A 144,179-nucleotide genomic window follows, 5' to 3' on the forward strand; every position below is an offset into this window, starting at 1 on the left:
CAGCGAGAGACAAATGACATTAAGAGGGTTACACTGTTAAACAAAATAGAAGCTTGCTCAAATTTAAAATATTCGTATAAGATATTATATTTTTTTTTAAATAATATGACAAAAATAATAAAAATATACACAAAAAATACAAAATATTTTTTGTATTAATTTCTTTTAACAACCATCTTAATGTTGTAACTTTTTGTTAACAGTGTAAAGCTTTATCTCTACTGTTCCCACTCTCATTACTTTGCTCTTCACTCACAAAATCAGGACAAAAACTCGTAGAACTCTCTAAAAAATACAAAATGAGCGTAATTTGTAACGTTTTTTTTTTTGCTGATACTCTGAGCACTACCAATAGGGTGCTCTTGGTAGTACTCTTGGTAGTCTCACTGAGAAAATAAAATAATAAACTCAATTAATGTGCTTAACTCTTTTATATTGTTTCTTGTATTCAGTATAATTATCTTATCTTTGTGGCATTTTGGCGCTCACGAGTATTACGCGTTTTTTTGGGTAACAGAGATCGGCAAAAAGGGAAAAGAGGTGGTCTTTGGTATTACTTGATAAGGTTTTCACTCGCTCGATCGTTCGCTCTTGGCTCAGTTTGGCTGGCCAACTGCCTGGTTGTCTATAGCCTTGCAGTGCGCGGACAACAGCAACGATACGAGGAGCTCCACGCACGTAAATCCCAAGAAAAAAATTTAAAAGAAAATACCCCCCCAAGTAAATAGGTCTGATATCAGACCTAAGAAAATTTCTCAAACATGCTGAGCACTTTCAGTTCGGTTAAACAATATTTAAAGTTCGATTTAGCGCGTGTGATTATCGATAATATTGTGTTTAAGTTGCATTATCGTTTTACCTTTGTGATCCTGCTGGTGGCAACCCTATTGATAACATCGCGTCAATATATTGGCGAGCACATACAGTGTATATCCGATAATGTGGTCGCTCCAGTGATAAACACCTTCTGCTTCTTTACGCCCACGTTTACGGTGGTAAGTTGACGATATATATCAAATGAATACTCCAAAGAACCTACGATTAATATTATGATACCTTGGTTGTGCTTGATTGTGTGTTATGCTACCCTATGGAACACCCTGTACAGCTGACTTTGTATTAAACTGTGTGGAAACTTTTAACAAAATCTCTTCCTTCTGTTTCCTCCTTCTGTTTTCTTCATGTAAACTGTTGTAGGTTTATACCATTCTTTAAAACACCCGGTATAGCTGCATTTAAAAAGTTTGTCTTTAATATGTTTTTAGCCAGTTTCTTTTATTTTTTATAGGCTCTTCTTAATTTGTTAAGGAAGTCTTTAAAAACTTTCAGCTTATCAGCTGCCATTATTAAGGTTGTTAAAGGGTAATGATGTCCTACTGAGCACCCTGTATAACTATCTTTTAATTGGGATTATTTTAAAATTTGTTAGGAATTTTCAACAGAATCTCCACTGCTTCTTTAATTTGCTGCTCAGCTATTTTTGTAAGCACCACTGAGCACCATTAAATTAAGCTTTTAACTAATGATAAGGATATAAATATCGTATAACTATTATTTATTTACTATACTATTTCTCCAATTTTCTTCTCTCTTATTTTTCTAAGCACCACTGAACACCCTGTATAGCTGCCATTAAATTAATTTTACAACTAAATTTGTTGGGGGTTCTCAATAAAATATCTACTGCTTCTTCTATTTCACTACTTTCTACTCTTTGATTCATGTGAGCTATTTGTAGGCATTGCTACACTGCAGAACACCCTGTATAGTTATTTTCCGCTTGTGAAAACTACTTAAAATTCCTATAGTTTTTTTTAAGCTCACAATAATATTCACTCTTCTTCATTCTTATCTCCAACTCAGGTGCGTCATATGAACAACACAGCTCTCGATTCTGGCAGCATCTTTCAACCCGGTATTGGACCCTACAACAGCAAAGAGGATACAATCAAGCGCCACGCCTACTATCAATGGGTGCCCTTTGTGTTGTTTGCCCAAGCTTTGTGCTTCTACATGCCACACATGCTCTGGAAGAAATGGGAAGGTGGTCGCATCAAAGCTTTGGTCTATGGACTACGTATGGTTGGATTAACCAAGTATCTGAAGCATGATAGCATGAGAATTGGCAAATTGAATATACCCTCAATGGCGGAGGCGGAGGAGCGTATTATCAATATTCGCCGTACCATGATTGATCGAATGCGATTGAATCAATCATGGGGAGCACATTTGGTCTTTGCCGAGCTGCTGAATCTGATCAATTTGTGCATTCAAATTTATTGGACAAATCGATTTCTTGGCCGAGAGTTTCTCACTTTGGGCATCAAAGTGTTGCGAGAACGTTGGGTCGATAAAATGGATGCCCTCGATATGGTCTTTCCCAAGGTCACCAAGTGTACATTCTATAAATACGGTTCGGGTGGCTCGTTGCAACAGCACGACACACTCTGTGTCATGGCCTTGAACATTATGAACGAGAAGATTTATACCATACTTTGGTTCTGGTATGCCTTTCTCTTCACTGTCACCGTTTTGGGGCTATTTTGGAGACTCCTTACGCTCTTCTGCTACAAAAAGTAAGTAGTATATAGAATTTATTTTCGATTACTTAAGGGTTATATTTAGAAAAGAGCCGATAAATATTATTAATTTTAAGAACAGCAGTGGAATCTAAATATTTTTTTTCTAGCATAACTTTCATTTTATTGGATATATTCTAGAGTTCCTTAAAATACTTCAAATTGTGAAATTTCAAATGTTTTTTTTTTATTATGTTACTCTCATTTTAACTAATTTGTTTTAATTTTAAAAAAAATTATTTCCAAATACTTTTAGAATAGGGAATAAAACCGAAACAAATATAGGTTACGGTTCTATTTCAGTATTTTTCTTTCGGTTCCGGTATCAGTACCGGTACAACAAATCAATTTTGAAACATTTTAAAATGTTAAGAAATGTTAAAAATAATTTTGAAACGAATTTTCAAATATTTAAATGCAGAGTGTATTTAGAGGCCAAATCATGATCAAAATGACATTCCGCTTGAAAATCGGTTCAGTTTTGATCAAGTTATGACAGTTTAAAGTTGGTCAGACTGCGGACTTAGCCACTTTACAAGTCCAAATTTTTGTTAAATTTCACATGATTTTTTACAAAAAAGTGAAAGGTCCCAGAATCAAGTTTAAAGTGTTGTTTTATACTAATTACGATATAAGGAATCGATTAAAAGTGAAAACTTGAGATTTAAAATTTTTAATTTTCGAAATTTCAAAGGGGGGACCCTTACCATCAATATCGAATCTTGGCCAAAAATATTTAAATTTTCTAAATGAACAAAATTTAAATGCAGAATAAATTTAGAGGACAAATCATGATCAAAATGACATTCAGTTTGAAAATCTATTCAGTTTTGATCAAGTTATGAGAGCTTGAAGTTGGTAAACTCTCCACCGGACCGGTATAAACGTTTCGTTATTCGGTTCTGGACAGAGAATTTATTTCGGTTACGGTTTAAGATCCGGTACTAAAAATGAAACGGTTAGTTTCGGTTAATGGTTCCGGAATCGGTTTCGGTGTAACTCCCTATTTTAGAATATTGATTTCGACGAATATATATATCTAGTTATCTTGCAATGAAGTCATCATAATACCTTCCTAGAATATTCCTTAAATTTCTTAGTCTAAACAGTGATTTCTTTTTTTGTTCACTTTTAGCGTTACCTTCACCAAATGGTCACTGTATTGGGCCAAACCTGGTAAAATGGATGAATCGGATCTGAATTCCGTGATTTCCAAATGCAATTTCTCCAATTGGATGTTCCTGTTCTTTTTACGCACGAACCTGTCGGAGTTTCTCTTCACAAAGGTCATCTACCATCTGGCGAGTGAGTTTCCCAATGATCCGATACACGATAACGATATCAACGATTATAAAGCACGCGAAAGGGAAGCAGCTGGCGGTAGTTCGGGAAATTATCCAAATCTCGAAAGACTGGACACAGTGGATGCCCCCTTGTTGCATCATCGTGGGGCAACCTCAAGTACTGCACCAAAATCACCGACAGAGGGCGGCACGCTGCCCGTTTAATAGACCGTAATTTTATGTACATTAAATTAAGATTAAAGTAATTAATTATGGATTTCTTTACATTTTTTTTTTTTTAACTGTTTTATAAAATAAATTTATTGTTAAGTTATTTTGATTCTGCTTCTTTCTCTTTTGTGTTTTTGTGTGGGAACTGGTTTAAAGAAACGAACAAAAAAAAATCAATTCGAATTTTAAAAAGTATTCAAATTACCCCCAAAAAAAAAACTACAGTCAAAATGGCCGCAGGCCAGTTTAGAAATTGAAAGAAACGTTAAAACCGGCTAAGGCGAACCACCTTATCATGTGGTGCTGACTGTGATCGTGTGTGGGTGTGGCTCCATGTGGGCCAATTTACAAAAAGTTGAGACAGTTAACCCCCTTTTTTTCATTGGTTTATCGGGGCCTGACTTTGTTTTGACGCTCTTGACTGTGGTTTTACTGTGGTTTAACCCACTTTCCGTTGACACCGACAGCAGGCGTGGTTCATGTGGTTTTCAATCAAATATCATAGATTTAATCTCGATCGTCTCAAGCAAGCAATCTGTAATGTTATGTCAAATAATCTATAATAATAATATATAGTTAAAAGTAGCCAACAAGTCTTATCATCAGCTACTTCATCTTATTCACCGAACCCGAAGTTAATCAAACGATTAAATAACATTACAATGCTTTACTTACAATTTTAAAAAAGTTTGTTCGAAAGCGATTCCTTAGATCCTGAGATATCAAGAAATATCTCATCTTATACACCGAACCCAATAAAAATGATATAGTAAAATAACATTATAATCTTAAGCTTAAAATTACAATTAGTTTCATGAGAATTGTTTCTACAGATCCTGAGATTTTATTGGTTAATTACAGACAACAATACGAACCCCTTAGTTTCTTAGAGTAAAAACCCCAACTAAATTCCCCTACGCACTTTTCATGTTTTCAACTCTTAAGATCCTGAGATCTTGCGCAATTATGTACTTATTTGGATTGTCTGTCAATTTGTAGCTTTTGTAGCTTGTAACATTTCGACACTTGAAGCTTGTTGGCAAAAAATAACTCGAAAATCATCCATAAAATTCATTCGGTCACCATATTCGTATACATGTAATTGCCAGTTAGTTATGACACCTGCTCAGCAGGCCTTATTCGAGCACGTCTCTGGTTTTTATCGTTTGATACCCTGTACCTCAAAATAATTTTTAAAAATATCGGGTATGTTTAGTATGTAACAGAAAAAATAATGATAAATACACAAGATTTAATAGTTTCCTGTTTCTGTCCTTTTATTTCTATCCTAAAACTCAGTTTCTTAGTTTTTCTCTAAAGGGAATTAGGGTATCTTAAAGTCGAGTACTTCTATCTAAATTTATACTTCTTCGCATTAAGTATATATTTTATTGACTGACAGAATTTGGACAGATTCGAAGCAAAATAAATAAAAATCTTTTGGTTTCTAATTCTTTTTTAGGTATTTGCCAATTATGATATTTGCCAACTCGCGGCTATTTTGCGGTCAATGCCGACGAGTTAAATTCACTTTGACTTGTTGTCCAAACACAAGCAAACACACCCCGATTCGTCCCGCCCCGTCACGCCCCCTACCTATGTAGTCACGCCTCTTGTCTCCTTCTTGAGGCTGACACTCGACATGTGTTTGCTGTCTCTTTAAGTGAGTAGTTGAGTTAATATTAAAAATAAAAAAAATTACAGGGTATATCTTTAAGGAGATTATTGAATATCTAATACCCTGTATTGTATGCTTTTTAATAAGGAAATTCATCCAATATTAAAGTATAAAAATGTATTTAGAAAATAAAGAGAATTTTTATTTAGCAATACTCATACAATTGAAATAAATGTCATTGAGAGTTCTCAATTGTTTTCATTAATGCATTAAGAAATTCATTTTAAAGTCATTACAAGCTAACCATTGTAAGTCTTTAATTTCTTAATGTCAATTAAATGCTGACGACAGTAAATTTATTTTTTATTTCAAAATTTCCTACATTAATGCATTGCATATTTAATTAGTGGTATATATAACACAATAAAGGGTATTAAAGTCATTTCATTACAAATACTCACAAAATACATTTGTAGACTTTCGAAATAAAATCAATTTAAAAAAAGGAAAAAAAAAAACAAAACGTGAAGGAAAACTGATCTGGTTATTGTGGGATTGTTGAATTGCTAGACTGTTGGATTGTCTGGGGCATTGAAATCAAGCAAGTAAATTTGTCACATAGGCAAAATAGATATCATGCACGTTTCTTTTATCGTTTGCATATCAAGTGTCTCTTTTTTTTATTGTTTAATTCTTTTTTGTATTTTATTCCAGAAACTTTATTTATTTGGAGCTCTGACAAAGCAAAAATAATAAAATACCAACCGAAAAACGGCGCTTTTGAAATCTACAACACAAAAAAAAAACAACAAAAAAGAAGCACATCATAAATAATTGTATGGAACGAGCATTGTTTTATTTTCTTATTGTTTCGCTTCGGTTCTGTTTGGTTGAAGTTCTCGCTCACATGGTGAATGACCGTTAACATTTTCGAGTTGGTCTAAAGATCATAATGAAGAAGAAGAACAAGCTTACTGGTAGGACAGGTTCTTCTGGCCCCTATTGAGTTGTCTTTTAACGTTTTGCTCTTAGCCCCAAAAAGAGTCGCTACATCTAAAGATGGACAATGACAGAAAGAGCGAAGAATTGTTACAACTTTGGAAGGTACAGAGGGTTATTGACTGAGAGATGCCTTGTAAAAAAAAATGATTATGATAATGATAATGATAATGATAATGATAATGATAATGATAATGATAATGATAATGATAATGATAATGATAATGATAATGATAATGATAATGATAATGATAATGATAATGATAATGATAATGATAATGATAATGATAATGATAATGATAATGATAATGATAATGATAATGATAATGATAATGATAATGATAATGATAATGATAATGATAATGATAATATGATAATAAATGATAATGATAATGATAATGAAAATGATAAAATAATGACAATGTAATGACAATGATAATGAAATGATAATGTAATGATAATATAATGCTAATGATAATGTAATGACAATGATAATAATAATGACAAATGATAAATATAATGATAATGATAATGATAATGATAATGATAAATGACAATGATAATGATAATGATAATAACGATAATTAAATGATAATGATAATGATAATGATAATGATAATGATAATGAAATGATAATGATAATGATAATGATAAATGAAATGATAATAATAATGATAATGATAATAATGACAATGATAATGATAATGATAATGATAATGATAATGATAATGATAATGATAATGATAATGATAATGATAATGATAATGATAATGATTATCATAATAAAAATATGTCTCAAACTTTTCCGTTTACCTCATGACAATCCTTGGGAAATTCCATGTGACAACAATTTGCATCAATTATCAAAATTTATGCGACAATTAACACTTTGAACTGCACCAACCAAGCGAAACGAGCTCCAAGCAGAGAGATGGGGATGAAAATGGGGTTGGGGTTGGGGTTGATAGTAGTGATGGGAATGGGAACTTGTGGACCTGCTGCAGACCTGTGTCTGGTCATTTTGTTGCCGTTGCTCTCGCTGAGTTCGTTGCCAATAAATTTATGCAATTGGAACACTTGTTGCATGCCTCGTGCGAGTCTGCCAATTTTCTTGGCATGTAAATTTATTTCAATTGCATTTAATTTCTACGGATTAGCAAATGGTTTTGTCGCCCCAAAATGTATTGTGGGTGGGGCTGGAATTGGGGGGGAATAACAGGAACCACATTCAATTTGCATCTCAAGCGCATTTATTACGATTTATTAGCAATTGCAATAAGTTCTTGGCCTCATTTTGGCCACGTGATTGCTGTGGCATGACCCCAAAGGTGGCATCAACTGGATAAAGGGACAAGCTTCAGGTCTTAAACTTGCTTGAAACTTCAGTCAAAATAAATCATTTAATACATGAAAAGCTAATCTCCCTAGACAACTCTCAACTCTAACTTTTTTCATAACTTCTGTATTTCTTATGCTTAAGTTATGAAATTTGGAGAATACATTCAAAATTTACTAAGTTATGTGTATTCCAAATTTCATAACAATAACTTTAAAATTGTTAATTTAATTCGATATTTTTTACATGACGGGAAGAAGTAAAAGCATGAAATCTGAATATTGGCATGATAACTAAAGGATGGAAAAGGCCTTCCTTTGTCTGAGGAAATAACTTTTTAAGATCAAATTATTTTCATTTAAATTTGCCAATATTTTTGAATAAAATAGAGCTCGTAGGATTATCCCTTAAGCAACCTTAGTCTTTCCAACTTGACTGCAAACCTTCATAATTTGCTTGCAACTAATCCAGTTTCTCATTTTTTTCGTCTAGATTTATTTTCTAGATTATAATGGCATTATTACGGATAAGGAAAATGTTAAGAAAACTTTAAGAACCCAAGCTGAACCCAGGGAAAAACTTTAAATTTATATTACTTTATTTAAATGTCGATTCTTTGTCTCAGTTCGCGTCGAAAGTTTTATGATAGTATGGAATTTCATAGTCTTTGTTTCCGTATTGCGTCTTTGTCTTTGTTTCTTTGTTCCGGCATGGAAAAAGGAAGTGTTTATCGACAGGACGAATGACGAAATTGCAACCACAGTTTTGCAAATAATGCGTAGGTCAGTTTTCAGCTCAAAAAGTCACTCAAAAAACGCGGGTACAGTTCGCAAACAAAGGAAGTTGCTCTCCGAAAAACAGAGAGAGATAGAGAGAGAGAGAGAGAGAGAGAGTCGCTCTTTAGGATCGAGCAGTGTGAGGGTAGCAACCCCTGTGTGGAAATGACGTCGCAGCAGCTCTGAAACATTACGACGCAAATCCGGAAAAGAAACAGCAAACCAGAAATGGAATTCAAAATACCCAAAAATTCGTTTCCGAATTCGATTCGAAGTTCGAATACAATGTAAACAGCTCATAAAATTTTTCGAGCGGTTTCAAGGAAATCCAGAAATGCATTTCAATATTTGGGCAAAATCAAAGCAGGGACAAGGGTTGGGTTCCGTAAGCGGCATTACGGGGGTTGTTTACGTGTCTGTCTCGACGTGTGTGTGTGTCTGTGTGTGTGCAGCATGTGGCACGTTCTAATGTCGTTTTTATTGCCCGGAAATTTTTATATACATATCTTTTGCCTTTGTTGATTCTGTTGTGCTATGCGAGTTCTTCAGATTTTTTCCATACACTTCTGTTTCGTCTGTTTTTGTCTGCTATTTCCGTTTTTCTGTCTGCGTTTCTATTTTTATGCTCTCCCTCTTTCTCTTTTCAAACTCCAGCTTCTGACTCTCTCTCTCTTTCTGCCTTTTTCAGCGTTTTTTTTTTTGTTTGTTTTGTTTATGCTTTCAGTTTGCATTGCATTTCTGTTGCTTTTCCACTTGGCAATGACCTTGAGCAACTTTGCTGCTACTGCTGCTGTTTCTCCCCCCACCTTTTCATCCCCCTCATCCCTTTCCCATATGCTGATTTCCTCCCTCCCTCCCTCCTCTTCAGTCTCCTATTTCGGCACAAAACATCTTGTCATGTCTGGCGTATCAGCAAATGTTATTGACCTCTCGCCTTAGACAATTCCAGAAGAAATCACGTCAGTTAAGCGCTTGCCAGACCATGAGATACCCTATAAATTTCAAAAACACCTTTAATATACTTTTTAGGACCTTTGGAATCCTAATTCCCAAAATAAATTGTAATTTTATAAAAGACCTCATTATTTAAAATATTTAAAAACTATTGACTCGCCTATAAGACTATTAGATACCTTATAAATCCCAAAAATAATTCTTCTTCATCCAATTTTGAACTAATAGCATCCTTATTACCAAATTATATTTTGCTTTTCTTACTATTGTAAAATAACTCATTAGTTAAAATCTTTAAAAACTATAGCCTCGCCTATAAGATACCCTTAAAAAGAATTTTTTTTTAAATATGTACTAGAATACTAAGAAAATCAATTTTTTAATGAACTTTCAGAAATTTTAGTCTTTAAGAGCACAGAAGTAGCTATGAATCTATATGTTTCCTTATCAAACTGATTAGTTTGTCTAAGCCAGTTTATGGAAATTTTATAATAAACTCTAAAATACCCTGTAAAGCACAGAAAACATGTTAAAATAGCTGCTAACAGCTAATGATCACTTCTTTAGGTTCCAAAACTACATTTTTTAGAGTACTCCACCAAATTGTAGGGCATGTTAGACTGAGCATACTCTGTATTAATATATTTACTAAGCAACAAAAATGTAGTAATTGTTTTATGTGGAATTCATCAGTTAACCTTCCGTTTTAATGTTTGCCGTCGTCTTTAAGCTCTTTTCTAACTCGTGTTTACAGGGTATTTATTGATAAGCTTGCATACATAACAGGTACAATCGTTAGTTAGTCGCTTTGACTGCAAATTATAGCCTTCAATTTGTAACAGAATAATCAACACGCTTCGGCATTAACCTCAATATTCATGATTATAGATCATATACCCACTCGAAAGTTAGCATTTAGCACGATTCCTAAATGTTAGGCAATAATGTGAAATTCTGACAGCGTGCGATATAGAAAAAGTAAGTTTAAAGATTGAAAACTTTTAAATTCAAGAGATGGAAAATTTCATAGAGCGATAAGTTCTAAGAGAGTTCGATTTGCTTAATATGATCGACTTTTAAAAGAAAAAATTTTGATTATAGACTTACGATCTTCTTATAACAACTGTAATTATATGACGCAACTGTACCAGTTTATCAAACTGAGGCACATTTTTTCCCAGATTCTTTTCCACTAAAATGAAACTATTCTACAAGTAACTTTATGAAATGAAAATCTTCTCTTGAAGTAGAACTTTTACTCTAATTTACTTTATAAAGATTTACCCATCTTAAGTATCTTAATGGTTCGTAAACTTTGCTCTTCGCTATCAGCATAACCTTTATCAATAAAAGTTACTTTTTTTTAAGGCCCCACTCAACATCAATCCGTAGCACTTGGCATATTAAGAGGGCATTGCTCAAATTCAGACAACATGATGTTTCTGCTGATGAGACAATGTCATAAAAGTCAATTGAAATCAAGAGGAGGATCCATTATTACGACAATACACGTAGATTAGTCAAGTGCTCACTGATAAGAGGCAACAAGCGTCGATTAGAACAAGAAATTTCAACTATATATAGTTCACAAAAAGTGATCACTCTGTGTCTATGTATATGTGATCTTTTAAGATGTATTCTTTACGTTTTTTCGTCATTTTTTTTTTTTTTGGGTGGTATTGTCCGCCCAGGCGGAGAGACTCCAATTAGCGCCGCATGACAATGATAGCTCCTCAAGGCGCTTTCAATTTAGGCAATTACGCAATGAGCTAAAACTGTAAATGGAATTGGTACGGCGAATTCGAATTGGAATCGGAATCGGAATTGGGACAACGTGGGCGGCGTTTCTAACCTCAAAAGCCACAAGCAACAAAGAAGATTTAATTCTCTTACGCTGCAAGTCATTGAGAATTTGATAGTATTTATGTGTATGTATAGAGTTTTGTTAGGTTAAGTTTCGTTAAGATAATTAACAAATAGTTTTTCATACAAAAACTTTATTTTTAAATTTCTGTACCTTTCGTAACTAAAATATATAGTACCCCAAATTTGATTAAATTGGGTTTAAATTAAAGAGAACTTGCAGAAACTTGTAGTAGTCAAGTTATAGAATACAGAAATCCAATTTGAATACAAGATTTTTAAGTTATCTAAAACTATTTTAAATATCAAGTTTGTTAGTTAAGTTGCGATATCTGTAAAATCTAAAGATTTTTTAATATTAAGTGGTATCATCTATTACTATTGATATTTTTTATGAATTGATTTATGATAATTTGTTAATTATTATACATTTTATAATTTTATTTTTTTTTTTGGATTTTTGTATTATTTTAAGTGATTTGAGGCAACTGTACCAAATTTCAGCAACATAACCTCACAGCGAGTCGAGTTCACATAGATAACTGTTGCATGTCGAGTGGAAAAATGATGCTACCCTTGGAGTAGGGTATGCAAACAGGTTGTCAGCGACCTTAATCGACGGCAGCCAAATGCGAACCGCAGATCAGCGAGAATTGAGCTGGATTAAATGGTTTTTCGCTTAATGAAATGTCAATATACAATTTTTTTTTATATTTTTTTTTAATTTGTTCAATTTGCTGATGAGATGCGTCGTGCCGCCGTTGGTTGCAGGTTGCAAGTCATTTGATTGAGGGTCAGTCGAGCTCTATGCCAATTCAAGGCGATAGACGACAACAACCACAAAACCAACAACAACAATAGCGATCAGAGCAACAACAACAACGACAACTTTCAAAAGCGTCGCCAGAATGTGTGTCACAAGTTGCAGTTGCAATCGCTGTGGCCGCCACAGATATCAATCTGTCGATTAACAAATATTGCCGCAAAGCTATCGAATAACACCCCACAGTCCACAGCCACAGTCCCCCGTCAGTGCTGCCCATTTTTTAGAGGAAAAAAAGCTGTTTATGATGGGAAAATTGCTTTAAAAACAGTCTTGTTCTTTTTAACTGGTTCATTTTACGAGTTTGGATAAAAATAAATCATATTTAAATTTCCAAATATATATTAAGATTATTTTCAAGGTTCAAATTTTTTTTATAAAAAATTTAATTAACTTAAAAAGTAAGTATATATATTTATTTAAATAAATTTTCAATCTTTTGTCGATTTCGTCATTGATATTTGTATTACAGGCATGCAATATACCAATTTTAAGCAGGTATTATTTCTTGTGGAATCTGCAAAAGTAGCTAAACATAGCTAAATATATATTAAAAATAGCTAGATTTTCAACTCAGTGAATTTTCCAAAAATTCTAGTAATCGAATTTGAAAAAAAAGCCATAGATGGCTATAAAATAGCTAAATTGGCAGCAGTCTCCCACGTCTGTCTACCTGTGTACGTAACACGCGCTCTTCTCATTTAACCAAGCGCTGTTTCATTTCATTCCATTTCAATCCCATTCCATTTCATTTAAGCCGTTTTGTTTTGTTGTTGTGTGAGAAACTTTACTTTTGTTCAACTTAGAAATCTAACAGCTTAACTTATAAACAATAAAAAAAAAGAAATAAAATTACAATTTGTTGTTTAAAAAAAACGTGTGAGAGTGTTTGTGTGTGTGTGTACTTTGTTTACAAAAAAAGCTATGTTTGTTTAGTTGACCGCTCTCGCTCTCGCGCTTTGTTGCGCTCAGCAGCGTTGCCAGATCGTCAAGAGCAGCAAAGTCGCCACACCCCAAAGTCCAGTTGCGTGCAGTTGATTGGATGAATTGCAGCCATCGGTGTCGCAAGTATAAATGCAACTGCGATAATCCATGCGATCACCTTTATTACGCACATAATCGCAATAATTGCCCAAATCTTTGGAGCTGCAGAAACGCTTCGCACCAATGCCGCCCTCAAAGCGTCCCACATGCTTCACACAAAATGTGGCGCCATGGACACTGGAACAATTCTGTGGCTGTATATCGGGCTCATCAAAGCGATCGAACCATTCGCCGCATTGGAATGGATTATTTGTGTCGCTTGCATCGCAAACGTAACACTCGATGGCAACGCTGTAACGCACGCAGCAGCAGCACCAAAGCAGCGCAGCAAACAGCAGCAGCAGCGACGACGACGACGACGGCGACGTTGACATTTTAGTTTGTTTGTTTTGATTTGATTTTTTCGTGCTTTCTTTGACTTCTTTGCGATTGCACAATGGGCTGGGCTTGAGTTGGAATTGGTGGGTGGTTGGGTGGCTTGGCGGGGTGATGACGCACTCTAAGCAAGCAGTTAGTCACACACACACACACACATACACGTACTGCACGGCACGCACACAAAGCAGAGAGAGAGTTGAAGTCGTTAGCGTCAGCGTCGTCAGCAAATGCCAAGCTAGTACTGAAGCGTTGTTTTAACTTCATTTTCGTTCGTTTCAAGCGCGTTCAGCGAGCCAGAGAGAGCGTGCGAGAGCGCAAGAGAGAGGCTTCGCTTCCCACATGCACACACACCTTAATGAATTTAACATGCGCTCACTAAAACTCTAGCGCTCGCTAGCAGTGCTGCCACATATATTTTTTAATTAACTAATATAGCTTATTTGACCAAAAAAAAAAGTTTAGTTGGCCATAGCTAAAACGGTTAAGACTAACTTAGAAAATAAAGAACATAAATACATAAGTCAAACAATTATTACTGAGATGAATTTGAACCTCTGAATTAAAAAATTAACTCAAAAACGGTGTAGAAGGTTTCGTTTACCTGTAAGATAACAATATGTAAATAAATTTCAAAAAGTCATATTTTCAAAAATATGAAATTTTATTTAATTAGTAATTTCACGAAAAAAATGAATAAGTATTTTCCTATCAAGCAAAATTTCCAACACTATTTTGAGTCATTTTTAAGAATCTTCAAAGTTTTGAAGGCAGAGAAAAACACTAGGCTCATACATTTTGTTTGTGCTTTTAAAGCATTTGAGCTAAACCTTTTTTTTTTTTTAGTTTATTATTGCCTATTTTCTTTATATTACTTTTGCAAATCTGGCTATTTTTAGCAGTGAAAATACAGGCTAAAATGGCAGCACTGCTTGCTGGCACAAGCGCTTGCTCTCTCTCTCTCTCTCTGTCTCTTGAGTTGTTGTTCTAGCGCTAGCTGTCAGCTGTAACCACGTTCGCATCCTTTGTTATTTTCTTATCGTCATTGCCTATCGATAATCGTTTATCGCTTGGAGCTGCCAACAGAAACTTGTTGCATAGCAACAACAACAACAACAACATTTACCGGGCAACAGGTATACACACACACACACACACACACATGGAACAAAACCTTTTGGCTCAAACACGACTTTTGTTGTGCTCCCCCCCTCCACAGTTGCCCCTTCCTATAAGCGTGCTTCTTCAATTGTGTGTCCGCCATACTTTAGAAATTCTTATTGGAATTTCATCATTGGGCGCCCAAGACCAAACGAGGGCATTAAACTTTAAACAGAGAGACAAAACACACATAGAACAATACAAACAAACTGAAAGCTGCTTTTTTATGCTTCTGCTTCTGCTTCAGCTTTTGGTTTTGGTTTGTGGTCGCTTCTTGGCAGCGAGCTGAGCATTGTCAACGATCTTGCTTACACTGGAAAAAAAATCAAGAATTAAGCATATTCAAGTACAAAAAATCTCAAAAACTGACTGATTTCGAAATTTCAAAAACTGAGTACAAAAATAAAATTTCAAGTTCGCTATTCGCAATCCTGGAAATCTTTAAATTAAATTTTATACCCTGTGCCCATTAAAAATAAGCAAAAAAAATAGAAGGCTTTTATTTCTGAGTTACGTTTTGGTATCAATTCAATTCTGTTAAAGTTCGAAAATCATGAATCAAGCCCAAAATCTTCTCGGAATTATTAGTACAAAACATTGTCATATTGTATTTCATTTTAATCTTTAACAAACTATGATTTTAATTGCTAAAAAATCTTAAGCTTAACTAGAATTAAAAAAAAATCTGTTGTTTTAAGTGGTTTCTGAACCAAACACACGAATTTTCTGTTAAATAAGGTCTTATATATTCGGACTAAATTTGCTTAAGGTCGAACTATCTATATATATAAAAATCTTTGTCCTGAATGACTGACTGACTGACTGATTGATCATTGCACAGCTCAAACCATAAGACCTAAGAGGCCGAAATTTTCACACAAAATAGCTGAGACAATTATATCATAAAGCAATTGTCCGTTAGAATTTTAAATAAAAGATCGATTCATGCTTAACTTAATGAATTTAGTACAAAAAAATTTGAGAATATTCCGATTAAAACGGCTTAATTTCAAGTACTTCTTCTTCTTTGTCATGCTTATATTATAGAATATATTTTTCAGAGTGTACCAACATTCTGTTACCACTATCTGTTGGCCAGGCCAAGCCTTAAAACCCACACGTTCGTAATTGAAACGATCCACAGTGAACCGCCATCAGACATCAACCATACCATCCAGTTGTCTGTTTTCTTTATATGGTTTATGCCCCATTTCGGTTCGCATATATGTGCAATGTACATATGTGACTTGGGAGTCCGTTGTGGCATGGTTAAAACCAATCACCATTTCTCAATGCTACAAAAAAAGTCGTCTTCCTTTCAGCCTGTCAACCACAGAAACATTTCCAGTTCGACTTTTCAAGCGGTTTTCTTTCAACAATTCGAGAGCTCATGTTGCATGCCTCAAGTGTCCATGCAATCGACATTTCTAATGCTTGTTCTCAGCTCATTTAAACGTTTTCCAGACATTGAAGTTACTTTGTCTTTACAAATTGTCATGTTTAATTTTTTCAATGGACATTTGTCACGAAATCCATTTCAACATTAATAGAACCTTTAAACATTTCTTACTACCCATTTATCCAATACTATCTATACGAACTGAGCTCTTAGTGGAAATATTCTTCTGAAATTTTGTATTGTCGTTTCTTTTTACTAATCTTAACATTATGTTGTCATGGAAACACTCGTAGTCTGTAAAAAAGTTAGTTTATGAAAAAAAAAAAATTGGTTTTTATTGTAAAACTTAATTTATATAAATTTAAGTATGAAATTTGACGAAATATAGCGCAAAAATATAATTGCTTTGACAAATTTAAACCTTTTTAGCAAATTTCGACAATTTTAAATATATTAAGTAGAAAATTCAACTTCCTTTTAAGATAATTGCCATAAACTCAATCAACTCAATATATATTTTATTCAATATCGCATTTTAGTCAAAATTCTTAGAAAATAATTAGCTTCAGCAAAACAAATTCAAACGGATGTTTATAAAAACATGATAAAATCCTAAAAGTATTACTCTAAGAAACTGAAAAAAAATGTGCATAAAAATTATAAACGCAATTTGCTAATTCCACGAAATGTATTACATTTTAAAGCCAGAAATGTGATAAGCATCTAAATTTGATATACTTATTTGAAATATGAAATGTATCTTTAAGTATATGTAATACATGAAATGTATTTAAGTCATGTAAATAAAGATATAGAATTTATAGGGATTACAGATTACGATCAGCTAGTTCATATGTGAGTTTTTATGTATGTTAGAACTCTGAATAAAGAAATTTTTCGATTGATAAGTAGTTAAAGATCGTAGTTATGCACTAATATAAAAGGTTTTAAAGAAGATTTTTTTTTTTGAAATTGATCGATATCTACCAAGTATGTATTAATTTTTTATTTTAACTAAAGAGTGTATATATTTTTAATTTAAAACAATAGGCAATGTATCTGTGAGTTTATTTTTCAGTTTGCTAGTATATAAAAGTCCTTTACTTATTTATTGTATAATTTACAAACTTGGGGAATTTTACCTAAATACCAATCTTAATATTGGATATATGTACATACATAGACTTAAATATAATATAAATTTTATATATTAAATCAATTAAAGATATTATATAAGAAAATTATTCATACAATTTTTTTCAGTATCTTCATCTTTTAGTTTAAAGATTTTTGGAGATAATAAGTATAGCATATATTTCATGAAGATCAATCCCATAAATATCTCAATGTTCTCTGCCTACGTGACACAAATGCAACGATCTTCAGCTGCGAAAACTCAAGTACAGTGTGTATACATAAATAATGTACATATGTATATGTATGTACATATGTGTGTGGCATGTACCCCCTTTTCTGAAGTTACCATATACTATGGAAGTATAAAATAATGACCAATGTGCAACTTCAACATGTTGCACTTTGATCTTTGCATTTAACGTCTTGCAACGGAGTGCATAATTAAAAAAAAGAGCCAAGTTTCAATGGCACTGTCTCACACACACTCACACACACTCGCCGCGTGGCAAAGACAAAATAAAAAAGGAAGCTGCAAGCGCGTCGCCACCCTCGACGTCGACGTCGACGTCGACGCTCTGCCCGCACGCGGAAGCAAAGCAGAAAAAGGAAGTTGCAATAAAGGAGCAGCAGCTGCTCAATGCGTAGACTGAGTGCAAATTGCAAGAGAGCGAGAGCGTGGCGAGTGCAATTGAGTGAGCCTTGAGTGAAAAGTGAATTGAGTGCAAAGGCGCTTAGAGATGTGAGCGACGATAAATGCTTGAGATAAATAAAAAAGGAACAGCAGAAGGAAAAACATGCTGTACACTGAAAAAAATCGGGTTTTCAAAATTAATAAATGTAATATGACATATTGAATAAAAAAAATATTTATATTTTAAGAATCAAGGCTCTTCACACAATTTTTAATGTATAAAGAAAATAATAATATAAAATAAAAGTGCAAAGGCGGATAAATGTTTAAGATAAATAAAAAAAGAACAAATGAAGGAAAAACATGCTGTACACTGAAAAAACGTTTATAAAAACATAAAACATATTATAAGAATCAAAATTCTTTACACATTTTTCAGACTAGAATTTTTTGGAATGCGAGCGGGCAATAAATGCTTGAGATAAATAAAAAAAGGAACAGCAAAAGAAAAATCATGTTATACACTGAAATAAATCAGGTTTCTAAAATAAAACTATGTTAAATAAGAAAATTTTTTAATAAAATAAAATAGATATTTTAAGAATTAAAGTTCTTTACACATTCTTTTAGACTAGACTAGACCCTTTTCAAAAATATTTAAAATAAATAATATAAAATAAATTATAAAAAAAATGTTGGAAGGCGCTAAGAGATGTGAGCAAACGACAAATGCTTGGGATAAAAAATAAAAAAGACAACTTTAATAAAATAAAAATATGCACACAAGAATTCAAGTTCTTTACACATTTTTTAAACTCAAATTTTCTTTAAAAAAAAAAATAATAAAAAAAATTTTTTGTTTTTATCAGTGTAGTAGAAGGAACAGTGCAATTTCGGACTATCCCAAATCAAGCGGAATGCAAGAGTAAGTATAAGACACGCACTCACACATATGCACAATACACACATGTACACAAACGCACTCATAAATCAATGTCACGTAAATTTTCCGTGCACCCGCGCACGTAACACCCACAAGAAGACAACGAGCTATCGAAATGTTTATCGGTTTCAACAGCCAAACGTGAGACAGACAGAGTGAAAGGCAAAAATCTCAAAAGTCTGGCTCAAGATCACAGCTCGTACATATGTACGTATGTAATGACAAGGCACTTGAATTATTTCAATCTTACGAAAGTGCGCAGTTTATTATAGGACCATTCAAGACATGAAAGAAAAAACCTTAAAAGACCAAAAAAAAAAAGCAAGAAATGTAAAAAAAAATAAAATAAAAAAACCCACGAGTTCGCTGCATGATATTGTCAGTTTTATGGAAAGGAGTCGGGGAATTGGGGAGACTGTCTTGAGGGGCTATAAGAAAACCTTATAAATAACACGACTACCCCATATAACTGTAATTTGAGCGTCGCCATATTGAATGACTGATGAACTGACCAAAAGTTGAAGTACGTTTTTCGGGTAATTCAACTAAATCAACAGATAGTGTCATTTTAAAGTTGAAACTAATGTATCATATCAACTTTCCAGGTATTGATCTAATAGCACTACTTAAATTAATGACACTCAGAAGGGGAAATACATAAATGACTTAAAGCAATCATATTTATTGAAAGCATTGAAATTTAATTTAATTTAAAATAACATTTGTCATACCAGCTTAAAACTACTTCCGTTCCATTGATAACGAAATAAATTGATAAGTATAAAGCTTGAGTATCCTAAAGTTATTTTATGGCTAAAGATCTTGTAGTGATAAAAGAATTATAAAATAAAAACCTGTAGCACTTGTGCAAAATAAATATATAGAACTTTACATAAAAACCATGATAATAATGACATTCTGCTTGAAAATCGATGCAGTTTTAATAAAGCTATGAAAGTTTGAAGTTTACAAGTCCATGGGGTCCCCCCATGGTACTCAAATCAAAACCATGATCAGGAGGGAAAATATTTTTTTAACCAAATTAATAAAATTTGAATGCAAAATGAATTAAGAGGCCAAGTTATGATCAAAATGACCGTTTGAAAATCGGTTCAGTTTTGACAAAGTTATGACAGTTGGAAGTTCGTCCAAGTTTCGATCTGGCAACTTTACAAGTCCAAATTTTTCCATAATTTGCCATGATTTTTTACAGAAAAATGAAACGTTTCAGAATCAAATTTAAAGTGTTGTTTTATATATAAATATAAATACATATATAAATAAATATAAATACGTTATAAAGAGTTGATTAAAAGTGTAAACTTCAGATTTTAAATTATTAATTTTCAAAATTCCAAAGGGGGAACCCTTAGCATTTAGAAGAGATTTAGAAGGGAAATATTTTTTGGTTAAGCAATTAATGTTATTTGAATGCAGTTGGAATTTATAGGCCAAACTAAGATTCAAATAACATTCGGTTTTCAATTTCGATCGGTTAATATCGATCAACGGTTACGGTTACGGTTTTTATCCCTGGTTTAAAGGGCATTCAATAGTCAGCTTGAGCTTTGTGGCCAAAGACCAAAGAATATGGCCAAAAGAAATAAAGGTAGAAATTAAATTCAACAACATTTGAATTTCCAGTTTTTCTTCTTACCGCATTTTTATACGGGAATAAAAAAACCTTACCTTTTAAAATGTTACTTGTTGTTGTTGTTGTTATTGGCGTGACTTTAAATTGGACACAGAAAGCAAAGCAAAAGAAACGCAACTAAAGAGAATATCATGAAATTTGAAGCATTAACAAAAAGTATAAAAAAAATACTTACCTCTTCTCGTATCTTTGCCCCCTTTCAACACCCACCACATCAATTACCAAAAAAAAGAAAAGAAGTCAAGTAATCGACAAAAGAGCTGAGTAAAAAAATCTAAATCAAATGAAATCAAACTGTGGCTCAACAGAGTGAGTGAGAGGCAGCGAGAGGAAGGCTTGAAATTTTGGCTATGCGTTTTGTGTGCGTGTGTGTGTGTGTGTGTGCAGTGCAATTGCTGCTCCAATTTATTTGTGCGATCAGCTTTAATTCTAACAACAACAAAATGCATGGCGAGTTAAACCCAACGCAATGGAACACAATGGAACTCACTCAAAGAGTGCGACTTTGAGCAGCAGCAGCTTTGAACGTTGCTGCAACGTAGAGACGCGCGCACGCACATTGCACGAATGTGTGTGTGTGAGAGAGAGCGAGCAGAGGCTGGCTTTGCTTGAAGCTGAGCATTGAGTTGAGTACGTTTTGTGAGTTTCAGTTTTGAGCACAACACCAGCGAGCGAGCAGCGCGTGTGGTTTACAGAAACGAAACGGAACGAGACGAGACGAGACGAAACGAAACACCGACCAACAAGCAGCGGCAGCGGCAGTCGACGGCGACAGCAGCGTGTGCTGGGCTCTGCTCACTACAAAAGCCATTCCGGAGCGCACAGTCAAAGCGAGCTCAAATTTTTCGATATTTCTACCTTCTTGTCTTACGTTATATTTTTTTTTCTATTTTGTTTTTGAATAACTGCTTTTATATATATGCATATATATAATAAGTGTGTGCTGCTTGGTGACACTTGGAATTTGAAATATACACAAGCTGTGTTTGTGTTTTTTTTTTGTCTTTGATTTGCCTGCGTTTTTTGAGTTGCGCGGTTTTTTGGAGTTTAGTTGCGCGTTTTTGGCTGCAGCGACTGCAACGCGACGCGCGCGTTTTACGCAGCAGCAACAACAACGACAAAAAAACAACAACAACAACAAAAGTAAATATACAAATAATACAAAATAAAAACAGACAAAAAAGCTGGAATAAATACAAAAAACAACAAGAGAACCTGTTCTATTCCTGTGTGCCTGTGTGTGTGTGAGAGTGTTTGTTTGTGTGCGTCGCTGCTTATGCAAATTCGTTAACAACAACAATAGGCGCACACCTGGCAGCTGATTTGCAGCGGAAAGCAACAACAACAACAACACAATAAAAGTTCAGCTTCAGCTGCTGCTGTGACACGAACAACAACAACAAGAAGTAGAAAAAGAAGAAGAAGAAGAGCGTGCAAAGACCAACGCAAAGAATTTCGTTTTGTCGTAAGTTCATAATTTATTCCTTCTCTTCATCTTCATCTTCATCTTCATCATCTTCATTTTTACAACATCAAACGTCAAACATTTGTAATTGAGCAACCTCTGCGTATGTGTGTGTGTGCGTGAGAGCGTAAGCAAGGTGGTAGGTGTGTGGGGAGAGTGGTGAGTGTTGTGAGAGGAGTGTTGAGTAGCAGGGAGTGTTAGAGGTGAAGCTTAACACACTGATAAGCCAAAGTTAAAGCACCACACAGATTACGAACTACAGTTACAGCATATTGACAGTTTTAAATAAACTAGAAATTACAAAAATTACAAATAATATAAAAATACAATTAAAAGTAGAATTAATCAAGTAAAATAGCTTAACTTTGGTAAGCCGAACATTTAATACCCTGGTATACAATTTTCAACTAATCGTTTCTACGACAGCTTTATGCTATGTATATTAGTCCGATTTTAGTCAAATTTGTTTAAGACCAAATACCAAGAACACAACCTGCGATTTTTGTTGAGATATCGCCAAAAGCCACAAAAATTTTCATACTAAAACTTTATTTTCAAACGATTTTTTTCTATGGCAGCTATATGATATAGTGGACCGATTTGAAGCAAGTTTAATCAAAATCTATAAGACCAACTTTAATGCATATTGTGGATATTTCGTTGCGATTTTTCGGAGAACAAAAAAGTTTCGCATACTAAAACTTGATTTTCGACCGATCCTTTCTATGACAGCTATATGCTAAAGTGCTAAGATTCATACCAAACTCAGCCAGGGTATATACCCCAAATGCATATTCTAGAAGATTGGCTGAGATAACTCAAAAAACATTAAGGGTTTTTGTACTAAAGGCTGCTTATCGGTCGATCCTTCCTATGACAGATATATGATACAGTGGTCCGATTTAGAAAAAATTTGGTTAGCATCTGTAAAATCAATTAAGTTCCATATTCTATACATTTTGTAGTTATATCTTCAAGAACAAAATCGTTTTTCGTAGTAAAGGTTGATTCTTGACCGATCGTTCCTATGTCAGCTCTATGATATAGTGGTACGATTTAAACCAAATTTGATCAGGATTTATATAACCAACTAAGATGCATGTTCTGTCAGATTAATTAAGATATCTCAAAAAACAAAGCAGGTTTCGAACTATTGGTTATAAAACGATCTATTCTATGACAGTTATATGATATTGTGAACTGATTTCAAGCAAATTTGGTCAGGATGTATAGACAGATGCTCAAAATAAAATTGCTCCGCTAAAATGCACCCAAAACACCAAAATATCGGTGGATTTTATAGCATTTTATTGATTTAAAAAATAAATTTAAAATTCAAAAAATAACTAGATATAGCCAAAATTGCAGAAATCTGGTTTGTGCAATCCATTTCAATTGGAAACTAAATCAATTTTTATTATAAGTAAGAAAAAGGGTATTATACATTCGTTGTTTTCTTTTTGAATATGTGTTTCAATTTTTTGCTCAACTTTTTCGTCATTTATTGGCTTCAACTTTGTTCTATACTTTTTGAGTCTGCCTTATATGGTTTCAACACTTTTTCAACATCTGCAGTTAAGCCAAAAGATGTTACTCATATGCTCTCTTCCCTCATACCCTTTCCCCTGTTCCCCGCAACGGAAATGGTCAATTGAAGCTGCACAGAGACAAGGCATTGTTTTGAAGACCGTATTCGTATTCGTATTGTGTCCCCGAGTCTCGGAAACTCGGGTTTTCCGTACTGTCTGATTATGTGCACGCCACTTGCGGTTTAGACGGACCAGCAAGAGCCAAGCGGAGAGGGCAGTTCAATAAGTACACGCAACACTAATTAGTCTGCGATAGCATCCAGTATAGATTTCCAGTCAAGGGTGACCAGAGGAAAATCTAAGACATATTGCAGTTAAAAATAAACAGATGTTGCTCAAGTTTATGCAATAAATTGAAGACTTATGTATTTATTTAGAATTCTTCTAGCTGAATAAAATGTTTGTCATGAAAATTTATAGAGAGCGAAACTTTAAATCAATTAAAAACTTAAATATCAACTTTTAAAACTGCAATAAAGCAAAGATTTATACAAGAATATAAGAATTCTTAAGGCTGACTACAAAAATTGAATGACAATGTATAGAATGGAATATTTTAGAGCTATGTTAGTCTTAAAACTAAATTTTGTTTGCTAAATCGCAAGTGCAAAAAGTTAAATTGTGTTTTTAGATTTTTTACTTTATAAAAACAAAGCTTAAAAAGATCACAAATTTATTCTTAGTCATATCTAGTCACGAAATCCAAGAAAAAATTGTATGGTTATAACAAACATACATAATATAGGATATATTAAATAGTATGAGAGCCCTCAGCTAAAAACTATTTATATAAAATTTATAAGATTTTCTACTACTACTACTATAAGATTTACCCTTAAATTATTAATAATCTTTGCTATACTCGTAAAGAAAAAAAATTTCAACGAAAAAGCTGAATACTTAATTAAAAATCAACTCATAACAGAGATAAATTCATAGCGTAGGAGTTGTCTATAAAAAAGTTCAGCTACATTTAAGATTTACATTGAAATATAAATAAATTTGCTATTAAGAACAAAAATCGAAGTGTGCTACAATAGTTAGCAATAGTATTGTAGATATACTAAAAAAAAGGCAGCTAATTTATGTAAATTTAACAGGGATCGTAATTATTATAAGTTATATTTTAAAAATTACTTGGTAATGAATATATTTGAATTTTTTATGTTTTTCATCAAGAATAATCAGTAGTTTTGAGTAATTTAATAAAACTTACACCATAATTATTATTTTTGATCAAAAAAAATCAAAATTAATCTTTATTATTGATCAATTGATATTGATAAAAAATAAAATCATTATTTACGGTCCCTGAAATTTTATTAATAGGTTTTTCATACAATAGCGTTGTTTGAAAAATGTTTGAGCTACATTAAAGTTAAACTAAATAAATCAACGTTATATCAGAAGTAATATCGATACTAAAAGTAAATTACTTTAATGCAGTTTTTTGTTTTATCTGCTTGCTGTGCCATTGTTTGGAATATGTTAGAAACTTCCCTCGTTGGGTCTAATTGAAGTTGGTGCCAGCTGCCAGAGCAGAGTCATAGAAGGTGGCCCAACAAAGCGAGAAGGGAGAGAGTGAGAGAGAGAGAGTGAGGGCGAGAGAGGGTAGGAGTGAGAGGTAAAAGTAGAGAGAGGAAGAAGAACTTCCGGTTTGCCGGCAACTTTTGGCCAGCTGCTTTACCAGCAACAAACAATGCAATTGACAAATGCAATTAAGCAAATTTCATTTGTTTTAAAGCTGGTAACGTTACAGCTTAATGAATAACTCAGCGACTAACTGGTTAACTGACAGAATGACTGAATAGCTGACTGACTGACTGACTGACTGAATAACTGACTGACTGACTGAGTGTATTCATGTTAAGGTTAAACGTGTAAAGTTGTGTACACATTCTAATTGCATTACGAGAAAAACCACAGCAATAGCATCAAGCAAAGTCATCAAACTGTGTTTGCATCAAGTAATATATTATTTAAAATTCTTAAGCACGACTAACACATACCCTGTAAACAAAAAAGTATGAGTTAATGTTGGTAAAAATGATTATTGTTGATTTTAATCAAAATGTCATAGTTGCAAATGTTGTAAAAAGCAACAATACAGCTAGAAGATACCCTGTTAAATTACTTAATGTAAAAATAATCTTATTTTAAGCCATCTTAGACACTAGCGCGCCTATAAGGCAAATTTAAGAGTAAATTAGGGTCTAAAAACTATAAAGAAGCTATTTACAAGCAACAATACAACTAGAAAATACCCTGTTACATTATTTATAAAAAATATTTGTAAAAATAATCTTATTTTTAGCCATCTTAGACACTAGCGCGCCTATAAAAGCAATTTAGAGAGTAAATTGGGGTCTAAGAACTATAAAGAAGCTATTTACAACCAACAGATACCCTTTAAAAATAAGAATTTAATATATAAACACATTATTGAATAATATAAATGCGTTGCGCGCAGAATCAATTATTTATAATTAAAAAAAAAAAAATTGTATTAAGAAAATTTACGTAGGGCAAACAGATACCCTGTTAACTTATAAAATATACGAATAAGTACAGTTTTTAATATTTTTAGCACATTAAAAAGCTTGCATATCAAAATTGGAGCAAACTAAAAGCACTTAACTTAAATTTAAGCTGTAAATGACTAGCAGATACCCTGTAAACTTGACAGTTATAAGCGTAAACACTATTTTTTATTATTTAAATGAGCCCAAAACAATAATATACAACATTTCAAAGCAAATTGAGTAACATGAACTAAAAAAGCGACATATTCAATTTACTATACTTACTTCACATACCCTATGAGTTTTGTGGGGTAAGAAGCTAGATATTTGCTAGATATTTGACTGAATGGAGTGCATAAATCAAAGTAAAAAACTTTATATATGCCCTAAAAAGTCTCAGCCAACTGTTGCATACCTTACCGCATAGTTAGACTATCCTGTTCAGTGACATTTGCAGGGTATACCAAATAAAAACTGAAAATTCAGTTGCCCAAGCACGTAAAATGCATTTAATACATTTGTCGACCTTTGCTATGTGACACCTGGACTGTCCCCTCCTCTCCACCCCCTGTGGGGTATATACCCCGCTCCCTGGCTTTCCCCCAACACAGATAGTGCATATAAATTCGCACATAAAAACGTGGCGGCTGCTGTTGTCCATGGCCTTGGCAATGAAAAGCCTCACAATAAGTGTGTGTGTGTATGTGTGTGTGTGTGTGTGGGAGGGTGGGTAATAGAAGTGTGGAGGGGGGTTGTTGTGGCGGTCATTGTTTGCCTGCTGTGGCAGCTGCAGTTGTTGTTGCTGTTGCGGTTTATTGTTGTGGCTGCAGTTTTGTTGCCTTGTCGTAACCAACGAAGCGTGTGGCAAAAACAAAAAAATAAACTAAATGAAACTAAAACAGGAAAACGCTGGATGAACACCAGAAAAGGGGAGAAGCAGCAGGAGAAAGAGGAGTAGAGGTAGAGGAAGCAACAAAGTGTTGATTGACTATGAGAGGGTCGCAATTTTGGTGAATTTGACTTAGTTCTAGGTGCAACTATGTACACAGACAAAAATAACTAAATCATTCTAAAACTCAAGTTTAAATATTCAGAAATTAACATGTAGTTCTTAGGTATTAGCATACAAGAAAATAATATAAAAATTATTTGCTTTAAAGCGCATAATAAATAATTATTGCTAAAAATAAAATAAAGAACTAGCAGCTTCACTTCAAAAATCCATCTAAAATTCAAGCGTACAATTCCTGATTTTAGCGTGTATTTTTGAGAACCATAAAATTATAAAAATAAAGGTTAAACCTTTATAAAACGCACAATAAATAATAGTTGCAAATCTGGCTTAGAAACAAAAATTAAATAAAGTTGTAACAGCTTCAATTTTACTTTATTAAATTTTATTGGCTTACAGCTAAGCGCAATAAAGAGTTCTTTATAAATAATTGCAGTGCTCAAAATTAAACTTTTTATGTCAAATTTTCACATTTTGATTTTTATGCTATATATATTTAATAACCTATTGTGTAATAACCTTTAAGTTGGTTTGTTATGTTGTGTTTAAAATCAATTTTGATATTATTGTATGCTATATTTAATTATTAACTACTGTTACCATTTTTTTTTTATTATTATTTATATATTTGGGAAGTAAGCTGAAATAAATAGTAGAAAATGTAAGTTATCTGGAGTTTTTGATATTATTGTATGCTATATTTAATTATTAGCTACTGTTATCATTTTTTTATTATTATTTATATTTTTGGGAAGTAAGCAGAAGTAAGTAGAAAATTTAAGATGTATGGAGTTTTTGATATTATTGTTTGCTATATTTTATTATTAGTTACTGTAACCATTTTTTTTTTTTTTTTATTATTATTTATATTTTTGGGAAGTAAGCAGAAGTAAGTCGAAAATTTAAAATATATGAAGTTTAGTTTAATAGTTTAATTTTTTTATATATCACACACGGTTCATATCGGTTCTTATCTATTTAATTGAATATTAAATTATATATCACAGCACTAGATGCAAAATCGACAACTGTTCTTTAGCTTAACACCAATTTAAAATAAAACTACTTCTAAGAATTCAAATAAACTGTCTTTAAGCATATATTTTTATGCATTATAATATTTATTGATTAAATTGAAAAGTCAAGAGACTAATTGCATTGACAGGTTGCAGCAGCTGCTGTTGTGGCAAGTGGCAGCAAGTGGTGCAACAACAGATTGCAACGTGGCGCTCGGGTCAAGCGTCTAAAGATCGGTGTGGCATCGAGTGCATTCAACTTGCAACGCTTGAGTTGGGGTTGGGCTTTGGGGATTGGAAGATTGGAAGATTCTTCTCAGATGAATCGAGTGGCATTTACAAGTGGAGCAAATGGCAATTGGATATTTAAATTGTGGCGCATCAATTTCTCAGTGCAGCTCACATTGACTTTAATTGAAATTGAAGCTGTCTGCAGATTCTATTAGTTGATTTATATATGGCTTTGTTGTTCTTGCTCAATCACACACACACACACACACACAAAAGCTAAAGACCCCATTTGTAGCACCCAATATAGAAACATACGGTACTCAAAGCAAGTCTCCAGTCGCGTGTTTGACTTGTGATAGCGTCGAGCAAACGAAATTTACATTTTTCGGCCGACTTCAATCAGTTGAACGACACGTTTTTCAATCAAGCAAATGTACTGCCCCCGAAAGATACAAAGATACGTCGCGAACTTACACTCAGAGAAAAAATTAAAGCTCAACTAAAAAGCTAGTATACTGGTAATCTTTTTATATATATTCTGTTTTGTTAAAAAAAACATTTAAACTAAAAACAACAAAAAAATGAAGCAACTCTACAAAGTCTCCACAAGTCTACAAAGGTCTTCACATACAATCCATGATGTACTAAATACTACTTAACATAAAAATAGCAAAGTAATGTGCACAATTATGTTTATAAGCAACTCTACAAAGTCTACAAACAGCTTCAAGACGTTTTGCTTACAATTACCTGTGTATTAAGTGTTATTATGTGTTCTTAAAAACCATGCACTGTCTCAAATCAAATTTTTTAGAAACTCTACACAGTCTACAAAAGTGTCCAAAGTCTCCACAGACAATTACATATGTACTTAGTGCTTTTTTATTTTATACAGTGCAGCAAACATTTATTTTAGAGCAAATCTGTACTCTACAACGTCTTCAGCAGTCTCCAAACCACTTGGCATATGACTCTTTGTGTATCTGATCAAAATATTAGTAGTTTAAAATTTCAAATGTCATTTTAGAATAGTTTAACAAAGTCTACACAAGTCTCCAAAGTTTCGAAACACAACAAACGAATTATTTAAGACAATTTACAGACACTACAAAACGAATTTCTGGGCCATTTAGAATTTCTAGGACATTTCACAAACAATTGCATCAATTTTTTCCCTCAGTGTACTACTAATAGTAAATATATTTTTAGATACACATTGACTAATTGTAGCATGATGTTCCGTCTTATTATTGCAGTTTCTATATTGATATGCATCGCTTGCACAACGGAAACATCAAACGAAAATTTAAGGAACGCGCAATAATTTAACAAAAAGCAACGTGACGTTTTACAACACTGCCAGGAAGCAGTCAATTCGCTTTATCTACAGAATCCTAATAACCTAATCATATTACTTCTGTGACTTCAACTGTGCCAAGATGTATAAGTTATTGGGTAGCCTGAAGAGCTACCTAAAGTGGCAGGACATACAGACGGATAATGCCGTCTTTCGTCTCCACAATTCATTTACCACCGTACTGCTCCTTACCTGCAGTCTGATCATAACGGCCACTCAATATGTGGGACAACCGATCAGTTGCATTGTGAATGGCATTCCACCACATGTGGTGAACACATTCTGCTGGATTCACAGTACTTTCACCATGCCGGATGCGTTCAACCGACAGGTAAGTCTCCACAAGTCTCCAAAGCTCTAAAAACTATAAAAATTAACCAATTTCTAAATATTTTTATTTGTATTATATTATTTGGCCTCTTAGTATGACATTTAGTAAGTCTACAAAGTCTCCAAATTTCGCCACATGCAGTTGTACATAGAAATAGCAGTACTTTGAGGTTATGAAAGCATTACAAACATCAGATTCTATTTGAAAGGCATCTTTAAAAAGTCTACACTACTCTCCACTGCAATTAGTTGCGTATTTCGTAATCTTATCTAATGCAGATTTATGATACAACCTAAAATTGATTTTTAATGCAGCTGTACAAAGTCTACACAACCCTATACTTGCAATTAGATGTGAATTAGCAAAGCCCTTGTCAAAATTAGATTAAAATGCATCGAAACCAAGTCTACACATGTCTCCACTTTAAGTTACACGTTTATTTCAGGCTGTTATGTATGTGTGTAAAATAAAAACTGTTCAAAATTGAGTTTTCATGTAACTTTACAAAGTCTACACAACTCTACACATGCGATAACTTGATGTAATGTAATGAGGAAAGCAAAGTACAGCTTAAAATGAAGCTTAAGTGCACTTGTACAAAGTCTACACAAGTCTACAGTGTCGCAAAAGCCAAGAAACCGCAGCATATGTTTGAGGAAACCACAGCATCCCAAGGCATTTTTATCGCATGTTTCGTGCTCGTTCCCGTTAACCCTTTTTGTCTGTGGAGATCTGTCGGTCTGTCGGTCTGTCATGTCATGTCATACCCTCACGTAGTCCAATCACGTACATCGCCGTCTCATTTGTATGATATGTAATACATGCTATAAGTCGTATATTCAGCAGACAATACATAAATATGTGCATATTTATGCTGCGGCTATAAAGCAATTATAAACTGGGCGTTGTCGGACGCTGTCGTTGTTGTCGGCCCCGCAACGCACCGATTTAAATTGCGCTCTTCATGTGACCCAAAAAAAAAAAAAAAAGGCCAGGAATAAAAGGGAGAAAGAAGCAGAAAAACGATTAACAGCGACACACCAACAAAAAAAAAATATTGAATACCCCGCGGGAGCGCAGACGCGACAGGCTTCTTCTGCCGACTGATCTCATATTTCAACAGGAGCAGGAAGTGGACACCGAAACCTTGGCAAATTCGTGGAACCTTCCTTCCTTCACAGCAATCGCAAGCACTTGGCATATCCTTATTTAGAGTACGCCTACTTTACCAATGGATTTGTCATAAGGCATGCAAAAAAAAAAAAAAAAAACAACAAAATAGGTTTACCAAATTCTTTAGTTTCGTTGTTTAGGCTGCGATTTTAACGCAAAGGGGGGACCCTTAGGTATTTTGAAAATTGAAAATTTTAAATTTCAAGTTTTCACTTTTAATCATCTTATTATATCGTATTTAGTATAAAACAACACTTTAAATTTGATTTTGATACGTTTTATTTTTCTGTAAAAAATCATGCCAAATTAAAAAAAAAATTTCGACTTGTAAAGTTGTCTGATCCAAAGCCTGACCAACTGAAAACTATCATAACTTTGTGAAAACTGAACCGATTTTCAAGCTGAATATCATTTTGATTATGGTTTGGACACTTAATTCATTTGTCATTCAAATATTTATTAACTTTTCAAAAATAATATTTTCCCTCTAATTAGATCTTGGTTTTGATTTTAATACCATAGGGTCCCCCCTTTGAAATTTTGAAAATTGAAAATTTTAAATCTCAAGTTTTCACTTGTAATCAACTCCTTATATCGTAATTAGTATAAAACAACACTTTAAATTTGATTCAGAGATGTTTCATTTTTCTGTAAAAAATCATGGCAAATTTAAGAAAAATTTTGACTTGTAAAGTTGCTAGGTCGAAACTCGGACGAACTTCCAACTGTCATAACTTTGTCAAAACTAAACCGATTTTCAAGCTGAATATCATTTTATGCTTGGTTTGACCTCTAAATTCATTTTGCATTCAAATTTAATTAATTTTGTAAAAAAAAATATTTTCCTCTAGATTATGGGTTTGATGCTAAGGGTCCCCCCTTTGAAATTTTGAAAATTGAAAATTTTAATTCTCAAGTTTTTACTTTTAATCAACTCCTTATATCGTAATTAGTATAAAACAACACTTTAAATTTGATTTTGAGACCGTTCATTTTTCTGTAAAAAATCATGTCAAATCAGACAAAAATTTTGACTTGTAAAGTTGCTAAGTCAAAGGTTTGACCAACTTCAAACTTTCATAACTTTGACAAACCTGGATCGATTTTCAAGCGGAATGTCATTTTGATAATGGTTTGGCCTCTTTATTCTGCATTCTTCATTCATTCTGCATTCAAGTTAATTAATTTCGCAAAAAAATTTTCCTCTATATCTTGGTTTTGATTTTAATATTTTGACACCAAAATTCAATGAGCATTTAAATTTTAACAATTGCTTTCTAATAATTTCTACTCTGTCAATAAAGTTTCTTTATAAATACGTTATCTATTTTAAATTCATATAAATAAATTTTGAACACATTACAATAATTATTTCTTCATTTATTCGCAGGTCGGTCGAGAAGTGGCACATCCTGGCATTGCCAACGATTTCCAGGACAAGGATGCCAGAAAGTACTACACCTATTATCAATGGGTGTGCTTTGTGCTATTCTTTCAGGTGAGTACGTCGACAAAAACTTGTTGCCCAGTTGATCTTTTGCACTAGTTGGAATGTCCAATCAATTGAATGCCAATCAAAAAGAGCAGAAGAAACCTTCCAAGACCTTCTTCAGCTTTTCCCTGCTCTTTCTCTGTCTCCCTCACAATCTATCTCATTTTCTTTCACTTGTAACAAAGAGATCACGATTGTTTTCATGCTCATGGTCTCAATTGCCACGCAGATGCTCAGATAATAAAGGAATATAAGTAAAAAAAAAAAAAAAAAAAAAAAAAAAAAAAAATATCTATACACACACTCACACACACTGTTAAGCTGTACTTCAATGAAGCTTAATTGAATGCGATGCGTGTTGTGACTACAAGAAGGGGAAAGAAGAGGCAGGGAAGAGTATGGAGAGGGGGAGGGTATAATGTCAGATCTCTGGGGGAGTAGGGGCCTTTTGTATTGCCAAGCATGCTCAATCAAGCATGATTGCGCGTCCGTTGCGCAACCACAAACACAAAAAGCTAAAAAAGCTAAAAAGATTGTCAAAATTCAAGTTAAATTCAACAGCTGCTAAACACTAAAACAACTTTTAAACAACGACAACAATTTACTTAAACTTGCGAAATACCAAAAAGTAGATTCATATGCTTAATGACTTGCTAAATAGCAACAACAACAATAAACTACAAATAATGACAATAGAACTCAGCTTTTAACTTCAGCTGACAGATACTAGAAACCGCTTGAAAGCTTCTGTAAAAGCTTTTGATTAATGTCTGTTATAAGTCACTTGAATATATGCATACACTAGAAACTGTCTAAAGTAATTTAAGTTGTGTTTCGATTAATAAATCAACCTAAAAGCTTCTGTAAAAAATGTTGATTTAAGTCTGTTACTTGTCACTTGGAAGATGCATACAGTAGAAAGTTATTTATGTTGTGTGTTGATTTATAAATCAACTTGAAAGCTTTAGTAAAAGTTTTTCATTAAAGTCTGTTGTTTGACACTTGGAATTGTGTAAGCAGAGCTGACTTTTGCATGCAATAAATAAAAACTTAAAATTAAATTAAATGTGTTTTGATTGATTAATCAACTTTTTAAAAAACAAGAGCTTTAAAGCTCTATCAGCTTTTTATTTTTTCACACTTTATTTAGTGTAAAGACAGCTCAAATTAAATGAGTGCTAATAAATTTTATAAGGAGCTTTAAAGCTTTATAAGAAGCACCAAAGCTCACTTAAAGCTGAAATTTTTTGTCATTTCCGAAGCTTTTTACCTCCCCAAAGTGCTCAACTTAATTTTATATGTACTGTAAAAATCTATTTAATGACTTTTCATCTGCTAAAAGCTGTCTAACAAAACCCTTAAGAAAGCTTTATCAACTTTTGCTGAGTAAACTGGTTTGTTAAGCTGCAACAGTTTTAAAATTGGCTTTTCAAATTTTTTAATGGGTTTTTTTCAGCCTTTAAAGCTTTAATAGTTTTTTAAATTACTTGCAAAGCTTTTTATAAAAAGTTATTTTTAATGTTGTAAATATTATTGAACCAACTGTCGACTTATTCAAAAGGAGCGTATGGAAAAAGCTTCTTAAAAGCTTACGGAGTTTACTTTCCTTACACTGAAAATAGAAGAGCAAAAGCTTCAGTATTAAATACCTTCTATTTTTTTTGTTTTAGGCCATGGCCTGTTATACGCCCAAGTTTCTGTGGAACAAATTCGAGGGCGGTTTGATGCGTATGATTGTCATGGGATTAAACATAACGATCTGTACGCGCGAAGAGAAGGAGGCCAAACGAGATGCATTGCTCGATTATCTCATCAAGCATGTGAAGGTGAGTACACTGAAAAAAAACAACAACTTCTAAAATCAAGAACTTGCATCTTAAATATATTGTTCTTAAAATAAGAACATTTTAAGACCATACTACTAATAATAAGAATATTAATCTAAAAAGTCAAAGTTCTTAATACAAGAATAAAAATCTTAAATTCTTAGGAAAGTATAACTACACTGAAAAAAAAGACCAAGTTCTAAAATCAAGAACTTGCATCTTAAATATTTTGTTCTTAAAATAGGAACATTTTAAGACCATACTACTAATACTAAGAATATTAATCGAAAAAATCAAAGCTCTTAATCCAAGAATAAAAATCTTAGTTTCACTCGTAACAAATTAAAATAACATTTATAACATTTTTTGATTTAAATTTTAAGAACATTTATTTTTAAAATAAAACCTTAATCTTATTTAAAATATTCTCAAAACCAAGATGTGTTTTCTTCAACTAAGAATTTTATGTTCTCGACGCATTTTTTAGACCAAAAGTCTGAGTTTTGAGATTAAAATCTTGATTTTAGAACATGTTTTTAATCAGTGTAATTAATTAAGAAAATACTTTTGAAAATCAGTATTAATAGATACTTAAATATTTTGCAGCGCCATAAACTGTACGCCATACGTTATTGGGCCTGTGAGGTGCTCTGCTTTATCAATATTGTGGTGCAGATGTATCTAATGAATCGCTTCTTTGACGGCGAATTCATTTCATATGGCACCAATATCATGGGCTTAACGGATGTGCCACAGGAACAACGTGTCGATCCCATGGTCTATGTCTTTCCACGTGTCACCAAATGCATATTCCATAAATACGGCTCCGGCGGATCTCTTCAAACACACGACTCCCTCTGCATTCTGCCGCTCAATATTGTGAATGAGAAGACCTATGTGTTCATTTGGTTCTGGTATTGGATACTGCTTGTCCTGCTCATTGGACTCATGATATTCCGGTTAGTAAATTGGTTCGATGAAAAATCGTTAGACAAATAGAGTCTGAAATGTTTGGAAATTGTATAACTTAAGTTATTGCTAGTCATTTGGAATGTTTATTTAAAAGAAAGTTTCATTTGGTTTCGAATGTTGTTAAAAAAAATCTTATAAATTTGGAATATCTTCTTGTTAATTGGACAACTTGAGACTTTTTTATTTATTGGTATTATTAGAGAGTTTTTTTTTTACATTTGCCATATTTATGTGGATTGTCCTAACTTTTTTAAATGGATTTCGGAGCTCATGAGATTGTTTTAACATTTTTAAGTAAGCGTCATTCAATAGAGAAGCCAAAATATTAAAAACAAAAAAAAAAATTCGATGTTTTCTCAGTGCTTAATAAAAAAAATAAATTTGAAAATAATTCGAAATACCTAGAATAATTTTAAATTATTTTCGAATATTAAGAATTATGCTGTTGCTTAGAATTGACAGTGTAAAAAACAACGAAAAATCGATAACAATATTTTCGCGGAAGCGATTTTCAACTATTTTAACTCGATTATTTTGTTCTAACAATCAAAACATGGTCAAAACCGATTTCCTTGCGGAACGTCAAGCTTAGAATTGGAACTGTAAAAAAAAAACAACGAAAAATCGATAACACTATTTTCGCGGAAACAATTGTTGAACTATTTTAACTCGATTATTTATTCTAACAGTCAAAACTTGGTCAAAACTTAACCGATTTTCTTGCGGAATCATAATTTGAGCTCAAATTCAAAACTGTACCAAATTTAAAAAACTCAATATAACTTTGTTCGGAATTCATAAATAGAATAGTAAGAAATATCAAAGAAGAGCAAGAGATTTCAAAAGTCTTTCCACATAAAAAGAGTTTAGAAATATGTATAAGAAATGTTTTAAGAAATGTTTTAAGTTCAGATTCCTAGAAAAGATTAAAAAATTATTATCTACCATATGTTAACTATATATACGAGTACTTATATAAACAAACCTTGATCAATTTCAGTGCCTGCATCATTTTCATGCCCAAATTCAGGCCGCGTCTGTTGAATGCACGTAATCGAATGATTCCGATGGAGATTTGTCGTTCGCTGTCCCGTAAACTGGATGTTGGTGATTGGTGGCTCATCTATATGCTCGGTCGTAATCTGGATCCAGTTATCTATAAGGATGTGATGGGCGAGTTTGCCAAACAGGTGGAACCCTCGAAGCACGATCGCACCAAGTGATTGAAATGCAATACTAAATGCAGCATATGAAAGAAAGAGAGATATATAGAGAGCAAGAGAGAGAGAGAGAGAGAGAGAGAAAGAAAGATACACTTTCCCCCCTCGAATTATATTCATAATTATTATTATTATTTAGCACAAATCATGACAATTAGTTGAAAAAAAAAACACAGACAATCTATATATAGCATTCGCTTGTCAACTATTTTTCCGCTTTCCACTTTTGGAAATCTCTTAATCAATGATCACAACTCGAATTATTTCGAATCGCATGACAAAGAATTTTAATCATTTGCAACAACAACAATAATTGATTTTCCTTGACACATTTGAAATTATAAAAAAAAAAACAATTAAAATTATTTTTTTATTTTTTTTCTTAATTTTAACTTAATTTAAAAATTAGCATGTATTCGACTAGACCTTAAAATGAAGGAAATTATCGCGAAAAGCTACAAAAAGACGACCCAAGAAATTCTAATAAATATATATTTATATTTTTATATATATTTCTGATTCATATGAAATAAAGCGCAACATGCAAATTGCCAGCAATAACAACAAAAATAAAACAAAAAAAAAACGCTTCAGATAATACACGAAATAATATAATAATAAACACATAAATATTGCTTTTGAGTCTTTCATAATATACAATAAAAGTAAATCTATAATACTATAATAAACAATATAATTGAGAAGCGTATTTGCTGGCAACATTTTCATTTGGAGCTAAAAGAATTAAATGTTAAGTTTATTGTGTAGTTTTAGGCGAAAATTTCAAGTTTTTTTATAAAAGTGAAATACGTATGAAATAAACTTTATATAACTGGCGAAAATACAAATTCTTTTACTTAAATAACTTGCAATATTTATATATTCATTTGGCGCCAACACCATCAAATTTAAATGTTCATTTACGTTAAGTGAGTAGCTCACGCGTGTGACTAACGTAAGCGCATAATGCGCAACGCAACGCAAGATGCGCAACGTTACACAAAACGCGTAACACAATAAGCTAATCACCGTTGCCCACCTAGCTATTATATAGCTAGTTCTGGCTATGTTCAGATTTCGATTGCTCGAAAAACTTGAAAATTGCAGGCACTATGGGTATTTTAAATATTTATTAAACAAAGTTATGCTATTAGCATTCTCTCTAAAACTATGCAAAAGTGCACTTAAAAATGTTTTCTAGTCCAAAACAGTTTTTTTCCTCGCACTTTTATTGCATTGAAAGGCTGCCATCCTATGAACTATTGCTATTTTATTACTGAGATGCAAGGCTGCCACCACGTTTTTGAATTCAGGGCTGCCAATTTGTTTTTTTTTTTAGCCATTTTGCATCGCAATTTCAGCTACTTTGCGGATGCCTTCCAGCCAGAAACAGCTATTTTCTCCACTAAAAAGTTGGCAACACTGCTAATGCAGCAATTTGTTGCAAAACTCAATTAAAAAACAAAAAATATTAATATAAAATACCGAAACGAAATAGTTTAAGTGATAAAAACATGTGATGTTAAGTGTAAGTGCGATTGCAAGTCGTAAGAAAAGAAGAATTGCCTGCAAAAGGCTGCACTGTTTTGTTGTAGTCGCGCTGTACGAGAGTGTGTGGGCTGTGTGTGTGCGTGCGTGTGTGTGAGCCAAGCAGTTGAAAAGGCAGTCCAAATTCGCTGCAGAGCCAAAATAAACGCGCAAAAGATATAAAAAAAAAGCAGAAAATATAAACATAACACAAATGTTCGAAGAGTGCGATGAGTAGTTGCAGATCACTGCTTTATTGCCATTAAACAGGGTGCTCTGGTGGGTGTGTGGGGGGGAGGAAGTTATAGCCGCCATACAAACATATATATGTAAACACAGAGAGCGACGCAATTTCAGCAGCTCATTTTGATTTTCTCTTTTGTTTTTATATTGTGTTAATTTGCGCCCTTGCTTTTTTGTGTGCGTGTGTGGAATTTAGCGACGCCTGCTGGCATTAAATTCAACCCCCAATGCCCCCGACTCTAGGTAACAGCAACAACAATAATACCACCACCACCAACAACAACAATGCCACCCCCTTGCCACAAAAGGCAACAACAGCCTCTCTCGCTCACTCCCTCTCCATCTCTCTCTTTAACGACAGTGAGGCTGAAAATTGACTCTCGGTCGAACGAAGGTGATGGTGTGGTTGTTGTTGTTACTCTTGCTGGAGTGCTAAGCTAAAATAACAAGCAGCGGCAGCGACAGCGGCGCCGTAATTCAAAAACTGTCGAAATGAAACGGCTCTGCGCTCCACTTGCTGACACTCTCTCCGTCTCTCACTCTCTGTGATGTGCTCCCGTTTATTCGCCCTCGCTCTGTCGCTCTTGTGACAGCCAGCAGCCAAAAACTTGGGCTCCAAGCGCGCTGTCCTTTTTATGTGTGTGTTCGTCTACTTTTATATACACTGAGGCAACAAAGTGTTTTGACAAAAACAGTTGAATAAAGTTAAACTAAAATTATGAAAATATCTTTAAGATAAAACTGAAAGCTGAAATGATAAAAAAAAGCAAATTATAAATGTAAAAGATATAAAAAAATGTGTGGGGAAATTTAAAAAATGATTAAATAAATAAATAAAAATTTGATGCATGAATTGCACAAAAATATTTGTTTACTTAATTTTGAAAATAAAAATTATTTTTTTTTTAATTATAAAATAAGAGTTTATATAAGTAACTATTTAAACATTAATTTTATGTGTAAATGCATAAATTTTCATATGTTGTCAAAACACTTTCTTGCCTAACTGTATATACATATATGTGTGTGTGCAAAGACACTAAAAACTGGCAGGCAATGAGAAGCAAGCGTAAAGCATAAGATACAATAGACAGTAACAATAATTTGCTGCAAAGCATCGACCAAAAAAAAACATTAAATATTTGTCAACATTTTTTAGTTTTTAATATTTACAAATTCAATTTGCGCTATTGCAATTGTGTTGTTTTTTTTTTTGTGTTTTCAAATTTGCGCAAATGCGAGTGCTGGTTAACGCCGGCCGGCAGACGTTTGGCAACACTGTTACTCTATTGTTTGCCGCTGTTGTGTGAGCAACCCTGCGTGTGTGTGAGCCGTGTGCCGCACACGAATGTGAGTGTGAAAGCGTGTGGTCGAAAATTAAGAACAGCAACAAAAATGTAAGATTGAAAAACGGCTCTCTTTGTATGTGAGTGAGTTTAGGGCAGCAGCAAGCAGTAGAGGAAGAAGAAGCGGTAAAACTAAAAAAATGCTCGCGGGGGAGCAAAGCAAATTGACAGCAGAGGCAGCAGCAGGAAAGCAGCGCAGCCGCTAAATCTTTGCCGTCGGTCGCGTCGCAAAAGCAACATAAAAAACTAAAAACTAAAATCAAATAAAAGTTAAAACTAAAACAGAAAATGGGAAAATTTCCATAGCCAAAAATAAGCAATAACATTTTCAAGTTTGACGTTTTTATGGTGTGTGAAAAGCGAGACGAGGAACAGGGCGCAAAAGGAATAGGCCACAAAAACTCAAAAGTAAAGCTAAAGAACAAGGCACAAGTAGATGAAGAAGAAGAAGTAGCGAAAGGAAAAAGGTCAAAATGTGTGAGTGTGTGTGTGGTGTGAGATAGAAGCAGAAGAAGCACAAGAAACATGGAATCAATGAAAATGGAGCAAAAGTGAACAAAAAAAAAAGAAACGTTGGAAAAAAGCTAAAATTAATTTTTTGTTTTTGTTCACGCGCGCGTATTTGCTAAATGTATGTGTGTGTGTCAGTGTGAGTGAAACAGCGTGAACGAAACGAATGAAGGAAGAGGAAGCAAAGGAATAGGAAGGGGAGCAAATGAATTTTTGTAAAACGCATTTACTAATTAAATACCAAAATACCAAAAATGTATATTTTTGATACTCGCGCAACAACAAATTGCACAAATTAGAAGAAGCAAGGGACGAAGAAGAAGAAGACGCAGAATACGAAGAACAACAAGCAGGAAAAGAAGAAGAAGACGACGACAAACCAAGCACTTGATGAACAAATTAAATAAAGCAAATCAATAAAAAAAATAATAATAACAATAAAGCAAAACGCAAAGTAAAGAAAAGACAAAAACAACAAAGTTGTTGCTGTGTGCTAACCGTTGTTGCCGTGCGAGTGTGTGAAAAAAAAAAACAAAGAAAAAAAGTGTTTAACTTTGCTTTTTTATTTTATTTTATTTATTTATTGGCCAAAGCGGCGCAGCAGCAACGAAAATTAATATGTGGAAAGCATCAGGAGCAGCAGCGCTGAACAGCGTCGACGTCGCAGCAGCCGCCGACAGCGCGTCGAAAGCAGCAACAAAAAGCAGCGCATGACGTGCAAAGCAACTAGCGATAAAATTGCTTTAAATAAAGTGTAATACAAAAAACAAAAATCTAACAAATAATAATAACAATAACAAAAGCAACAACAACAAACGTTAAACAAGTAGAAGTAGTTGAAGCAGTGCGAAAGAGAGAGGAAGAGGCAGCAAAAGCAGCAGCTAAAGAAGAAGAAGAAGCAGCAAAACTACAAACAGTGAACGCTAAACGCACACGCAAAGCAAATTACAATAAAAACGCCAAGAGTTAGTGGGAGAGTGCGAGAGAGAGGGAGAGAATAAGCTTCATATTTGCAACTTTCTCATTCTCGCATTAAATTCAAGCAAAAACACAAAAAAAACCGAGAGAATTTGTTGTTTGTTGTTGTTGTTGTTGCCATGGCCAGCAGCAGCATCAGCACAACAACAAATGCAGTCGCAGTCAGCGTCAACGTCAACGCCACAACGCTGCCATCTCTATTTGCCGGCAACAGCACAACAACATCAGCAACAACAACAACAACAAACGTAAACGTTGCCGCCAAAGATAAAGATAAAGATATGGACGGACTGATTGCCATCAATGATAGCGCATTATCGCAACAAATCGAATTTATACTACAAGATGCTCCCATGGAGCAGGATGATGAGCTGCAGCTTAATATGGCAGCGGCAGCGGCAGCAGCGACGTCGACAGCGGCAGCGACGTCGGCAGCGTTAAAGCTCGATAACCACCCACCGATAACACCGATAACAAATGCAACAATAACGACGACAACAGCAACAACAATAAACAGCGCTTCCCCATACAACAACAGCAACAACAATAATAACAACAACAATCACAACAACAACAACACTTTGAGTGTTGAGGATCAGCAGCAACTGTTGCTGCAACAACATCGCCAACAACAACAGCAACATCATCTGCTTAATGGACGCCGCATAATCATACAATCAACGGGCAACAACAACAACAACCACAACAATAATAACAACAACAACAACACCACCGTTTTAACAGCCAGCGACATTAAAGAGGAGCAACAGGAGCTGGAGGAAAGAGAACACGATGATGACGATGAGGAGGAGGAAGAGGAAGAAGAGGATCCCGAATTGAATGATGAGAATTTGCAGGATATTGAAGAGGAGGCGCAGGCAGCGGAAGCGGATGAGGAGCCCGAAACGGCGACACATCTGCAACATCATCAACAGCAGCAACATCATCATGCACACCAGCAACATCATCATCAGCAGCAACATCTCAACCAGCAACATCTCAACCAGCAACATTTGCAAACGCAAGTGAAACTGGAATTGGATGATCTGCCGGATGAGGATGATGAGGAGGAGGAGGATGAGGATGAGCATATGTCGCAGCCAGCGCAACAACAACAGCTTGAGGTAAATACACAGACAACAACAATAAGTTAATAAAATATATACAAATTTACATACGTAAATCATCAAAATAAAGAGGGAAATTCTAGATCATCACAACAATTATTCACAAACTTACTCAATTAAAAAATTATATTAAAAATCATTCAGTCAGGTCAAAGAGTATAATATATACATATATAGATAAGAACCAACAATGATCATACATAAAAATTATTTACAAACATACTTAATTAAAAAATTACTTCAAAAATTAGTCAGTCAGTCAGTCAGGTCAAAGAGTATAATATATACATATATAGATAAGAATGAACAATGAAGGAAAATCCTAAAACTTTAGTATCCTAGAAATAGCATAAATTATTATTTTAAATTTTAATCATAAAAATAAACTCTTTTTTTATCTGAATTTAAAATTTCTGAAATAATTAATATCAGGGGTGTTCCAGAAATTCAAACCAACTGAATACCATTCAGAGATCCATAAATTTTTTATTTGGTTTACATTTCTGGAACACTCCTGTATATTTTCATTTATGTTTAAAAACTCATGCACTAATCAAACAGAATCAAAAGTTCTTAAATATTTTAATTTTGAATTTTCTGGAAATAGCAGAAACTATTATTTTAAAAAACTCTTAATTTTTGTATGTAAATTTATTTCTAAAATTAATAAATCTCATTTAAAAAAAATGGAAATTCTATTGTTGTTCAATACGTTTTCTTTAATCAAGTTAATTAAAGAATTATTTTTATGAATTGTTGGTTACAATAAAGAAATAATTTTTGTTTTTATAATCTATATTAAATAAAAATTTGTAGCTCATTGATTCAAACATTATTAAAAATTTGAAGTTTCGAACTACTCAAGTATTTAAAAGTCATAACATTTTTAATATTTCCTTCTTGAGAAAGTAATTGAAATGAATTCAAATATGGTTAAACAATAAATAATAATTACTTTTAGATATTTTCTAGTCATAAGAATAATTTGAGTAATTCAATTAATTAGTGTTCTAACGTATATATTTTTCAAAAGTAATTAAATGTAATAAAAACTTAAAACTGTAATTATTTTGTATTAATAATGAAATGAATGTAATAATACAATATTGATACCTATTGCAGACACTTCAACAACAACTGGAGTACTCGACAACGGCACAGCAATTGGTGTTGCCGGCGGGCAGCATTGTGAGCACCACAACAACACGAGCATTGGCGGTGCCCGTGTCGGAGGCAGCGTTGGTGCAACTGCAACGTCGACCCGTCTACATCAGCAATGCAACAATGAGCAGTCTGGCGGGTGCAACATATGTGCGAATGCCAGCAGCAGCTGTTATCAGTCGCAGTCCGATGACGGTGTTGAATGTGGTGCAACAGACGGGTGGATCGACAGCACAATTGATATTGCAGGCGGCAACGGCGGCAGCAGCAGCAACACCAACGCCACAACAACAACAACAACCATCTGCAACAGCAGCAGCAACAACAACAACAACTGTGCCGTCCCCCAGCAATGAGCAACAGCAGCAGCAGCAGCAACAACTAGCAGCAATTGCTCTCGCCCAGCAGCAGCAGCAGCAACAACACCAGCAGCAGCAGCAACAACAACAACAGCAACATCATCAGTCCATTAAACCGGCGCCTGCCACCAACACGGTGGCAACCTCAACAACCAGTTACCAATGCATGGAATGTGTTGAAAAGTTCGATTCAAAGGAACTCTTTGACATCCATCGCAGCGGACACGCCAACAACATGAAGTGCGCCATCTGCAACATGGTGTTGAAATCCCTGAAAAACTATGAGAAGCATTGCCTACGTTGCAAGCCTTACGAATGCCAGATTTGCGGTCGTGTTGTACGCTTTCGTCCCAATTTCATCAAACATATGCGTGTGCATACGGGTCAGCAATCGGAGAGGCATAAATACAAATGCGAGGTGTGCCACAAGGAGTTTATGAGCTTTGAATACTTCAAGGTGCACAAGAAGATCCACAACGAGAATGTCAATCTGACGTGTGAGATCTGTGGCAAGGTGTTTAGTGCACTTGCCTCGCTGCGTGGTCACTCCAAGCTGCATTCGGGCGTCAAGTTGCACAAGTAAGTAAACTTTTACAGTTGTTCAAGTAATTGTTCCAACAAAATATAAAAACACTCACATAATATTCATAATTTCAAAAATAAAAATAGTTGAATACAAAGTATCTCAATATTATAAAAGCAAATATTTTAAAGTAGAAAAAAAATTACAGTAAAACATTTTTTTATTTATATAAAATATGTGAATTTTTCTAACAAAATATATAAAAAAAAGTCACATATTTATTTTATACTTTCAAAAATAATAATTATTTGAATACAAAGTATCTCAATATTACAAAAGCAAATATTTTAAAGTTGGAACAAAATTACAATGAAACATATTTTTATTTGTGAATTTTTCTAACAAAATTTATAAAAATTCATATTTATTTTATACTTTCAAAAATAATAATTACTTGAATACAAAGTACCTCAATATTATAAAAGCAACTATTTCCAAATAGGAGAAAAATTTCAATAAAACGTATTTTTATTTAAATAAAGTGAATTTTTCATTTTGTGTAATTGCTTTAACAATATAAAATTTGAATTATTTTTGAATTATTGATTTTTTTCTTAAATAAAAGACTCACATATTTGCTTTTTAATTTTTAAAAACAGTTATGCCGTATAGATCTTTTTAATTATATTATTTTCATTGCAACAATCAAAAACTTTTAAGAAAAAGAAAAAAAATATAAAAAAAGCAAAAAAAGGCTTTCAAAATAGAATATGTAATTCTTGTACTTTTATCCAACAGAATTAACTTACTTAATTTTATTTAAAAAATAATGAAAACCTTAAGGTCTCATTATTTATTTTATTTTATTAACTATTATAAGATTGGGAAAATTATTGTAAAAGAATAGTGATTTTTATTTTAATCAAAATGAAATATGAGCATTTTCTACTTTGTCCAACTTTTGGACAAAGAAAGAACTAAAACAAATATGACTTTATTTTAAAAACAAAAATAGTTTTAACACAAAATATCACAATTATTATTTTTTGTATCAGCTTTTATAAAAATACAAAAGTTATTAAAAGAAAATATTCTTTTTTAAAGTTCAAAACACAGTATGTGATCTCTTTACTTTTATAAAATTAAATATAAACAGCGATAATACACAGCTATTAGGAAAGTTATTTAAAAAGAATAGTGCTTTTTTTAATTGAACATAAAATGTGTGAATTTTGTATTTTGTGACAACAATTACTTGACTCATTTACAATTGTATAAATACTAATAATTGTATTTCTGTTGCAGATGTGATGTTTGTGGCAAGGGATTCGGACAACGTTACAATCTGAAGATTCACGCGCGCACACACACGGGCGACTTTCCCTTTGAGTGTAAGGTGTGTAAGAAGAAGTTGCACACACAGTCCTCGTTGCAGACGCATATGCAGGTGCATCTGCGTGATCAGCCCAAAGGCAGCAGCAGCAACAACAACAACAACAGCAGCAGCAGCAGCGCCGCCAGCAGCAGCAGCAGCGGCAACAATACCACCAGCAATAACAATAACAATAATAATATAAATGTGGCAACGAGTGCGGTCAAAATTGAGCCAGATTTGGACAGACCAGGCACAAGTCAGCAACAACAACAGCAGCAACAGCAGCAGCAACAACAGCAACAAGAAATGGAGTTGGATGAACAGTCGGGTTTGAGTGATGAGGAGCATGATGTTGCCGCTGTTCATAGCTCGACCAATAATAATAATATTAATATTAATAATCGTTTAACCACCGGCGAGGATTCCTCCAATGAATCCTCATCGAATGCCTCGCTACAGCATCCGCTTTCCTCCTCAGCCAGCTCATCGCACTCGCAGCAGCAACAACAACAACAGCAACAACAACAATATATTGTATCGACGCCCACGCGCACTATTGTTATTAAAAACTATGTGCAACAACAGCAACAGCAGCAACAATCAACAGATCAGGCAACAGCAACAACAACAGCTACGGCTACAACTGCTGGCAATGGCAATTGTTCGAGTGTGCTGCACACACAGGTCATTCAAAGCGGTGCAGGCACCAGCAATGGCCATCACATCATCAACAACACCTCCACTAGCAGCGGCAGCGGCAGCAGCAACAACAACTCCAGCAGCAGCAGCAGCAGTAACAACATGTTAAACAACGGCAATAATAGCTGTACAAACAGCAGCAGCAACAGCAATACAAACAACAGCAGCAGCAACAGCAACAACACCGCCAGCAGCAATGCTGCAGTGCCAGCAACAACAGCGAATGCCAGCAGCAATCTCGCACAGCAATTGTTGCGTAAAACGCCCATTATACATTCAACGGGAACGCTCAGCTCGGCGCTGGCAAGCGTTGTGCAACAGACGGGCGGTAAGTAACGAGTAACGAGTAGCGAGTAACGAGTAACTAGAAAATATACATATTGTAGAAGTAAACATAATTTCAATTAGTTGAAAGACACTTGAACAACGAGTACAAAGTCGCGAGTAAGCAAACGAACGAGTAACGAGTAATAAAACATGTTATAATTATTAGTTTAAATAGTTAGATTTAAAGCAACAGGAAGGTAGAAAAAGCTGGCAAGCGTTGTACAACAGACGGGCGATAAGTAACGAGTAGCGAGTAACTAGAAAATATACATATTGTAGAAGTAAACTTAATTTCGATTAGTTAAAAGAGACTTGAACAACGAGTAAAAAGTCGCGAGTAAGCAAACGAACGAGTAACGAGTAATAACAACGAGTAACAAAACATGTTATAGATATTAGTTCAAATAGTTAGATTTAAAGCAGGAGCAAGGTAGAAAAAGCTGTCAAGCGTTGTACAACAGACGGGCGATAAGTAACGAGTAACGAGTAGCGAGTAACTAAAAAATATACATATTGAAGAAGTAAACTGAATTTTATTAATTAAACTAGAATTGAACAAGTAAAATGTATCGAGTAAGCAAACGAGTAACGAGTAATAACAAGCGAGTAACAAAACATGTTATAGTTATTAGTTTAAATAGTAAGATCTAAAGCAACAAGCAGGTAGAAAAAGCATAGTTGAAAATAAATGCTCAAATATGACTTAAAACCAGGGAATAACATCATAACCGGAACCGTTAAACCGTCATTTTTAGTACCGGAACTGAAACCGTATCTGAAATTAATTCTCTTTCAAGAACCGAAAACCGGTACCGGTACAGTTGTGGTAAAATTGTCAAGAGTTGACAAACTTCCAACTGTCATAACTTGAAGAAAACTGACCCGATTTTCAATCGGAATGCCATTTTAATCATGGTTTGGCCTTTTTGATCATACTACATTTAAATTTTTTGCATCTAGAAAATTTTATTATTTTTCGACCATCATAGCCATGGTTCCACGTCAATGCTAAGGGTCCCCCCTTTGAAATTTTGAAAATTCAAAATTTTAAATCTCAAGTTTTCACTTTTAATCAACTTCTTATATCGTAATTAGTATAAAACAACACTTTAAACTTGATTTTGAGACCTTTCATTTTTTTGTAAAAAATCATGCCAAATTGGATACAAATTTTAACTTGTAAAGTGGTTAAATCCGAAGTTTGACCAACTTCAAACTGTCATAACTTGATCAAAACTGAACTGATTTATAAGCGGAATGTCATTTTAATCATTATTTGGCATTTTAATTCATTCTGCATTTAAATTTTATTAAATTCTTAAAAAAAAAATATTTTCCTCTAGACTCTACTAAATATTGATTTCGATGCTAAGGGTCCCCCCTTTGAAATTTTGAAAATTCAAAATTTTAAATTTCAAGTTTTCACTTTTAATCAACTCCCTATGTCGTAATTAGTATAAAACAACACGTTAAACTTGATTCTGGAACCTTTCATTTTTTTGTAAAAAGTCATGTAAAAATTACGAAATATTTTGACTTGTAAAGTTGCTAGATGAGAGGCTTGAGCAACTTCCAACTGTCATAACTTTGGCAAAACTTAACCGATTTTCAAGCGGAATGTCATTTTTATCATGGTTTGACATTTTAATTTATTCTGCACTCAAATTTTATTAAAGTCGTTCAACAAAAATTATTCCTTATATTTTTAGTTTTATTATTTTGATCAAAAATAATGATTATCGGTGAAGAAAATCGTAAAATCATTATGTAATCATTAAAACGTGATTTTTTAATAAAACTTATAATGATTGTCCGTAATTATTGTTTTTGTTTAAAGTTTTTAAGTTAAAGATATTTTTAATAATATTATTTTAATTTTAATCAGCTGTTCTAAGTTGACACTAGATAAGTAAATAAATAATGGACAATTTCCAATGTATTCTGTGATGGATGAAATTGGCTTAGATGCATTGATTATTAATGTATTGTTTGTATTTGCAGTTGGTTCGCCGTCACATTCGCCATCATCTTCATCGCAATCGTGTTCCTCCACCGTTCTAGTGTCCAAGGCGACGGGTGTACCGCTTTCCATAGCCTCATCAGCGGCATTGGGCGGCTTTACAATAATACGCAGTACGCGCAATCATCAGCAACAGCAGCAGCAGCAACAGCAGCAACAACAGCAGCAGCAACAGGCGCAGAGTAACTGCAGCAATCAGCGTGTTGTTGCTGGCGTGGCAGGAGGACAACATCAGCAGCAACAGCAGCAGCAGCAACAACAACAACCACAACAGCGTAATAACCACCGAAACCACCACCGACGTCGTCATCTGGCGGATATGGACGACGATGATGATGATGACGATGATGATGAGGATGAGACGAGTGTACAAATGCGTGCTGCAACAAATGGACATCATCATCATCAGCAGCAGCAGCAACAGCAACAGCAGCAGCAACCACATCAATTAAATCATAATCATAGCCACAATCATAATCATAATCATCACAATAACAACAATCATCATCATAATCATCACAGTCACACTCACAACAATCACAATCACAACAATCATCAACAACAACATCATCATAGTAGTCACAATCATCAACAGCAACAACAACAGCAACAACATCATCAGCATCAACAACATCATCACAACAATCATCACAATCATAATCATCATTTCGATGATGATGATGACGATGAGAAATCATCACCGTCCCTGGCAACCGCCGCCATCATTAAAGTTGAACCGAATCTCTATTCATCTGGCTCTGGCGATAATTCCAACGATATGTTCATTAAAGAGGAGGTGATGTTTGAAGATTCCGCCGCACCGCATTCACCACAATCGCCGCCCAGTTCGAAATTTCGTATATCGAATTTTGATAGCGATCTGGTTGATGATCATGTCGATTTAAATCATTCGCTGCCACCGTATGGCAATCTATTTGAGCCGCATTCAATACGTGATAGCATACCCGTACAATTATATCCAGATGACGATGATGATTTTCGTTTGGATCACAGTTCATTGGGTGGTCTGCACAATACATCATCGTCCACAACGGATGGTGATTTCATAAAAAAGGAATGGGTCTATGGCAGTAGTGCAACGAGCAGTTATGCCATGAATGGCAAATTCGATGATGATAGCGATGCTCTATGCGATGCCGCCAATTTCATATACAATTGAAAATCGAAAACGCAAAACAAACACATAAAACACCTAACATTAAAACTCTTTTTTATATAAATAAATGTATATGTATAATCTATTATGCATATATGTTATATCTACCTATATATATATATATACAACTCTCTCTCTCTCTCTCTATATATATATTTATATATATATAGTAATTTGCTATCTATGTCGCGCTCGTGATCTTAACGTGATCTTAAACTAAATCAATGTGTAAAATGTATTTGTAACTGTATTTTGTAGTTGTTTCTATAATGGAAAAAAACGCGGTAATAAGAATAATGCAACTGTCTCTATCACACACACACACACCCAAAACACACACAGTGTCTGTCTCCCTCTTCTACTCTGTCTCTCTCTCTCTCTCTGTCTGTGTCTGCGTCTTGTGTCTTTTTCTGTGCTGTTTTCTTTTTTTTTTTTTGCTAGTTTAAATTGTTTACTGTGTACATAAATAACTCTTACTCGCTCACACACACACTCTCTCTCTCTCTCTCTGCCACTCTGTAGCCGTCTCGCTCTTTTGCACGCACTTTATTTTTGTCTTAAGTTGTTTTTAACTTTGATCTCGTTTGATTTTGCTCGCTTTTTTCTTAAACAATTGTTGAAAATACTCGATTTAATAATTTATAGCGAATATATATATACATATATTTTCCTGTACAAGCTGTATATTTGATTTGAAATGCGCTGCGTGCAATTTTCCCTCGAAATTTTCATTGTTTTCTTTTAATTTCGCTGTGTTTATTTTTCAGTATTTTTAATTTCATTTTAAAAACGATTCTCAATGAAACCACCCCAAAAAAAAAAAAGAAACGTATAAATCCTTAAAAAAAAGTTAACTTTTTCTTTTAAAAATGTCAGTATTTTGTTTTCTTCCATTGCCTCCAACCACGCCCCCCACATACACACTCTATATATAGTATATATATAAATATAATTATTGTTAATATATAGTTTCTCCTGTTTTATGTGCAATTCTCAAATACACACGCCCAATCTGCCACGCCCTCATCCCGCCCCCCAATTGCTAACACAGCTGCTTTATATACATATATAAACAAAAATATATATCTCTTAAAAAAAGAAGAAGAAAATTCGAATCATGAGCTAAAAGTTAAGTGAAAACAAAAATATTAAGAAAATTAAGAAAAACTTGAAAGTTTTTTCGTGCTTTAAACTTAAATTGAAATTATTGTGGTTTCCTTAATTAGCTGCTAAGTTTTAATTAATTAATGATTTAATATATTTTAATAATTTGCATACACACACACACACAAACATATATACACTTACATGTCTAATATATAATATATATATATAGCGTTAACTAAGCACAATTTCATATTTTTTTTATAGTCTTAAGCTCAAGAGCATGCTTTATATACACACATACACACACACACACACAAGGCAACTCTATATAGTAATATATATAGTCTATATAATATTTATAGCTACGTTCATGATCTTAACATAAATATAATACATAATATATGAATATTACATATATATAAATATATATACTTTTCTGCATTTAATGAATTTTTGAGTTCTAATCTAATTATATTTTGTGTTTTCTTTTTGGTTTCTTCTTTCGCATGTAAATTGAAATTGAAACAAAAAATTGCATTCATTATGTATTATATGCAACAAAAATAAATAAAGAAAAGAAATGAAAGAAATATATATGAATAATATAAAAAGCAAACTAAACGAAATTAATATGAAAAGGTATACTAATGAATATGGCAAGCAAACGTTGACGAAACTGCGTGGGCAGCAAGAAACGTGAGAAAACAAACGTTTACGAAAGTTTTTAGCGCAAATTACAAAACTAACGAATTAAAGGAAATCATATACAAGCATTTAATGTTAATAAAAAAAAAAAGGAAAGAAAATAAGAAACGTTTAAGAAGTTCAAAGTAAAAGCAGAAGCAAACATATTTTTTTTGGTTCTTCATTTTAGAACATAATATCTATATATATATATAATAATTATTATTATTATTGTAGTTGCAAATGTTAGCTAAATAGTTGCTAGAGTAAAATACACGAAACAGAAAATAAATAATAATAATAAGAACATGTATGTTTTGCGTTTCTGCTTTGTTTGTGTCATTCTTAAACGTTTTGTGTGTCGCTTCGTCGCAAATATTTAAGCATAATCGTGTTTGTTGTTGCCGAACTTTTGTTTGTTATGCTTAATGTTAATTGATTATTGATTATGTAGTTGCATTTAATCAATGCTCAACACACACACTCAACACACACCCTCCCACACACACACACACATACACTCATACAGCTGCAAGCACTTACAACAATTTTATTAATGCATTTTTTTTTGGCTTGCTGCTTTAAATAAAGCCTAACTTCGACCCAAGTCCCGCCCTCACCCTTAGAACACCACAAATGTCTTCCGCACCGACTTTAGTTACTCTTTTTTTGTGTTTCTTTTAAGAAGAACTGTTATTATAAAGCAAAGAGAGATAAAGATGCATATAAACGTCTGCCAGTTGGGATACATTTGAAAACAACGTACAAACAAAAAAGTTAAGTTAATAGCATGAGAAATAAAACTAAGTATAGTTAAACAAACAAAAAAAAAAGCAAGCAAAGTGTTGTCTTCGGCCTGTCGAAGCTGAAATACCCTAGCAGAAATACCCTAGAATCAAGTCAACTGCAACTGTTGAAGTTTTTCGTACAAAAACTCGTACTTTAAAGTGATGCTCTCTCTAGGTTCTAGTAAACCAATTGATTTGGTTTTAACATATGTGCGAACTAACCTTCTAAGACGCAACTGTACCAAATTTCAGCAATACAACTTCACTGAGAGCTGAGTTCACATAGACGAGTTGCAGAAAATCAAAGAAAAAATTGCTGCTGGGATATACGATAGGGTAAATAATTAAACAAAAATTTCGATTAATTCGTAAACAGCACTGCCCCCAAAAATAATAATTTTGCACTACAAAATAGAGCAAGTGAGTGATGAGTGAGAGAGACAGAACGAGTGAGTGAGTGAGAGAGCAAAGCGGTTCAAGAAACTGCGCTGCTGACAGTTTTTTTTTTCTTATTCATGCATATTTCAAAACAAGAACAAAAAAAAAGAACTAATTTTTGTATATGGAATCTATTTTATATACTGTAACTAGAAGAAGAAGCATATAGGAGAAAGAAGAAGCGGTGCAAAAATAAAAAGAAACAGAAAAGTTGGAAAAAAAAAGTAATGGAAACTAAAAGAACAAAAGCTGTATCTCGCCCCACTGTACACAGCCCACTGTACACACAGACACAAAAGTCCCTCCTCCCCCCCCAAACTCAAAGCTGAAGAAAAGCCAATGAAAATGTGGAAAACTGAAAATAGTATGAACAACTCTTGCACCCAAAAAAAAAAAAAAAAAAGAAATCCCAACACAAAAACAACAAGAAGAAAATCTCAACGACTGCGCACAGAAAAAAAGTGAAACATTTTTTGTATTATATTAAAAAAAAATAAAAAATAAATTCTCTTAAGCAAATACGAAAACTTTAACTTTAATAATATTAAAAGAAAAAAAAACAGAATGTTGTAGAAGACAAAGAGGAAATTGAAGAGAATGATAATGCTATTTTTTAAGTGTAAACCAAGCCTCAAATTTAAAAAAAAAAAATAGGCTTGGACGCCAAATTTTTCTGCAATAAAAAAATGATGAGAAAATAAATGAAGTATGATATATATATATGTAAAAAAAAAGGAACTTTATAGGCATATACATAAATACATGCATACCGCTATATAAATATGTACAAATACACGCACACACACACACACACACACAGTCGAATACACTGAGATTGAAAAATTGCAAATTTTTTTGAACTACAAAAATTACTTAATGAATGAATTTAAGCGAAGAAGAAGAGAGAAAAAAAATGGAAAAGTGGACAAACTTCCTACACACACACAACAGACACACACACCATTAGACGAAGCGCAATATTTAAATTAATAAACGGAAAATTAATTAAAAATTATCAAACAATTTTTTGCATCGGTTCAAAGTTGAGTTAAACAAAAACAAATAATTCAACAAATAGATTATTTTTTATTCATTTTGCTTATAAGTAAATGTACCTAACAAAATCGAATGCAAGAAAAAATTAATTTGATAAAAGAAGTTAAATAATTAAACGATTAAAAAAATGATTAACAATCAGATCTTGAGACGTCTTCAATTTGTGTGTAAGACAAAACTGGACAAGCGATAAAAATTAATGCAAAAACAAATGAAAATTATGAATAATAATCATATACACACATACATATAGTATATATACATGCATACATTTAAATAAATGTGTAGTTTTGAACTAAACGTAAAAACAAATCGCATAATCTTCTAATTAATACTAATACAAATTGTTTTTAATGGCATAAGATTTATAAAACTTATTACAAGAAAAAAACAAAATAAAATAAAACAAAAGAGAATTAAATTTGTTGTTAGAAAAAGATAGAAATCTAATGGAAAATAGCACAAAAGTCGAATATACCCTGTAAAACTTGAATTTGGTTGGAATTGATTTATTGTCGTTTCTCTCTCTTACATTTTGTTGTACTTATTTTTCTACATAAAAAGAACTAAAAAAACGATAAAAAAAAAAATAGTAACTGATCCAGTACGAGTTGAACACGAAGTTTTTTAAAGCATTTTCGATAAATATTATAAAAAAAAGAAAGAGAAAACAAGAAAAAAAAATAACCAAACAAAGCCGAACAATTTCAATCTGAACAAAACCTAAAGCCCACGAAATATATATATATATATAAATATACATATATATATATTTAAATAAATTATATAGATCTATATATAGAAAAGAGGCAGCGTAAGAAGAAGCAAACACAAAAGCAACAAACATATTTATATATATTATGAATGTCTAGTCGTATTTTCAGTATTATACAAAGCTAAAAAAAAAAAATTACAAACAAAAAAATAAAATGTACGTGAACAAAACAAATTTTTGAAAAAAGCGAAACGGTTATAAATAACAAAAAAAATATATATAAACAATTAAGTGTGTAGCGTGTACAATAAAACCAATTAATAAAACAAAAAAATATGGTAAACAATTTTTAGAAGCATTTTTAACAAATAACAAACATAAAACAAAAAATGTAAGTGTTTATCGTAAAAAAATAAAAATATAAAAGCGTACATATATTAAATTAGTTATATATATGAAGAAAAAAAATGAAATACATATAATAATATGATATTACAACAAAAAAATAATAAAAGAAATGGGAAAGAAATTAAACGAAATGTGTCTGTTTTTAGTGTTAGTTTTTATGTAAGCTACCGATTAAAACAATAACAAAATTTGATGTGTGTAAAAGTAAAAAACAAAGCAAATTATATGAATAATATATATATACAAATATATATATAGTATGATATATCATATAGAGTAAAGAAAGGCCAGAAAACCATGTCAAAACTCGCGCTGCTGTTATACGTATTTATGTTTAAAAATAAAAATATGAAAAAAATCATACAAAAAAACTATTGCAATAAAGTCTTAATTATTATTATATTTTTTTTATATTTTATTTGTATGTAGAGTTATACAATATATTTTAACATTTCAAATAAATACAGCAGAAACATTTAATTAATTTTTTATATAAATATATATTATTATTAATAATCTTAATTTGTAAACTCTTTTTCTCTTTCACTTAAATAACAAAATATAATTTTAAACAAATACATATATATATTTTTAAAAACCTTTTGTTTGTGTTTAATTTATTTCTCTTCGGGTTCTCGTGTGGTTCATATCAATGTAATAGTTATAAAACCAGAAAATAAAAATAATTAAATTTAAAAAAATATAACAAAAAGTAAACAAATTTATAGTTATAGTATATCTATGTAAATGACATTGTATGTAATTTTTTAAAAGCAACAAAAAAGGAATGGAATAATGAAACCATTCAATTGGCCTAATTTGCTCAAACAAATCGATAAAAAATATAAGTATATATAAATAATAAATAAATAAAAAAATACATTTTATTTTTTACTTCTTTTGTGTTGAAAGTTTTAATAGTTGAATTTTAAATCATTTAGTTTAACTAATGAAAAGCAGCCCCAAAATGACAAACAACGTTAAAAAATTAAAAAGAAAAGAACAACAACATTACATATATTACAACAATTCTTGATAATAAAACGGTATATTAATTAATGTGAAACAACAACAAAAAATGCAAAATGAAAAAAAACATTTAGTTTTTATTGTAATTCCGTGTCTGTGTGTGTATTTCAGTAATTAATGTAAAAAAAAAACAGAAGCCGAAAAACTTAAAAAAAAGCGAACAAAAAAATTGAAAAAACAAAATACAAACAAAACACTGAACATAAAACATAATGAAACTAGCGAAATAAATAAAGTGAAAACATTTGAAAAAAAAAAATTGTTTTTTATTAAATCTTTGATGTTTAATTTACTATTTAGATCGGTGTTCAATGACTTTGCAGAACTGAGCTGATTCTTATTGCATTAAAGGTCTTGAGTATGAAATCCAATGGTGTTACTATCAGGGAATCAAACCGAAACAAATAACTATTTCGGTAAAAGGTTCTATTTCAGTTTTTATCTTTCGGTTCCGGTTTCATACCGGTACGTAACGGTACAACAAATCAATTTTGAAACATTTTAAAATTTGAAGATGTCGCTTAAAATAAATATGACATTTAAATAAATAGCTAGACCTAGAGAAAAAAATTTTTGAGCGAATTTAAAAAAAATTTAATGCAGAATGAATTTAGAGGACAAATCATGATCAAAATGACATTCCGCTTGAAAATCGGTTCAGTTTTGATCAAGTTATGACAGTTTGAAGTTGGTCAGACTGCGGATCTGACAACTTTACAAGTCCAAATTTTTGTTCAATTTCACATGATTTTTTACAAAAAATTGAAAGTTCTCAGAATCAAGTTAAAAGTGTTATTTTATACTAATTACGATATAGGGAGTTGATTAAAAGTGAAAACTTGAGTTTTAAAATTTTGAATTTTCGAAATTTCAAAGGGGGGACCCTTAGCATCAAAATCGAATCTTGGTCGAAAATAATTAAATTTTTAAAATGAACCAAATTTAAATGCAAAATGAATTTAGAGGACAAATCATGATCAAAATGGCATTCCGCTTGAAAATCGGTTCAGTTTTGATCAAGTTATGACAGTTTGAAGTTGGTCAGACTTCGGATCTGACAACTTTACAAGTCCAAATTTTTGTTCAATTTAACATGATTATTTACAAAAAAATGAAAGTTCTCAGAATCAAGTTAAAAGTGTTATTTTATACTAATTACGATATAGGGAGTTGATTAAAATTGAAAACTTGAGATTTCAAATTTTGAATTTTCGAAATTTCAAAGGGGGGACCCTTAGCATCGAAATCGAATCTTGGTCGAAAATAATTAAATTTTTAAAATGAACCAAATTTGAATGCAGAATGAATTAGGAGGACAAATCATGATCATAATGACATTCCGCCTAAAAATCGGTTCAGTTTTGATCAAGTTATGACAGTTTGAAGGTGGACTACTCTTTAACTTAGCTACTTTACCACAACCGTACCTGTACAAACGTTTCGGTATTCGGTTCCTGACAGAGAATTTATTTCGGTTACGGTCTCAGATCCTGTACTAAATATCAGACGGTTAGTTTCGGTTAACGGTTCCGGAATTGGTTCCGGAATAATTCCCTGGTTACTTTTCATGAAGGTATATAAATGATATAGAAAGTTTGCAGACAAATTTTTTTTTTTTTTAATATTTATGTACATACAAAAACCGGTTGCCTGACTGTACTTCGAAAACTTCAAACTGTCATAACTTTGTCAAATTTAAACCGATTTCCTTGCGAAATGTAATTTTTTTTCTTTTTCTGATCTCTAGATTAATTCTGCATCAAAATTGGAAAATACATTTTTTTTTCAGTCACTGTCCATTCTTCCCATACTGACACTTTTTTCAAAAACTTCAAACTAACATAACTTTGTCAAATCTGAATCGATTATCTTTTGGAATATCAATTTTATTAATATTTGTTCTCTATTTTAATTCTTTATCAAAATTGGAAAATTCAATTTTTTCCATTTTATCGATCACTGTCCATATTTTTTTTGAAATCTTCAAGCTTTTCATAACACTGTCTATTTGGATTCTGCATCAAAATTGAAAAACTCATTGCTGAAAATGCTGAAAAAGGTAAAATAAAAAGAAATTTGGCCACATTCGTTTTGTAATATTCAATATTTATTATATAATTTGCTTCTCATAAACTTTATGTAGTATACATAGGTAAATATATAATAGTTATGTTAAGAAAAAAAAAGGTTTAATTTAAAACTAATTCAATGTGAGTGTATGCTAATTTTTCTTATTTCTTTCATGTGTTTTTTGTTTTTGTTTCTTAGTTTTTTTATTTTATTTGAATTTTGCGCTTAAAAAGAAATCGGTGTAAGTATTAAATAAAATTTGTAATTTTGTTCGCATGGAAGTACATGTTTGTGTGTGTGTGTGTGTGTAAGTTAAATTAAAGTTTCAAATGAGTTTTTTTTTTTGTTGTTTCTTTTTAAAGCTAAACGAAAAGTTGAACCAAATTAGCTGAAGGATTCAAAATGATATAACTAAACTATGCATATGTATGTATGTGGGTGTGTATGAGTGTGTCGGGTTGTGTGTGTGTGTGTGTGTGTGTGTGTGAGGCGTATGTATGTGTGTGATGTGTGTGTGTATTCAACAATTATTGTGCATAGGCGCATTTATCATTTGATTGGTTAGGGCTTTATATTGTGGGCGGTGCCACGCCCAGCGCCCATGTACAACACGTTGCGGCTTAACGGAGTCTCTAATAGTTATATGTTTATATATTTTTTGTTTTTGTTTATACCAACACCAAGCGATTGCACAATTAACCCGTTGTTGCTTACAGAACTATGCAAAAAAATATATATATATGTTTATTGTGTGTTCTATGTTGTGTATACTCTGTGTGTGTGTGTGTGAGTGTGTGTGTTTTAATGGGTATTACTAACTGCAACTTAAAAGCATAATGTCGCATTATTCAATTGGCGATATGTGAAAATAATTAATGCAATTCATTTCAATTAATCAAAAGCGAATCGAAATCTAAATCGAAACGAAGTCAATCAAAAAAAATCAAATATGCTGTTCACAAACAAAGCATACGCCTAAAACTAGACTACATTGTTATAGTTATTTATATTAATAATATTTAATAAAAAATGATGTAGCTTAATTCATTTTGTTTTTATAGGTTTTTTTTTGTCTTCTAAGTTTTGTTGTTTGTTGTTGACTTTGTTTATTCAGTACAATTGTTGCTTTCAATGAAATTTCAACAAATAATGCAAAATGTGTGTGTGTAAGGGTGTGTTTGTGTGTGTGAGTGTGTTCCTTAAACAAATACATAATGATAATAAAGTATGATACATAATTCTTTTTTCCCTTTTTTGTTTTCTTTTGTTTTGTTGTTGCGCTTTGACTTCATTTATGAACAGCATAATTAGCAAATATATTGTTTACACTTAATTGATCACATTAAAACTATGCTTAACTATTAATTAAACTTAACCGATTTTCTTATGTTTCATTTCGTTTTTTGTTTTTGTTTGTTTTTTATGCCTCTTTACAATGGATTCTGGTTTTGTTTTGTGATGTCTTCAAAAGTTGCTAATAATAAATACATACAATGTGTTTTGTTGTTGTTGTTGTTGTTGTTATGTTAAATGTTGCTTACGTTCTACAATGTGGATTGTGGAATGTGTGTTTTTCATTTTTGTATTTGTTGTAAATAAATGCAAACGTTTGCAGCTAGTTCAATTCGCTAATTGAAAAAAGTTGTTTATCAAATTACAAAAAAAAAAAAATTATTTAACTTATTTTCATAATTCATAATTTTTTCGTTTATCTCTTCTCTTTTTTCGCGTTTGTTGCTTAAAGCATTCGCTTAAAACTAGACTTAAGATTCAACTACAACTTTATGTTGTAGCCAAAAAAAACATGTTATCATAATAATAATAATTATAAAAAAATAATAATATAAAAAAAAACTTTGACTAAGCGATTAAAATTAAAAGTTTTTTTGGAACTTGCCAAAAAGAATTGTTTTTTTTTTCATTTTCATTTTCATTTTTTTTTTTTTAAGAATTGTTTAAGTAATTTTGTAATTTGCACAGCAAAGTGTTAAAAATTGAAATGAAAACGTGTTGTAAAACTTCTTTGAGCTACACTAGTTACTACAACTAAGTTTAGTCTATAACTAAGTTATATATATATATATATGTGTGATATATATATGATATAAAGTATTATACATGTACAAAACATAATCTCTCCATTTTCGTGGGCAGTTTTCATAAAACTTCAGTGTCACACGTTGAACAGCTTAAAGTTGAAACATATTTTAGTTAATTAATAAATTATATGTACGGTTTTTTTTGCGCTTAAACTAGTTGCATTAATTGTAGATACGAGTTTCAGTTTCTGTTTCAATTATGCACCGGCATCGGCAGCTGGCCGAGCAAATTGTTCGCAAATTGTGAATTGGTGAACTTGAAATGACGCTTGTCGTAGAATTTCAAAAGCGCCGGTGAGAATGGATGATTGTCCTTCAAATGGAGATAGTGAACCTCTGGTTCGCAGGTGGTATGACCGCACTCCTCGCACACGTACATCTAAAAGCGAAGAAAACAATTTGTTATTATTCATTTTTCTCTAATTAATTCTTAAATTTATAATTATATTTAAGAAAATTATTCAACCAAACGCTACAAATACAAGTCTGATTATTACTCATTGCGCTAGTCTCAAAATCTTATAAAATTAGATATTAGATAAAAATGAGAAATAAAATTAATTTTTATAAAAAAAAAGGAAATACAAATTTCTGCTATTTCCAGGCTACTAAAAATAAAAAAACAGTATACAAAAAATACATTTCAAGTTTATTTTGTAGCAAATCATAACTATTATTCGCAAGAAGTTTGGAAAAAATTAATATTAAAAATAAAGTTTAATCTGTATTTAGGATACCAAAAGTAACCAACTACAATTTTTTGGGGGTTCTTTTCTTTTTCTTTTTAATAATGATTATTTCTTAAGTTTTATTTAGTTTGAATCAAAAATAAAACTCAAGGTGTTATTTTGACTTTTTTATAATGAATGAATGAACAAAATTTATATACGTTCCTAGTCAGTAAACCATTTATTAATTTATTAAATTCCAAAATTTTTTTTATTATATTACCAATAATATAATTATTTCATTTAAATTTATTTTTTTTTATAAAGACTAAATAACACCTTGAGTTTTTTTTTCAATTCAAACTAAATAAAACTTAAGAAATAATCATTATTCTATGGGTTTGATGATAAATATAGTAAAATAAAACAGAAAACATATTGAATTTTTTCATATTTCAAATAAAGTTATTGTAGGTTTAGCTATTATTTGTGAGTAGTTTAAAAAATGTTTAACTAACATAATAACTATATTTTGAAAATAAAACTTTATTTAATGACGAAAAAAATCGTTTTCTATTAATTTAAATCATTTTATTAACTTATTTTCCAGTCTTGTAGATAATGAAAATGAAAATGTTTAACAAATATTAATCAAGCTATTTCTAAGCCATTTTCTCTTATTTTTTTTATTTTTATAAAAAAAAAAAAATTATAAACTCAAATAAATAATTTCTGTGATTAATGCAATAACTTATAAGTCTTTTTTTGTACTTGTAGCATTAGGAATGTCAAATTAAATAAATAAATAGATAAATAAATAAGTAATAAATAGATAAATAAATAAGTAAAATAATAAAAGTCATTGAATAATGATTATGAAATAAATAAATAAATTTAAAAAAAAAATGTTTTAAATTAAAAAAATATTTATTAAATAAATAAATAGATAAATAAATAAATTAATAAGTAAGTAAATAAATAAATAGATGAACTCACCTTGGCGCGTCGCTCCTTGTAAGCATACTTGTGTTGCACACTGTGCACCTTCTGGCAATGCGACTCCAGGGAACAACGTTGAGTGAAGCTCTTCTCGCACAGATTACACTTGTAGGGTCGCACACCCGTGTGTGTGCGTGTGTGACGCTTGAGGTCAAAGGTGTCGTTGAATCCCTTGCCACAGAAGGTGCACAGATAACGCTTGATATCCGAGTGGCATTTCATGTGGCGATTGAGCAGACGTTGCAACGAGAAGGTCTTCATGCAGACGCGACACACGAACTTGTTGTTGGCATCCTCGGCACACAGAGGATCGCCTTGGCTGCTGCTGTTGCTGCTGACGCTGCTGCTGCTGTTGTTGCGATTGTTGCTGCTGCTGCTGTGACTGTGACTGAGGCTGTGACTGTGGCTGTGACTGTTGCTCAGCGTATGATGTTGTGTGGCAACTGCAGCCGCTGCTGCAGCGGCTGCTGCTGCCGCTGCTTGTTGCAAGCTCTGTTGTTGCTGCTGTTGTTGCTGCTGCTGATGTTGCTGCTGCTGCGCATGCTGTTGCTGTGGCGAATGTTGCTGCTGTGGCGAATGCTGCTGCTGCTGCTGTTGCTGCTGTGACTGGCCAACATGTTGCTGCTGCGCTTGGTGGCCATGCTTGAGATCATCGATGCAATCCATGTTGCGGTGTATGCGGTGGTGATGATGGCCTCCATGCGCATTCTCAACCGCCAGCGGATTCTTAATGCCATGTCCGCCATTCACAAACTCCAGCTGCAAATCTGGCGGCAGTCCCAACTGCAAAGGTTACACAAATATTATTAAAATGTTACGAAAAAATGTTAAAAAATAAATATCTTCAATGGTTCAACGACAAAAGACGAGCACAAAAACAAAAAACAACACAACAATTGACAAAACACTTTGGTAGGCAAAGGAGTAAGGCGGAAATTTAGGCACTGCTGTTAATGTTAACAGCGTGACGCTAACAGAGCTGCAGCATCTTTATCTTTTATACCCTAAAAAACTTTCCGATAGATTTAACTTCCTTATAACAGTTTCAAATTGCATAAACAGAACTGCTTACATTTATTTAAACACAGATTGCTGTTAATGTTAACAGCGTGACGCTAACAGAGCTGCAGCTTCTTTATCTTTTATATATTAAAAAACTTTTCTATAGGTTAAACTTCTTTATAACAGTTTCAAATTGCATAAACAGAACTGGTTACATTTAATTAACCACAGATTGCTGTTAATGTTAACAGCGTGACGCTAACAGAGCTGCAGCATCTTTGTCTTTTATACTCCTAAATGTAAAATTTTTTGAAGATTACAAACTTTTCTATAGATTTAACTTTCATATAAGAGACTGATGTTAATGTTAACAGCGTGACGCTAACAGAGCTGCAGCATCTTTATCTTTTATACCCCTAAATGTACATTTTTTTGAACATTACAAACTTTTCTGTAGATTTAACTTCCATATAACAGATTGCTGTTAATGCTAACAGCGTCACGCTAACAGAGCTAAAGCAAGTTCTCTTAAGCTTTACACTGTTGCATCTTTATGTTTACATTTCTTAAAATCTAAAAATCAAATAGAATTGTGAATTTAATAAATATATATAAGATTTTATATAAGTTGATATAAGATTTTAGTTTGAAAACTTGATATTAACAGAGTGTTAATAAAACTTAACAAATAGCAACAGATTATCAGTTTGTCTAATTAAATACTTCTTTAGTAATTTATTATAACAAAGAATATTTAAGAAAATGTATAAACACAAATGTTATAAATCCTATTAAAAATTTAAATATTTTAGCGGAATGTAAATTCAAAAGAGAAGACATGCTTTTAACATAGAGCTGAGTAATTTTCTGTTACTAATATGGAGAGTATTTAACATTGGCAAGTTAACAGAGCTGACAAATTAGAGAAAATGTTGTGTCAAATGCTGCTACTGTTAAGGAGCGCAGTTAACATTAAAAGGTTAACATATTTCAAACATTTAACTCAAAAAATTGACTATGTAAACATATTTTAAATATTTTTTTGTAAACAAACACACAAAAAACGGAGTGGAAGACAAAGGAGGAGAAACGAAGGGGAAAACGAGGCATGGACAAAACACACAGCTACAGCTAAAGCTACAGTGTTATTTAACAGTATGTGGAGCTGTTAAATCGCCGTCTTACCCGCCGCTGTAGCATTTTGCTCTCGTTGAGCGCCGAAACAGTTTGCGATGGTGGCAACAGACCTGCTGCTGTTGCCGCTGCCTCTGTTGCAAGCGAACGCAACGTGGTTTGATGCACGTGACGCTGCGGCGGCAACTGCGGCGATGCATTAACAGTGGAGACAAATGTTACCACTGTGGAGCCATAAGCAGCGGCTTTGGCACGACCACCCAGCTTAACAGCACTGCTGTTGTTACTGCTAACAGTGCCACAGTTGGCATTAACAGTCTCAGTAACAGTGCTGCTGTTGCTGTTAAGTTTGCACTTAGGCTTGCTTTTATTGACAGACTTAACAGTGTCGCTACTGTTAGGCGTGCTGGTAATGTTAACATCGTCGTTAACATTGCTTCTAGTATTAACAGTGTTGTTACTGATGACAGTGTTAATGTTGTTGCTTCTGTAAATGTTAACGCTGTCGCTAACATTGCTTTTAGTATTAACAGAGTTGCTGTTAGTGTTGACAGTGTTCATGTTAACGCTGCTGTTAAACTGACTATTGTTGCTGCTGCTGAGCAGCAAATAGTTGCTGTTGTTGTTGCTTTCGGGTGCATTGTCATCGTTTGTTGTTGCTGTTGTTGCTGCTGTTGCTATTGTTGTTGTTGTGGTTTTGACGGTGATGTGTTTGGGAATTTTAAGATAACTTACGCTTTGTATCAACGGCTTTGTGTCGAGCAATGCGGCAGCAGCAACAGCTGCTGTATTGGCATCCAATAGATTGGAGCTGCTGCTGCTGCTGCTGGACATGGGACGCAAGGCGGCAACTGCAGCGGCGGCAGCAGCAGCCGCGGCAGCAGCAGCTGTTGTTGTTGGCGACGGCAGCGATAGATTGCTGTTGTCGTTGTGTTGAAGCAGTTGTTGCTGCTGTTGTTGGTGATGATGCTGCTGTAGTTGCTGATGCGCATGTTGCTGCGAATGATGATGATGTTGCTGCTGCTGATGGAAATGATGTTGTTGCTGCTGCTGCTGTTGTTGCTGCTGCTGTTGTGCGTGATGTTGCTGCTGTGCATAGAGATTGTGTTGCTGATAGGCATGTTGCTGTTGCTGCACCTGTTGTTGTTGATGTTGTTGGTGATGCTGCTGCTGCTGCAGCAATTGTTGCTGCTGTGCTAGCTGCTGCTGCTGATGGTAGCCGTTGTTGTTGTTGCTAGTGTTGCCGTTTTGCATTTGCAACATGTTGCGCGTGGCATGTTGATACGAAGGCGGCGGCTGTTGCAAATGTTGCTGCTGCTGTGCGGCGACAACATGTTGCTGCAAATGCTGCTGCGACGCGTTGTAGACATTGTTGTTGCTGCCGCTGTTGTTGCTGCTGCTGTTGCGCATGTTGTTGGTGAGATGCGTCAATATGTTCTCATGCAACACATCCAGCTGTGTGGCATGCGCCGTGACAGAGACAACATCATCGGAATCCGGAGTCAATGAAGGTGTGGAAACCAATTCAAAGTCGCGACGATGTTGCGGACTCGTATTGCGCATGTTGCTGCTGTTGTGATTGCTGCTGTTGTTGTCGCAATCATCATCCTCATCATCGTCATCCACACAGCTGCGTTGCAGAAATGAACTCAAGTCCACCGCATCCGATAGTTGCTCCAGTAAATGATCGGTTTGGGAGCTTAACATGAGGGTGGCTGTGAATTGCAGCGGATCGACAGCAGCAACATTGCCAATAACATTGCCGCTGTTGCAGTGTGCAACATTTGCAGCCAAATCCGACATAATGGCATCCTCATAGAAATTGTTGCCACCATTCGAATTGCTGTTGTGCTGCAGCTGTTGCTGCTGTTGTGCGTGTTGCTGCTGCTGCTGCTGTTGATTGCTGCCAATGAGTTGCTGCTGGCTGTTGCTGCCGTGCATGCTCGCTTGTATGATGTTCTGGGCAAATGTGCCTATATCGATTTTCGCCTCATCATATTCCATATCGGGTTCATCCTTTAAGATAATGCCATAAGCTGAGGGATTGCCGCCGTAAAAGGGATGTGCAATTGTTGTTGGTGTTGTCGTGTTGTTGTTGCCGTGCAAATGATGAAATTTGGAATTGGAATTGGAATTGATAATATTATTATTATTATAATTATTACTATTATTGTTGTTGTTGTTGTTATTATTGCTGTTGCTGTTGTTATTATTGTTGGCATTGCTGCCCAGACCAAAGTTTAATATATTATTACCATCTAAGGCAACGCTGCCAATGCCACCACCACCAACTGTTGCTGCTGCTGCAGTGTTGTTGCCGCCGCTGTTGTTGTTGCTGCTGCTGTTGTTGTTGTTGCTGCTGCTGTTGTTGCTGCTGCTGCTGTTGTTGTAATGTTGCTGCTGTCCGGACATTAAATATGCCGCTGCTGCTGCGTTTTGTATTAAGAAATTCGATTGCAGCTGCACGTTGTGGGCGTTATGGGCGTGCTGTTGGGCGGTGGGCGTGGCTGTTTGTCCGTCCGCCGTCTGGCCGCTTTTGAGACTCTCGTAAAATGGCGGCAATGCACCGCTAGGCGGCGAATTGGGTCCGTAATTGCCGCGTCCGTCGCGACCGCCGCCCATGCCACCGCTGCCGGCGCCGCTGCCCGCACCGCTGCCTGCGCCGCTGCCCGCAAAACTGCCGCTGCCTGCGCCGCTGTTCTGCGCGCCGCCGCTGCCGCTGCCAAAGCTGGCTTGAAAACTCTGTCCGCTGTTATTGTTGCTGCTGCTGTTGTTGTTGCTGTTGCTGCTGCTGCGTCCGTGTCCCGCTGCTGCGGCCAAATGCCAGACAGACTGCGCACCAGCCGCGGATTCAGCTGCAGCACGCGCGCTGCCAAATAGCTGCTGCGTCGGCGCGCGTCACGTACGCGTCGCGCCCGCTGCAGTCGCAGCGCGTTCAGCTCGGCGTCGCTGTCGTCGCTGGCAGCGCTGCGACGTTGCCGGGGCACGTGATAATCAATGGGTTCCTGTTGTTCCGGTCCCAATTGCTCTAAATCGAGTGTGCGCTGATATAACAGCTCGCTGTTAACTTGTTTACAGTGCGCTGCTGCTGCTGCTGCTGCGGCTGGCGTCGCTGCTGACGCTGTGGGTGCGCGTTGTATGACGCTGCAGCGTACGGCGGGCAAACGCGGCGGCGGCGGACTGGGACGCTGCTCTGCCGGCGGTGGTGTGCTGCGCATGCGCAGCGACAGCGGCTGCTCAACGGGCACTAACGGTTTCTCATCCACTATCAATTTGCAGCCATCATCAGAGTCTTCACTGTCGCTGCTGCTGCTGTTAACGCTGTCGCTGCCTCTGTTATCGTTGTCGTTTCGACTGCTTGCACTGCTTACCAACTCACACTGCTTGTCAACCTCACTCGCTTTGTTTATTATTTCTAGCGGATATTCTTTGCGTTGCGCCTGCGTTAAAAAACGCGGCTTTGGCGTCTCAATGCCCACGTCAACGTCTACTTCAGCGTCGGCGTCGGCATCAGCTGCATCAGCTACTGTTAAAGGCGACTGCGGCGGCGACGGCGACTGCGTTTGCTTTGGACTTTTAACGTTTTCTTTTGGTATGCTGCTTTCTGTTACTGTTACTGTTGTTGTTGCTGTTGCTGTTAACGCATTAACGTCGCAGTCTTTGTTGTTGTTGTCTGTTGCGGGTGTGTTGGGTCTACTGCTTATGTTAATGTTAATTCTACTATTAATAATGGTGTCGTTGTTGCTGGTAGAACTGCTTGCTATTGTTGTTGTGGTGTTGGTGGTGGTGGTGGAATTGGCGCTTGCACTGCTTGCTGCACTGCAGCTTAAACGCTGCAAAAGCGCTGCCGGCGTTAGGTAATTTTCTGCAAGTAAATCAAAAATTAAAACAAAATTAGCAATCATTCAACAATAAAATGTTAAATTAGAAGCAAAACAAAAAAATTTAAGCACACAAAACTGCAAGTTTTACATATTCTACTTCGTAGAACTTTCGAGAGAGCCACTTTAATTATTAAAAAAAATAACTGCATAAACCGAAAACTGCAAATCGAAAAGAGAGCGACAAAAATTATAACCGTGCAATCGCGACGACGATCTTATTCTAACTGTAAGCGCATCTCCTTCTTCCTCAGCCAAATATCGAAATTTGTTCGACAAAGTGGACACACACACACAAATGCAAACACATACAGATAATTTTGTGTCTCCTCTTTCTTATTTCGCGCTTCACTCATAAGTGTAGTTGCAAAGAGTTGCCACCCAGTTGCATAAAGGGATCTAGCTAGTTAAATACGCACAAAACGTGCATCAAAAAAGTTTGGCCACAGCTTTTATACGAAAGATTGTTTTAGAATACCTTTTAAACAAAAGAATGTCATGTAAATTAGAAAATATTTTTTTTAAAAAATATCTACAATCACAAACGATTTTATTAGATTCCTAAATGTGATATGATAGTACAAAGAAATGATTTTCACACGAAATAAACATAATATTGTATTCAAAATATATTACTACATATTTAATTATTTTTAAACAATTTCTTCCACTTTCTTCTTCTTGTTGCAAAATATTGTGAAATTAGAATAATAAGAATCACTATTAAAAAAATCTGTTTAATATATAAGTAAACTTGCTACATAATTAGTTGTTATTTAGTATGTGACTTAAAAATTGCAAGTGTGTCATTACTTTTGCGCTGCAGAGTAAATTGAAGTGAACATAAACAAAAAGCAGTGCATAGACACAGTCAAAAGGCAAATAGTCAATTAATTGGTGCGCAGCAAAAATTATTGAATGCTTAAAACTAGTGCAACAAGTGAGAAAGTATTAAATTAATAACAAAAAATAAATAAAATTAATGAATGAGAATCAATTAAATGCAAGTGCAATTGCAATTGCAATTGGAATTATAAATGGCAAAAGCGAAACAGCAAGTGTTAGTACAAAGTGGTGAGAGGAAGAGAGAGGGAGAAGGAAGTTGCCCTCGGCAGCGGCGCTGCGTCGCAGTCAGCAAAGACAAAACGGGCAAAGACAAGGTTAGGAAAAAACGAACGAAAAAGCAGAAAAAACAGAAGAAAAAAAAACTTGTCTTGGTTGTAAATCAAATCAAATCAAGTGCAGTAAATAATAGCAACAAACAATTAACAACAACAACAGCAACAACAATGGCAATCACAGTTGACGTCGCTGCACTGCGCTGACGTGTGCATGTGTGTGTGTGTGCGATCAAGATCAAGGCTTTTTGCAATTGCTTTTGTGTGTGTGTAATGCAGCGGCATTTGTCAATGAACAAGTTTGTGTGCGTAGGTGCTATTATTATTATTATTGTAAGTGTGCAGCCCTTCATAAATATGTAAGTATTATTTAATTGCATGCCAAGCGCGCAATATCAATAATTACATACATACATATGCTAAAATGTGTGTGTGTGTGTTTTTGTGTAATTTCAAATGCTTAACACGCATGCAGTTGCGCTGCCGCTGCGCACACTGGAACCGCAAGCCAAAATACTTGACAAAAATCATTTTACATATTTAAAATAGAAATAAACTGTTTTATATGTGGAAAAATGTTGTTTTAAAAAGAAATAAAAAATGATTCGCTAATCAACAAGTTTTTTTAAAATGAATTTTAAAGTTTTCATACAAAATTAATTTTTTTTATTGTTTTGTGCAACTTTTCACTATTGTAGTCCGTTTACCAACACTACTTTTGTGATCTTATTGTGTTAGGGATCTTATTTCAAGCTGTGCGTTTTGTAGCCTGTTTAGCAGCACTAAACCTAATGTAAAACAAAATACATAATTGCCCCACTGTGCGTCGTTCTGTTTTTATTTTAGCCTGTTGGTCATGGTCGCCTGGAAAAGCAGTGCTTCTGGGCAGCGCAGTCGACTGCGCAGCTAGTAAATTCTAACTGTCGCACGCCACTTAACAGACAGTTAACAGTCGCTGTTAGCCTTGGGCGGGCAAACGCTTAACATTTTGACAAACCAAAAACGACAAATAAATAAATAATGATTTAGCATAATTGATTGTAAACGCACATTCCGCTATGCTTGTGTATTTAATTAGTTTTTTTTTTTTTGTTGTTGTGGTACATTAAAATGTGTTAGCTGTCTGTTATTTTGATTTAAATTGAGTGTAAACTGTTGGCTTTGCCATTTTTATATTTATTAATGGGTTAACAGAGACGCCCGCAACAAAATTGCAAATGGCCACGCCTACCAACAACAACATGTACAGTGAGTCTCAGTTTATGTGATACACTAATTTTACATATTACAAACTTTTAATAAATGCATTTTTTTATGGAAAGAAGCTATAAATAATATTTAAATATTTAAAATTAATGTTTAGGTATTTGTTATAGCAAAATATTTGCATTTTATTTTTTATATACATTAAATTTAAACACAGATATAAATATTAAAATATAATATTTTCATTTTACTAAATACATATTGTGAGAGTCTGAATAAAGCAATAAAGAACCTAGTCAAAAATAAATTGGAAGCCACTGTATTCATCTTAATGGCGCACTGTAAACTGTTTACATATGTACATAGACACACATCTGTACATATATGGAATTTAACATGATCGACTGCATAACGAGCTGTTAAAATGGCTTTGCTTTCAGTTTAGCTGCTGTTGTTGTAATTGCTGTAATTTATTTTATTGTGTTAAGGTCAAGGCAATTGTAAAATGCTTTATAATTACATATGTATGACATACAAACACATGAATACATACAAACATCATAAATAAATAAAAAATGTTTGTAATGAGGAAATGAACATGAAGTTTTGAAACAATAACAGATGCGTTAAACTCGTCAAGTAGTTTTGTCTGTAACTTAACAGCAGACTGTCTAATGTTAAGCTTTTGCAGCCTTCTTTTGTGTTTCTGCTTCTTCTGCTCCTCCCACCTCTTTTGTTTTGCGGCAAGTTCAATGCACGTTTTATCCTTTACAATAATTGATTTACATGTTTCGGTTTCTTCTTTTTGTTTTTGTATTTTTTGTTTATTCTCTTCGCACAGCTTTTATTGTTTTGTGTGCATGAACTTTTAAGATATTCCCTCGCATTTGTTGTTGTTGTATTTTCTACGTTTTGCCATTTCGTCTAGCGCCAAATGCGTCTTAACGAAATATTTACACACACTCATATGTACATACATACGTACAGAAGCATAGATAAAACGAAATCAAAGCAAGTACAAAAACAAAACTGTTGTGCGTGTCATGTGTTTGTATGTATGTGTGTGTGCGTATGTTAATGTGCATAACAGAGTCGTTGAAGTTGTTGTCTAGAATTTGTAATTGTATTTTGCGCCTTGTTTTGTTTTTCCTTTTTTTTTTTTTAATTCTGCTGCTTCTTTATTTATATTATATTCTGTTTAACTTAACTATTTTTAAAATAATGAGCAAACATCTTTTGTTTTTATTGGAAAAGTCTTGCTAGACAAGATTAGTTAATTAATTGTTTTGTCAAAAAAAAATTAAAATATTTTTGTTATTTTTAATTAATTAATTAAAATTAAAATGAATAGAGTATGACTAACAAACTTAAAATAAATAAAGAAATGTTGGATAGCCAAATTTATTTAATTAATATTGTTTTGCTATATTAATATTAAATATTTGGATGTTTTTAACATTGTCGACATCTTGAAGCATGGAAAACTACTCAAGAGACACGCACAACAGTTAGCGTGTGTGTGTGTGTGTGTGTGCTTGTAGTGGGTGTAAATGATGAGATTTTTGTCGTTGCTTCAAGCATGTGCTATTGTTACTGTTATTGTTATTATTGTCGTTGTTGTTGTAGGCAAATTCCAAACGCATTCTACAGCTAACTCACATGTTGAATTCCCGACATGCACGACAATGACGACACTCCTCTCATTCTCAACTTGTCTCTCTTTCTCTCTTGTCTCTCTTTCTCTCTCTCTCTCTCTCTCTCTCTCTCTCTCTCTCTGTTCACCCAACACTCCCCCAGCCTAAGCATCGTTTAAATCTTATTGTTGTTATTGTTGCTGTTGTTGTTGTTGTTAATATTACTGTGTGTTCTCTGTGTCATTGCAAATGCTAAGCACGTTGTCAAGCAGCTCTGCCCATATATAAACTACACACACACACACACACACACACACACACACACACACATACACATACAAGCAGACACACAAACATACTTAAATGCAAATTTATATACATATGTCCACATTTGGAGAGACAACATTAGCTTCAAGGGCCCCACAAGGGTTAAAGTGTCTTTGCAGCAGAGCTGCCACATAGATTTAAGACGCATACCATTGCCAGACATTTACAAACTGTGTCATAATTGATATGATTTATTTCTAAATGGATTATCATAAAAGCCAAATCATTAATATTATCTTTATCTTTTATAATATATTTTAATACTTGAAGTTCCGTTCAACTCACATACCAAATTTACAGACTCTAACACTGCTAATAGCTGGGTTACGATGCGTGTGGGAAGAGTTGTGCATGCTTATAAGGCAAGAATGGTGTCTTTTATCTTAGCACATCATTGATATATCTTTTAATTGTGCAAACGCAAGCTTTAATTGCTCTTTTACCACTGCACTTGGCCCTGAGCTCAAAGTCAACGAATTGTAACCAACTTAAATACAGTTGACATCTTGACTTAACCACATGACGTGTGGCAACTAATAGGCCTCACCCTAAAAAAATTTAAAAAACAATCCGTATCCATAGTCAAAATAACTATTGCAACCTCACCCCAAAAGCCACCCACTTTTATTTTTTTTATATTTTTTTTTGAGACTTGCTGTCCAGTTATTTAATAGAGCATGAAAAGCACGCAGCGTTGACAAAGGCAACAGGTACACTGAAAAAAAGTCATACTAAAATGTAAGTTTAATTTTAGCATGGTTTTTTTTTAAAGTATGTATTTAGAGATTATTGTTTAATTAAGACAATATGCGAATAAAATGGCAAAAACGCGGAGAAAAAAATGTCAAAAAATCCTAAAATATTTAAGCTTGCTAAAAAAATACCTACGGGATTCCGAAATTCAAAATATTTGCAAAGAGCCAAACTAAAGATGCGGAATTACTGTACTTCTAGCAGCACATAGGATTTATTTTATTCCAAAGTTGCGACTTTTTTTCAGTGTAGAGAGGGAAAAGAGTTGATAGGAGTGATAGAGGGGAGCTTGGTAGGTGGGGCAATGTGTAGTGTCAACGATTAGCCGACAGCTAATCAATTTTCTTGTCGTATGTCGACTTGTTTCCTTTTATTGTTTGCAACGTTTGCCAAAATGACAAGTGCGTTTTTTCAAATATATGCGTATGTGTGTGTGTGTGTGTGTTGGCCACCTTTTGCTGCCTTGTGGCAGATGCGCGACCCTTGTCAAAGCCTGGGCGCAAAAATAAAAAGGCAGTGGAAAAAAAACAGAAGGTTGCTTCCTGTTGGCCACCAAATTGATGAATGCATCCGTTTGAATTTGTTGGGGAAACTAAAGGAAGTCTCCTAACAGGTGCTTTGACCAAATGACCTAATGCGAATCGAGACAGATCGCAAACGGAGATCCCAACCCTATGCGATCCCTCAATCTGCAGTCGTAGCCAAAACAAATTATGTAGTCTCTGGTGTCTGGTGTAAAAAAAAGCTTAAAACAGCGCCCCTATTTGCCATTTTAGCAATTCTAATGCCAAAAAATGCCCAACAGCGGCAATGTGATATCGAGATATCTCGATAGGGGTGCTCTTTTTCAACTCTTTCTTGATCCTTTTTTAGTTTTTTTGTATTCTTAAGCGTCTTTCTTCGGTTTCTAACTGCTTGAGGGCAGTCTATAAATTTATTGCCTAAGCGATCTGCGTTTAAATGAATTTGTCTCTAACGCCCCAGCAACAACAACAACAACGACAACAACAACTACAGCGCAAAGAGTAAAGCTGTCTGGGATTTTTTGGCTTCGGGTTTCTCGGGCAGCTGTTGATAGTTCGATTTCTAAGGGTCCAAAGCGTTCAGGGCGTTCAGTTAAGGGGCCGTTCCAAGGTCTTTATTAGTCCATACACACACACACACTCGCACACTCTCACATACGATCGTTCTCAGGTTTCTGGCGCAAACTTTAAAATGTATTAAGTGGCATGCAATTAAGTTTATCGATGCGCTAAAATCAACCGAAGTCAACTTTAATCTCGTTTTTTTTCTTCTTTCTTTCTGTTGCTGCTTCTTTTGTTTCTTTTCTACTGCTTCTTGCTTAACTTCTTATTTTTCTTTTGCATGTTTTTTTTGTTTTTTTTTTTGGTGGTTTCAAAATTATACATTATAAATGCCGACGCGTTACTTTTTGGCAACTTTATAATTTTGAGCTGAAATTTGTTACTTTGATTGTTGCCGACTGAGGGACCCAAAAATGCTCAACATTCTTATAGTTGCTGTTATTAACAGCAATGTTAATTTACATATGTTAATATGAAATAAAGAGCAAATTATTTAAAAATGTTTGAGTAAAATTTAGACATGAAATTGTAATAAGTTTATCTTGAATCTATGAAATGAAATCTTGGCAGCCTTTCTCTACTATTTCTCTCTTTACCCTCTTCTCTCTCTCTCTCTCTCTCTTTCTCTCTCTCTCTCTCTTTCTCTCTCTCTATGCATCTTTGATGTACAAACTGCAGCTCATTGCACTGCACAATTCAAGTTCGTTGCCTAAGTCTTTTGTTTTCCTTGTAAGAATTACAAAAAAAAAAAAAATTGAAGAAAAACAAAACGAGTAAAAACATTTATCTTAACATTAACCCAGTAAATCCAAATTGAATGACACAGCAGCCTTGCTGACAGCCAACAAACGCCTCCCCTCCCACCCCTTTACACCCCTCTCTCGGCCAATATCCCCCCGCTGCAGCTTTTTTTAGCCTACACAAATTGTTAACTGTTGCTGTTGCCGCTTTTCAAGGTCAAAACTGCAACGTATACAAGTTGAAATACTCGTATGTGCATACACACACACACATACGCATACACACACATGTGCAGCATTTGATATATCGACAGCATCCAAATGCCACAGCCCCGATAGATTGAGAGCTGCAGATGTTGACTTGACACTGAGACAAAGACGCAAACTGAAGACTGAAGACAGAAGACAAGACAGCAGAGTGAAGACTGAAGACAGTGAGGAGTGAAGACTGTAGATTTAGATTCAGAGACTTTTCAGATATTCCAAGTTGAAGCGCTGGCCTCAGCTGCTGTTGTTGCTGACAGCTTTCAAGCTCAAAGCGCGTCTTAAATTGCAAACCACATGCTTGACAACAACAACAACAGCAACAGCAACACACACACACTCACACACACCAATTACAACAACATGTGCTACGTTTTGTGCAGCTGCTAATTACAGTTGCTTTTTTGTTGTTGTTGTTGTTGTTGTTGTTGTTGTTGCCGTTGTTGTATTCCATCTATGTGCTTCAATTTGTTTGTTTGTTGGTTTGCTTTAATTTTTTTATATTTTATATGTGTTTTTTTTTTTTTTATTTGTTTTTGTTCTTTGCGGTATTAATGTCAATGTTAACCTTGCTCTGTTTCATTCTGCCTCGTTAACTCGTTTACATTGTTTATTAAGTGGACAGGCTTTTAATTTTGTGTCTAACTATTAAGCTCTTTTTTTTTTAACATACATATACCCTGCAATTGGTAATTGATGGGCAATTAAATGGGGAATTGTTTGATTTGCAGCTGAAAGTGCAGAAAATGATCTAATTGTTGAGCTTAAGCATATTTCTAAGGAATTTTTGGAGTTCACCAGTTTAAGATATGCTTTCTTATGTTACATTGCAGAGTATCTGATATTCGAACTAGAACAAGTAGAAATAAATCTTAAAAAGGTGTTACAAATGTAATGTATGCTTATTTAATGCAAAATCAAAATCGTTTTATTATTTTTTTTACCATTAACACATTACAGGGTATTTCAGATTTCATCAACTTGATGCATAAATTTGATACAATCATAAATAAATGTTATTAATGTTTATTTTTTATTGATACTCTGAGCAAAATTGGAAATTTGCAAATCTTTATGCTAATTTTGGTATTACAGGGTATATTTGAATGGATACAGTTAGTTATAACAGTATTTTCCAACAGTAATAGTTTGCTTGCTTTAAACTCTACATACTTTACTTGACTTATGTCCTAAATTTGACCTTAAATCAAATAAAATTCGTGTTTAAATTTTAAAAATCATAAATTCATTTTTGTAAAAAGAAAAATGTATTTTAAATGAAATGTTTAGCAGCTGTTGAATTGATTAAAGGTTTTCATTTGATTGTTGCAAATGATTCTTAAGGCGTTGCACATCCACATTGAAGAGTTGTGCAATTTTTAATGCATTTCCGTTAAGCACGTTGCACAAACAATGCGGCATGAAAATGGCAACAAGCGGCAAGGGGCGGCAGGGGGCAGCAAGCAAACAAAACGCAAATGAGTTTGTCAACATATTTCTAATTCGACACGCTTCAAAGTGACCAATACACACACACACACACACACACATACAAACACACACACTTGAAGCGACGCTTTTAGAATGAATATATTATATGCGTTGACCTAAATTTTATGACTGTTGCTGTTTGCCATTTAGTTGCAGCAACAACAACAAAAAATAATAATAACCATTGCATGTATGTGCATGTGTGTGTGTGCGTGTGTGTTAGTTGCACAAAGAAGCATGCTAAACAGCTACTAAAACACAATGCAACTGCAACTGCAAAAGCAAAAGCAAACAATGCGCTGAATGAGACAAAACTGACTGATTGTCAGACTGACAGACTGACAAACTGACTAACTGAGACGTTGTGACAATGTCTCGCATGTGTGCATATGTATTTGTGCTAATTGTTAATGCCAATAGGCATTTAAAAGCATTTACGAGTCTATTACCCCAGGCCATATGCACTGATAAATAAAATGTTCCAAAATTAAGAACCAAATGGTTTTAAAAATAGTGAAAAACACTTCATTTTAATATTACTTATGTTTTATTTCTTAAATTTTTTCAGATTAATAAAAAAAGGCTTAGAAAGTATATATTTGAAATAAATTATGAACCTTAAATTATTCAAATTTAAAATATCGTAGCCATATCACAATAATATCACAAATTGTTAATTTGGTATTATACATGCGTATTTGTGTAAAATTGAACTACTATATCATTTACTTAACATTGAAACGATCGACAACTGCATTTTTGTATGAAAAACTGTATCTTTTTTCTAGTTATTTTAACTTTATAAAATAAAAAGTGCTTTATTTTTGTTTCTACAAATTTTTTTTGTATTAAAAATTAAAAAATGGCTTGCAAGGGTAGCATTTTTATTTTGAAATCAGTTGTTTTTCTTGTTGTTGTTAAATTATAATTAAGCATTGGTAAAGACAAGTCCATTGGCTTCTCGCACAAAGTCATAGAACTGAACCGTCAATTCGTGCATGTCTCATTAACATTTACAACGGGGCAACCTATTCTCCTGCTTCCCCCTCCACCTTTCTTCACCTCTGCTCTTCTCTTTCTCTCACAACAAATCATTTAACGCAATTGCGTTAAAACTTTGCCCATTTCAAACAAAAGTTTCGTTTCGGCTTTAGTTTCGGGCCGTTTGTTTGTTTGATTTTATTTTATTTTTTTTGTTGTTTTTCGCGTTTTTGTTCAACAGTTTGTTGCACTTTTTGTTACAACGTCCTCGATCTCTTTTGTAGCTGTATTTGTTGTCGTTGTCGTTGTTGCTGTTGTTGTTGTTGATGCGCTGCTGCAATGTGTAAATAGCTGTCAAGTTGCGCTGACTCAATTTTTGTCTAGAATTTAACTGAAACTGAAAGCTATTTTGTTGTTATTGAATAGCAAACACTTGAGCAATTAGAAATGGAAATAACTTTTGTGTTTGTTCTCTGTGTTTTTGCATTTTTCTATCAACGACTTTCGGAATATTTTGTAGAAAAGTGAATTGAAGTACGCTTTAATAGAATTATTGTACACTTTGAATCACTCAAGTAATAAATTATATGAGAAATATTCGACAGATTTACTTTATTATATTCAATTGTTTCTATTTTATATTTATTTTAATTTTATTTACCAACAACTAAAAATTATCAAACATTTTAAAATAATATAACAATTTGAAAATTAGGCTTGTAATTAACTTTAAATAAATTTATATGCTTGCGTTAGAGTATTTTTAGTATATAAGTATATAGATAAAATTTATATACGAATGTAGCTGGAGAGCATTGGGAAGCACGCTTTTTTATTGTTGCGTGCAACAAACAAATTTGGGGCAACATAACGTGCTATTAAATGCACTTGCCTAATTGATAATCAGGTTTTTGCAGTTAGTCACTCAGTTAGTGATTAACTTATTATTTGTTGTTGTTGTTGTTGTTGTTGATTTTGGGTTGGAAATGAAAAACCGCATCTGGTTGACCTTCTCAACCGTTACAGGCGTTGATTACAGCATCAGCCTTTATGCCATATATGTGTCAATATACAAACAGATGAATATAAATAAATGTATGCATGCAAAATATACAGAATTTAATAATGATAATGATAATGATGATGATGCTCATGGGCAACGCTTCGTTTCATTTTAAATTGTTGTTGCCTTCTTTTTTATTTTTTTTTTTTATTTTGGTTGTTGCTTCAATATTTATTGCCACACGAACGACAATTTGCACTGTTGCTGTTGTTGTTGCTGTTGTTGTTGCTTTAACTGTAAACATATGAAATGATGCAGGCGACCCTTTGTTGCTGTCATCTACCTACCAGTTTTGACCCACATTTAGCTGCCACAACACCAACAACAACAACAACGCCAACAACCAGATCAATGGAAAACAAGTTAAGCATCCCAACAACAACAACAACACAACAAATTTGTATTAAGTAAACTCCCACTTACAACATTATGCATATCAATGAGACTAGCTATCTCATCCCCTCTCTCTCTCTCTCTCTCTTTGTCGCTCTGTCTCCCTCTTGTTGTTGTATTTTGTTACAAATATGAAATTATGCGTAAAATTGTTTGTTGTTGTTGCAGTTTGAATTTCAGTTTTTCAGTCTGTTTTTTTTATATATATTTTTTTTTTGTTGATCAAATGAAATGAGCCAAAACCGCAACAAGCGCAAGAAAAGTTGTCGTCGTCTTTTCTTATTGTTGTTGTCTGTTGTTGTTGTATGCTGTGTGCGTTGTTCATTTATGACGTAACTTTTGCTGCGACTGCGGCTGCTGTGATTACGGGCCCGGTGTTAATACAGTTAAAGCGGGGCCTAACCTTGAAAACCGGTAGATTTTTTTTCTTTTTTTTTACTCAATTTTATGTGTGCTGCTGTGTGTGTGTGCTTGCCTCTTAAAGCTTACAACAAATATTAATGATAATAAAAATAAAAAAAATGTATGAGTATGTGTAAAATAACTGCTCAAATTGATATATATAGATATATACACATATTTATTGGCTGCTTAAATGCATTTAATTTTTTAATTTATTGTTTATTTATTTTATACATTTTTTTCGACATTTTTTCATAGTTTATTTATGTATTTTTTTGGTATTTTGTTGTCTACAAAATTTCACTTGCGGACAAACAAAAGACTTAGGCAACGAACTTGATATTGATATTGAAATTTGCTGACATTGCCAACTTGATAGCGGTTGTCCCGTTGTGTCTGTGTGTGTGTTTGAATTGGGATGTGGCCAGACACACACACGCACACACACACACACACACACACACACACACACACACACACAAATACATACAAATTGGGCAACTGCACAATTAGCAGCAATTTGACAAATATATTTCAAGTGTTTGTTATTGAGACTTAAAGTGAAGCGTCACGCTCTGCCCCCATGTAATATCCATAATTTTTAAAATACCTAGGCAAAATTACTTTAAAACTGTCGATCTAAAAGCTTTGAAATTTGTGCTTTATTAAAATTGCGAAACTATGGGAAATACACAGAAAAATCTTAATTCAACTAACTGAACTCGAAAACTATAAGTGTTAACGCTGTGAAATTTGGTATATGAACGCTACATGTCTTAAAATAACTGCCTGATTCGAAAACAAACCGTTTGTCAAACAAACGACATTTAATACTTAAAGTAATCTTAATTAAGCTGATTGAACTCTTAAACTATAAAAGTTAAGCCTATGAAATTTGGTATGTGAATTCAACTTGTCTATAATAACTACAGGGTATTTAGCTAGTCGTGAATGCTCCATTTGCACGCGTTTCTTCTCAATTCAAGCGATACACAAATGACACATCGCATGCTAGATATTGAAATTGCCGTTTTATGCAAATCACTAAGCGATCAACGCAAAAGCAAAAGAAATAAAAAAGAGAAAAAAAAAAAATATTTCAAACAAATTTCACAAATTCATAGGTCAAATATTGACAAATTCAGGCCGCAAACTGTGTGTTCCCGGAGATGGAGATGTGCAAAATTGCACAATTATCAAACTTTGATAATAAAAAAACTCCAGAAACAAAATACCAAAACGAAATCAAATGAAACGAAACAAAGGCATAAAGAAAACAAAGCAAAACGTTTGTGCGCTGTTGAAATATAGGGAAATATTTTTACAGATAAAAAAAAAAGTTGATTTTATTTTTTTTCAATTTCATTGCCAAAAAAAAAAAAAAAATGACTGGGAGTAAGAAGAAGATGATGAAAAATTGTCCACAATGCGGCCCTAATGAAGGCAGCATCAACAGTTGGGATATCTTGGTTATTGGCTGCCAGTTGTCAAGTGCATAACCAGTTCGGATGCCAATGCAAGTGAGAGCGAGAGAGCAAGAGCGAGGGAGAGTGAGGGAGAGAGGGGTTGGGGGTAGCTTATAGCGGTTTTAGCTACGTTTACATATAAATATATAAACACAATACATTGTTACTACAAATTGTCAATGTTTTAGTTAGTCGTGCACACACACACACACACACACACACACACACACACATGTGGGGACAGTTGGCGGGGCGCATTCATGCATTCAATTCATTCATTCATTCATTTAGTCAGTCACTAGTCAACCCTGACCTGAAAATACATGACACTAGTGTGTGCATTACATGTGCATATGAGTGTGCGTGTGTGTGTGTGTGTATCTGTAGGTGTGCATGCAACTGTTTAATGCTTTTTTTTTTGTATCTTCTGAATTGCTTTATCTGTTTAACTTTAGACTCTTGCGTGTGTGTGTGTGTGTATGTGTGTGTTTATTGATATTGTCATTAATTTGTTGTTGTAAGCTCATTGTGCCATTTCAATTGTCTATTACACATGCGATTTTCGTAGAAAATTGCTTGTTTCATTCCGTTTTGTTTCTAGCTTACTAAAATAATTCTATTTACATTTTTTTTAATCTATTACCATATTTAATTGGTTACTATTTCATTCCATTTAGTTTATGTGCAATTTATATTTTATGAAAATACTTTTGTTTAATCTCATTTTAATCTATTTTTATATCTAGTAATAATTGTTGACTGTTTCATTTCATTTTGTTTTTAGGCTGTTTAGTTTACCTCAATCATAGTTGCAAGATTCTTATTTCCTATATTATTGAAATGTTAATAAACATTTGTTTAACTTGTTTCATTCCAATTTGTTTCTTGGGCCTTCTGGGCCTATCGCACCTCTTTCTATCTGAACTATGCTTTCATTTGAATTGTTTTATTTAATGCGAATCGTTGCATTTCTTTCCGTGTATCATTCCAAAACGTTTCTATGACTTAGCAGCTTTAATACGCTCTTTATTTACAACAAACTCCACTTTCAACACATTAAGTTATTTTATTTTATCTTAACTATCAATAAGTTCTCATTTCTAACATCTTTAATCTTGAAATGAATCTTCCCTTGAACAAAACTCTAGTTACATTGTTGTTTGATGAGCACAAACCATGCAATTGACATTGACATTTTGCGAGCGGAAACTGTTTATCATACAAGTACAATAGATTATTTAAAATGAGCCCATATTTTGTTTAATCAATAACTAAATGCATTTAAATGCTATTTAAACAATGCCATTTGCATTGCAATAAACAATGCAGCAAAAACAATTGTATAAAAATGCCGCTTATTATATGAAAATTCGCACACTTGAATTAAACGTAACGAAAACAAAATTAAAACAAACTCGTGCAATGTAAGAGAGAGAGAGAGAGAGAGAGAAAAAAAAGATGTTTTTATCTAGCTATAGACAAAACCTTCAGACAACTTGAATTTTCTACAGCAAAGTTTCCTTTTCCTTTAAATGGAGTGTAGAAGGATTTTTCACATAAACTGCCTTGTGTTTTATTCCAACTCGTTTCAATGCATTGCGACCTGACTCAACAGAATAAGTGCTAAATATTTGTAAAATTCCGATAAGAGAAAGATGAGAAGTACTTGAAAGAAATGCTAAAGAATGCGTAAAAGATAGAAGTATACAAAAAACTGTTGTGCAATGAAAATAATTTAAACAGTAGCTTAAAAATAGCACAAATATGACATAATGAAGCCCAAAACATTGTCTGACAATTGAAATAAAGTGTATTCAAACGGCATGATATCATTAATGATAAGATAAACTTTTTTTTTTTTGCGCTCTCGCGTTAATTCTCAAGTCATTCAAAGACGACAAATTACAGAGAGAAGAAATAAACGTTGAAGAATCAACAATCGAAAACATATCGAAATTGAAATTTTGAAGCATGCGGAATGCGAAACTCGTTCGTCTTTGCGTTAAACAAAACAACAGTTAACTTTATTAACTTGTTTCCCTTTTGTTGTTGTTGTTGTTATTATTGTTATTGCTGTGGAGTGTTAAACGTGTTTCAATCGCAAATTAAAATTGTATAAATATATGCATATATAAAAGCAAAAACAAATGCAATAATTTGATGGTTTATTATCGTCCGACCCGAAACGAGTTTCCATACTAAAAAAAAAAATATATACACATAATAATAATACTAATAAATATACATATAAGAAAACAGTAACTGAAATTCTAAATGTACAAACAATTTACAAGTTATTGACACTGCGAAAACCAGAAATGTATACAAAAAAAAAATCACAAAATGAAATGCGCGTAAAGAGATTGTGGATGAGTCTGAAATGTTCTATTTGAACTTGGGAACTATGAGAGCTGGCATCACTAAGTTTGGTATGTGATTACGTTGAACTACAACATTGCTTAAAGTGAAGGAACATTTTGGAAAGCTAAAGAAAGGGAAATTTTAGACTGAGATGTTGTATTTGAACTCGGGAACTTTAAGAACTGGAATTACAAAATTTAGTATGTGATTACGTAGGCAGATAACATAGCTTAGAATACATAAATTTTTGTAAAATATGTTAAAATGGAATAGAAAATTTGTAGCATAGTCAAGATATGTTTAATATAACTTCCAGCTGCGATTGAAAATACTAGAAAAATAGCAGAAGTAGATTTCTATGTTTTTAATATGAATATAAAGGGGAAGAATTGAGCTCTTCTTAATATTATTGAGTTTGTTTGAAGATTGAAGAATATTTTATAATGTATCGATTGTCTTTGAGATCATTTGCCTGTCTATTGCTTACAATTGTTGAATGCCTTAATTCAATTAAAGCTACTGTACGGCAAAAGTAGAAATACAGAGAAGAAAGAAGAGAAGAAGCTGTTGTTGTTGTTGTTGTTGTTGTTGCACAAGAAATGCATTTTCATGCTAAAACTGAAAGATGACTTTGGGAGACAAAGGCCATGACAGGGGCATGAAAAAGGCCTAGAGGGGCCAGCCAGGCAATACAATCAATACACAAAACACAACACACACACACGCACACACAGGGCTGGGCCAAAGACAAAGTCGGAGACAGAAACTGAGACTCTCGGACTCGGCAAGAGTTGAGAGTCGAGGCGAGGCGAGGCTTCTTGGTCAGGTATTTTTCAGTGCTCCATCGTCAGCCTCGCATACCAACAAGAGAGCCAGAAGAAGAGGCGAAAAAAAAACTCGCTTCCTTTATTATTATTCTTTATTTATATTTATTTTTTTTTCTTCGTTTTTTTTTTTTGTTTTTGTTCTTTTCAAATACACACATAAAAAACGTATTTTTATTCTTATGCGCGGGACGCAGTCGAGCGCAGCACTTGAGACCAGTTTGGCGTCTCTGTGTGTGTGTGTGTTGATTCACTGCACAAATAAATCTCAGCTTTGAATTTGATCATTGTATGCGTGTGTGTGCAGGATTCTTGCCCTTTTTGCTTTTAGCTCTTGCTTCGTTTTTCTGATTGTCAAATCTCTGTTTTATATAACCTTCTTCATTTTTGCCGTTTTGTTTGATTTCCAGCCAGAGAGAGAGAGAGAGAGACAGAGAACAGGATTGAAAACAAGACAGTGAGGTAGCTAGTAGAGTCAGCCCTTAAAACAGGTAGACAACTGCATTGTTTATCAGTCAGCCTGGCCAGCAGGTAACAACTAATGTCAGACTCCCAGCGCACAGTGCAGAAAAAGAGAAAAAAAAAACAACAACACAGAAACCAGAATAAAGAAAGAGGGAGAAAAAAAAAACAAATGACTTAGGCAACGAACTTGAGGTAAGGATTCGAATCATACTCAAATTGTTCAGCGCATTCAACTAGCCAAAGAGCAAAAACAACATGTGCCGAAATACCTTATTAGGCAGGTCCATAAACGTTTTCAGCCCAAATGCGAAACTCACAATTTGCGCTTGTAAACAAAGTTGAAAGAGTTAAAAGAATTCAAAGCTAACATTAGATTGAATTGTGCTTTGGAAAATTGTAGTTATTTAAAACGGAGGTGTATGACTTAAAAGATAGCTTGAAACGGAAGTTTATGTAAGGAAATTTGTTTGCATTTATCAAAGCGAATTTGAAGGGTTTTTTAGGAGGTAATACTGTAAGAATATCAATTTAAGTTTTATTTTTGTTAGATATATAGAAATCTTGGTCTTAAAATTAAACTTGTAGATTTTTCCTAAGAATTAAAGAATTAAAACTGTTTGAATTTCAGCTTAGTTCTTCCAGTAAACTTCAGTAAAAGTTGTGAGAAAACGTTCTTTTGAAATTCGAAATCGTTTTAATTGGAAATTCTTGTCTTTGGAAATAAATTTGAAGTGCTTTTTGTAAAGCGTTTTTAGCCATTAAGATTTGACAAATTGTATTAAAATTCGCCTTAGATTTTGATTTAAAAAAATTCAAAGTGTTCTGTGAGTAAGAAATTCCTAGAGGAAACTTCAATTGCGCTTCCTTAACTTAAACTTTTGCTTTTGCCATTTGGCATTTTGTTGTCTTGTTCCACAGCTGGGCAAGATAGAAAGAGATGGTGATAATAGTAAAGGGAATGAAGAGGGGAATGGAGAGGAAAGTAAAGGAAAGGAAAGGAGTTGCCGCAGAACTTTTGCAACCTTTCGCTAACTTCCGGCCGCGTGTTGTAACATCTGCGTGCGTCAACTCTTTTATTTTGTTTATTTTGATGGTCTTCTAACAGCTGCAGAGTATGTCATGTTGTTGCTGTTGTTGTTGTTGGTGTTGTTGTTATCAAGTGCTAAGTGGTCAATGTTGCTGAGTTATCGCAGCAACTTTATCAATGAATTTCCTTTAAATTTATTGACTTTTACTTTGAATGCCCCGAAGAAAGAAGAAATGAAATGAAATGAAAAGATCAACAAAAGACGATTGCAAAAAATTGTTGCGGCACAGGAAGTTAGTCAGTTACTTAAAATTAGTTAGTAGCAGCTGTTCTAGGAATTTTTTTTTTTTTTCAAGAGTCAGCAGACCTTGTCTTAAGGTCGCGCTACCATATTGAATATGCTATAAGAAAAAATATGCAATTTTTATATAAATATATATATATATATTTTTTTTATATGAATATTTATGGCTGACACATGCAACACGCAAGAACAGACTATATAACCGCACTAACTAAAGCATATTTATAGTTAGTACAAGTCGCTGTCTATGTGTGTGTGTGTGTATATATATATTTATTGCCTGGGCATGGAGGCAAAAATCACAGACTCTTGCAACAGCAATTATGGCCGTGGCAACAGCCAAGAGGCAACTGGCAACTGGCAACTGGCAACATCATTATGTTGCACTTGAGACAGGGTACGGTTTTGGTTTTGGTTTTGGTTTTCAGTTCTTTTGAGCTGCTTCTTGGGCTGCTCTTTTGTGGCCAACACTCGTGTGGCATGCCCTTGCCAAGAATCGTGCTTGCTGCTGCCGCTGCTGCTGTTAATGTTGTTGTTATTGTTACTGGTTCTACCACTTTTCGTGTTGCCTTGACTTTGCTTTGGACAAATGGCAGCCCAGCGTCGCAAGCAACGCCCAAAGTCAACTTGGCCTTATGTACATGTTCTTTTTTCTGTTTTTTGTTGCGAAACGGCATAGTCAGCCCTCTTCTGCCGCTGCCTGCCTCCCCCCTGCATGCCTAACCATACGCCATCATCATCATCATTAGTGGCAACTTGTTCATCATAATGAACTTTAAGGCTAGCTGCAACTTTTGCTAGCTTTTTTTTACTGCTGATACTTCCACTTCTACATCTTCTATTTATCTCTGAGTTTGCTTTAGTTTCTCTCTCTCTCTCTCTGTCTCTGTCTTTTCGACATCTTCTGCTTTTTTTTTTGTAGCTGCTTCTTTGTTTTATTGCCCAGCGTCGTTGTTGCTGCTCTCAACTTGTACTTTTGCTTGGCCAAAAGAGATTTGTGGCTTAGGCGCTGTGCTTGCTTGCATTGTTATATAATTTGCCCATTGCCAACTTGAACTAACTTTACACAGTCTACACACATGTGTGTCTTTGTGTGTATCTCTGTGTGTGTGTGTGTGTGTGTGCTTGTGTGTGCGCTCAAGTGTGTGAAGTTCTTGGCCAGCGTTTTAACCGCTAAGCCAAGAGCCCACTAAACCACTGAGTCAGCGTCCATGTCCAGAATAATGCAGCGGAAAAATAGCAGAAGAAACGCTGCGATTGCTGCCACAGGGTGGTTCAGGTTAAACCACAGACAGGCAACTGAGTGACTAACTAATCAACGAACTAAATAAATTTAGATCAATGGCATAAAATGCTTTAAAAAATGTAGTATTTTTTTCAGTGCTTAATACTTACATATAAATTAGAAATATTGTCAAAATAAAGCCAAGACAGTGCTATTTTCGTTTAGCTTGTGAGATTTTAAAAGAAAGCTTTAATTGAACCAGCACTTTAAAAAAGTCCATCATTTAAAGTCAAATATTGTATGCTTAATTTGATAATATATTTTAAGTTACTTTTCATAAGAAGAAAAATTTAAATATTTTCAAAAGGCAGCTGAAATAAATATTTCAATGTTAGAATTAAAGCTTAACTCGAAGTTAGACAAGTCCTACAAATTAATTAACTCTTTAAATCAAGCTATAAAGTCAGCCAACGTTTTTAAACCATGGGAGAATATTGATTTCAAGTGAAAGATTTTTCCACACAGAAGTCAAGTTAGTTCCCTCTGGGCACAACACACACACACACACACACACACACGAACAAACTCAGAATTATATACTCTTATACAGAAACTTGGTAGTTAGTAGCTGCGTGTGATTTAAAATTCAAGTTGGGGTTTCCAAGCAGCGACAACAAGTAATTTCCACTTCCACATCCACTTCCACAGCACTTGCCACTTGCCACGCCATTCCATTCCATGCCATGCCATGGCATTCTATCCATTGAATTTCATACCCTTTCATTTCATTCCATTCTATGCTTATGCTTTTGCTATGCTATTCTCTTTATTATACTTTATTCCTACATGTAATTATGATATTTTTGCGCTTAAGACAAAGGGCAGTTAAGCGTCAGACGCAGAAAACGGAGCGTCGCGACGTCAGCATGTGAAACAAAAGACTTAGGCAGCGAACTTGACAGCGAATTTGATGCCCAGCCACAAATCAGTGAAGCATTTCCACAGACAAAAATTCAAAACCAAAAATAAAAAGCGAAATAAGACACAAAACTAAAAACGAAAAATAAACACCTTGGATAAAATTCACTTTCGAGTTGAAGTTCATAAATTCTTATTAGCCGCCAATCGAAAAGAAAGTTATACGATTTGAATTTATTGATATGAATATTCTTCGTCTAGATTCGTTCTTTTTTTTCATCTCATTTTTGGTCATGGTCAAGGGTGAAGCGGGTCGAGAAAAAGACCGCCTGTAGCGGGGCAAATCGTATGACTTAATAGGCAGCCACAATGATTATATAAGACAACCAAATAGCTGGAGCACAACGAGTTGGAGAAGAACGTGGAGAACCTCTGAATCTGTTTTAGAATCTCTCGTTGTTGTTATTCTTTTTGTTTTTTTTTTTTTTTGGCAATTCAATGAAAGTGATTGATGTTGCCAAAGATTTGGTGTAGAATCGAAAAATCCAAGGGTCGTGTCGTGTGGGCGTCAACACACCAGACAACGCTGACTCTGCTTAAATTTTTGTTGTTGTTCTTTTTTTTTTTCGTTCATTCGTTTCTTGTGTTCACTGTGCTTGAAGCTGGTTGATCTTTTGCTTTTTAGAACTCCAGTCTGTAGATAACCATCAGCATTTGACTGACAGATTTGTAGCTATTATATGGTCATAAGCATTTATTTGCCTGTCAGCTTTTTATTGTTAGTCGCCCGTAATGAGCTCGAAATGTAACAAAATGGCTTGGAGGAAATTCAAATTGGTCCTTAAGGCAACAGTTCGACAAAAAGAACAACAAATTGTTAGTGATGCTGATTTGATTCTGAGAATTCAGCAAAGTTTTAGAAAAGCAACATTATATTATTGTTGGACTAGGACAATAGAACTAAGAATTAATATAGTTATAAGTAAATTTAAATCGGGTAAAACTGTGCACTGACTTAAGAAACTGTGTAATTGAGTAAAAAATTGAATTTTTGCCAGAAATTTAAGATTATGTAAAATAAAGATTTCGATTTGAAGCTCGCTTTTTAAGGATTTCTGTAATAAACAACTTTCCAAATTCTGAATTCAAAAACTTTCTTTGTATTTTCAGTTTATTGGACTGCTTTATAGAAACTATGCTTAAACGAAGTTGATTTTAAGTGAGGTGAGTACAACTGATTATAAAAAATATCAAGATGCTGTATACGAAGAAATCTAAAAGTAATTTGAAATTAGCGCGGATAAAACTGAATTTTATTTTTAATTGTTTCGAGTATTTTAGATAAAGATAAAATATTTAATCTGTATTCTAATTGATTTTCAATGAAGTGAAATTAAAATTTTCCGTGCTAAAAGCGAACTTAAGCTGAGTCCATAAACAACAACACTAAACTGGAGACAAACTATATTCCTTATGCCGTTGAAATCAAAGAAAGTTTAAACGAAATTGTTTTTTTTCTTTTTTTTTTAATTCTTTGTTTTCTTTTTGTATTTTATGTGCATTCTTTACAAGAGTTGCAGTTGCAATTTGCATAGGGTCAGTAAAATGGTTTCTTTTTGTTTGTTTGTGGTGATGACTTAGGCAACAAACTTGACTGATTAGTTTGTTGCCTAAGTCTTTTGATTGGATTTGAGATTGAGATGGTGATATCAACTTACCATTTTGAACTTGGCTGGGCGGCGTTTGCGGTTTGTTGTTTTCAACATTTAAATTTGATTCCTGCGCTGTCGACGTCGGCGTCGACGACAGTTCGAGACTGTGACGCGTCTGACCAAAATAATGTCGTCGATGATGGAATCGCTTGCGGGTCGTTGTTGTCAAACTCAGCGGCTGCTCCTCATTTGTTTCGGCCTGTCCCTGCGGTTCTGGCTCCGGTTCAGGTGCTGTCGGCGTTGGCGTTGGTGTTGGTGTCGGCCTCGGTGTGCTGTTGTGGTTGTTGTTGGGCGTGGGCGCCGCTGACGAACTGGCGCTGCTCGGACTAAGCGGCGGCACCAAACAACGTTCATCGTCCTGTGCCTTGTGCTGCAGCAGATTCTGTGATTCCAACAGACGTTGTTGCTGCTGATGCAGCCGATTTTTGATCAAAAAGATTTTCGGCATTTTTGCTTAGTTGTTGTTGTCGTTGTTAATATTAAATTTATATATGTTGCACAACATATAGAATTGAAAAACACACACAATTTAGATACATGTATATATATCTAAAAATATATATATATTCTCTATACACACACAAACGCGCGCGCGTACACACACACTGGCACAGTAAACAAAACACTAATCCAAATGTGTGTCTGTTTCGCCTTCCCACCGTGTGTGTGTGTGTGTCTGTGTATCAACGAACGGCAGTTCTATATTCACAAATCCGATTTATAAAAAAAAAATAATGTATTTGTATATATTTATTTGCGCATATATATAGCATAAATATTTGTGATATATGTTTATATATCGATCTGATGCATTTGCAGATAGAGTTGAGCTCTGCTCAGTTTAACTTTTTGTGTTTCTTCATCATTTACAGCTGTTTATTTTTTATTAAATATATGTATATATATCAAATATATAGAGATGCACGTATATAATACGTAGCGCACTTTGAAAAACAAAACAAAAATTTTTTTATTGTTTTATATGAAAAAATATAATTTTTTTTTTTTCAATAAATAACTTGGAACTGTTAGTTTATCAGTTTATAATTTTTGTACGCGATTTAGCCGTTTTTAACCGATTTGTTGTTTGTGTTTTATTTTTTCTAAGCTATAATTTTTTGTTCAACGGTTCTCAGTGTATATTTATAGTTGTAGTTGTAGTGTTTTTTTTTTGTTTTTTGGCAGTTTTGCAGCGAAAACACGTGCATTCACAACGCCGGCTCACCTCTTACTGTATTGAAGCGGTGCCAGCCGCTGAGCAGTTAGGCCAAAGTCAACCGCAAAACGCAGCGGCGCAAGCGCAGGCAGCGCTGCCTACAACCAACTCAGTTAGATGAGGCGAATTCAACGCAAAACACCGTAAGCCGCACTTTTTTCAAGCGACAGAGAGAGCGAGACACAGCCAGAGAGAGAGAGAGAGAGAGAGCGTCAAACAGAGATAGAGAGAGGGAGAGAACGTGTACTTTGGAGAGAGCGTACGTTCGCTTTCGTCAGTGAGTCAGTGGAGCCGAAGAACATGTGAAAGAACGAACACAAAGCCGACAACACACTCGGCTTCGGCTTCGTTTGGTTTGTAACTGTTTAACGCTGACGCTGAACAGTGGGCAAAATATGCAATTGACTAAAATAATTTTTGTAGTTTTATTTATTTAAAATAATGTTTGATCAAGTGTTCTATTTTGTTTACAAAGATATACACAAAGATCGATTATCATTTTTTTTTAAATTTAGTTTTTGGCGATCAATCGAGTTAATTAAATTTATTTGCATAAAAAGTCGACAACTCTGATATTAAAGGCGGCCAATATAAATTATCTATGATCGAAAGTTTTCTGAACTCTGGAATTCGTGAGCTCTGCGAACTCTTGATTTCACTCAATTGCTCCGCAGTTAACTTCTACTTGCTTAAATTATAATTTTAGAAAAGTTGGAAAATTGCATACAAGGAATTGTAATAAAAATACGAATATTGCGAAAATTCGTTTTTTGTGACTCGATATTAATATTTGCCAATTGATTGAAAGTTGATATTAATTTGGTTTTTACATTATGATTTTAATCTGGATGCACATATTCGATTCAATATTTGCAATCGATCACTTAACTTTATAATTCCGAAAATGAGCAAAATCAAAAGTAAATGCCACATAAAGCATTAAAATAATTCCCTAAAACAATTAACTGAAAATTCAAATAGCCTTCAACATTTTTAGAACCGTTTAACATCACTACTTCAACTGTTTAAAGTTGAAGTATATTTTAAAAGAATTTTTTTTTTAAAACATCTATAAAATATTGCATACAAAACAAATATTGCAATGACAAAACCGAGCTGTTCTGAATTGCACTTTACTTTTTGTTAACGATACTAGCTCTTGCAATTGAAAGCTGTTAGAGTTACTTCAATTGATAAATAAAATTCGAACAACGATGTTTTAGTTAAATTAAGCTTCTAAGTGCTATATTTGACATGAAATATTTAAAATTAATTTTCAAAAATAGTTTTAAGTAATTCTAAACGGACTTAAGAGAAAAATTGAGGATTGAATGTTTTTAGTTTTGAATTCATGACAACTCTGGTGACAAAAAAATTTAATGCAAAAATGCAAGCAAGCAGTAACCATAATTGCCGTCATTTTGCAGAATTAAATTAGCAATTTATATTATTTTTATCAATTTATACTTCTTCATTAGCTAAAACAGCTGATACGCTCGATGACTTACTGCTATCGAAACGTTTTCGAAACCGAGTTCGAAAAGTAAAAACAAGTGCAATTCGGTCGGAATTGGGAACTGCAAATAGTAAATCATTCTTTTTCGTTTCGTTTTTACTTGGTTTTCGAAATACAACTTTGTTTTGATAGAGCTAATTGTAAGATTTTGCCCACTGTGCGCTGCCTGGTTGCGTGCCCCGTTTGCCGAGCGCTGTGAGCACCTGAGCACACGTTGACGTTGACGTTGGCGATCGCGTCGCTGCCAACAGCGAGAGAGAGTGAGAGTGTTTTGCGCCTGCGTCTCAGCTCACAGTGCTGTTGCTGTTGTTGTTGTTTTTGTTGCTGTTGCTGTTGCTGTTGCTTCATTTCGCTCACATAACGTTTCTCATGCAGTTTTATTTTTCGCTCTCTCTCTCTCTGTCTCTGTCTCTGCCTCTCTCGCTATGTGTGTGTGTGTGTGTATTACTTGTTGGTTCAGAGTCAAGGTAGAGGTAATGTTTTATCGCTGCCGCTGCTTGTTGTTGTTGCTGTTGTTTCTTTAGCCTGTTGCTCGCTTTGGCTGTTGCTTTGGCCATTTGCCGGTTGGGATGTTTTGCGTGTGTAACTGTGTGTGTGTGCGTGTGTGCTTGTGTGTTTGTTTGGCTTGTACTTGTTGTACTTAGAGCTGCTTAATACTCTCGTTGTTGCTGTCGTTGTTGTTTTTGTTGTTGCTATTATGGCTTTGGTCTTGACTCTGAAATCGGCATTTATTTTTGTTGTTGCTGAAAATGTTATGAAAAGTATTTTAATTTGTTTTCCATAGAATTAATAGCGTATTAGCCTTAAGATGGAGATTAAAACGCAGGTAGAGTTGCAGTAGAAGCTCACAATTGAGCTCAATTACAACAGTTTAATAATAAATAGTGTATTTCAATATTTACAATTGGAAATTATTTTTGCTTTGTTTTTCTTCTTCAGATTTCAATTACAAAATATTTTAAAATTAATAAACAGTGTTTTAAAATATGCACAATTGGCTATGATTTTTACTTATTTTCTAACTATAGATTTCCATTGATATTTATTTTTAAGATCAAAAATTAATGAACTCAAATAATTACTATTGGAATTTAATTGTACTTTTTTTTTCTTCTTCAGATTAAAATTTTTTCTTTTGTAAATTAATGTATGAAAATATTTAAAATTTTAAATTACTATTTTTTTTTTGTAAGTGGATTTAAATTAAAATATTTATTTATAGTTTTACTGCAAGTTTTTTGCTTAAGTCATTTGTTAGCAGACTTTAAGCTGCAGCTTTAGCTGAGAACCTTTAAGAATTTCATTTCATTTCATCATTATCGACAGCCCAGTGTGTATCTGAGTGTGTATCTGAGTGTATGTGTGTGTGTGTGTGTGTGTGTGTGTAACTGCGAAGACGCGTAGATACAAGAAAAAAGTACAAGATGAAGAACGCTAGCAAGAAAGACAACAACAAGAAGAACAACAACAATAACAACAACACTGTCAATAAGTACCATATAAGCGAAATTAAACGGCAAAATAGTTGGCAACGCGCGCGCGCAATCGTCTTGAGCATGTGTGTGTGTGTGCGAGTGTGTGTGTATGTGTGTGTGAGGCTATAAAAATGAAGAAGACGTCGGCGTTGTTGGCTTGTAATGAGCGCTTAGAACGCGCTTAGAATGGCAATAAGATTACGGCGAGAATTCGCTCTCTTCGCTAGCAGCGCTCTCTCTCTCACTTGCTCTCTCTCGCTCTCTCGCTCTCTCGCTCGCTCGCTTGCTCGCTTACTCGCTCTATATGCCATGTGCTGTCTCGCTTTGGCAAACGACAACGACAACTAACGTTATTTCACACACTTTGCGTGTGTGTGTGTGTGTGTCTTGATTGTGTGATGTAAGCGCTGCGACTGCGGCGACAAACAGAGCGAATTCGCCGCTAAACAGCACACCTGTGACACACACACACACACATACACACGAGTTGAGACGTAACAAATTTACAGCTAACTTTATAGCTGTATGCGGCGAGAGAGAGAGAGAGACAGAGCACAATTTTAAGCGAGCGAGTAAGTTTCAGAGAGAGCAAATTTGAGAGAAGGAGAGTCAGAGAGTAAGAGAGAGAGAGAGAGAGAGCGCTAACAAGTGCGTTTGAAGATACCTGTTGGCAGTGGCTTTGACTGTGACTCTGACTTTGGCTTCGACAGCAGCAACAACAGCGACAGAGGCAGCGACGGAAGCAGAGACAGCGACAGCGACAGCGACAGTGGGAGCAGCAGCATTGCCGTTGCAGCCTTTTGAACTGAGCGCGCTTCTTAACTAATTGTTGTTGCTGCTGTTGCTGCTGTTGCTGTTGTTGCTGTTGTTGTTCCTGCGCCAACTTCACTCTCACTCAAATGCCGCTGCCTAACCAAATGCAAGTGCTCTGCCCTTTCGCAAGGCAGCAACACCAACACCAACAACTGCAACATCCAACAAGAACTCCAACTACAACAACAACTACAACTACATATCAATCCTGTTGTCTGTTGTCAGCGATTTCTTCAAGGCAATTTGCTTAAGTATACACAAAGTTCTTCTTTTTTTTTCTTGTTAGACTTTCTGAGCACGCGATGCGTTTTATTTATGCAATTGATCCTTTAAAATGCGCTTTTTATTAAAAATTGGAAAATTAATACATTTGAGCATTTAATCAATATCTAGAGAAATGGGTTTTTGTGTTGATATAATGAACAAATCAATTTAGAACCAACTTAATAGACCACTGTACTTTTTTTTTAAGGTCGGGGGTCTTAAAATTGTTAATTTACAAGTCAAAATTTTTGTTCGATTTAGCATGATTTTTTACCAGAAAATGAATGGTCGTAAAATCAAAATTAAACTGTTGTTTTATATTAATTATGATAAAAGTTATGATTAAAAGTGAAAACTTGAGATTTAAAATTTTAAATTTTCAAAATATCAAAGGGGGGACCCTTAGCATCAAACCCATGATCTACAGGAAAATTATTTTTTTTACCAAATTAATTAATTTTGAATGCAGAATGAATTTAGAGGCCAAATCAAGATCAAAATGCCATTCCGTTTAAAAATCGGTTCAGTTTTGATCAAGTTATGGCAGTTTGAAGTTGGTCAGACTTTGGATCTGTCAACTTTACAAGTCAAAATTTTTGTTCAATTTCACATAATTTTTTACAAAAAAATGAATGGTCTCAGAATCAAATTTAAAGTGTTGTTTTATACTAATCACGATATAAGGAGTTGATTAAAAGTGAAAACTTGAGATTTAATATTTTCAATTTTCAAAATTTCAAAGGGGGGACCCTTAGCACCGAACCCTGGATCTAGAGTGAAATATTTTTTTTTACAAAATTAATTAAATTTGAATGCAGAATGAATTGAGAGTCCAAACCTTAAATGAAATGACATTCCGTTTGAAAATCGGTTCAGTATTTACAAAGTTATGAATATTTGAAGTTGGTCAAACTGTGAACTTAGCAACTTTACAAGTCAAAATTTTTGTTCAATTTGCCATGATTTTTAACAAAAATTTGAAGTGTCAGAATCAAATTTAAAGTGTTGTTTATACTAATTATGATATAAGGAGTCGATTAAAAGTGAAAACTTAAGATTTAAAATTTTTAATTTTCAAAATTTCAAAGGGGGGACCCTTACCAATAAGTTTTGGGTATATTTTAAATTAAAGAATAATTATATGCATACACAAAATAAAAAATGATTTTTGGAAAGTATACCGATGTATTGTTTATTTATTGAAATGAATATTTATTTAATTATTAAGCTAGTCAAAACAATTGCTTGACTAACTGTATGTATGCTTAGTGGTTTTTCTATTTCTAATTTTGTATTTCTACTGCATCTACAGCTAGTTGGCTTGTTAATCCTGGTTATTAAACCAGACCTAGGCCAGGGCCACTTGCAACTTGTTATGGCAGCTATATGCGTGTGCCTTCTTATCGGACTGTAAGTATGTATGTATGAGTGTGTGTTAGTGTGTGTGAGTGTTGGTGTTGCTTGAAATTGCGCTTGAGCGCACACACAGCGCCTATAACACTATTAATGCATTGGGCTTCAACTTTGGCTGCGTCTCATCATTATTCTCATCATCATCATCATCGTCATTATTATCATTATGATGTTCAGAATGCTCAACATGATCATCTTCAGTGTCTGTGCGGTAATTGCAGGTCTTTAAGAATGTGTTCTGTTGGACCTTCCTGTGCTCTCTTGTTTACCTCTCTCTCTCGCTCTCTCTCTCTCTCTCTCTCTCTCTCTCTCTGCCTCTCGCTGTTCTATGTAATGTTCTTTACTTGCTGCTCCTCCTCCTCCAATTTTATTTCCATTGCTTCTTGGTTCTTTCCGTCGCTTTGTGTGTAATTTCTGTTCTCTCTCTTCTTTTTTTTTTTACTTTTATCTTTATTTGCTCAATTGTCGTCATCGACGGCGACGTGCTCGCTAAAATAATGCTAAAGTAAAGTGAAGTAAGAAGAAATATAAGAAGAAGAAGCAGCAGCAGCAGCAGAGCGTCGACGACGACGGCGGCGGCAAAAAAAAAAGTAAATGAAGAGCGGCCGAATACCTGTTTTACCTGTTTGTATACCTACTAACGTACTAACACTGTTATAGCGGATTCACGGCGCACACGCCTGACAACAACAACAGCTACAAGAAAAACAACAACAACAACAGCGACAGTGCGATTGAAGACGAGACCAAGTCGCAGTCGCTGTCGCTGTCGCCGCCGTCCTCAGTCCTCAGTCTCAGTTTCAGGCCCAATCCCAGTCCCAATCCCAGTCCCAGTCCCAGTCCCAAGAGCAACCCAACCCAAACGATCCCATCCAAAGCTCGAGAACCGTAGCCTTACCCCACTGCAGCCTGTTCTCTTCTTCTTCTTCTTCTTCTCTCTGTCTCTGTCTCTCTGTGCAGATTCTTGGACTTTGGTTACATCTTTGGCTTTTCGCTTTTGAATCCCGTTTCCTTCCCTTGTTCCCACTAAAATACACAGGAAAAAAATAATATCTATAGATTATTTTTATTTAATTTTTCTTAAATCAAAAAATTCTATAACCTGGAATAAACATATAATAAATAGAATAAAAAAACCAACATGTTAAAACTTTCAAAAAAATCCTTTCATTAAAATTTATTAATTTGCAATGGGTTTCATCAATGATAATGATAAATTTGCAGTAATTTTATAAATATAATAAAAATCACATATCATTATATATGATTTTTCTATTTTTTTTTGATCTGATTAAAAATTACTTCAAAATTTTCATGATAAACATTATTTAAAACTTTCAAATATTCATTAATATGTATTAATTTTCAATGGGTTTCATCAATGATAATGATTAATTTTATAAATATATTAAATATCACATATCATTATTTATGTTTTTACTATTTTTTTTTTGATTTGATTAAATATTACTTCAAAACTTGAAACTTTCAAAGAAATCCTTTCAATAAAATTTATTAATTTTCAATGGGTTTCATCAATAATAATGATTAGTTTTGAGTAATTTTATAAATATAATAAAAATCACATAACATTATTCATGATTTTTCTATTTTTTTTTTGATCTGATTAAAAATTACTTTAACATTTTCATGATAAACATTATTTAAAATCATTATATAACTTAAGTAATAGTAACGTTCCCTGAAAAATCATTCTAACATTAAGCTTTAAAATTTCTCATTATTTTAGCATGCAGATGAATTTGAATTATTTATATTTATTATCCCAATCCTCGCAACAATAAATATTTATAAATAAATGTATATATAATAAACATTCACAGACGATTTAAGAAAATCCTAGCTCACTTTTGTCACCGTTTGGTATGAACTTTATTCCATATCACTTGGCTTATGTTGCTCTGTATGTATTGTAGAATCTTGGCTATCGCGTCTTCTCAGTTCCTTTTGGTTCCAGATGCTGTTGCTGTTTGCTGTTTGCTGTGTTGCCTGTCGCTGTCCGTTGTCGTTTTCGTTGTCGTTGTTGCCGTTGTTTGTTGTTTCCTTTTGTGCCGTTTTATGAACACTTCACTTTTTTCTGACGCTGGAATTTTGTTCGTTCCCCAACTCAACTCCCCCCTTAAGATCTCCAGCTTCCAACACACATTTCACTATGTCTATTTTGGTACCAGTGTGCGTTTTTTTTGCCATAATGAACTGCCAATATATTTATATATCATTAATGGTTGCACAAGACAGGGGAGGGGAGTGATGTGAGGGGAGACAGACGTTGTACAATGGTTTTACATATGGTAATTTATGTTTAAAGTGTAAGCTGAAGAATAAATAGCAGAAGACTAAGCTTGACTCTTTGCTGAGTTTAGAAGAGTGATTAGATCGCTTCTTGGCTTTGCTTTATTTAAACAGATTTTCCTCTTTGTCTAAGACACTGAAAAGTTTCTAATAGGATTGTTTTCAAGTAAATTCGCTGAAGAACATATATAGTAAAAAATTGTTTCTGTTCTTTAACAATTTCAAATTGATTTTTCTTCTTGCATAAATTCGCTTAAAGCTCTTCAATAAGTGCTCGAAAAATAATTTTGGAAACCATTTGGTAGAATTTTCTAAAGATTTCTATTTCCAACTGAACCAGATATATTTTTTGCCTTTTAAAATGTGGAAGCGAATTGTGAATTTTTTCTATTTTAAACTTTTCTCAAATAACTTGATAAATATAAGCTGAATTTAGGCAGAATAATAAAAAAAGTTCTTAATTAGATTCTCGAAAAGAATGTTTGATAACCATTTATAAAATGTTCTTCAAGTTTACGTCTTTCAACTGAACTTTTTTTTGTTTAATTTTGATTCAATTTTTTTTTTACCAATAGCTTTTTAAAGATTTTTTTTTATAGATTATTAAGTAATATAGCTAATAAGATGATTTTGCAACTATTAGATAATTTTTCTCTTTGAGATTTTGCAGTCCATATTTTTGATATATCTTATTAAAATAATTTAACTATGCCAAAACATTTCTGAGCGTTTCGATAAGAATTCTTATGGATAAATTAAATAGAGCTGACATTATATATGTTGTGTTAGTCATACACGCACATCTCACACATTCTTAGCTGGTTTGAAAACTATTTGAATGTTGAACTTGAAAATGTATTTTTTTTTCGTAGCTGACATTTTGCGGGTCAAATTAAAGTGGGGGGGCAACAACAACAATGGCAACAACTATAACAACAAGAGCACTAAGCATTGTGCACCTCACGTCTTGCACATTACAAAATTTTCATCGTCGCACTGTCAACACCGCTTTTTCCTCAGCTACCGACGATGCCGTAGTTGTTTTTTTTTGATAGTCGAATTCGCTTCGCTTCGCACAAAAAAAAAAAAATATATATATGTTTAATAATAATTGACGAAAAAAATTTTTAATTAAAATTGTATGCAAGGTCGAAATTAGTTGGCAACGTGGCCATCAAGTCAAAAAACTTAATTCATAATTCATTTAAAGAGCGCACACCGCTCCGGGTCGCCCGGTTGCCCCGTTGTCCAGTTGCCCCCCCACTTGCAGCTCCCTTGGCCACATACCCCTCCTCTCATCCAGCAGCAGAAGTCGGTGCGCGCTCTTTGCACCATACGATATACGATATATAAGCTCGGCAATGTCGTTGTACCTTCAAGAGTTGCGAGACGTTGTGCACGTTTTTTGTTTTATTTTATTTAATTTTACTAGATTTTTTGTTTTTAGACTGCTCGACCTGTTCGCCATATTAATCACGCAGTGGTTCGCTCAGAATGGGCCACATCACACATGGTAGGCACTGTATATGCGAGTACGATAACAAGCTATTTCTCTTGACTTTTAACTTAGTACGTGTTTCACTTATGCCATGTGCTTGGTTTGTATTACAGATTCTGCATTATCTTTTATCTCATTTTATCTTGCATCTTTCATATCATAGCTCAATATGCTTAATATTTATTACCACTAAACTTTATTGCCAAAGTATCTAGTGTTGATTAAAAAGGGACATAGCTTTAAAATATTAAAGGCTTGTACTATTTTTAAATTATTATTCGTTTTTTAATGTTTTATGTTTAATTTCACACTTTTTTTTATTGATTGACTGTTTTATTTTATGCTGTTTTTTATTTTATGATGCTTTATTATATCTTTCTATCTTTTCTATTTTTGTATTTTTTTTTTTTTTTATATTTTTTTAATACTTTATTTAATATTTGCTTTAAATATTTTTTTAATATTTTATTTTATATTATTTTTAATATTTTATTTTTAACTATTTGCTGTTTAATTTTAACTAATTATTATTACTATTTTTTTTTATTTAATATTATTTTTTTTATTTATTATTATTATTTTTTTATATTTTGTTATTTGTTTATTTATTGTTATTTTTGTTTATTTATTATTATTTTTTTTATTTATTATTATTTTTTTTGTTTATTTAATATTCTTTATACTATAATTCTTACTCACACCACAGACTTAGTCAACGAACTTTTTAAACACTCTAATTTAGACAACAAATTAGCTCATATGTACGTATATGAGAGTGTTATTTATTAGATGGCTTTTTTTTTGACACCTTTTTGCAGACATTTTCGCTAAAAAACTAAAAATACCCAAGTTCGTTGCCTAAGTCTTTTAGCGTGTTCTAACAAACAAAAGACTTAGGCAACAAACTTGTTGGGCATTTGCTGCTGCTGCTACTGATGATGTTGCAGTTGCATTTTGTGTGTGTTTTTTTTTCTCTTTTTAAGGCGTGTTCTTTGCATATTTTTGCGTGGGCGTTGTGTGCGCAGACCAGGTAGCAGTTTAGGTGGGCGTGTCACATGCTGTTAAGCCTTTTTTTTGTGTGCGTGTGTGTATTGTTGTTGTTATTGCGCTTGTGACAGATTAAACAAAGCGACAGTTATACAATAAGGTGCAGAGACAGTGATAAAGAGGGCGAGAGATGGAAAGAGAGATGGAGATAAACGGATAAAGAGATAAATCGATAAACGGCTAAAGAGCTAACAATGCTGAATGAAGGCAACAAGTGCAAGTGACAACAACAAACAAAAAGGGCAAACTAAGCAGCAACAACAACAGCAATTGCTGTTAGTATTGTCATTGTTGTTGCTGTTGTTATTATTGTTGTTGCTGCTGCTGCAACATTTCTGGCTAAATATTTTTGCGAGCTGCCCGTGGGCAACGCCTTTTGCCAAGTCCCAAGCCAAGCCAAGTCGAGTCGAGTCGAGTCGAGTCGAGCTAACAATGGTAACAAGTGCTCGCAAATTGTTGCCTGCTAGCAACAGCAACAGCAACAACCACAACAACAACGACAGCCACTGCCACAGACAACGGGTCGCAACAACAAAAAAAGCTACAACAACAATAGCAACAACAATGCTAATAACAACAATGGATTTACCATTAAACTTTAAATTCAAATTCAAGTTCATGATGAATGTATCACGTGCAGTTGCCGCCGTTGACGTCGGCTGCTATTTGGCGGTTTTTTTCTTCTCCTCTTTGTGTGTGTGTGTAATGTGTGTTTGTGTGTGTGTGTGTGTACTTGAAGTTGAACACGACTATTGCCTGTTGCTGCTGTACACTGTGTTTTTTTTTTGTTTTTGCTTGGTTGCTACCTTGTGTGGTAATAAGTGGCTCGACTTTTCGGCCCATTCGTTAAGTATTTCGATTAGTTGAGAAAACTACTGAAAAAGTCACCATTATTTCAGTAGTTTGAATGCAAATATTGCCAAGTTTTTTTAAAATATATTTTTTTAAAGCTGTAAACCTTAGATTAGAGAGCAGTGTTGCCAGCTTAGCTTATTTAATCTAGCAAATTTAAAAATAATTAAATGTTTTGTATATTACAAACTCAAAAGTTTTGTTGGATTTTTGCTGGTGATGTAAAAATACATAGAAAAATCACAAACTCGATTATTCTTAGATCGTGTTAATTAACACTTATTTACGGGATATTTTCAAGTCGAGCAGCAATTTTAATTGGCTACATTTTTACTTGTTTCTTTTTCGTAGCTTTTTGTTTTTTTTTTCTACTGTTTCTTTCATTTTTTTGGTTCACTTTGAATCTGTTTTGCTAAGTCCGAGTGTTGTTGTTGTTCTTGTTGTTGTTATTGCTTGTTCTTGTTGTTGTCATTACCGTAGGGCCATAATGTTTTCTTTTTCTGTGTAAGTTTTACATCATACTTGTACACGCATATAGACACTCTCATTTCCACTCTCTTCCTGATGGTGTTTTATACCCCGTAAACAAAAAAACTGTGTAAAAGGGGTTTTACATGTAATGTACTTTATGTAGAGCTTGAATTTGAAAATGTATATTTATATAATTTCAGCCCGATCTACTATATATAAAAAGTTTTTTCCAGCAACAAAGTAAATATTTAAAAAGTACAGAGAAGAAAATAAGTAAGAAACCTAATAAAAGAACAGTTTTTACAAAGATATTCTCAAGTTTTTGAATTTTTAAAGCTAACTAAATGAACAAAATAATTTGATAATTTTAAAAGAATCAAAGGTATATACAGTAACAATGCAAAAGTTAAAGGGTAACTGATAGTTGAGCAATTACAGCTTACTTGTTAGTTACGTGTTGTCTCTGTTGTCTTTCTAGATCTTATATAACATTTGTCTAGCTTCTGGCCATTGAATTTCGATGTCTGGCAACAATTATGCAATGTGAATGGAGCACTTTTTTTTTATGTTTGTAATTTTTTGGGTGTCAGAACAACAAAAGTGGCTAATCAACATGAAATACGTAGTACATATTATCTGAAGTAACTGAGTAACTGAATCTTCAAGTAACTGAATCTTAAGCATCTGTGTGTGTGTTTGTCTTCCAAGTAAATGCTCGCACAAACTATACACAACTTATTTGAATGGAATGGGGGTCTTTTTAATGTTCAAGGTAAATAAAATAAACATTATCTCTGACTTTGAGATTACATGAACGCTTTTATAATTGAACTCCGGTCACTTGGCTTGTGTACTTAATTGTGTCATGTGCTTTGTCTGCTAATTCGCTAAATGGCGAATTTCCTGCTACCAAGACGTAAATACCAAAACTTCCTGTTGCTAACCCAACATTCTTTTTTCATATTATTATATTTATGCATAAGCAAAAGGCCAGAGGCTTAGTTAAATTCCCTGACAGTCAGTCCATTATTGTGACACTCCCCTTTAGCGTGTTGAAGAGGGGGAAAAGTGGGGGGCATCTCAACAATAGGCTAATCGCTCTAATGCCCCATAATGATGCTGTTGTAATAAGAGAGACGTCAACACGCCGCACCGCAGGGCGTCTGATTGATAAAAAAAAAAAACAGAAAAAAAAAACAAAATAGTAGAAGACTGTCTTTGACTTGACTCAGATTCTGGCTTTTTCATTCATGTTACCAAAAACTCCTCTGGCTGATGATAAATGCGATCGTTTACCAAACTCGACTGCATTTCCAGCCAGAAGATGCGGCAAACAAATAAACAAACAAATAACACAAAATGAAGACTACAGCGACCATCTTAATTCTTATTTACTGAACAAGTTTTTTTTTTATTGTTTTTTTTCTCAAAAGCATTTTACGAAAGAATAGGCCTAGTTTTTATGAATGAATTAGCACAGGAATTGTACTGAAGTCGTTAAAAAGATGCAGACTTTGATTTTTTAGATAATATACGTGTTTGCAAGACTTTCGAGAGTTTCTAGAGTGTAGAATAAGTACTAAGAGTATACTCCAACTTAGAGACTATTCTACAGGTAGTTTAATTACTAATAAATTCTTTCATAAAAGTTTCTTTTCAATTTTTTGCAATTTTTTTTAGTTAAAATATAAGACTAATGCTTCTCTGACAATTATATTTGTAATTCACAACTAGTTAATGCCAAAATGCATTCAAGTTTATTTTTTTATGTCAAGATTATTTCCAAACTCTCAATTTTTTTTGTTAATTGTAAACATTATAAGCGAAATTTTATAACTTATTGTGTGAAAAGCCTTCTAGCTCATATGGTTTGGGCTGTCAGTCAGTCAGCGGGTGTCAGGACAAAGCGTTTTTTATATATAGACAATTATTACTGGTATTTCCCTTTCCTTTACGTGCAATTCACAACTGGTAAAAGACAACCCACACCTGAACAACCTATTTTTACCTGAGAGCTTTCCTTTAATTTTTATCAACTTTCATCAGCTCGATTTTTTTAAAGACTAGAAGTTTTTCTGTGGTTTTAACTTTGATTTACACACTTGCACTATAGTTTGATCTTAAACAACGATGCATTTTCACTTGTGTAGCACTCAACTAATTAAAGAACAAATTTCCCTATGATTTTTTTTTACATTTGACCTCTCATTTGCTACAAGACAAGAATTTTATTTCTTATCAGAGCGCTTCACGGTCTTTGTTATAGTTGTTGTTGTTGTTGTTGTGGCCACTTGTAAGCAATCAAAGTACCGTTTCATCGGCAGCCGATACATAAACTACTTATAGAATTTATACACTATATATACATATAGATATATCGCATCTAAATGATATGCAGGCCACAGAATGCCGCCTTTATCAAGCGACAGCAGCGCCATAAATTTATGCTAAAATTTAAATTTTCTTTAAAGTTAAAATCGTGTTGTCATGTGTTTGTCTGGACGTATGTGTGTGTGTGTGTGTGTGTCGCCCTAAACCCAAAAGGTCATTTTAAATGGGACAGAGCGGTGACAAAATGCCACATAAATATTACACGAACCCGAATCTGATAGGCAAATGTCACTGTTATTAAAATGAAAGAAAACGAAGAATGAAAATGGTAACAAAGCATGCATAGAAAATGCCTTGAAAAATAAAATACATTTTCATGAAAGAACTTCCGAATATGCCAAGACTATCTCAAAATGAGAAGTCAAACATTAAGCCATAAGTTTAAGAAAACTTATGACGCTTTTAAGGATTTAAGAAAAAGGATTGATAGTCTTGTGATTAAAAATTTATTTAGATTGAATATAAACACCCTTCATGGTCACTTTTTTAAGTTATGTATAGTTAAGATCTGATTTTAATTGAAATTTTAAATTATTATCTAAAATTCTACAAGGATTTCCTTAAAAAATAATGCACTAGTCACAACTTAATTTTTAAATGTTTGATTATTTATGTATTAAATCTCTTTTAAATTTGTAATATATATATTACAATTGCCTTTTTTTTTTTTTTAAATTTTTTTATTTATTGTTTTTTTATTTAAAAAAAATTTTTTTTTTATTTATTTTTTTTTTTTTATAATTTTGTGCTGCGACTAAATTATTTTTAATGCTTAATTTTTTGTTAGTTAACTTGATCCATTTAACTAGAGAGTACTTTATTGCCACTATTTATACGTCCATAAGTTATTTATCAGATATGTTTAACTTTCCTTCAGTTTCACTTTATTTTAAATTTGAAATCAAAGTTTTGCCTTGCCTCTAATAACACTTTTTTAACCTCCAAGGTGACTTGATTACTTCGATTTAACTAATTGAAAACTAAGTGCAGTATCACTTTATTTAGCTGTAGTCTTTTATTTAATCCTACTATTTAATTTACACTATACTGTCAAAATTTTCTGTGTATATCTTTGAAATGCGACAAACTTTTCTTATGTTCTCCATGGTCACTTGATACGATTAGATGAACTCGAACAGATTTTATATTCTTATATTCTCAATGCTCGCAGCTGCAATTGAGACAAACTTCCTTGACAGGTGCAACTGGTGAAATTGTTAGGTATGATTGTTGCAGTTAAAAGCTAATTTGATCTTTTATCTTTCAATAGAGGAACAATTTCACGCTGCTGTTTGTGTGCTAATTGTGTGTAATCTGAATGTTTTGTTGCCATTTCCATTAGCCACGCTCTTCTCTTTCATATCTCTCTCTTCAATCTGCAAAACGGTCAACTAATCGCCTGACTTTAAGTTTTTTTTTTTTTTTTTTTTTTTTGTATTTTCATTTCTTGTGGCAAGTTAATTTCTATTATTGTTGTCGTTGTGTGTTCATTATCCGAGTTCTTGGCTAAGCTCACATTTGTCGCAGCAGTAGTAGCAAATGGCAAGCGGCAAGTGGCAAGTAGCAAGTGGCAAGTGGCAAGTTTAGACACTCGGTTCCCAAGCCCGAGTGCGATGTGTATTCGCAAATGTTGACTTGATTGAGTTGTTCTTATGCCCTGCCTCAGCAGTTCACACTTAGCTGTACTTTATATATTCCTTTATACATACATATATATATCGTGTGTAAATATATAACGCTTGACCATGGGAAACGCGTCGATTCACATTGCGGACCATCATCATCATCATCATCATCAGCTGCGCCACAGCTCTCCCAACTCTCAAATGTGACAAGATGTCTGCTTCTCCCCTTTCTTTCTCCTTTATACTAGTGCCTGCAATGCTAGTGACGTAATCTCACTAACAACAACAACTAGCTACAATTGAGAGATTGACTAACAGATATCCAGTAAGCGAAAATACAAAGTTTGCTTACCTCAACATCAAGTTGCATAACATTTTTGTTTATCAAATGTTTGTTATAAAATATTCAGAATATACAGAACATATATTTGTGTATAAGTGAGCCAGATATCAAAGCTATAACTTTAGAAAAGGTTTATAAGTTTTGAAAATTAGTCTAAAAAAATAACAAAATAAAATAAAACAACTAATTAAAAAATCCAGAATTTAATCAATCCAATGCGGTGTCAAAAGTACTCTAGTTCCGAAATTTACAAAATGCTTAAGTCAACCACGAATTTTTCAGCAATATTTTGTTTGTTGGGATTCTGTAAGATTTTTTTTAGTTGAATAAAATATTTTAAGCTTCTTTGACATATTTGTAATTTTAATTTTATCCGCATATTGTCTTAATTTAACAAAAATATGCTGAATATATACCTAAAAATGCACGCTAAGGTCAAGAATTTCAAACTTGAATTTCAGAATAATTTTTTTCCTTTGGAGACGGCACAAATATACAGTGGTCGGCATATTTATTTTGGCTAAACGTAAAGTCAAATCTACTCACAATTTAAACTTACTTTATGAAGATTTTAGTATCAATGAAAAGGTCATTTAAATCCTGTTTGAATAATACAAAATTTTCCTTAACCCATTAAGTACCCATTGAATATTTTGAGTTTATGTAAAAATCTACTTTTTTGACTTTTTTCCTATGGCTTAAACAAAAAATGGTTTGGTGCAAAAAGTTTCTTCAAACAATTCTAATTATGATTGCGAAAAGAATTTTTCGAAAATCTCTGCTTATATTTTTATGATTTTTTGAATGGGATGAACTCAGAAAAATTTTGTATGAAAAGGAGGAAAAAGTGGCTGAAACAGTAATTTTAGCAATTTTCAAAAAATCATAAAAAATATAAGCAAAGAGATTTTGGAAAAATTGTTTGAAGTAACCTTTTGCATTAAAACATTTTTTGTTTAAGACCGCGAAGAAAAGTTTTAAATTTTGACTCAATTCTACGTCAACATAAATTCAAAATTTTCCATGGGTACCAAATGGGTTAAGGAAAATTTTGTATCATTCAAACAGGATTTAAATTACCCATTCATTGATTCATTGACGACAGCCAAATACACCTTCATTTTAGGTGCTCACGCACAATTTCGTAAATTTTCCTATTAACCCTATAATACTCGCTATAAGCAATAATATGACTACAGGGTATAACCACAACAACAGCAAGCAATAGACAAGTACAGCACATGCAAAAGCTCTATCGTTGTTGTTGTTGTTTTTGCCGTTTCTGTTGCTGTTGTTGTTGTTTTTGTTTCGCCAGACAAATGACTTCCGCTGTAGCTTGTTCGGCTCCCATCGTAAAAAAAAAATAAGCTGTTTATACTAGTGAAAGGGGCGGAAAGGGGCAACAGGTATTATTCTATCCAAAAGTAGTTGCTAGGTAATATAAAACTTTAATTCGTGCCTCTTTTGTGTGGTTCTTAACAGTCTTGTGTCGATTCGAATGTTTGGAGCTCGGACTTGTCGAAAGGGTCTCAGGTTCCATTCGAATTTTGACACTTTCCATTATCATTTAAATATGTTGTGTCTGAGATTGAAATAGATATGCGGGTTCTTAAAAACCTATAAGTATTGTATTATCGTTGTAAGTACAACATATAACAACAAGTTTGTTTAGTTTTCGTCATCTTCTACTTAATATTTTCCCTTTAGGGTTTCGATTTTCATTTTTATTGCATTTCCTCAACTCGTTAACACTTTTTTTTTGTTTGTTCAATGCATTTTTTTTTTGAGATGTTGATTATTGTCATTCTAGCGGTTTTAATGTCACTTTGATTAGGTCGCGCCCCTTTAAGAGTGTCAGTTGCATTTTTTATTGATTTCCATATGAAGTAGTGCCAATGTGTGTGTGCGTGTGTTGTGTGTGAAATGTGTGTAGAATGTGCTCCCAAGCAGCTTCAATTCTCATCATTAAACTACGCTTGCTGGCACTAAGCCCAATAAGCTACTGAACTGCTCGGCATCGTTAAACGATTCCGATGTCTATGACTCGACTCAAAGCTGTAGCTATAAAACTTAAATTAGGCCCATGATTTTCACTTCCTGGACTTGAACTTACGAATAGAAATAATAATCAAAACAAGTTCAATTTAAGCAAAAAAAAAAACGAATATCTTAAACAAGCACTGAGAGCGGCTTATAGGCCAAAAAAAGTTAAGAGATTGGTTAGTGTAAGACACGCTTAGTAGAATATTTCATTTTAATTATATAAGCTTTGTTGTTTTAAGTTGTCTAATGAAACAAAATTATTATTATAATATTATAATAATATTATTTAAGCTTTATGCTTCAATCTTAAGATTGTACACTTGACTTATTTGATTAAAATCTGCTGAAAATATTGAAATTAAAATAGCTTCAATATTTAAAGTTTGAAGTAAATGTGAATGTTTTCTAATTTCACTAAAAAGCTCTAAAGTTTGTACCAACAATTATCTTTAATAAAAATATAACAAACTCAAGTAGTGTAATTAAAAATTAAAGAATATTAAAGTTCTGTTTTGTACTAATTACGCATAAGAATTTGATTATAAAGTTAAAATTTGAGATTAAAAATTTGAAAATTTTTCAAGTTGCATCCTAACCGAAACCAAGATTTACAGGAAAATATTTTTTTAAAGAAATTTAATAAAATTAGCAGGCGGATCGAATATTAAAGCCAAACCATGATCAAAATGACATTCCGCTGGAAAATCGGTCTAGTTTTAACAAAGTTATGAAAGTTTGAAGTTGGTCGAACCTTTGACCTAGCAACTTTACAAGTCAAAATTTTTGTTTAATTTGTCATGATTTTTTACAAAAAATTTTAAGGGCCTCAGAATCAAGTTTAAAGTCTTGTTTTATACTAATTACGATATAAGGAGTTGATAAACAGTGAATACTTGAGATTTAAAATTTTGAATTTTCAAAATTTCAAAGGGGGGACCCTTAGCATCGAAATTAGTATCTAGTGGAATCTAGAGAAAAATATTTTTTTTTTAAGAATTTAATAAAATTTAAATGCAGAATGAATTAAAATGCCAAATAATGATTAAAATGAAAATCGCTTGAAAATCGGTTCAGTTATGATCAAGTTATGACAGTTTGAAGTTGGTCAGACTGCGGACTTAGCCACTTTACAAGTCCAAATTTTTGTTCAATTTCACAGGTTTTTTTCCAAAAAAATTAAAGGTCTCAGAATCAAATTTAAAGTGTTGTTTTATACAAATTACGATATAAGGAGTCGATTAAAAGTGGAAACTTGAGATTTAAAATTTTGAATTTTCAAAATTTCAAAGGGGGGACCCTTAGCATTGAACCCATGATCTAGAGAAAAATAATTTTTTATGCAAAATTAATTTAATTTGAATGCATAATGAATTAAGAGGCCAAACTATGATCAAAATGACATTCCGCTTGAAAATCGGTTAAGTTTTGTCAAAGTTATAAAAGTTTGAAATTTGAGGTTCTTGAAAAAAAGAATTTATTTCAGTTACGGTTCTGGTTCTGGTACTTATAAAGAAACGGTTATTTTCGGTTAACTGTACCGGTACCGGTTCCGGTATTACTCCCTGATAAAATCGAATAAGCAAGCAATTTAAAATTAATAATTTGCTATTTAAAAATTCTTGCATGGATCAACAATTACCACAATGAAATGCTGCACATTTGTTAGTCTAACAATTTGCTGATAGAAATCAGAGAACAATAAGTAAACTTTTTTTTTGTTAACCAGAACCTGTCTCTCTGCATCGATATCAATTTGATCGCCCTGCTGACCCAATTCTAAGTTGCATTTTCGTTTAATTGTCGTCAACCGATGCACATAAAACTGCCAAAAAAGGAAACTCTTCCCCAAAGATAAGAATACACAATAAACTGGCGCTAGAACTGAGAATTGAGATAAAAACGTTAGAAAATTACAATTTATTTTCTTATGCGACCACAAAACGCAGCATTAAAAATTAAAATACAAATTTAAAAAGAAATTAAATTTCAGTGTTTTTTTTTCTTGTGTGTGTGTTCGTGTTTTAATAATCAAACTAATTTGCATAGAACGCGCTGCAGCTGCAAGCTGTGAGTGTAGTCTCCCGTAACCCCTTCAGTAATCCCCCCACTCCCAATCCATCTACTGGCGGGGGGAACTTGTTAGGCCAATTAGTGTGCGTATTTCGGACTTTGCAGCAGCCCAAAAGCCAAAAGCTACGCCTCAGTCTCAACTCTCTAGAGCATGTTCTTTTTTTTCTATTTTTTTTTTATTTTGATAAACGAGCCGAGATTAGGCCTAGCTTCAGTCTACAGGCACACACACACACATTAAAATCTACTTGTTGACGGGCCTATAAACGTCCAAAGAAATGAAGCATGCTTAATGAGCGAAGCGAACCACTGCACAATCTTAGCTTCTAGATATTCTCCCTCTCTCTTTCTCTCTCCCTCTGTCACTCTGGAGTATGCAACATACTCGTAGTTGGGGTATTTTCTGAGTGTTTCAGATGTGAATACTCGTACCCGTACGAATACGAATAGTTGTTGTAGTCACAGTTGCAGTCGCAGTCGCAGGGCCCCCAGGGTCGATTGGACTGCTGACAGCAGGTGTCTGGCACAGTGGTACCAAATCCGACACAAATTGTTGCGAAAAAAATAATTTAAGAAAAAAATATAAAAAGGAATAACAATAATCAATATTTAAATAATAAAAATTAATGATATTTACATATAGTAAAAAAAAAAGATTCGTGATAAATGTGTTGTTACAGACAAATTTAGATTTTTCGGCTTTCAAGAAAAAGAAAATTTTATAAGTTGTTGGAAATGCATTAGACTTTGGAATTTGTATAACTAATAAAGATCTTTTTTGAAAATCAAAATATAATTTCTTCTCTTTTTATTAACAATATTTAATATAATTATGCTGTTTTTGTGTAAACTACTTTTTTAAGTTCAAAATTTATACAAAATTGTGCTACTTTAATACATTTTTTATTTTTTGGCCAGCTGTATTATAATTTGTCATTTTTTAGTGAACAAATTTATAATGTTGGGAAAGACAGAAAAAGTTTTTTTTTAAAATCCTATTGCAAATACGAAGAACTATGGGACACTTATGTCATATTTATCAGGTGTGTTTTAGAAACGTAAACTAACCGAAAATCAACTGAAAATCACCGAAATATTTATGGGCTCTGATATGCATATAGTTTATTTTTTTTTAAAATTGTTTTTAATTAATTTTGTTTTATTAATTTTTTTTATTTACTAAAAAAATTTTTTTTTTGTTTTAAATTATTTATGTTAAAAAAATTATTATTAAAAAAAATTATTTATTTTTTGTGTTTAATTTTTTTTTAAATTTGTTTTATTTTTTTTTTAATTTATTGGATCTTTTTTTAAATTTATTTCTTTTTTTTGAAGTTTATTTGTTCTTTTTTTCTAATTTATTTGTTCTTTTCTTAAATTTATTTGTTCTTTTTGATTTTTTAGTCACAATTTTGTATTTAATCACATTAAATGACTTTTGAGCCAATGTGCTTCGTATTTGCGGTGAACTATGTGAGTTATTTGCGTTGGCAATTAGATAAAGCTGAACAAAACAGACCAAAGCAACATCTTCCCTCGCCTGCATTGAGACCGTTGGATGTTGGATGGTTTTGTTTGTACGATTTGTCGATTTGGTCAATTTGGTCGATTGGTTGGTCGACTGTTGGATTGGTTGAGTGACTGGTCGATTGGTGGATTGCTGGATTGCTGGATTGGTCGATTGGTCGATTGTTACAATTGCATTAAATTACGTGCTGATAGTCGCGAGAGTCTTTAAGAGTGACATATCGCATCGCATACTCATAAAAGGCCATAAATTAGTCACTTAAAGCGGCCGTTCCCGCTTTGATATATCCACAAATGGCATTTGCTTGAATGCCAATGATATTAACAACAACAACAACAACAACAGCAAACGCATCATCCAACTAACCAACTAACCAACTATCTAAGTATTCAACTATCCAACAATCCAACAACTGTCTAACCATCATCATCCCATCCACAACAAGGCCTCCTCTGGATATCTATCACTGCCAATCGTCGTCACTCAAAAAATTGTTTTTATTTTCTTCATAGCTCCCTATCTCTATCTCTATCTCTGTCTCCGTCTCTGTCTCTGCCTCTTTCTAACTCTTTTCTTTTGCTTTCATCTAATGATCAGCGCTCGTTTGCTCTAATTGACGCTCTTTTGAGTTTTCTTTTGCCAAAGATCATTTGTGGTCAAGTTTTGTAATTAACAGTCAAATCCCACTCCTCCAAAACATAGCTGAAAGGTGTTGTTGCACCTTTTATTCTTTAGTTAACTGTAACACATCATTTGACAGTGGAATCAAGATCTATAAATGTATGCTTATATAGACAGAAATTGGCGTGAAATTGTGCTATTGATGCTATTTATTATTAGCGTCATTATTGTTTAATTTAGTATTACTATCTTACATCCCAGCGCTACAAGAATTTCCTTATAGATTAATGACAATTTAAATTCTAAGGTCAACTTTTTACATTTTAACATACATTATTTTATATATGTGTATTAACCTATAGTTCAGCCTTAAACTTATGAAGTTTATATATGTCTTAAATCCATTTTGGTGTTTTCTATTTGATATTCATTCTATTTTTACAGTTTCTTATTTTTTTATTTAAACTATTTTATATTATTTATAATATTCACAATATTATTTAATTAAATTTTATTATTTGAGATATTTTTATAACCTTATCAAGGGTTATATTATTACTATTATATTTAGTTTATTCTAATGCTTAATATTTTGCTATTTATTTTTCTCTATCTCCATATTGATTACACTTTAAATGCCGTCTCCTTTTATCTCTCAACTCGGATCTCTTTTAAGATCAGTTTCCCTAATAATTATTAAATTATCTATAAACGCTCTGCTTTTAAATGTATATTTTTATATTTTGTTGGCTATTTTTAGGCAACATTTCTTTTTCTTTTTTGGCAACATTTTATTTTTCGGCCGTATCTATTTTTGGTCAGCGCTCAGCGGCAATCAGCAAATTAAGAATGTATAACAACTGTTATTAGATCTGGCAGCTACATGGAATATATACGAGTAATTTTCTTTGCACAAATAATTTGTTGTTCTTGTTGTTGCCTCTTTGCACAAATTATTGTTATTTTATGTCTGCATTCATTCACAAATTGTTTTTGGCGCAGTCGTTGTTGTTGTTGTTTTGCCTGAATTCTGAGCATTTTTTTTTTCTTTCTGTTGTTTTTTTTTAGTTTTGTGTTACGCCAAGACGACTTTGTTGCTCTTGTTTTGAGTGAAGTGTGTCTGGAAAATGTTTAAGAATTAGATGAAGTTAGACTGTCTGATTAGAGCATAGTTATGCTTTTATTTTGAAAGGTTTGATAAGTATATTATTGGTGATTTTTGAAGTAGATAAAGAAATAGTATCTCTGAAAGCCAAAGATTGAAGTTTGTTCTAGTTTGTACTTAAATACATTTTAAAAGAATTGTTTTTTATATAATAAATATATTATTATTAAATTCTTCATGTTTATTTAAACGCTTTGTAACGTGAATATTTTGATATTCCATCTATTGTCTAAGGAGTGTAAAAGTAAAGTTTTTTTTATGTTGTATCTTAAGTCTTAATAAAATACGAATTTTCTTAGAGCTTGTTAAAAACTCTATCAATAACTTTGTATGGCCAATATTTTTGTATGTATTGAAATTATTTTGATTTGTACACAAAAGAAAAAATCCGAGATTCTGGGGATGAAATCAATTCCAAACGGTGTCATATCCGGTAATTTTTATTTGGCACTCAGCCAATATTTTGATTTTTTGGTTCTGTAAAATTAATTTTAGTAAGATCAAATATTTTAGGCTCAAGAATTTTAAATTTAAATTTTAGACTAATATTTTTTTTCTGTGTAGCGCAAAATCGCAGTCGATGTAGCCGAATTTTGGTCGAGTTGCCTGCAGATTTGCAGTTCATTGACTGACTGACTGACTGGTTAGGCCCAACTTAAACTACCATATAACTCGGAGTGGGACTTGGGATTGTGACTGTGACTGGAACCTGGTATCTGGGCACCGAATAAGCTGACTAAGTGAATGAGTCGTATCATTGTTGCTGTTGTTGCAGCGCATCTTGAGAAATGAATGTTGTTGTTGTTGTTGTCTTGGCAAAAAGGCGAAATTTATAAAAGATAAATAAGCGTGATTTTCGAGACACACACAGAGTCGAGTTGGGAACAAGTTGAAAGTTAAAATGACTAATGATTTAATGTGTTCAGAAATAAGTTAGTGCGTTTCTTAGTTACTTAAAGCTTATAGGATAAAACATGTGGTATTAATAGAGAAATTTGTGACTGAAAAAACTAACGCTTTGTGCAGCCTGTAATCGGTAAAGAATGCTTAACATAAAGCTAAAATTATCATCATTACTATTTACATAACATAAAAAAAAAATATTAAAAAAAGCTTCAAGAATAATTCAACTAATTTCAATTAATATTATTTTTTGTAGGGTACCTTTCGGTTGTCATCACCACGTGCTATTCACAGCATTTTCTGTCTCTTTTATGCATGCAATTTCAATTCCAATTTCAATTTTAATTCAATTTGTTTTTAATTGCATTTAAATAATTCGCTTTATAGCATTCGCAATATGATTAAAATAATAATTATGAAACAAGTCGGCAATTTTTATGTGTCGCAGTTGCCGTTTCCTTATTCGATTTTTTTTTTTTTAACCACCTCCTGTGTCTCTACTTAACCGTATTTTATTTAATTATATTTAAGTATTATTATAATTAGCAATTTTTTGTAGCCGTTTCTTTCATTAGCTAACTCAGACAGCTTATTTCTTTTATTATTATTATTATTATTTATTTTTTTTTATTTCAGGTGCAATTGGAAACGGCTTTAGGAAGTTGATGCTCAAAACGTTGCGGTTGACAGCATAAAGTAAGTGGTTTTTGTATTTAATACGAGCTCTTTAGAACTATTTAACTATTATTTAACTTAATATAGATCTAGCTTTAAGATGTTAAACTGTAGGCTTGGAAAATAAGATATACAGTTGCTTTAATACCCCATTACATAATATATTTACTATTTATAAATTAACAATTGATTATATAAGTAAATTAAGTGTCTTGACAATTTATTCATAAATTTTAATACGTTAAACTTGAAGATTTTTAAATAGGAATACTTATTTAAAATAACTGTGAAGTCACAACTACAAGTCATGTTTAATCCTTGTAATTCTCAACTGGTTAGAGCACAGGATAAACCATATGCAAACATTGTTTTCTATGCAATCAGCTGACATTCACTTGAATACAACTTTTTTATACTTCAATCCATAAAGTTTACATCATCCAACAATGTATGTGGATGTGTGTGTAATACATTGCCCCCTGAATGATGGTGTAAGCATTTTATTGACTGTCCAAAACTCAATTGTCCACTCGTTTCTTTTTGTAGTATCTGTTTGTTTTAATTGCATGTCTCCATTGAGACCGTTAAATCGAAACTTAGTTTTAAGTCTTAAGTCTGTTGTTACCGTTCTGATTGGCACTCAATTTGCTAGGGGAATTCGCATTAATTAAGTTGTATTTGGCCAGACTTATAAACACAATGACAATGCCAATAAATGAAGACCGATTGAAAGCGGCTTAAATAGAACAGTTACAGTTTAAAGCCATACGATTTTGCACAATTTGAGCAAAATAATTTGACGCCAAAAGTCAAATTGTTTGATTGACAGATACCCTGTAAGTGGCTTAATTGCCTGCTATTCAACTTCGGCATATATTTAAAAGTGTATTTCATATTTTAATTGTTTAATTTGCCAGAATGCTCTAAGTTTCAGTATAATAAGTTAAAATACTTCGAAAAATATTAGAAAATATATTTTAAGTTCACTGATATAATTATAATACCTTAAGCTACTCTTCTTCATACATTTGAAAGGGGTATCAAGATTTTAGAAAACATATATAAATTGTAGATAGTTTATAATGAACATCCGTTAAGCGCATTGATGTTGCTTGCTTTTTTAGCTACTGCTTATGAATTTTAGTACTATTTGTTCATTTTTTTTTTGATTTTTGACAACGCATTAATTAAACAGTTCACGTGTGAATTTCCTGGCCGGACATTGTCTACCTGTGTGTGTATGTGTGTGAGTGTGTCAGCTTGTCAACTGAGCAGGTGGGCAAGTACATCCGCCAGGTATCGATAGCTTAACAGAAGCAGAGACTATACTCTTGATTTATTTATTTATCTAACGAGAATCAATAATTAATAAGAAATAAAATACAATTATAAAATTAACAATTTAATTACATTTTAATTCATAATTGAAAAGATTATAATTAAAGTTTAAGTTTAAACTGGGGATTTTTTCGGCAATTTAACAACACTTGACGTAATTAATAAATACATATCTGATCATAGACTATTGTATTATGCCTAAATAAGTATTACTTACGGTTTTGTTCTTTGAACAAAAAAGAACAAAAACTTTTCAGGAAAAAAGAAACGTTTCGCTTTATTTTAGTTTATGGGCTGCCAATAACCGAGCTCAAGGCCAAGGCCTTGGTAACTAACGCAGACAAAAAGCATAAAGATTCGTGTGTTCATTAACTTCTAAGTTGCTACAACTACCCCACAGCAACAATAACAATAACAATAATAACACTCGCACACAATACGCACAATAAGACGAGCTAATGCCACGCATCGTCCGATTTTGTGCGGTTTTTAGACCCCGTACTTAAAAAAGTACAGGGGTCTATTGGGTTTGTTTTAACGAATATGTGCGTAACAGGCAGAAGGAGGCGTGGCAGACCCTATAAAGTATATATATTCTTGATCAGCATCAACAGCCGAGTCGATATAGCAATGTCCGTCTGTCTGTCTGTCTGTCCGTCTGTCTCTCCGTCTGTATGAGCGCCTAGATCTCAAAGACTATAAGAGATAGAGACACCAAATTTGGTATGTAGCTTCCTTTATATTGCAAGAAGATCAAGTTTATTTCAAAATTCGGCCACGCCCCCTTTATCGCCCACAAATCGAAAAAAGAAATTTCATATCCAAATTATAAGAACAATTTAAAAGCTAGTGACACCAAATTTGGTATGTAGATTCCTCTATCTTGCAGGCAGGTCAAGTTTGTTTCTTTTTTGAATCGGACCACTATATCATATAGCGCCCATAGGAACAATCGGTCAAAAATCAAGTTTTAGTATGAAAAACTTTTTTGTTTTATGAGATATCTAAAGCAAACTGATACAATAAGCATATGACTCGGCTTTATATATCCAGTCCAAAGTTGGTTTAAATCGGACCACTATATCATATAGCTGTCATAGGACCGATCGGGCGAAAATCAAGTCTTAGTATGAAAATCTTTTATGTTTTATGAGACATTGTAACCAATATAATAGAATATGCATTTAAGTTAACTAAATATTTTTTAATTTTTTCCATTATTAGTTTTGGCCATAGTAAGTGCGGGGTCTCCGACAGTCGAGTATGCTCGACTGTAGCACCGGCCGACTAGTTTTTTTTATATTTTTTTTTTTGTGAATTGTAGTTCGACTTCTCTTCCCGCGCTCTTGTGCCACCTGTTTGCCTCCCTTTAATATTTACCACACCAACTTGAGCAAAAGTGCCGTTTGTGCGTGACTCGTTAGCTGGTGTCGTTTCCCTTCCCCTCTTTGCCACCCCTCTTAGCTTCGTGCCCCCCTTGTATGAGACGTGGCAAAATTGAAAATCATGTTCCACCTTAAGAAACATCAATCACAAGATGTTTTGTTCTAATTGGCTCAACTCGATACGACTCTGACATTAGTTCAGTTTTAAATCACATTCAAGCTCATCGCAGAGTCATCGGCGTTGAAAAGCCCAGCTCAATAACTGAACAGAGACCGGAAGTTGCTGAAAATGCAAATTAAATTTCGTATTTACACGCAAATATTGAATTGACAAAACTGAATTAGAAGCGATGTTGCTTCGAATTATTGAGAAGTTAGCAGAGAACTTTAAAGAGTTTAACAGAGCTAAAGAGAGCTTTAAAATACTTTCAGTTTAACATGAAATGAGCATTGATTTGACGGGAAACTACGTCTGAAGACACTTTATTTAAATAAAGTGATGTAAATATTGAGATTTTCCAAAACAGTATTGCTTTTAAAAATGTCAAGGAGAAAATATGGGGAAAAAGTACATTGATCGAATATATTGAAAAAAATGGAAAGTAAGGGAACAAAAATTATGTTTTACAATTTGGATGCAGAATCAAAGTGGAGGTCAAATCAAGATAAAATTGACATTCCGCAAGAAAATCGGTTAAGATTTGACAATGTGATGATATTTTGAATTTTTTAAAAAAATAGACAGTGATGGAAATAAATAAAATTTTTCAATTAGGCGCTTATTTGTTGATAAGTGTTGTTAAACGCTGCAGTGGAAAGCCAAACAGCTGGCATAGTTTAATTACTGTAGTGTTGCTTCGCGATGTTGTGAAAGATGAAACACGTAATACAATTCCAAAGAACCAAAAAGCCAGCTGAAACCAATTGTCTATGTATAAGATTACATAGAGTAATTATATACTAAATAAATATATACTCAACTGCCACACAAAATGCGAAACTCTCACGCAACAGAGCAAGACAATAACAACAACCACAATAAGAACAACAACCACAGACAGAAGAACACTTGTAAACTTAATAAATTTCAATGCCACTTACACTTGATTTATAAACAAAACTAAAACTAAAAAGAATGGAAATAAACCCTGAAATACTTGACTGGAACGATCTTTGGAATGCTCGCTGGGCATTAAATGTAATCCAATCTAATCAAATCAAATCAAATCAAATCTAATTACTTCCTCATTGATTTGAGGTGTTGAAAGAAAAAGTGCATAAACTGAAATGGAATTAAATAAAGGAATAACATTATAAAGAAGCGTAAGAATACAAAGAAGCAGACAACAACAAGAGAACAAAAGCCCATGGCAAAGCCATAAAGCGTAAAGACTGCAAAAGGCATCTTAAACGAGTTAGAACCAACAACAACAAACAAACAACAACCAACAACAACAATGGGCCAATCTTACAGCTCCTCCTAGAGACATTGTTAACATTGTTGTATGCAAAAGCCAGAAATATAAATGGAAACAACAACTGGAATACAAGTTAAATAACCAGAGAATGCAGAAGTCGAAATACCCTGTAAATAGAGAAAGAGAACTAATTAGAAATATAAACAAATTTATTGCAAAAGTTGATAAAGAGATCTAAGTTAATAAGTAAATTAACTAATATGCTATTTAAGGTATATGTATATATAAATCTATAGATTTAAATAAATAAAATAAATAATAATAATTTATATAAATATATTTAAATATAATTTATACTAACTATTAGTTTAGCTAGATGTCAGATAATTTCATTTTTTCATTTTTATTATTACAATTTTTTTTTACTTCTTTGTGACTGATAAATAAATAAACAGAGATCTAAAGATCTAAATTAAAGTTGGATTAAATTCAGAGTGCCAAACACTGATTGATAAAAAGTTTCAAAGCTATAAATTTAAGAGATCGATATATAAAGTTATTGTTTTCTCAAGGATGTTAACAAAATAAGCCCAATTGATTAGAATATACAAGCAAAATACGCTTTGATCTAAAATGTTTGTCCTGTTTTAATAATAAAAATGCTAAATGACATCAAATAAGCTACGAATTAAGCAGTTGTAATAGTTACAAATACAAGCTGCCTTCAAAAATTCAAGAGTAAAATTAATAAGGATGCCGAAATTCGTTTCCAAAGTGTGGCCAACTGTTTTGTAATCAGAAAAAAAATTCCCCCTTTTGGCAGGGTATTAAGAATTACAATGTAACTTTTAATGGGGCACTTGTGGCCAAAAATGGACAAGTTGTTGGCGTCATTGTTGTTCTTGTTCTTACTTTTGTTGTTGTGGATATTGTGTGTGTGTGTGTGAGTGAGTGTGGAAGCCGAGGGGAGAGCAGAGAATACTTACAAAAAAAAAAAAAGCTAAAACACTTGTTGCCCATTTGATTGCAATTGTTATACAAAGAGCTTTCATTGTAATAACAAAAGCAAAACAATGGCCAAACATGTTGTTGTTGAGGTTGGTGTTGTGGTGGTGGTGGTGGCAGTGTGTGTGTGTGTGTTTATTCTGGCATGATAATGATGTTCAGCGACACCAACACCAACACCATTGCCGATGCCAAATGCCTTTTCTGCAGCAATAACAACATTCACACGAACTTTAACACTTGAAGCAGCAACAAATACATTGTTGTTGTTGTTATTGTTGTTATTGCAAATCTTGTACAATAGACGCTGCACAACAAACAACAACAACAACACACACATTGAAATCTATTTCCATTTCAATACGTAGCAAAATTCTGTATTTTATTTTTTTCTACTTTGCATTTGTTTGTTCTTGTCACGCTGCTCTGCACAATCAGAGAGAAAGAGAGAGACAAAATATAGAGAAAGAGATAGCTATGAAAATTAGCAATTCCGTTGATTTTAAAAAATTTTTTTTTTATGCCTTGTGCACACTACTTAATTTTTTAAATTCAATCAATATCTTTAAAGAAAATTCATTTAATTTCTTTTTGCATTTTTTTTTTACTTTAGATCTTTACTTAGTCTAGGTGAAGAAAAGCATCTTAGCTAGTCGCTTGATCTAATGCTGTTTGTGCTGATGCTGTTCATAGCTAATGAGTTTGTTCTCCAGACGACAAACTTGTCGCTTTGTTTACCACTTTAGATTAATGAACCTCGGCTTGGTATGCAGGTTAATTAAGAGTTAAGTTGAGCTAAGGAATCAGTCAAGTTGAATTTGTGTTAAGGCACATGCCAGTCATTTGATTTGCATACCACAAACTCGCCTGAAGTTTAATGTTGAAACATAAATACTCTTTTTAAGTAAACTGTGAGAAGAACAAAGAGAAGAGCTAAATAAATTGATGAAATGGGATTCAATTTATTTTAAACAATCTCTGAGACAAGTGTTGTAGAAATTATATTAAAATTGGGATAAACTACAATTACAATACAATATGTGGACTCTTTTAAATTATAAATATTAGGCTAGCAATTAATAAGAAATGTTTCCATAATTCGTTCAATTTATTTTCTAAGAATATTTGCTAACCAAACATTTTTTAATTATAAGCTTTTACAGCTTTTTATATATAAGAGAGTTTTACAACCTGTTTACTTATGTAAAGTTTCCACTGTACGATCAATTTTTTTTTTTTTTTTTTTTTTTGCAAAACATTTATGCGAAATTCATAACTAGAACTCTTTGTTTAACATGCTCACAATACGCTGGCTGGTCACACACACACTCACTTACTCACTCAATCACTTGAATTCAAGTTCGTTGCCTAAGTCTTTTGTTTGTGTCACAGCTGATTGCCGCCTTTTTGTTGTTTCCTTTTTATTTTGTATATTAATATATTTTTTTTTTTTGACAACTCTTTGCGGTTCACCTCAGTTCACTACAGTTAGGCACCAGGTGCCAGATGACCCCCCCTCCATCGCTTGCCCCTTTGACCTACACTCTACATACACTTTAGTTGCCCGTTGGGCGGCAAACACACACACACACGCATACACACATACATACAAAGTACAAGTTCTAATGAAATTTGTCAATAAAAATTCGCAGAAATTCCGACAACAACAGAAGCAGCGCAAAAGCCATAAAAAGCGAGTAAACAGCAGCAAAAAAAAAAAAAAAGAAAACAACAACCAAATGAATTGTAAACAAGCGTATGCCTTTGTTGTTGTATTGAATTAAAATTTACTTTTTTACCGTTTTCAGCGAAAGGAAGATATAAACACGAATATGATGCAAAAACAGAGGAGAAGATTGAACAGTAATAAGTATAAGAAAATATATATACATATATGTATTCTCTCTACTGCGCAGATTCGGGGAACTCTAAATTGGTAGTAGATAAATTCACCCCTAAAAGTGGAAATTAATTTGCTTTCAAATTTTTTAAAATGACACACCTTGTGGAACGTAGTTTATTATATTATTTATTTATTTTTTTAAATTTTATTTTTTTATATTTTATTTTTTTATATTTTGATTTTTTATATTTTATTTTTTTTAAGTTTATTTTTTTTTATTTTATTTTTTTATAATTTATTTTCTTATATATTTAATTTTTTTATATATTATTTTTTTATACATTATTTTTTATATTTTATTATTTTATAATTTATTTGTTTTATACTTATTTTTTATGCTTTTTTTTTAGTATGCGTTTTTGATCTTTGTGAGTTTCTAAAACCTCGGAACATGCCGTCTAACACCCGCTAGGTATATACACTGTTGTTCTTAGCGCATAATTTGCTGTGCAAACAAAAACAAATTGGCCAAAAATAAAAACAAATAAATATAAAAATATAGTACGTATGTTTTTTTCTTTTTATCTATATGTGTGAGTTGGTTTTGATTCAGCTGGAGTTGAGTTGATTCGAGTATGTGGACCACTCAGTCATTGTCATTGTCAAAGAATTTTATTTTTGGCTTATTTACTTTAGGATATACGTACATATGTACACAAAAACTGGTTAACTGTGAGAAATATAGGCGTCTCCGTGTCTCCTCTCTCTCTCTTACTCTCTCTTGTCTCAATATTTTTCTCTGATGAGTAACTTAAGTAGTCTGTTTATGTTGAGACCGCCAATAATGTCCGTATCTTGGTCGAATCTCTCAAGCAAAATCAAAACAATGCAATTCGCTGTTCATTCTTTAATTAAAAACTGTGTCATGAAATGTCTATTTAATGCACATATAAGTAAGTGTATTTGTAATCCAATCAGACAATTTCGTGATTAAGACCTTTGTCTCCATGTGGACTTACTCTAACTTAAGGTATTAATCTAAGCTAAACCTACATTTTGGGTGTAGGGAAATCATTTAATTAGCCAGAGAATTTGCTTTTTTTCTAATGAATTATGCACTGCAAATTATTGTATATATTTAATTAAAATTTAGGTATTTTTATTTCAATTTTGAAAAAGAAACATTTGTTTTTAGCTGATAATTTCTTTTAGTAATTTTATTGTAAAATACGTACCTAATTTTACGAGCTTTCTGAATAATCCAGATAAATTTCTACAAATGATTTGGTGTCAGTGCTGTATTAATTTTATTTTTATGTAACTTATCTATATTAAGATTGAAATTGATTTGTATATTTATTAAGTATGCTTTCCTATTAACCTGTTCTCTAACTCCTCATTCTTCACCATTTTTAAACTGTTTATTTTTGCGTCTTATCCTTATAAAGAAGGAGAAGGACACTTTATTTTTTAAAAGTTATTTAATTGTTAGGAACATATTGCAGATTATTAGATTCTTTCAAGTATTTATAATAAGCTTAGGTCTGTAGATTTAGTATCTTACATAAAAGCACATCACTGAAGTTCTTTCAAGTCAAATATATATATATATAGTTCTAAGGATTATTCTTGTTCCTTGTAGAGTATAGTTTTGTTGGGGTACTTTTGAAGCATTCAATGCAATTTCTTTGTATTAATTATTTATGCATTTTAAGCGATGAAAACATTAAAAATGCAATGCATTCAACGAAGGGGAAGGGCAAGGGTGTAAATAGGGGTGTGTGTGTGACGGTGTGATCTGTTTCAAGAGGATGGAAGGGGAAGAGAGAGAGGAGCTTGTGTTGCGACTCCCACGCCATTGGTTTGGTGTGGAGAATATCGCAATGAATGCATCAAAAAGTGCCACAACAACAATAACAACAACAATAATAATAATAATAATAGCAACAACAACACCAGCTATTGTTTGTGTATGTGTGTGTGTGTGTGTTTTTGTGGTGTTCATGATGAACTCATGGAATAATTATCCTATGAATGAGCAGTTTGCATGATCATTGCCAAAGCTTCCGCTTTTGTTTTTGCGCTCAAGTGAATTTCACTCGTTGTTGTTGTTGTTGTTTCTATTGTGGTTGTTGTTGTTGTTGTTGCTGGTTGCTTCTTTGCAATTACGCCATGAAAATGTTGCATTTAAAAGGCATTTTCTTATGTCATAGCCAGGCTGTTGAAGGTTTTTAGTTAGTCAGAATATTTCAGCTAATTCAAGCAGACAGAATGAGCTAAGCGAAAAAAGTATACGCACTAAATAAATACCCTGTAAAAAAATAAATAAATTTAAATTAATAAACATCTGTAGGAAATATATAGCTTTTTAACTTTAAATAACATAAAAAATAATAATTAAAATATGTGTTACTAAAATATAAATTAATTTCATAACAGATACAAATTTAAATCAAATTTGCAAAATTTATAAAAATCTGTGATATGCAATAATCACAAATTTTTAAAAATGCATCAACACTAGCTATTAAAAATAATTGTAGGGTATGACTAGTTATTGGATAGACAGCTAGCTAGCTGGAGAGAATACAATAAATAGATAGGGCAGCTACTGAAATTTTCTCAGGGTCTCACGACAATGTTTGCTCTTATGAATTCCGCTCAGCTGTTTTGTTGTTTTCAGAATTTGGAATTTGGTCTTTACAAAAGCGGGCAGCTAGAAGACTTGAAAACTGAAGACTTTCGACTGTAGACTGTTGGCTGAAGACTGTAGAATAGAGTCGGGAGAGCTACAACTCCTAAGTGATGCGCATATAAATGTCGAGCACTCCACTTGGCCCTCAGCCAGTTAGCCAAGTTAGCTGCAGCTTTTTGCACATTCTTGTGCAATAAAACTATGCAAAATTATGTGTAGCATTTCAAGTGTGGTGTGTGTGTGTGTGGTGTGTGTGTGTAAGTGAGTGTATATATCTACCATTATGTTGTAGTATGTTGTAATCCAGAAATCCGAAACAGACACAGCTCAGGGCATTAAGTTTGTATTCGGATTCGGATTCAGATTTGGTTTTGGTTTTGGTTTTGGATGCGGTTTTCTTTGTGCCACGCTGATGATGGAATGCCTCGTCTTCTATCTTTTTTCCCCATCCACTTCCTGCCTCTTGTCCCCCCCCTTGTCCACATCGTCATCATCTTTTGTATATTGTACATTATTTATGCAATTATTATTCTTGCATGCAAAATTTTCCAATAACTTGCATTGAAAAGCAGCTGACAAAAGCAAAACTAATCATAAATGCTAAGAATATGCTTGCCACCAAATGTAGCATGCAACATTGTATGGCTAAGAATGGCATAAGTTAAGGTCCTTATTCGTGTCGAAATTTCAAATTCCTTTGGCCAACAGCAGTTGCAGGTGTAACAGAAGAGTTGAAATTACTCGAAAGAACACTAGAAATTGGATAAAAATAAATAAAAAAAAAACTATAACCTACAGAAAATTTGGTTAGAAATTCTAGCATTATTTTTAATAATAAAAGAAAAGTTAGAGTTAGGAAACTTGTTATGTGGTTTCTAAAAATGATAAAATTTTTATGTATAGTATATTTATGCAGCATTTTTATTTGATTATATTATCTAAAATTAAATTAAAATTTTTAGATTGCTATAATTCGATTATTTCTTTGATTTAATTTTGCTTTAAATTTGATTGAGTCCTTATATTATTTCAAAAAGAATTTTAAAGTTTGATAATTTGAGTTATCATAATAAAAATAGAGTTTTTATAGAAAAGTATTCAAATTATACCAATATTAAAAATTTTTATCATTTAAAATTCCTGAAGTATTCAAATTTTAATAAGCTTTTAGTCTGGCCATTTTTCCAAAATTTTCTAAAATCTTTTAGTCCCTAATTTGATCAAAAATTCTCTTAAGTGAATATTGTAAAATTAGTTTACGCTTAAAAGATGTTAGTGGACACTGTGCTGTAGCTTTCAATCCGTGTAAATCTTTTGAATCATGCCAAAACCTTTTAATTGCTTTTACGCCTCGATTTGACTTTGTGTTTTTTTTTTTTTTGCCACTTTTGCAACGTTTTCTTCAAATTTCAGCTTCAATGAATCAGTGGACAGTTCGTTCGCGTTGTTGTTGTTGTTTTTATTGTCGTTGCTGTCGCTTATAAAAAACGAGCTTAATGCAGTCTGGCAGTGGACAAATATCGTATCGAAATGTTGCCCCAAAATCTGAATCTGAAACCAAATTGGTGGCCTCTCGGGGAGAGAGCCTTATTTTTGTTTTTTTTTTTTTTTTTTTTTTTTTTTTTTTTTTGTAAAGGAGACCGTTGTTAAAATCGCCTCGTATTGCGCATAAATTTTATAAATCTGTTGGCGAAGCGAAACAAAGAAAAACGTTTGTCATATGATTAATGAAGAGCCGTAGTCTCTCAGTATTCTACTGTCTTCATGACTGCACTGAAAAAAAAAAACACCAACTTCTAAATTTAAGAACATTCATGTTTTATATTTTGTTTTTAAATAAGACCACTTAAATAATAATTTCTGAGCCTATTCATAAGAACTTGGTCTTATTTGAAAAGTTATTAAAACCAAGTTGTGTTTTTTAACTTTAAGAATTTTATGTTTTTTACTCATTTTTGAGACTAAATTCTTGAACCATTTTATTTGATCAGTGTTGCTTTTGTCTTTCTTTGTATTCTTCCCCTCGAATAACGTGCTCTCGTCTTGTTTTAAGGCGTATACATATTGGTTTCGGGTTGATAATGAGGGCGTTCTCTACCCAGACCGCAAGTGTGACAAGGACAGCGCCCCCTGGTGAACCGCAGAGCAGGATCAACTCGTACAACTCAGACTCTTGATTCTGCAACATTTTGTTTTCCAATTCTTCGACTCAATTGTGTGAAATAAATTTGTGGTCACAACGGGAATGAAAACGGGAAACGGGTTCAGTTTGCTTATTAGAGGGTAGCTCATCTAAATCTTTTTGTCATCGTCATCGATATCGTTTATTTGTTGTTGTTGTTGTTGTTGTCATCGTCATCGAAATTGTCGTGCTGGGCGTTGTCACAATTTGTCGAATGTTGTGTACGCAGTTCATTGAATTTCTTTGAGCATTTTTATTACTTGACCTTGAAATGATTTCATTTGTTGCTTTCTGTACTCAATGTGATTGTTGTTGTTGTTGTTGTTGGCTGGTCTCTTTTTGGTCGACAGCTGTTAAATTAAAAAGTACGTGTGGTTCATTTGGCAGCTCATCATTTTGTTCACTTTCAAATACCCTTACAGATTTGTATCTGTCAGATACATTTGTTGATTGAGTCTTTGCTGTTGAAATTTATAAAATTTAACTTTAGACAAAAAAAAAGAACAATGCACAGCAAATTTGCTGCTTCGAGTCGAGACGTTGAACACAAATAATTTCGCTACAATTACAAAAATTTAAAATGCTGATGGATTTGTAGTAAAATAATAATGCACAGCAAATGCACTGCTTCGAGTCGAGGTGCTGAACACAAATAAATAATTTTTACAAAAATTTAAATTGCTGATGAATTTGTAGTAAAATAATAATGCACAGCAAATGCACTGCTTCGAGTCGAGGTGCTGAACACAAATAATTTTACTACCATTACCAAAATTTAAATTACTGATGGATTTGCATCATAATGCACAGCAAACGCACTGCTTCGGGTCGAGACGTTGAACACAAATAATTTCGTTACAATAACAAAAATTTAAAATGCTGCTAAATTTGTAGTAAAATAATAATGCACAGCAAATGCACTGCTTCGAGTTGAGGTGCTGAACACAAATAATTAAAATTGCTAAGATTTTTGTAGACTTGTAGAATTAAGTTGCTCTTTTCTGCAATATCTATACTTTTAACTCACCTGTTACTCTGTACAGAGCATCTCAAAGTCTCTTTGCATTTTTTGTTTGAAGTTGCATTGCTTCTCTTATAATTTGCAGGACTCATCAAAAAAAAAAAAAAAAAAAATTTCAACTGCTGCACAAAAATTGTAACAATCAGCGTAGTAAGAACGTAAGAAAAAAAAAAATTGAAAGATATATAAAGGAAAAAGCGAAAAGCATAAAAAAAAACTTTGAAAATTGGCTTAATGCCCAGGCAATGCAATGTGCAGCAGAATTCACAATTTGTTGGCGCACAGCTGCCACCAGGTTGCACCTTGCAACTGAAAGTCCGGGTTTGGGTTTGGGTTTGGGTTTTAGGGGTTTGTATATTCTTCTTTTTTTTTTGGGTACTGATTCGGGTTCGCGTACAGAACGCCCCACAAACAATCACTTACAAGCTGCTAAATTGCATAATCACCCAATGGAATCAGTTGGCTGCATTCGTGTTGTTATTTTTCTGCCTTCTGCATTCTGGTAATTGTTGCCATTATTTGCTCAAGGAATGACACACACGAGCTTCAGAGTGGCGGCAGCTGCACAGATAACAAATCATAAAGCACAGGGCGTCATCCTCAGGGAAACAAATTTCAATTTAATTCGCAGTCTCAATTTTAAACTGGACCTTAGCTGCATCCTTGTACTCACACTTAACATAAGGTTCTTTTCGAAATTCCATCTTTTGGTTCCTTTTCCCAGCTTGTGTGTTCGCCTCTTCGTCAATGTCAATGTGGTTCCGAACCCCCTTTTTTTTTGTTCCCTTCAGCCTTTTCCTTAATCTTTTGATTTTTCTCTTTACCAAGGCTGCAAACTTCAAAAATGTTGTTAAAGGTTCGGTTCGGCGGTTCGAACCATAGAGCAGGACATCGTTTCGATTCGTGAATTGGTTTATGTACCTCCTGAACCCAAGGTTGGGGTTCGAACCTTGGTTCCATTTCATACAAAAACATATTTTTATTGTTATACATTTTCCTCTACATTTTGAATTGATAAATTTTTTTTTTTTTTTTTTTTTTAAATAAATCAAATTTTGATGATAATTTAAATTTATTTGAAGATTTAAATATGACTTATTTTAATCTGAAGTTTCAAATAATTGCGTAACATAAAAAAACCATATTTATGTAATTATTTTTTTTCGAACCGAACCATTTATTTAGGTTTAGGTTCGGGTTCGCAAAGTAAATACATTAAAGAGTTCGGTTTATGATGCGGTTTAGGTTGCTTAAAAACCCGAACCAAAATGGTTCTACAAGGTTCGGTTCAGAACCGGTTTGCAGTTTTGCCCTTTACCATTTTCAGCCTTTTCCTTAGTCCTTTCCTCAGCGCTTTTGTCAACCTCTTTCATAGACTCTTTCTCAGTTTTCTTTGAAGCTTTGCCTTCAACTTGTTCTTCAATCTTTTTTTTTTATTCTCAGTCTTCTCCTTAGCTTCTGCAGTTTTTTCCCAGTGCCCTTTTAATTTTCTACCTCAGTCTCTTCCCCTTTCTCGTCCTTACTTTAGCCCGTCGTTTCTTCCTTAGTATTTTACCCTCAGATTTTCGTCACACCTTTCCCAGTTTCTTTCAGTTTCTTTCAGTATACTCCCAAGTCCCTTCCTCGGTCTCTTTTCTAGCTTTCATTTTAGTTTTTTTTTTTCCTAATTTTTCTGCTCAAATTTTTTACAGATTCCTTAATTTAATAGGTCTACTTCCTGAAAACTTTATTAGTTTCCTTCTTAGCTTCTTTCTTAGCTTTTTCCTCAGTTCCCTCAGCTTGTTCCAAAGCTTCTTCCTCAACACCAGCTAGAACTTTCAACTTTACTCTCGACTGCATTCTCAGACCAATTTCCATTTCCATTTTCATCTTTAGCCTTAGCTTTTATCTCACTCTTGAAGATATTCCCATTCTCTGTTTAAGTCATTTTCAAACTCAGCTTTATTTTGTACTTTACTGCTAAATTCTGCTTTAATCTTATAACCCTTTTTTCCGGCTCTCTACCCTCTAGTTGAACCCCACTTGAGCGCAATTTGCAAGGCAAACAAAAGCCAAATTGTTGAAATGCGACGCGTCCGTCTTCAAATGAAATGCAATCAAAATGACCACCTAACTTTGACCTGCCCCTACTCATTCTGCCCCCCCTCACTACTTCTTTCCCCTCTTTCTTCCCCTCTTTCTTTTGATTGTGATTTTTGTGGAGTTTGTGGATTTTGTGTGTGTTTTTCGCGCGTTGCTCTTTAATTTATTTGCACTGACCAATGCCACACCCCATTAGTCGGCTTTGTGGATCTCACAGAGAAAGGCGGAGGCGCAGGAGAAGAGCGTGAGCGAGAGAGTGAGAGAGCAGGGGGAAGGTGGGTGCACATTAAGTGCATCTGTGTGTTTTTTTTATGTGCTTTGCCCCCAGCATCGATAAGCAGTTGGTCAAAACTGCAGTCCGCACAGCCTTTTATTAAATTTATGTGCGGCAGCCGTGCGCAAAAAATTAGCTTTAATATACCCTGTACACTTATATAGAAAGTGGGTGGTATAGACTCAAAAGTAACAGCTTGGTTTTTCGAGAGTTGAATTGAAATTATAGCTTCAATTGTTGTTGTTTGTTTTATAAAAGAAAAAAAAAGAACAATTTCTAAAATCAAGAACATTCATCTTAAATATTTTGTTCTTTAAATACGACAATTCTAAGACCAAATTACTAAAACTAAGATTATTAATCTAAAAAATCTTAAAATCTTAATATAAGATTACAAATCTTAAATTGTTAGGAAAGTATAAATAGGTACTATTTCCTATCAAACGTATCTAACTAGAGAAACCGCTTTAGATGTGAAGCAGTAGGCGGCGGTTCGAATCCCACTCGTAACAACTTAAAATAACATTTAAAAAATTACTAAAACAGAAAAAAATGTAAATAAATTAAAATTTAAAAATAATAAAAATTATAAATTAAGAAAGTAACTTTTATTTATTTTATTTTTTTTATTTTAAAATTTTAAGAACATTCATTCTTCAAATAAGAACTTTGTCATTTTAAAAATGTTCTTAAAATCAAGATGTGTTCTCTTAATTTAGGAATTTTATGTTCTTGATGCATTTTTTAGACCAAAAATCTTAGTTCTGAGACCAAAATCTTGATTTTAGAACATTTTTTTACCAGTGTAGACAAATGTCAATTATACGTATACAAATATTCTGTAATAAATGTGACGGGTGTAGTAAAAAATATTCATCTAAACTTTAAGTACTTCTAAGTATATTTTTTTTTGATAAAAAATGAATTTTTGGGTGCGAGTAGTGCTCGTATTTATAGTTATTGCTGCAGTCATAATTTATTTGTGTTCAGCGTCTCGACTCGAAGCACAGAATTGGCTGTGCATTGTTTTTTGTGTTTGTGAGAGTCATAAATGAACCAAAATGTTAAATATTGGAGAATATAACTGTGTAAATAGTAAAAACGATAACTTTAAATGTCTATAAATAGTGTACATACCCTGTAGATAAGTCTAGGAATAAATAGCAAAAAGCTATAAGAAGGTATTAATAATATAGTAATATTTAATGCATAAAGTATGTATGATTGATTAGATTAACGAGTCTCTCTATCTTTACAGGATATCTACATGTTAAGCATACTACTTAGAATCATTCTTACTTGATTTTTATTTTTTCACATTGTAGCCAAATGGCATGAAAGCGAATTTGATTTGAAAATTGCATACGCCCAGAACGCCAGCGTGGAGTCTTCAGTGTCTTTGGAGACTTAAATCTCTTGCTTCTCTTGCTCTTCTTGCTCCCCTCTTCCCACTCTCTTTGTCGTCTTCGTCTCGCCCGCAACACGAGGAGTATGGAGTAAGTTTTGGCATTAAAATCCAATGTTGATTGACTGCCCAAGTGTGGCCAGAGGCGAGCTTGTGGCTCGATGACGACGACAAACGACAGCTAACGGTGTGGATTGCAATGTTGTTGTTGTTGTTGGTGTTGTTAGTGTTGTTGTTGTTGTTGTTATTGTGAGACTGTGTGAGACGCCTATTCCCGAGCAACAAACCATTTAAAATGCATAAAACTCATTTCGTTGATTAATTGCCTTGTGTCGTCGTCGTTGTTGTCGTTGTTGTTATTGTTGTCATTATTGTTGTTGTTGTTGTTGTCTATCGCTGGCACTTTGATGCATCTCAGCATTAGCAGCAGCTACGACTTTAGTTTTAGCCCCAACTCCAACTCCAACAGCAGCTGCAGTTTCATTTTCTCCTATTTAATATCCTAGATACGTGTCGATAAATTGTATTGATTTTAACAACTTTTGCAGCTCTGGGTCTATTAGCTATGGCATTTCGTTTGCCCATTTTGAGCAGGGATAGGAATGTTGAGTTCAAAAAAATCAAACCCGAAAAAAAATGGTATGAATGAGCAGAAATGCCCACATTTTCAATTTCAGTTTTCTTTTTTTTTAAGGCTGCAAACTAATTCTGAACCGAATTTCGTAGAACCGGTTCGGTTCGCGTTTTTAAGCCGCCTGATCCGGATCATGAATTGAACCTTTGAAATTATACACTTTGAGAATCCGAACCTAAGCCGAACCGCTTTTTAAAATAAAGGGTTTGGTTCGAAAAAAAAAAATTATTTAAATTATATGGCTTTCTAATACTACGTAATTTTTTTTAAGAATTCGGATTAATATAAGTCATATTAAATTATATTCAAATTAATTTAAATGATCATCAAAATTTTATTTCATTTAAAAAAAAAAATTTAATTAGTTAAAAATGTAGAGAAAAATGTAAATCAATTAAAATAATTTTTTTGTATGAAATTGAACCAAGGTTCGAACCCAAACCTTGGGTTTAGGGGGTACATAAACCAATTCGCGAACCAAAACGATGTCCTGCTCTATGGTTCGAACCGCCGAACCGAACCTTTAACCTTTTTTTATTTTAATACCAAAAATTCAAAAATTTATCTAATTTAGTTTTCGTAGCCTATGTCGAAGAACATATAAGGGGTTGTCAAATTTATTTACTAATAATAATAATAAATAAAAAGTTAACAGTTTTTAAAATGGTTGCAAGTAACAGAAACTTAAAAAATCTTAAATTTTTATTCTACAAATTTAAATTTAGATTTAAAATAAATATTTATGAACATATATATTTATGATTTATTATGATTTTCCACTCCTTCAAATGTTGACCAAAAGTTTTTGAATTTGTGAATTTAAGAGTTGCATTTTCCTCTGTTACACAACACATAATATTTTTATAAGTAACGTACAACAATATAAGGGTAATTACCTATTCGTTGTGCATTGGACAGCTGATTTAGGAAGCGGCTGCTGTGCTCAGTTTACGGTACATTCTTATATAGGGTGTCTGTGTTAGTGAGTTAAATGTAATGCAAATTAACTTAATTGAAAATTAATGTAAATATTTATGCATAGTTCAAGTTGCTCCAACTTGATTTGACTCGGCTTTTTTTGTTATTGTTGTTGTTGTTTTTGGTTTCCATTTTAAAAAAAGAAAAATTAGTTTAATTTTCGGTAGCCAACTCGTGCCTCGATAACGCCGCTCATCAGCGGCCTCCGTTGCACGTTGCGAGACAGATGAGCTTTTAAATGCTGGTGCTTTCAAATGTTCGATAAGAGCAAGCGGATTGATCAAATAACTTTAAAACTAAATAAATTTAAACTAAAACAAAAGAAAAATCAAAAAAAAAAAAAAGAAAAAAAAAAGTAAATCTAAATGATCGGCGCTTTGTTTCTAACGGCTGTTTATTTGTTTGTTTTCTTATTCTTCGCCTAATGAGTCGCTGCAGATGTGTAAATTTCATTCATTTGCATTCGCTTGAGCGTTGAGAGCCGAGACACATTTAGATATCGTTGCATGCCACATGTACATACGCACATAATGTATACGCATTATTGATGATGACTCACAAATTATCTGAAGTATTTATAATTATGTGCTTTACGAATAGCTCGATGCTCGGCAATCTTCTTCTTAATTTACTTTCTTCCCTTTGGCTTCTTCAGCTTGGACTCCTTTTTGGTGTCATAATTTTAATTGTTTTTTTTCCCCCTTTTTGACTTTTATTATTTTCCGATTTAAAAAGCTGCTTTTAAACACATTTTTATTTTAAAAATACGTTAATATCTCCTCTGTTAAGCTAAATAAATAAAAGTCGGTTTTGGTTTTTCCCAGGGACTGCAAATAATAGATTAATAATGATTTTAAAATTTTTTTTTTTTATTAGTTTTTGCATAAAAATGAAATTATTAATATTATTTTAGATTTTTATTATAATAAATTAAAAATAATAATTCATTTCAATTTTTATTATAAAAATTAAATATAATTATTAACTTCAATTTTTATTATAAAAGTCAAAAATAAAAATTAACAACGTATTAAATTTTATATAAAAATTGAATAATAAATATTATTTTAGATTTTTATTATAGTAAATTAAAAACAATAATTAATTAAAATTTTCATTATAAAAATTAAAAATAATTATTAATTAAAATTCTTATTATAAAATTCAAAAATACAAATTATTTGTCAATTTCTATTATTAAAAAAAAATTAGAAAATAATTGTTAATTTAAATTTTTTTTATAAAAATCAAAAATTCAAATTGTTTGTCAATTTCCATTATAAAAAAAAATCTGCAAATAATTGTTATTTCATAATTTTTATTTTAATAATTATAACTTTTACGGTCCCTGGTTTTTCCTAATTATTATTATTTTTTTTTTTTTATTGCAAAAAGTGTGAATATTAATTCAAATTATTTTGTTAGCATACAATTTTGTTTTTTGGCTTCCTTGTTTTTTTAGATATCAACAATTTGCCCTTCCATTCTTCTCTGTCAGAAGAAACAATTGACGTGTTTTGAAGTACACAATACGTTCTTCCGTTTCGCCCTTCTCCCCACACAATGATGTCCCCTTCTCCCCCCGTCGCTTGCCCAGAATTTAGCTAACAGCTTCATTTACCAAACAAATGACTTAAGACACAAACTAGCTGCAATTGACCCCCAAGCAGCACTTAACGGTAACTTGAGGCCTCTCTGCTTGCGTGTGAGTGTGTGTGACCTTCAGCAAACCAAATTCACTTATTCCAAAATAACAACAATTCTCACACGGCGAGTAAAAGAGCAGGCTGATGCAGAGAGAGAGATAGAGAAGTGTCGTCAAGTGCGGTTCATCCATTTACATAATTGTCACACGGACTGTTGATGTCTGTGCCATTAACTTACTGCAGGCACTGTTGCCCCTGCCACAAGCAGCAACATTTCAATTTGCCTTGCTTTAGTTATTTGTTGTTATTGTTGTTGTTGTTGTTGCTGAAGCTCTTCAAAATGTAATTAACCTCAAGTCTCTGAGCATTTGTATATTTTTTTCGACCTTTTTTTTTTGCGTCATTTTAAGAACGACGACAACGACTTGAAGTAATTAAGCAAAGCTAAAAGTTCATGTTAATTGTCCAGCCACAAGTTGAGCAGGTACACACACACACATGCACACACACACGCACAACAATTATGCCCCGAAAAGGTCAAAGACTAAGAGAATTGTCAAGCGTGGACAAGCCAGGGCTGATATGGGTTGGTATAGGCTAATGTCAAGGGGAAGAGCAAGAGGAAGGACAGAAGAAGGGGCGGGGGACAGGTTGAGTGGTATCTAAAGTTGAGTCATTGAAGCGGCCGCCTTTTGTTGGTTTTGTCGCACGGCGGAAGCAACAAACGACAACTTTTTTGTTCTTTTTTTTTTTTTTTGGTGTGTGCTTTGTTATGGCTTTTCATCTCTTTCTATACTCCATCTCTCCCTCTCTTGCTGCCTTACTATTGTTTCTGTTTTTTAAATATTATTTTAGCAAAATGCCGTTAGTTTTGTGCGAACACACGGTGTGAATGATACTTTAATTACATGAGCATAAAAACAACAAAACGACAACAACAACAACGAGAACAAGTAAAAACTTGAATTATAATGAAAATTAAACATGCACAGATTTTTGGCTAGAACAACAAGTCAAGACGCAGACAAAAAGTCGCAGAATAGGGAGAGGAATAGAAAAAAAAAGAGAAATAAAAAGGGTTTCAATTGGAAAGAGAAGCTGGATACTAAGCCATAAATTTAGTCTCAACAGTGCTTAAAAAAAAAAAGAATTGCAGAGAACTTCTAATGATTTAAATATTTTAATTAAATGGGCAAAGGTATAAAGGAAGTATTTATTAGACGGCAAAATATATAAAACACAATATAATTATTGAAAAGCCATCTAAAAATTATGAAAATGATTTTAAAGTATTTTTTTATTCATAATTTAAAGCAAATTAATAAAGAATTTGTAGATTTTTCTTAACTCTTAATTACTTTATTTTATTTAATTATTCAGCATATTCTTAAGAAATGTGTATATTTTATGCGTATAAAAAAACATGAAAATTATATACACATATTTTTGTTTAATTATTAAGCAAATTAATAAATCATTTCTTTGTTTTTCTGAATGTGTTATATTTATACATTTTTAATAAAATAATGATAAAAAAAAAATGTTCATAGAAGAAGAAAAATAACATCAATTTTTATTCATAAGCAACGAATTAATTGATGCAACTCTCTCTCTTAAATGGATTAATTAAAAAATTGGCTTAGAAACGGTAGGAAGTTGTAAACAAAATCAATTTTAATTCTTAATATTATCTGTGCTTTTTTCATGTATTTCAATAAATTCATTGAATATATACTGAAAATTTGTTAACAATCTGGAATACCAATTGTGGGAGCTGAAAACAATTAATGATATGATCGAATTTGTTCAATTGTTGTTATGAAAGTGCGGTCCGCGTATACCATCAAAGAACTTGAGTCCGGCAAAATGTTCAATGTCACGGATGTCGGATAGGAATGAGCTCAAATCGATGTTCTTATCGAGATCCACATTGGGTACCACATAGCCCTCAACATAGGGATATTGTTTGTTATTCTTGCCCTCAGCGATAATGACTTTAAAGAAATGGGTGGGCACTGCAACCGTGTTCATGCCAATGACCTGATGACGTATGGCCCAATTACGGAATGTAATACGTTGCGGCATAAATAATGGACCCGTGTAAACATAGACTGAACCACATTTGACAGCCAATTCCCTTACATATTTCTCCAGTTGTGCCCAGATATTTGTCTTGAGTCCACGACTCAATGGCGCTATGTTTGACATTAGATATGTCTCGATATAGTCGAGTTCATCACATTTGTAGTTCTGCGGCGATGCCATATGACCGGCCACCCAATCGGTATTACGATAATCCCTCGGAGTTGCCCGAAACATGAGCGGTATACTCGAATCGACATTGAATTCGAGCAGATTTTGTTCAACATTCACCTCATCACTTGCCAGGCTATCGCCATTTAGATGCTCACACACCCAATGGGCAATACGATTACGTCGATCGTACGATAATACGAAATTTCGATAAACGTGTATATCGTCCAGGCCTGGAAAGCCATATTTCATGAGTGTGGCAACATGGGTGGCGGGTTCGTTCTCCAACAGTGGCTCATCACCCAGCGAGAAGGTGAAGAACATGGTCTAGAAGGAGAAAAGAGGGTAATAGCATTGGGTAATCCATTAGAGATGATAGCTGTGTTATCGAAACTTTAAGAGTATTTGGAAATTCTGATAAATATCGGCTGAAATATGAACATATATTTTGAAAGCTCAAATTGTAATGGGTATGTGATAATTTAAACATTGTTTTAAGCGAGTGAACGAGAAAAGAAACCAAAACTAGAGATGGGAGTTGTGTTATCAAAATTGAAAATACTTTTCTAAAATAGATAAGAATTATATTAGCAATAGACTTATGATAACTGTGCTATCTAAATCGAAAACTATTTTCCATACATACAAGATAGGTGATTTATTGCAGGTAGATAAATAAAGTAGACAACGAAAATATCGAAATCAAAAATTTATTGGATTATTTCAATGATAACTTCTCTAATCAAGAGAAAATAAAAACAGAACTAGTGGTGGGACCTGTGTTATCGAAATCTAATGAACTTTTATAGAATGAAATGAATCTTAAGTAAAATTTAGGCACACGGGTCAATAACTGTAATTGAATAAAATTATTATACGATAACTTTTTTCGATATTGTTATCGATTTATATGGTTGTAAGTTATCAATTGAACAACTTTAATTAAATTGGATTATTTCAATGATAACTTCTCCAATCAAGAGAAAAAAAAAACAGAACTAGAGTTGGAACCTGTGTTATCGAAATCTAAAGAACTTTTGTAGAATGAAATGAATCTTAAGTAATATTTAGGCACACAGGTCAATAACTGTAATTGAATAAAATTATTATACGATAACTTTTTTTCGATATTGTTATCGATTTATATGGTTTTAAGTTATCAATTGGACAACTTACCACCGCTTGCATGTTGGTCTGAAACCAGCGTACATAATTGGCAAAAACGGAATCCTCCGTACTCTGTGATTCACACGAATGATCCCCACTCGACTGAATAGCATTCACAGCTGATTCATCGTTTGGCGTCTCCTCATCGTTGAGATCTTCACCACTCAATGGAACAGTTCGTTGTTGTCCCACAAGTCTCAACTTTAAAAACAGGGTATTAATTGTTTAATTTTAATCATATAAAAAAGATTGTATCCTTGACATACTGCACCATAGATTTGTTGACGACTTTGATAGATATAGGGATCACTTGCCATGGCCGTCTGTATGCCACGATATGATGCATCCTGTTGCAACAATGCGCCCATTACGAAACCCACGAGGCCCGTGAGTATGCCAACTGTTATGGGCAATGTATATGACTGCATTTATACACAAATACAGCTCGTTATATTTGTATATCGATATGCTGAGGGTCTGCTAACGACGCCAATTTTGTGGAACTTGCCTAACATCTATCCGAAAATCGCTCCCCCAGCAGCATCATAACTTTGGAATTCAACATTTTTTAATTTTCCACTGAAACTAAAATCAAACTTGTTCCAATTGTCAATTTTAAAACTCCATTTTATTGTGTGTTGTTTAAAAACGGTTGTATCTAGTCGGAAAAGGTTTTTTTGTTTTCAATTCCTATTATTCGCATTGGTTTTTAAAACCAAAATCCCATGGAATTTTTTTTTTTACTAAATCTATTCCGAATAATTTTATACAAAGGTTTTGGTGAAAAAAAATTATTATAAATTTCATAGTTATAATTCAAATAAAAAAGAATCGATTTATAATTGCTGTTAAAATGCTATTCAAATCTTTTTCTTAACCGCATCAGCTTTAAATGAAATTTCAACATAAAATTTATGAAATGCTTTTCTGTTATCCAAAAAGTCTACTTCCATTGTTTGTGATTAAAGTTTTTTGTATATCAAACTCAGTTTCACCAATATTTACTCCTTAAGATTAAAGAAGTAACTTTTTTAACTCAAATATAATAAAAAACATATTTCATAGGTTAGGATAATTTTTTTTTTTGGACAATTATTAAATGCAGCTTGTTTTTTTTTGATTGTGTCTCGTTTAATTTGTATGATTAAAAACACGTGCAGCGACGATTTAATTTATAAACTATGGACATATATGATTCTCAGTCAGTTGTATTATTTTAACGCTAGTTTTTATGAGAGCGCATAATTTAACGATCATAAAACTAAAACGCCGCCCCTTTGGCCAAGCTCAAGAGCCTTCCCCATTGACCCTCACCCAAATCGAGACAGAGTCGCAGCCCTGGCACGCAAGCTTGTCTAAAAGCAGCAAAAATAACATCAACTATCGCAGCCGCAGACGATGAGCTGAACTAACTGGCCACTTACCTAGACTAATACATATGTATAACTATATAGATGTATCTATATTAATATACGCTTGCAACAACAACAACTACCAACAACTACAACAGCAGCAACTACGACTATAACTACAACCATCAACCATGAGAAGCACGAGAATTTCGCATAAATTTTTGCTGGGACCTAAACAAGGGACTGAGTCGGGGGCAATCCAACTGAAAAAAATATACAAAAATTAAATATAAAGCGCCGCACTTGTTCCTCAAGTGAGATATAAAGTTAATGCGTTCAGACTAGAGTTAAATACTCTAACAATCGAATGGGTGAGACGGCTTTTAAGCTGCGGTTTGACACGATAAGAAAATAATGCAAAGTTGATACATATAAAAGATAAGCTGGAAATGAGAAATTTATTTACAGCAATTGAAAATGTGTAATTAAATTTGAATTCAGACTAATGTTACAGGCCAACCAATCATCAGAATGTCATTACACTTGAAAAACGCTTAAGTCATGACAAAGTTAGGAAATTTTGAAGTTGGTCAGACTATGGATCCATCCACTTTACAAGTCAAAATTTTTGTTCAATTTCCCATGATTTTTTACAAGAAAATGTAATGCCTCCGAATCAAGTTTAAAGTGTTGTTTTATACTAATTTGGATATAAGAAGCTGATTAAAAGTGAAAGCTTGAGATTTAAAATTAAAAATTTTCAAAATATCAAAGGGGGGACCCTTAGCATCGAAATCGAATCTTATGGTCGAAAAATATTAAATTTTCTAAATGAACAAAATTTAAATGCAGAATGAATTTAGAGGCCAAATCAAGATCAAAATGCCATTCCGCTTGAAAATCGATTCAGTTTTGATCAAGTTATGGCAGTTTGAAGTTGGTCAGACTTTGGATCTGACAACTTTACAAGTCAAAATTTTTGTCAAATTTTCCATGAAATTTTTCCAAAAAATGAAAGGTTCCAGAATCAAGTTTAAAGTGTTGTTTTATACTAATTACGATATAAGGATTTGATTAAAAGTGAAAACTTGAGATTTAAAATTTAAAATTTTCAAAATATCAAAGGGGGGACCCTTAGCATCAAAATCGAATCTTAGCAATGATGGTCGAAAAATATCAAATTTTCTAAATGAACAAAATTTAAATGCAGAATGAATAAAGAGGCCGAATCATGATCAAAATGGCATTCCGCTTGAAAATCGATTCAGTTTTGATCAAGTTATGGCAGTTTGAAGTTGGTCAGACTTTGGATCTGACAACTTTACAAGTCAAAATTTTTTTCCGATTTCCCATGATTTTTTACCAAAAAATGAAAGGTCTCATAGTCAACTTTTAAGTGTTGTTGTTGTCTATAACGATATAAAGAGTTGATTAAAAGTGAAAATTTAAGATTTAAAATTTTCAATTTTCGAAAATTCCAAAGCGGGAACCCTTTACATTGAAATTATGTTGATAATCTGGTTCTAACTAATCTATAGTTTGCTTCGTAACTTACGAAAATGTATGCAATTTTCGGTACTTTCGATAAATATGGACTATTTTCATTATTTTTATTTTTCTTTTAAAATTTCTCTTTTCGCCTGCATCATAAGCCAAAGAAAATTTCCTTGTGAAGAGTATCGTAGGTTTTCGTTGATTGTGGCTGTTTTCTGGTCTTGTGGGAATAACAGCAATCGTGGTAAGCCACAGTGAACTTCGGTCGGAAGCAACAGAAGCAGTCGGCAATAAAAAACAAAACCCACGAAAAGCTACAAAAAAAAAAAAAATGAATATAGAATAAAATATTAGATGGACAAGAGGAAGATGAAACTGATGAAAATGCTAAGCGAACCGATTGTAAGCAAAGCAAACCTGTTGTAAGTAGTCATCATCGCATTTTGTAGGTTGTGTTCTTTATTTGATGACTTTGGTAAAAAGAAAAAAATTATGAACTATGATGCGAATTGATGGCAGATGCTCAAAAAACAAAATAAAAAGAAAAAACCAATGGAGAAAAATCCAGCGACAACTCGTAAAAACTGACAACAAGTGGCAGCACTGATTCTCTCATTTATATTCTTCTTCCCTTTTTTGACTTCCGAACTTTCGAGCCAAGATTTTTTTATTTACTTGATTTGTTAATTCTGTTCTCCCCATCTTCCGATTATAATGAGCCAAAGCTAAGCCTACAAATTATGTGCATGCCACACGAGCTTAGCTCCAACAATCGTGAGTTATCAATTGAAATGGTATCAAACGAAGCGGCGATATCATAAAACATGATGATTCTCAAGAACAAACAAAATCCACGCCCAATTTTTCAACATTGAAGTTGTGCGTAGGCCATTTTAAGATATAAATTTAGACTTAGTTGAAGAGAAAGAATGAGAGAGAGCGATAGATTTGTTTGCCAGCGAGTTGCAGTTGCAACTTTGCCATTTGGGTGGCATAAACTTTAGTGGGCACTAAGCTGATTTAAATTCTAAACGTTTCTATTGTGGATCACACCCAAGCACTTCAATTAAGTCGCCTCCAAAGAACTCAATACGAAGTGAGGATTTATATGATTTGCGATTGTTATAATTTAAATATAAAAACCAAGGCTGCAAACCTTCAAAATTTTGTTAAAGGTTTGGTTCGGCGGCTCAAGCCACAAAGCAAGACATCGGTTCAGCTCGCAAATTGGTTTATAATAAAAATTAAAAATAAGAATTAAATTTGATTTATATTTAATAAATTGAAAATAGAAGTATTTTGCTGATATCAATAGTTTCAGTTAAAATAAGAATTTTGGTGTTTACCATTTTACTGTAGCATGTTTCCTTCACATTGATTTTTTTTAGTTGATATTAGCATTCATAACTCTTATTTGCGGTCCCTGGTTTATATAAACCCTGAGCCCTGGGTTTGAACCTTGGTTTAATTTCATAAAAAAAAAATATTTTTATTGTTATACATTTTTTTTCTACGTTTTCAACTATTTCAAACTAAGAAATGTG

The 144,179-nt window shown here is 33.2% G+C and overlaps 6 protein-coding genes across 8 annotated transcripts; 3 read left to right on the forward strand and 3 right to left on the reverse strand.

Annotated features, from left to right (window-relative positions):
• The first annotated feature begins 591 nt into the window (after positions 1–591).
• Positions 592–4,127, forward strand: LOC117793841 (innexin inx7). Its single transcript, XM_034634264.1, has 3 exons — positions 592–995; positions 1,864–2,576; positions 3,715–4,127. Exons 1-3 carry the CDS (start codon positions 762–764, stop codon positions 4,085–4,087), a joined length of 1,320 nt encoding a protein of 439 aa, XP_034490155.1. The 5' UTR covers positions 592–761; the 3' UTR covers positions 4,088–4,127.
• Positions 4,128–13,227: 9,100 nt separating this feature from the next.
• On the reverse strand, positions 13,228–14,147 carry LOC117786465 (U-scoloptoxin(05)-Sm1a). Its single transcript, XM_034624746.1, has one exon. The coding sequence runs from the start codon at positions 13,878–13,880 to the stop codon at positions 13,431–13,433; it is 450 nt and encodes a 149-aa protein (XP_034480637.1). The 5' UTR covers positions 13,881–14,147; the 3' UTR covers positions 13,228–13,430.
• A 7,428-nt stretch (positions 14,148–21,575) lies between these two features.
• Positions 21,576–37,073, forward strand: LOC117788060 (innexin inx1). Of its 2 annotated transcripts, none has more exons than XM_034626722.1 (6): positions 21,576–22,271; positions 29,898–30,329; positions 32,893–33,000; positions 34,665–34,820; positions 35,427–35,779; positions 36,793–37,073. In XM_034626722.1, exons 2-6 carry the CDS (start codon positions 30,081–30,083, stop codon positions 37,013–37,015), a joined length of 1,089 nt encoding a protein of 362 aa, XP_034482613.1. In that variant the 5' UTR covers positions 21,576–22,271; positions 29,898–30,080; the 3' UTR covers positions 37,016–37,073. The 2 variants fall into 2 exon arrangements, with proteins under 2 accessions (XP_034482613.1, XP_034482623.1); XM_034626732.1 differs by having other exon boundaries at positions 21,576–21,949.
• Positions 37,074–39,881: 2,808 nt separating this feature from the next.
• Positions 39,882–50,405, forward strand: LOC117781616. Of its 2 annotated transcripts, XM_034618403.1 has the most exons (6): positions 39,957–40,536; positions 41,243–42,740; positions 43,866–44,842; positions 46,092–47,188; positions 49,189–49,574; positions 49,803–50,405. In XM_034618403.1, exons 2-6 carry the CDS (start codon positions 41,736–41,738, stop codon positions 50,385–50,387), a joined length of 4,050 nt encoding a protein of 1,349 aa, XP_034474294.1. In that variant the 5' UTR covers positions 39,957–40,536; positions 41,243–41,735; the 3' UTR covers positions 50,388–50,405. The 2 variants fall into 2 exon arrangements, 1 of the variants encoding a protein (XP_034474294.1); XR_004617188.1 differs by lacking the exons at positions 41,243–42,740; positions 43,866–44,842; positions 46,092–47,188; positions 49,189–49,574; positions 49,803–50,405 and adding an exon at positions 40,938–41,067 and having other exon boundaries at positions 39,882–40,536.
• Positions 50,406–60,809: 10,404 nt separating this feature from the next.
• LOC117785002 (transcriptional regulator ovo) lies at positions 60,810–67,228 on the reverse strand. Its single transcript, XM_034622875.1, has 6 exons — positions 66,997–67,228; positions 66,837–66,900; positions 65,323–66,617; positions 64,633–65,163; positions 62,443–63,228; positions 60,810–61,157 (listed from the first exon to the last, which is right to left on the reverse strand). The coding sequence occupies exons 1-6, from the start codon at positions 67,201–67,203 to the stop codon at positions 60,972–60,974; spliced, it is 3,069 nt and encodes a 1,022-aa protein (XP_034478766.1). The 5' UTR covers positions 67,204–67,228; the 3' UTR covers positions 60,810–60,971.
• A 70,840-nt stretch (positions 67,229–138,068) lies between these two features.
• LOC117781274 (endonuclease G, mitochondrial) lies at positions 138,069–140,374 on the reverse strand. Its single transcript, XM_034618029.1, has 3 exons — positions 140,056–140,374; positions 139,799–139,990; positions 138,069–138,949 (listed from the first exon to the last, which is right to left on the reverse strand). The coding sequence occupies exons 1-3, from the start codon at positions 140,215–140,217 to the stop codon at positions 138,176–138,178; spliced, it is 1,128 nt and encodes a 375-aa protein (XP_034473920.1). The 5' UTR covers positions 140,218–140,374; the 3' UTR covers positions 138,069–138,175.
• Positions 140,375–144,179: the final 3,805 nt, after the last annotated feature.

Source organism: Drosophila innubila, chromosome X, assembly GCF_004354385.1.
Source record: "Drosophila innubila isolate TH190305 chromosome X, UK_Dinn_1.0, whole genome shotgun sequence".
NCBI lineage: Eukaryota > Metazoa > Arthropoda > Insecta > Diptera > Drosophilidae > Drosophila > Drosophila innubila.

What these genes read in the sequence shown, in the direction of transcription:
- LOC117788060 (XM_034626722.1), top strand. Translation starts at nt 30,081, where the DNA reads ATGTATAAGTTATTGGGTAGCCTGAAGAGCTACCTAAAGTGGCAGGAC. An exon ending in CGGATGCGTTCAACCGACAG is followed by an intron (nt 30,330 to 32,892) that starts GTAAGTCTCCAC and finishes ATTTATTCGCAG; the next exon opens with GTCGGTCGAGAAGTGGCACA. An exon ending in ATCTCATCAAGCATGTGAAG is followed by an intron (nt 34,821 to 35,426) that starts GTGAGTACACTG and finishes AATATTTTGCAG; the next exon opens with CGCCATAAACTGTACGCCAT.
- LOC117781616 (XM_034618403.1), top strand. Translation starts at nt 41,736, where the DNA reads ATGGCCAGCAGCAGCATCAGCACAACAACAAATGCAGTCGCAGTCAGC. An exon ending in CGCAACAACAACAGCTTGAG is followed by an intron (nt 42,741 to 43,865) that starts GTAAATACACAG and finishes TACCTATTGCAG; the next exon opens with ACACTTCAACAACAACTGGA. An exon ending in ATGATGAGGATGAGACGAGT is followed by an intron (nt 49,575 to 49,802) that starts GTACAAATGCGT and finishes AATCATCAACAG; the next exon opens with CAACAACAACAGCAACAACA.
- LOC117786465 (XM_034624746.1), bottom strand. Translation starts at nt 13,880, where the DNA reads ATGTCAACGTCGCCGTCGTCGTCGTCGTCGCTGCTGCTGCTGTTTGCT.
- LOC117793841 (XM_034634264.1), top strand. Translation starts at nt 762, where the DNA reads ATGCTGAGCACTTTCAGTTCGGTTAAACAATATTTAAAGTTCGATTTA. An exon ending in TTACGCCCACGTTTACGGTG is followed by an intron (nt 996 to 1,863) that starts GTAAGTTGACGA and finishes TCTCCAACTCAG; the next exon opens with GTGCGTCATATGAACAACAC. An exon ending in ACGCTCTTCTGCTACAAAAA is followed by an intron (nt 2,577 to 3,714) that starts GTAAGTAGTATA and finishes GTTCACTTTTAG; the next exon opens with CGTTACCTTCACCAAATGGT.
- LOC117781274 (XM_034618029.1), bottom strand. Translation starts at nt 140,217, where the DNA reads ATGCAGTCATATACATTGCCCATAACAGTTGGCATACTCACGGGCCTC. An exon ending in GTCAACAAATCTATGGTGCA is followed by an intron (nt 139,991 to 140,055) that starts GTATGTCAAGGA and finishes CTGTTTTTAAAG; the next exon opens with TTGAGACTTGTGGGACAACA. An exon ending in AGACCAACATGCAAGCGGTG is followed by an intron (nt 138,950 to 139,798) that starts GTAAGTTGTCCA and finishes TTCTCCTTCTAG; the next exon opens with ACCATGTTCTTCACCTTCTC.
- LOC117785002 (XM_034622875.1), bottom strand. Translation starts at nt 67,203, where the DNA reads ATGGGCGGCGGTCGCGACGGACGCGGCAATTACGGACCCAATTCGCCG. An exon ending in ACGCAGCAGCAGCGGCATAT is followed by an intron (nt 66,901 to 66,996) that starts TTAATGTCCGGA and finishes AACAACAGCGGC; the next exon opens with GGCAACAACACTGCAGCAGC. An exon ending in TGGCAGCGTTGCCTTAGATG is followed by an intron (nt 66,618 to 66,836) that starts GTAATAATATAT and finishes GCAATCCCTCAG; the next exon opens with CTTATGGCATTATCTTAAAG.